We start from the raw sequence: 103,610 nt of genomic DNA, 5'->3' as shown, positions 1-103,610 counted from the left end.
CTTTTATAGGCCACCACAGAATAAAATATTTTCTTTTATTTTTTTAAATATCATAATTATTTATGTTTTATTCATAGAAAATCAAATATATACATGTTATTATTTACTAATCCTCACTCATATGCTTTCTGCACAGGTTTTCTCAATATTTGCTTCTAAGTAGTGAACTTTTTTTATGCTCTTTTCTTTTTCTTTTTTTATTTTCATTTTTTCACACTTTTCTTTCTTTCGTTCGTTTGTTGAGCACTATATCAAATTTTTAATTTTTGTGACTCGTGTAACGAGCTTTAGGTCAGTGACTCCCAGGCCAGATTACCTTAGGACACCAGATAAGAAGTATCCCTCAGACTTAATTGCTCAAGTCACTAGACCTTCAATTTTCATAGCTCACGTATAGTCTCTGTCATGTGCAATGTCAACACCTAATAGGTTCTCTATAAAGTCCATGTAATAGGCTTTCGGGCTGGTGGCTCCCAAAATAGCTTTAGGGCACCAAGTGTAAACACCCTTCATGCTCTACTTGCTCAAACAAAATAGGCCACATATATCAACTTAGACATAGAAGTGATTTCCTTCATTATCCTTTTCGATATGAGAGTCAAACACTTCAACTTGTGTTTGAGCCCAACTACTAGGGAATACGAAGATACCAAAAAACTAAACGTATGCGCTTTTTTCTTTTTGAGCTCATGAATGCAATGATGTTCATTTGCTTAGTTTTTCAAAAATAAAGCTGTGCATATTCATACTTATAATTCAAAATAAACTCTAACATGCATCTATGATCATTTCTTTGAAATCCACATAAACAACCATGTTTTTCTATATTAATGTAAAAAAAAATAGTGGGGCTTAAAAATTCTTTAAAAATATTAGATTTTGCAAAGCATTCATATAAGATCAAACTCATTCTTTAAAAGCCCAATTTTTATGAGTTGTCATCAAAAGTGCAAGTACAAAGACAAAAAAAATGGGTATGCAAACTACACCCTCCTCCATGCTTGAATGACATTGTCCTCAGTGACACTCTCTCATGCTTGCAAGAAACTGAGTGAATGCATATGAGAACAAAAATGTCTGGGGGAAAAGGGGTAGAAGTCACCTGATCCTTACTATGGAACCTTACCTGATACAACATGTGAATGGTTCTGCATAGATTCCACCTGTCTACCTGTTATGCAACTCTTAAAAATATACCAAAAATGAATGCATACATGCTCTATCATTCACGCTCACGAAAGAAGAAGACTAAAAATGGAAAACTACTAAGACTACTAATAGTACATCACAAATATGGGTTGCCTCCCATAAAGCGCTAAGTTTTACGTCCTAAGTCAGACTGATCTCTGGTAACCCTTTATCGTCCATGAGATCAATGGATGTAAAGTCATGCTTAATCAGAGGTTCTAAGGAAAATAGTATCATCTGTGACACGTTACACTATGTTTCCTCCAACTCTAACCCTATGTACCCTATGAAACCTCTCTAGACTAGCGTGACGAATGAGATTAGTCTTCATATAGAGTTCATTCTCAAAGAATTGAGAGCCATAAATCAAACATCTATATGCATCCAACTATGGATCATAATGCTTCCCTGTGACATCTGTCACTTGGAAGCAGTCATCATGTCATGTCGCTTTATTGGCAGCATCAAAGATATGCAAGCACAAATGCTTGTTGCCAAAAGAAACCTCCATCTCCACAGTATGACAATCTATACGGGCATGAACACTGACCAAGAATGGTCTGCCCAGAATGATGTGGATTTGGTGAGTGGCATCAGTGCCCTCCATATCCAAAATAAGAAAATCGATAAGAAAGTAAAAGTCCTCGACCTTGACTAACACATCTTCCAAGAGTCTTTACGGATGCTTGGTAGACATATCAGTCAACTGCAAGACAGTAGTCGTGGGCTTCAGATCCCCAATCTCAAAAGTGTCATATGAAGAACCCTGCAATATGTTCATGCTTGTCTCAAGATCGAGCAATGCATGCTCGATAGTCATGTTCCCTATAACACACGAGATAATTGGTGCCCTAGATCTTTGAGCTTAGGTGGGCTAAGATCTTTGAGCTTAGGTGGGGCTTGGTGCCAAAACACGAAGCTCACTTGCTCAATCAAGAAGATCGTCTTCGACAACGACTTTGATTTTCTCTTCTGCGTGCAAAGTTCTTTGAGGAACTTTATATAGGCAGGCACTTGCTGGATGGCGTTGAGCAAGGAGATATTTATGTGAACCTGCTTGAACATGTCAAGCATCTCGTGCATGTGTGCCCCCTGCTTGCCGAAATCAATCGGTTTGGCCAAGGTTTGAGGAAAATGGGCTCTGGGAATATACAAAGAAGGCACAAGTTGTTGGCTCTGTCCAGTTCTCATTGGGCCTCGTGAAGGAGATCAAGTGGTCATTAGGTATGGCAGTGAGCTCGCCATTCGACTCTTGAGTAGGGTGGAATGCCTTTCTACTCTGAAGGGTCATAATAGAGTTGGCCTGCTCTTGGTAGGACTCTATGAGGTGCAGACCGTGATACAGGGGTTTCTTACGCATTGGGTTGACGACAGACTAACTCAAGAGGCTTTCCTCGCTTTGCCTGCTCAAGGCCTCAACTAATTGTCCCATCTGAGTCTCTAGCTTTGTTATCGACTGTGTGTGTGAATTGAGGTTGGCCTTAATATCAGAAAAGGCATCGAGCAAATTCTCCTAAAATGATGGGCTTGATGTGAGCGCTTGAGGATAAGACAAACTAAGCTGGGGAGGGGCCTATGGAAATGTGGGACGTGGGTAACCTTGTAGGAGGTTACCTGTCTGCGCTATGTCTGGGGAAGCATGTGGGGGTGGCTCTTATGGATTTCTCTACGAAAAGTTGAGATGATTTTGCCATCCGAGGTTATAGATAGGTGCATAAGGGTTGTGCACTGGTTTGGCGAAACCTTAGACAACTTTCACTTGCTCCTGAACGAATTCAGGATAGAGTGGTGTTGTCGGACACTCAGAAACAAAGTGTGCAGTGCTAGCGTATTTTTTGAGGAATTTTTGTAAATTTTTGCATTTTTTCTTATTGAATGGTAAATCAAAATTTTAAATTTTGGGTTGGCATTGTGTTATAGTGCTTGTAGGATTTAGAAAAAATACTAAGTATAAGAAAATATCCCTACACGACCAAGGGTCTCATCGACCCCATTGAGTTTTGAATTTTTCCAAAAATATTTTTGAAGAATTCGAATTAACCCCTTAAAGAATATTTAAATAAATGAAAGTTAAAAAATTTATAGATGAAATCTATTTATACTTAAGCCTAATTTGAATTTCATTTAGTGTCATTTCATGTAATTTCATATTTGTATTTTTATAAAATTTTATTTGAATTTAATTTGAATTAATTAGGAATTTTATTTAGTGGGATGAAACTCAAGAATTAATTAAATTATATAATTTGGTAGGAGTCCATAGATGGGTTGTCCCGTCCTATGTGGCACTCCAATTTAACCTTAAAAAAAAAATAAGAAACTTGAAAATAAAACTTACCAAATAACAAGGTTTGTAATTAAAAGTCAAAGTTTCTTTTTTTTTAAAACATGGTCCCATAAAGGGGGATGTCACTTTAGAGGAAGTTTAGGAATAGAATGGGCTGGACCAAGGAAGAAAGAAGGAAAGAAAGGAAAAATGAAATAAGAAAAATAAATAAATAAATAAAGAAAAAAAATAGTGAACTTGCTTGCCAAACAAGCAAGTTGCAAATAGGAATGGGGGTCAACCAGCCCTATGGGTATTTATACAATATAATACATATATAGTATATACTATACTATACATGATATATATTATTTAACCTATGCTAACAAAAAAAAGTAAGAGAATAAAAAAAAGTGAAATTCTTTGGAAAATAAAAATTAACCTCAATCTAAGATCAAGGGCTAGGATTAACTCCAGCCCTTGACCCAAGCCCTAAATATTATAAATATAGAGGAGGGGCTCACTCCCCCCTATTTGCTCCCCTTTGTTTTTTTTTCTAAACATTTTTTTCCTTCTCCAAAATCCCTTTTCTTCTATCCTTTGCCCACACCAAACCCTTGGTGTTTTCACCCTTTGCTCAACAAAATTTAGGGCTTATCTTCTAGGAAGAATTCAAAATCAACCCCTTGTCCTTAAGTCCAATATAGATTTTTACAGATTTTTTTATGCAACTTATCAAAATTTGATTCAAGTCCTCATACCCGATTTTAGAGAAAATTGGTTTTTAGAGGGGTTAAAAACCCCTTTCTAATTCATATTTTGACAACCTTAAGCCAAAACCACATGTAGGAGGCTTAGTTTAGGGTCTCTCCTCATGAAAATTTAGAAGAATTTGTGCCTACAAATTCTATTTTACGTGTAGAGTATAAAACCCCCTACCTTTTGGGTGAAAATTGGTCCTACGCGGGTAGATAGCTCTTCTAACACGAACCGACCATTCAGCACAAACAAGGGCCTCACTCATGACCTCCTTATGCTCCTCACACGAATGTGGATGCCTCCCTTACTACGCCAAGGGTAAAAACACCAAGGGTTTAGTGTCAGAAAAAGTGAGAAGAAAAGAGATTTTGGAAAAGGGGAAGAAGGTTTAGAAAAAAAACAAAGTGGAGCAAATAAGGGGGGGCGTGAGCCCCTCCTCTATATTTATAATGTTTAGGGCTTGGGTCAAGAGCTGGAGTTAATCCTAGCCCTTGATCTTAGAGGTAGAATAGTTTCAATTTTTCAAAGATTTTCACTTTCCTCTTTTTTTTATTCTCCTTTTTTTTGTTAGCATAGGTTGCATAATATATATTATGTATAGTATTTTATGTACTATATATGTATTATATTGTATAAATACGCATAGAGCTGGTCGACCCCCATGGGTTGGCCCCCTTTCTTATTTGCAACTTGCTTGCTTGGCAAGCAAGTTGACTGTTTTTTTTACTTATTTATTTACTTTTTCTTCTTTCCTTTCTTTCTTTCTTTCTTTTTTTCTTTCTTTCTTTCTTCCTTGGTCCAGCCCATTCTCTTCCTAGACTTCCTCTAGGGTGATGCCCCACCTTATGAGGCCTTGTTTTGAAAAAAAGGAAACTTTGACATTTAATTACAAACCTTGTCATTTGTTAAGTTTTTTTTTCAAGTTTTTTTATTTTTTTTAAAGGTTAAATTGGAGTGTCACATAGGATGGGATGACCCACCTATGGACTCTTACCAAATTATATAATTTAATTAATTCTTGAGTTCCATTCCACTAAATGAAATTCCTAATTAATTCAAATGAAATTATATAAAAATTCAAATATGAAATTACATGAAATGACATTAAATGAAATTCGAATTAGGCTTAAGTGTAAATAGATTTCATCTATAAATTTCCAAACTTTTATTTATTTTAAATATTCCTTAAGGGCTTAATTCAAATTCTTCAGAAATAATTTCTGAAAAATTCAAAACTCAATAGGGTCTATGAGACCCTTGGGCGTGTAGGGATATTTTCTCATACTTAGAATTTTTTCTAAATCCTACAAACCCTATAACACAATGCCAACCCAAAATTTAAAATTTTTATTTATCATTCAATAAGAAAAAATGCAAAAATTCATGAAAATTCTTCGAAAAATTATGAGTATAACATCCAACCCCCCTTTAAAAAAAATTAGCATCAAAATTTGGTTAAGGTTACGTGCCAAATAGGTGTGGATGTTTCACTCTCATATCTGTCTCGAGCTCCCAAGTACACTCTTCGAGCCCATGGTGCTGCCATCGAACTTTCATGAGGGGGATCGTCTTATGCACCTGCTCACGCCGATCTACTATCTCAATATGACATTCCTCAAATGTAAGATCCTTCTATACCTTGACCTCATCGTACTGAATGACATGCGTAGGGTTCAACATATACCTTCTCAACATTGACACGTAAAAAACATCATGGAAGCTCGAGAACTAAAGTGGAAGTGCTAGTCTATATGTTGTGCCTCTGATCCTCTCGATGATGATGAAATATCCTACATACCTCAGACTCAACTTTCCTTTCTTGTCAAACCGAAACACACTCTTCATAAGCGATACTCTGACAAGTACATGGTCTTTCATATTGAATGTGACCTATTGGTGCTTCGGATTTGCGTAGCTCTTCTAACGACTCTGAGTGGTCAGAAGTCTCTTACGAATCAACTGTACCAGATTCGTGTAGTATTGCAGAACTATAGGTGATTCAATTACTCAATTACCAACCACACTCTAACAATCTGAAGACCTATAAAGTCGCCCATACAACACCTCATAGAGAGCCATGTTGATACTCGAATGATAGTTGTTATTGTAGGCGAACTTAGCTAGCTTCAGATGCTTACTGCAATCCCCTTTCCACTCTAAAACATATGATCGTAGCATATCCTCTAAGGTCATGATGGTCTTGTCTGCATGTCAAATGCCATACTGAACTCAAGCTTTGTTCCAAAAGCTTTCTGAAGTTGCCCCCAAAACTTTGACATAAACCTCATATCTCTATCTAAGATAATCGAAAAAGGTACTCCAAATAACCTGACGATCTCGTTGACATACAAATCCGCCAGGCTCTCTAGTATCTGATTCGCCTTGGTTGGTAGAAAGTGTGTTGACTTCGTAAGACGATCCATAATCACCCAAATAGTATCATACTGCTAGGGTGTCCAGGGTAGACCTATCACAAAGTCCATGATAATGTCTTCCCACTTCCACTACAGAATCTCAATCGTCTGCAATATGTCGTCAGGTCTCTAATGCTCTATCTTGACTTACTGGCAGACCAAGCACCTCGATATATACTCAACAATGTCTCTCTTCATGTCGTGTCACCAGTAGTTCCTCTGAAAGTCTTTATACATCTTCGTGGTCCATAGATGTATAGTGAATCTGGTCTGATGTACCTCGTCTAGAAACTCTTTTATCAACTGAGGATCTTCTGGTACCCAAAGCCTCTAGCTATATAAGATACTTTCATTCTCCTCCAGATGCAAAGTTGTCTCATCCTGCTTGCACGTTGCAACCATCTTCATGAATCCTGGGTCATCTTTTTGCTGAGTGATGATCCAGTCTATAAGCTCTATCTTCACTACTGAACTGTAATCTAAATGTAACCTAAATCTATGTCAAATGGTCTCCAATCAATCAAATCCTCAAGCAGTCTACATTTGCTGCTAATCATGCTCACAAGGCTTCCTCACTTTCTACTCAAAGCATTAGCCACTACATTGGCCTTCCCTGGGTGGTATGATATAGAGAAGTCATAGTCCTTTAAAAACTCTAACCACCGCATCTGCCTCATGTTCAAGACTTTTTGCGAGAAAATATATTTGAGGCTCTTATGATCAGAGAAAACCTCAAACTGCTCTCCGTACAAGTAATTCTGCCAAACCTTAAGTGCAAAGACTACTACTGCAAGCTCCAAGTCGTGTGTGGGGTAATTTTGCTCATGCACTTTTAGTTGGCATGAAGCGTATGCTATAACCTTGTCATGCTATATAAACACACATCTCAATCCAGTACCTGATGCATCATTATAAACCACAAAGCCTCCATGTCCTAAAGGCAATGTGAGTACGAGGGTTGTAGTAAGCCTCTTCTTCAGCTCTTGAAAACACTTTTCGCACCACTGAGTCCAAACAAACTTGATTCCTTTACGAAGCAGTTTTGTTATCGGTGTAGCGATTTTTGAGAAATTCTGAATAAATCTTCAGTAGTATCTTCCAAGTACAAGAAAACTGTGAATATCTAATATGCTCTTAGGGTGTTTTCAGTCTAAGTCCGCTTCTACCTAGATCCAAGCTTAAGATTAAGCAAATCAAAATAAGGATCCAAACATTTTTCCTCAAACATAGTTGTTGAGGTGCATGACCTTATCAAGGTCTACTGACGCCCCCCGTCTTTGGAGATCATGTGTCCCAAAAGCATGGCCTGCTTTAGCCATAATTCATACTTTGAGAATTTAGCATATAAGTGATATTGTCAGAGTGTCTCTAAGACAATCCTCAAGTGCTCTCTATGGTCTTCTTCGCTGTCTGAGTAGATCAAGATATCATCTATGAACACGATCACGAGCAGATCCAGATAGGGCCAAAAGATCTGATTCATCAGATCCATAAACATTGTTGGAGCATTTGTTAGCCTGAAGGGCATCACCAAGAACTCGTAATGGTCATACCGTGTCCTAAAAGTTGTCCTATGCATATCTGAATCCTTGATCCTCAATTGGTGATAACCCGATCAAAGATTTATATTGGAGAGGACCTTGACATCCTAAAGTTGATCGAACAAGTCATCTATTCGTGAGAGATGATACTTGTTCTTGTTCGTCACCTGATTTAGCATGCGATAGTCAATACACAAGTGCATCGACTCATCATTCTTCTTGACAAACAAGACTGGAGTACCCCATGGTGAAACTCTTGGCCGAATAAAGCCCTTGTGCATCAATTCTTGCAACTACTTCTTCAGTTCCTCCAATTCCGCAAGGGCCATGCGATAAGAAGCTCTAGATATTGGAGTCGTACTAAGCACTAACTCTATGATAAAATCGACTTCTCTAGCGGATGGTATGCCTGACGAGTCATCTGCATACTCACAAACCACGTCCAAGTCCTCCATTAGGGTCGTACTGGAATCTATCAAAGATATGTTGGCCAAGATGACCTCACAACCCTTTTTTATGTATTTAACATAATTAAATACAGTAACATTTAACATGTATTGCAAAGATCTCACATGAGCATATAATTGTAAAATTTAACTTCTATTAGTCATTCATTCAAACATAAGCAACTCAGATCACATGAGCATAATTAAAAATACATAAACAATTAAAAATGCTCTCGTGAGAACTTTGTAATACATGTTAGTTGTTGTTGTATTTAATTATGTTAACTGCATGGAAAAGGGTTGTGAGGCCTTCTTGGCTAGCGTATCATTGATAGATTCCAGTACGACCCTGATGGAGGACTTGAACATAGTTTGTAAGTAAGCAAATATCTTCCTAGATGACTTACCAGTTATACCACCTGCTAGAGAGGTCGATTTCGCCATAGACTTGGTGACTGGTACAACTCCAATATCCAGAGCTCCTTATCGCATGGCCCCTGCAGAATTGAAAGAACTGAAGAAGCATTTGTAAGAATTGATGGACAAGGGCTTTATTCAGCCAAGCGTTTCACCATGGTATGCTCCAGTTTTGTTCGTCAAGAAGAAAGATGGGTCGATGCGCTTGTGTATTGACTATCGCATACTGAATCGGGTGATGATCAAGAACAAGTACCTTCTTTTTGTAGTCTTTGTAACAATCGAAAAAAGTTGAGTTTTTGTGAGTCTGGAATCGATTTAGAAATCGACTCGCTATTTGTTGCGAAAACTATGCGTATATGTGTGTGCTATTTCGAATAAATGTTTAGCTGCTATGAAATGTTTAAATTATGAGTTTGCTATAGAGAATTAAAGTATCCACTTATGAGACACAAACTGACCCATGCACTTAGGCATGAGCTCGTCTTCTAGTCTATAACAAATAAATGGACTAAACTTATCGTTATGCGAATTGATGCATACTTTATGTGACAATGCATGTTGTATTTTTTTGACATGTTATTGACATATATATGTTGTTAAGTTAACTATTGTTTAGGTGCATTTAGCTGTAAAAGAAGTCTGTTATTTTTCCTAGTGCACGAGGGCTTCAAACTCGAAATGAATTATGTTTATGTACCCTTATAGAGCCCAATGATCAATTGCATAATTTAAGAAACTAAGCATGCTAAAATTTATGCTTATAACTACTATGTACATTATATGAATGATGTGAATGACTGGATGCATCTAATGTTTAAAGAAATTTCATTTTCCTGTTTATACATTCATGCATAATTTTGAAAGGAATGAATCATTTGCTATGATCTTGAACTAAAGGTTTTAAAAATGCATCCCTAGGCCCTGAAGTGACCAAATTTATTGATTGAGAGTGTTAAATGAGCGTTGCATATAAAACAAATAATCAAAAGATAAACATGTAACACTTAATGAGTGATACTCACTAAGAGAAGGTGAGTGGTACTAATTTGGCTTCGTGGGTATCGAATTGAGCATGGAAGGTTGCTTCTCCTCAACCACGAAGATAGAGAAACTATCTACATTCGACTACAACGTGGATGTACAAAATCTCATGAGTAAAGTTTGATGCATCGGGTTGATAGTGTGAAAACTTCTCTCACTCTCTGCATTCCTTACCTAGCACTGCGAATGGTGCTCGGCAAGGATAAAGTCACCCTTTGATTGAAAATACCGCTTGCACCGTGACATTGACCCAGGACTTCTGCCTGTATTTGAACTTACAGGGTTCTGAAAAACTTTAATCTAATTTATTGCATATTAGATAGGTATGATATGTATTATATAATAAAGAAAATGTAATTAAAGATAAGAATTGGTTCATGCATGAAAATCGACTTCTGCATTGGTAAGTGCATGCATTTTTAATTGTTCATGCATTTATAATTGTTTAAATTTGAATGATTGACTGATAAATGATAAATTTCACAATTATAGGCTTACATGAAGTATTTACAATACCTGTTATATTTTATTGTATTTAATTGTGTTAAATGCATGAAAAGTTGATGAAATTTCTGCTTACGTATTTTGATTTACATGTTTAGTATAACTCTACCCTACTGAGATAATTTTTGTCTGACCATATGATTTTAATATTTTTTAGGAAGTGAGTGAGTTCACGTGCGATCACTACAAGAAAAACGTGGATTAGCGACGAATATTTTGCGATGGATTTTTTCTGTTGCACATGTGCGACGGATTAGCGAGAGAAAACTATTCGTCGCTAACATTCAAAATATTTACAAAATTAGCGACGAAAATATCTCCCTCGTAATTTCGTCACTAATGAGCGACACAAATTTTCCATCGCCAAACACTACAAGAAAAAATGGTAATTAGCGACGATATTAGTGAGGGAATTATTCTGTAGCTAATCTGTCACTAATTAGCAACAGATTAGCGAGGAAATTTTTCCGTCGCTAATCTGTCTTTAATTAGCAACGAAAAAATTCCCTCGCTAATCCCTCGTTAATTTTCAATTTAAACCGTCCCATTTGAGGCACGAAATTTTCCCTCTCTCCTTGTTTGAAATTTTTTGATTTAAACTGTCTCCCACCACTCCCCCTGCGAGGTCCTCCGCTCCTTCAAGGAGCTCCGCCGGCTCTATATCGAGCTCCTCGACGGCAAGCTCGGCATCGACGACGGTGCCCTCCTCAAGTGAAAGGCCGAGTTCGGGAGCTCACTCGAGAGTGGCGCCATCCTCGTCGCCCCCTCCTTCCGCCGGTGGCCCGCTACTGGCTACGATCTCCCCATCGATCCCGCCATTGAAGCCGAGAGGGACCCCAATTGCGGCCCTGAGGACCAAGGAGGCATCCCAGAGTCATTTTACATGAACGACGGACTGAAGCTGCGCGTCGTCTGGACGATCACCTCGTTGATCGTCGCCTTTATCAGAGAGTGTGCCAGAGAGCACGCCAGAGAGCATGTCGGTTCTGTGCAAAAGACCTTAGAGTGGCGGGCCGGGTCACTCAGGTGCAATGCATGTGTGGTGTGGTAAAAGTCCGGCCTATTGCCGCAGGAATATCGCCGGACAGGGAGCAATTTTTTGTTGTTAATTTTTTTTTAAAATTTAGCGACGGATATTATCCGTCGCTAATTTAAAATAGCGACGGACTCGCGATGGATAATATCTGTCGCTAATTTAAATAATGACGTACTCGCAATGAATCATGTTCGTCGCTAATCTGTCGTAAATTAGCGACAGACGTAGCGACAACTAAGTTCTATCGCTAATTAGCGACTAGAATTATGCGACGGATGCTATCCATCGTTAATCTGTCGTCAATTCATTGCTAAACTGTTTAACAACGGATTAGAGACGGATTAGCGACAGATAGTGTCCGTCGCTAATCCCCATTTTCTTGTAGTGGATGGCGGGAGGTTGCAACGAGGATCGAGCCATATCTTTTGACAAACCTCTGATGTTTTGAATTGAGAGCATTTTAAATATCTCAAAGACTCTAATAGTTGATTTAATTTGTTAATGGACATTTATATTTAATTTGAATATGTATGAACATTTGATTTAATTTATAAGTGTTTAATTTTTTAATTAAATATATGTATGAATGTGAAGTAATGTGCCAAGTTTTAGTCTTGATTGATTTTTTTGCTATAATTTTATAAAAGAATTCAATAGTATTTCAAATTTTTTTTTTTATGATTTTTAGGATTTAAAAATTAAGGTGTTACATGGGTAGTAGTGGTGAGGAGATGGGTAGTGGGGAGTGAACCTATATTCCTCCATCTCTCTTCATGAAAGAATGTTTTCTATCAAAAAATATATTTTTTAAAAACTATGTCGGAGAAAAATTCTTTCTTTTAAAAGGGTCAGAAAAATCATACAATTTTTTTTATTTTATATCACTTTTCCTACCTTGTTTTCACTTCTAAAAGTGTGCCATGTGATGGCATCCAACCCTCTCTTGAGATGATGTCAACCTTGAATTGGGTATGGCTCATTTGTCAAAAAAACATTAATGAAGCCTGAGCCGGGCCCGACAAAGTATTCAAGCTCGAATCAGGTCTGCCGCATTTGGGAAAAACATTGGACACGACAGGCTCAGATGGATCCCAATTATAGCTTTTTATACGTCGGTTCAGGCTTGGGCCTGGGTATAAGTCGGGCGTGGACCTGGGCAGGGTCAGATAAGATGGTGGTATGAGTGGACCCACATAGCAATAAAATTTGATAATATTATGACAATCCCACGTGTGCCCACTTAGAATGGAATTTTACAGAGTGGCAACGTGACAGTATGACTAGGTGCCAACACTTTATTTTGATACAAGTATTCCTTTCATGATTCGTTGGAGAATGTCAACGTTATGGGTTCGGGTTGGATATTGGATAACCTTAATTTGTTTATTCACTATTCAGGCTCTTCACGCTCTAAGCTGATGGTTCTACACAGATGCAAGGGAGGACATCAGGCTGGCCTGACCCAGGACTCATTAGGGCTTGACAGGCTTGAGCAAACTCAGCTCCCCCCTCCCCCCTCAGCGAGGGTTCTAGCCAAGTTCAGAAAGGTTTTGGGTCATGCTGGTCCGGACCCTCTAAGCCCAACTAGCTAAATGGGTCAGGCAGGGTGAGGCCCTTTACATATTCACATTGTGTTTTGAATCACGTGATTATGGCATGTAAGTAAGGGTGTCAAGGGGTGGGGTTTGGTTCAGACCCAGGTGAAACTAGACTTGGACCAGATTTTTGGGTATGGTATCGGGTTCAGACCTGAGTCTAATCGGGTCTATTATAAGAGAAGCCATATCCAGACCGATAAGAACTATATGAACCAGACCCGGACCATACCCAGTTAAATAATATTTTTTATCATTTTTATATTGAAAAATTACGGGTCTTAATCGGAACTCAGGTCGGACCCGGGTCTGGTATAAAATTTTACAAACTATACCCGGGTCCATGTATTAATCAGACCTTCGGGCCCGAACTTGGTCTTAATCGGGTCTTCTTATTTGTCACTATACCCGGACCCTATATTTGGTCCGGGTAAACCAGACCCGTTCACACCCAAGTAGATTTATTAAAGACTTTAAAAATCAATGGTCCAAATGTACCAAAACTTTATGGCTTGAAGATCATGTTTTTATATTGAAAAAGTACGGTTCAAGATTCCAATTTTAGCAAACAAATTATGCTAAACACATTTATGAGGTTAAATTGACTCAAAATAAACTTGCATCTATGATTTTCAGCTCAATAGTTCCATCCCTTCATTAGTACAATGAGGTTTAGCATGGTTAACTTTTAGATTTTTTTCTTAGTGTAAATATAAAAAAAACTCCACTCAAGATGAGCTCGAGTTTGTCTTGGAACTGTATATTTCTTAACAAACCAATCTTGAGCAACTTAAAACTCGGATTTGGCTTGGCTTGGCTTGGTTTGTTTAAAATTCAACAAGTCAGGAATATCGTTCTCATCAATTTCTCGATGAGATAAAATCTTGGGATATTTCTAATTATAGTTTTTTTTTAGAAAATCTCAAAAAAGTTAACATGTATATACAAAGTACATGTAAATTCGTAGATAAAAGTATATCACAAATATTGCAACAATTATTTTAATGCAGTAATATCGTAGTAAAAACACGACATTTTGAAAACGCATTGTTTGGAAAATACCTTTTTTATTTTTTAAATTTCAAAGCATCAACGATATTTATGAGTCTATGACATGTTTCCTAAAACTGGAGCTGCGAACGGGTCGGAACTTTGACCTAATTTTGAACTTAATCAGAGCCATACCATCTGATTCAGTTAATCTATATCTGAATCTGAGTTGGATTTGGAGCGCATAATGTCAGGATCAGTCGGATCCATAACAACATTGAATAAATAAATAGGTTTAGAGCCGGGATGGAGTAACTCGTTATATATGCAGATCCGAATCATAAGAATCAGATCATATCCAGATCCAAAAGTCGCATCCCAATCATAAGAATGAAATTCGGATTCGGTATTCCCCAAATTGCAGGCCAATCTGAATATTTTAAATGCAGAGAGAGAGAGAGAGAGAGAGAGAGAGAGAGAGAGAGAGAGAGAGAGAGAGAGAGAGAGGCTCTCATGATTAAATTAAATAAAAAAAAACAAGTAAACACATTGTCCATCTTCTTCATCAATTCATCATCGTCGTCGTCTTCTTCCACGCCTGCACGCTAAACGAGGAGAATGAACCCCGTTTGTTTCTCGTGAAAAGGAATCCCGATAATTCGTTTTCCTCGGAATCCCGATTCCCCAACAACGAAGGCCATGGAGCCCCTACATGATCTGATCGAAGAGGCGAAGCTTCGCGCTGTCTGGTGGGCCGTCTGCGTCCTCTTCCTCTCCTACTTCCTCTCCTGTGAGCCCCTCTCTCTCTATATATATCTGAATGAGTTTTTTTTTTCATCTTTTAATGCCTCTGATTTGGTGATTTCTTGCGCAGTGACGAGCCAATCGATGTGGATGAACGTCCCGATCGCGGTCTTGGCCCTCGCGGCCGCGCGGACGCTGCTGACGGAGGTCGAATTCAGTCGGAAGGTCCGTCCGGCGCAGCCGAGGGGCTACCTCGCCCACCTGCAGAAGCAGCAGCTCGCCGTCGACGATCCGATTCTGTCTACGTCGCCGTTAGCGGCGTTCGATTGCTCGCGGAAGGTCGATTCGCCGGTCGTCGAGGCCGCGCTCGACGAGTTCATCGGCAAGGTCTTGAAGGATTTCGTGGTCGACCTGTGGTATTCGTCGATCACGCCCGATAAGGAGGCGCCCGAATTGATCAGGGCCGTCGTGAAAGACGTGTTCGGGGAGATCGCGCAGAGGGTGAAGAAAATTAATCTCGTCGATTTGTTAACGGGGTGCGTTTTCTTGTTCTTGTTTGATTCTTTTAGCGTTATGATGCTTTTGCGTGTTGGGCAGTGATCCCTAGCGAAGTTTCACACTACCATTGCGGTGGGAAACGTCGCTAGACCGTCGATTGTGGGTGGTTTCTTAGTGGGTGTTTTCCTATTTGCTTGCCTCGATCGGTTTTGTTAACAATGGGATCTAATGTACTTCGTTGGTATGATGGTAAATGGTTTGACTGCTGGCATTGACATAGAATGAGTTATTTTATGGTGCAAAGCTTCGGTAGGCAATCGTTTTTTGGGTTGTATTTTGGTGGAAGGCATAAATTTCCTGGTGTCTGCGTCATTTGCTTGATGGGGTGATATTCTGTTCAAAGAATTCGCTGTAGTAACTCATCGACGCAACGCTGCGCATGTTGTGCATTGGTGTAGAATAAAGGTTTTCACTGCTCTGTTGATGTGAAATTTTGTCAGACCATTGATCTTTGAGTAGTATGTTGATGAATAATGTTTCTTCTTGACCAATGGGGCCTCCGCTTGTCTGGTAGGAGCAGTTATTGCATACGTCACCTTGTGTTGGGACGTTACAAGTTCGAACCCCAAAAGGTATAGTTGTATAACTGGTAGGGGTCTGCCTAACCCCAGCTTTCTCTGTCGAAGAAAAAAAAATAATGTTTCTTCTTGGGCCGTTTGGATGCACGGACACACTCGTCACTGCTTATAGGGTGTCCCTCATTGCACGATGCGTGGGCGGTCGGCGGGGTGGGTGTTTGACTGTTTGCGTCCCAGGAAGCGGGCGTGCGCTGTCTGCAGGTTGATGCGGGAGTTTACTTCCCCCTCCGGTCTTCCCCAGTTTGCATGGCGCAATAGGTCCACATCATCTGTTGAAGCAGGGGATCACAGTTATTTGCCCTTTACTGCCTTTGTTATGGTTGAATTGTTCTAGCTTTGGCATAAACGTGTTTTTGATGTTTTAGGGATATCGTGAAATTAATAGGGAACCATCTAGATCTTTATAGAAGAAACCAATCGGTGATTGGTGTGGATCTCATGGCAACACTCTCGTTGGATGAAAGAGATGAATGGTTGAGGCACCATCTTTTTGCCTCCAAGGAGCTTCATCCAGCATTGATATCAGCCGAGTGTGAGTACAAGGTCTGAGTGGGAGTTTTTCAGTGAATTGCTGATGTCATGTTTGCTGAACTTTTGGGTGCACGGTGATTTCATGATTGCTTGGACTAATGGAGGCTTTGATCAGGTTCTCCAACAACTGATGGGGGGAGTATTGGCTCTAGTATTGAGACCGCAGGAAGTGCAATGCCCACTGGTTCGGTGCTTGAGTAGAGAACTTTTAACCTCCTTGGTCATGCAGCCTCTCATGAACCTTGCTACCCCTCGGTAAGACTCTGCATAGTTGCCTGATGGACATGTATCCTTTGCATATTTGGGCCTTTGGTTCTTAACCATACTGTTGATTTCTACAAGAAGAATGATTACTTGTTGCTATTAGCTTGGCAGTTATAGTTTATGCTTCGTACTTCATACTTAGCTGTCCATTAATTTCTTTGTTAATATTTCACAACTGTTTGAGTAGGACTACGGTGGAGAACAAAAACACATCCTGAACTGTTAATAAAATATCCAAAACTATGGTCGCTTACAAGAAAGAAAAGGAATTAATCAAGGTTTTCTTTTTTAGGAGCAAAACTTTTTAGCTAAAACTCCCTTCTTACCATGAATCCGTGAAAGATATTCCTTGCATGCCCATCCTTGCTGATTTTGAATTAGAGGTCAAACGTTGCAATCTTGGAATTCAAACAAATTAAATTTCTTTTGTTATGCATCTTCATTGAAAGCATGATACTTGATCTCCGCTTTTTCGCAAGGAATTTTTTTATCCGTTTAAAATTTGGTAACACTTATTCTCATAAAGATGATCTACTTGTGATTTTATTCTCTATATGACCACAAAGATGGTACGCTGCATGTCATCTATCTACTGTATAAAAACAGATGGGTATGCCCATCATTCTTGTTTCTCAAGGCGACTTCCTAAGCGCACAGTGGATTAAAATTAAGCTACATTTTTCTGAACAATAACTGATAAAGTAAGGGTATGTTTGGTTGCATCTCATGTGATTCCAAATCACATGAGATGAAATCAAATGTGAATTGAAATATGATTTCAAATCACATATTCCACCATGTGATTTTGAATCACATGAAAGTCACTTCAAATGTGATTTCAAATCACATTCAGGGTACGTTTGGTTCAATCACATAAGATTCACTTCCTAATAAACTTTAGAAAGTGAATCTCATTTGAACAGTACCCAAAAAACAACTAAACATAATTTTTTTTTGCATAAAATCACCAAAACAAACCCATACAAAGTGAGTTGGTATAAAACCCTAAAAGTGAGATTTAAAAAGTGAATCTCATTTGTGTGAAATTCACTTTCTAATGAGGTCTCATGAGATCAAATCTCATGAGATTTTGAAAGTGATTCTCTTTTGAACAGTATTTTCACTTTTCAAAAACACAACCAAACATACCCTCAATTTCTTATTTGCATGAGATTCCAAATCACATGTTTGGTTCTCTGTGCAAATGAGATTCATTCTCTCATTTACATGAGATTTCAAATCACATGTTTGGTTAGCTATGCAAGTGAGATTCATTCTTTCATTTGCATGGGATTCCAAATCACATTCGAATGCAACCAAACATACCCTAAACTACACTATTTATAGTTCTTTCACCTATTCATTTTCCTTTAACTAGTCCTTAATGTGCCTTTTTTCTATTGTGTACTTTACCATAAAAATTTGATTCCCTATGGCTACTCATTTGTTCTTTTTGTTTAAATGAGCCTTTTCTGTCTTTTTATTTATTTTAAGTCCCTTTTTTCCTAAAACAGTTTCTTTGTTTTAGATGTATATATTTAATTTATTTTTAAATTCATTGCCTAAGGGGACCTTAGCAGTTACCTTGTAACGACCCCAAAATGACCCTCAATTTTTTTTTGCAATTTTTTTATATTTAAATTAATAATTTAGAAACATTACGAAAAATATCTCAAGGTCCGGGGCACATTACAAATTTAATTTACACAACCCAACAATAATTTCAAACATATAAAATAAAGCAAACCATGAATTTAAATTGAATTGAATTGAATTAAATAGTCCGAATTTAGCGTTCACATGTTCCCTCCAAACAAAAAACTCTCCAACACAGTCAGAACCTGGGCCACCACATCATAACCTTCGCTTCTTCTAGCAAGCCGGTCCCTCCATCACTGTGTCTCAGTTCCAGAAAAGATTTTTAAAAATAGGGTAAGAACTGAAGTTCTCATACGGGACCCTCTCGAAATCCAATAGTAAGGAAATTCGTATAAATCAAATCAAACATAAATTTAAGAGAGCTTTACAAACATCACACATTTAGAACAAACTTTCAGTGTAAGCAATTCAAATCAAACAACCAACAATTTCATGTTAAACTAAACATTCAGGGATGCATAAATAACTTTTTAAGTTCAATTATCAGTATTGCTTTTGCATGTATGTCCCTACTTAATGCACATAATTTAGTTTTCGCTTACTTAAAATCCGTGGATACTCAAAACAAGCCAAATTCTCAAGGTTCAAGGCAGTTTTCGGTGATATCTTAACATACAATTTATATTTTATTTACTGGGTTCTACACATATTCTTTGACTTATGTCAGAAATCATCATCATCAATCAGAACATTAAAAATCATCACCTAATGCCAGGACGACAAAGAAATCAACATTCATTGGCGCTACTTACTCAATATACCAATAACTGCAGTTGAGTCTAACAACACTACCCCGAGGCAAAGTGACAGAAGTTCTCTACAACCGTGGCCGGGAACACGAACCACACATCGGGTTCTTGGGAAAAAATAATGCACACGGTTTTTAGTATCCTCACGATCCCTCATGATCGTCATCCTAGGTTCCCACCCTTTCAGAGAGCCATCAATGAAGAAATTAATAAACTATTTGGTCTCTTTTACCATTCTTAATTAATTAAAAGTTCTTTACACAAAAACTGTTATGCAAATCATCATGACATAACAGATTCGGGCCCTTGCTCTGTCAATTTCAACAGTGTAATTAATTCAAAAGTAATACCAAAATAGTTTTACAATGCATTTACAATTTACTATTGCATGAGCAACACATGCTACTGGCCTCTAAAGGCCCATCAGTGGTTCACAAATAACCATTGCACAATTTAAAATGAATTAAATAGCATTGCAAATTTTTTAGTGACAATAATCATCCATAGACAAATACATTTAGTATTCACAGTGCACAAGACATGATACCAAATCATATTTATGGCTAGTGAACGAATGCAAACCTTATCAAGTACAATCAGATTTATCATATTAGCCTAGAAACCAAACTTTTTTTGTGATTGGCCAATTTCACCGATCCAATAGAAATCATATTTTTGGAACAACATAAGAAAAATTCCAGTTTTCCAAATAATTCTTCAAATCAGATTTTTAACTCATTTACATATCAAACTTAACAATTTTAAGAGTGTCTCTTAAGCCTGTTACTTAATACTGAACATATGTATATACATGTATACACACACACACACACTTTATATATATATCAAAGTCTGGTTAGCTGTCCGACCTCCTTCATCATTCTTCCCTCCTCGCGTATGCGAGTTCTAATAGCATAAATCTGTCCCTGTTCAACCCTGAAAACAGCCCCAAGAAGAATAGGTTTCTTGACATGTCATGACACAAGAATTCAGCATGTGCATGCATCATAATCAGGTATTTCTTTTTTTTGTAGGTATAAGTTCTATCCTAAACATGAAATGAAATTTTATATTCAGCACACACACACACACACACACACACACACACACACACACACACACACACACACACATATATATATATATATTTAATACTAGCAGGAAATTCAGACAAAACAGATTTTTTTGGGTCAGTCCAGAAATCTGATTCGAACCAGCAAAAACCAAAACAGATTCCACTGATTTCTGTTTTCAGCACAAACCCTGCATGATCTGGTTTTGGGTTAGATCCAGGATTCAGTCCAAACATCCATCAGCAGACTGATCTACACCTCCATTTTTTTTTTGTTTTGGATCAGACCTCAATTTAATAAAACTTAGATTCAACCAAAACGTAGGTCTAAAACAGGATGTTTAGTTATTCATATCCAACGAAAAACACAGATTTTGATATTAAGCAAAAACTCAGTTTCTATTTCTTCAAAACTCCAGATTTAATTCAATCAATTAGATTTAGATTTAGTTAAATCTACAATCAGATTTTTTTGTTAATTCCAACTCGGATTTACTATGTAAAAAGTAAAAACCCAGGTTTGCTTACTTCAAACAAGACCTCAGGTTTAACGTGTATTAAAAATTTTCCTATATTCATAAATCCAAAACCTACTTTAAATACACAATATAAACATAATTTTAGAACATGTCGTGAACCAAGAATCATCGAAACTTGAATCAAACAACACTCTAAAATTTGTGATTTTTCTAAACACACAACCAATCTGATTAGTGAGCACAGTTTTAATAACCTGAAAGAAAAGTCCGATTATAACAATAACAATCTAGGCCTGAATCCCTAAAAGTCGATATGCACAAGGAAAACAGGTCCTGCTATACAGTTTGGACATGTGCTAAACCTGGATATAACATCACCAACAACCCAGTTTGAATCAGCTAAACAAAACTCTTCTTACGCTAATAAAAACCACATAGAACTACTTCTAATAGGCAGTATAAATAAGACTTAAAACACATAAACTGATTCAGCTATTATTTTCAACACAAAAAGAAAAAACAGGGTTACGTGTGTGCACACCAAGGTTGCCAGACTAGGAAGCGGAAGCGGAAGCGGAAAATGATAAGGGAAGTGGAAGCGAGAAGCGAGAAGCGATGCTTTTTAAAATATATAGGAAGCGGGAAGCGAGGAATAAAAGAAAAGAAATATAAGAATTGGATGGGAATCAAAATGAAACTCAAATAAAAACTAAAATAAAAGTGACTAATATTAAATTTCATGATTTTTTAATGTAAGAATTAAATTTTTGACAAAATCTAAAAATGATGACTGCCAATTTAGAAAAATCACGTGGAAGTGGGTGAGAAGAGTGAGTGAAAACAAATAAAAAACATGCAAACTTCAGTTAGAGAACATATAAGAAGAATAGATGAAGCGTGTTGAAAGCATGGGATAATCGAGGTTTTCATCAGGTTTCGAAAGCAAGGAGTATCGCGCTTCCGAAGAGAGTTTCTGGGAAGCGAGCTTCCCACCTATCTAAGAAGCTTTCAGTAACTATGGTGCACACAGTACACACCATTAATCTGGTTTTCGTGTGCACACAGCACACAACACATAATTTATTCAAGCTGAACACATAACCACCAAAAACACAGGTTCCAATGGATTGAATCATGATCGACAGCCATCAGATTACTTGAATCCCTATGCCTGATTTGACCCATGCAATCCTCCTTCACCTATTGAAACAAGCAAGAGGATCCGGTACCTTTACTGGAAGAAAAGGAGGAAGAAGTAGAACACGTTGAAGCTGCAACCCCCTTTTTTTCTCCAACCTGCTGCTGCTCTCTCTCTCTCTCTCTTTTTCTGACCAACGGTTCAGCCTCTTTTCTCTTTTTTTTTTCTGTCCAACCTTCTCTCTCTCTCTCTCAAAATCAGCATAAAGAGAGTGCTGCTATTGTTTTTTTTATAGAGCACATGGGACTCCACTAAGGGGGACGTCCCATGTGTTTTAGAAATAGAAAGCCTTCTATTTCCTCATGGAAATAGAATTCTTTCTATACTAGGACTCATATATATATTATTTTGTTGTTTATCTTGTCACTAATATAATCTAATTTTAAAAAATAAAATTAATTTACCATAGCATAAATGGATTATGGATCTTGGCAATGGATCCAAGATCCATATTGCAATTGGATCACGGATCTTGGCAATGGGTCCAAGATCTATATCAAGATCCAATTAACGTCAGCCACTATATATATTATATATATGATATCAATTTAAATAATAAAAATATATTTATTTAATAAAATTATATTTATTAAATTTTATAATTAGGCAAAATTTGCGACATATTACATACTTGATATTACTGTAGCTATAAGAGAAAACTTTATATACAATTGTTGTGTTACAAGTTCTTTGAGGAGTCAACCAATGGGAAATGGGAGATCAGCTGTCATTATCGTTGCTAAAAGGGACTTTTCTATATACATCTGGTTGTGTTACAAGTTCTTTGAGGGGTCAACTGATGGGAAATAATGGATGTTGATTGAAATGTGACTTAGTAATAAGACAATCACAAGCATCAGTCTTGGGGGTTCTGTTGAGATGATTTCCGTACATTATTCCTTTTTTGTGCTTATTTAATTGTGCTGCTTTCTTTCTCCCATGTCTGTAATTTTTCTGTCTTTAATAGTACTTCTTGATCCATCTCAGAGTTCATTGGGTTGTATGCATGTACTCTATTGCATAAGCTGTTTTGTTATATTTTTATTGTTATTATCTTTTCCTATCTTATGTTAAGTAATTAGAATGTCACTGAGCTAATTATATTTTTGGCTTTTGCATGTGTGGACTTTAGGTGGTTCAGTTCTATGAATGCAAATGCAAGTTGTGTAAATGTTATGAATACACTTGCTGACAGCTTCTTAGTTCTCTCTCTCTCTCTCATTTTGTTTTATTTATTTTACTCTGCTTTTTCTAGCTGTTTAGTTTTGTAGTGTAACACAGTTTTCTATTTAGTTATTGAGTTCTCTTTTTATCAGGTACATCAATGAGGTAATCGAGCTTATTTTTCTCACAATAAAAGAAGGAAGAGATGTAGATTCTGGGAGATCACCCAGTGTTGCCTGCCATCAGAATGATCATGCAGCTGCGAGGTTGGTTCATTCAAAATATGAACAAGATTCTGGAGAAGTAGTTGTTTATGCTAAGCAACAGAGTGGCTCTGTATTAGGTAGAAGTGGTTCCCAGGAAGCAGCATCCTCTATTACGGTTAGTCATGTGAACTTTCTGACCTCTCAAGCAGAATCTGTGAACTCTCTGGCACCACGAGCTGCTGATTGGGCTAGAGTATTGGAAGCTGCGAGAGAGAGAAGAACTCAAGTTCTTGCTCCTGAAAATCTTGAAAACCTCTGGACAAAGGGAAGGAATTACAAAAATAAATTTCAGACCCATGATAGATCAGGACCCGATACACTAGGTAAGGCTGCTAGTACCATTGACTCTAGTGACCATGGGCACGAAGAGAGTCTAGGGAAGGAAACAGTAGACAACATGTCTGAAAAGTCGACACGAGTTGATAAGCATCCATCATGTGAAATACATGGATCACATTCTGATGCTCAAAGTGGCAGAGGACCTGCAGATATTACCATGACTTCCCATCAGGAATTTAATAGTGATCTCTCTTACAGAGTGACCAATCCATCTACTGAACAGGGGAAAAAAGTTTCCCAGGATTTTAAAAACAGTAAATCTCAACTTAAGAGAGCAAGAAGCAGTTCATCTATTACTAAGAATGATATGGGCATCTATGAAACATATGCCTCTGAACTTGGTGATCATAAAGAGTTCAATCATACAGATTTGAACAAGCTCCAAGAAGAGCCAAACTCAAGTAATGTCTCTGAATTGGTGTTGCATGGTAAACGATCATCACATATTCCCAAGATCAAATGTCGGGTGAGGTTTTATTTTTCAATGTGTTTTATTGTTTATCTTAACAGTTTAATAAACCACTTCCTATTTGCAATGCTTTTGCCAGACAATTATGGCTACTTTTATGTGGTGAACAATGATGTCTATTCCCCGGTTCTTTTTGCAATATGTTTCTGGAATATGTCCTTTTTAATTTGAAAGTTTTAAATTATTTATTTTCTATACTTTAGAATATCCTGCAAATTTTATTGACTTAATTAACATATACACTTGCTGTTTTAGTTTTTTCCCTAATCCAGGAAGCTCTCAGTCAGCATCCAAATTGTCACAACAACAACAACAACAACTACTACGCCTTCATCCCAAAACAATTGGGGTCGGCGATATGAACCAAAAAAGAAAATCATTCTGGGTCTTCCACATGAATCCTTCTCCTCCAATCATTTCTATCCAATGCCATGTCCTCGGTGAGGTTCAAAGCATTCATATCCTTTCCTATCATCTCCATCCAAGTCTTCCTAGGCCTACCCCGACCTCTTTTAACTAATATATTTTCCCATTTCTCCAACCTTCTAACTGGAGCATCATTAGGCCTTCGCCGAATATGTCCAAACCATCGTAAACGATTCTCTCTCATCTTATTTTCAATGGGTGCAACGCCTACCTTCTTACGTATCTCCTCGTTCCGAATCTTATCTTTTATTGTATTTCCACACATCCATCTAAGCATACGCATCTCAGCTACACTCATTTTTTGAATATGATGTCTCTTGGCAGCCCAACATTCCGTACCATATAGTAAAGCGGGCCTAATAGTCGCCTATAAAACTTTTCCTTCAACCGCAATGGCATTCTACGATCGCACAACACTCCAGTTGCACTTTTCCAAATTGTCACAAATCTCTTAACATGGTCTACCTCAGAAAGCAAGATAGATAACCCTGAGCTTAATAATATTTCTTGGGAGCCCCTATGCTCATTAAAACTTCAGTCTAGCTCCTGCTGCTACTGTTAATCCTTGGATGCTGACTAGATAAGATCTCAAACCATGTTTGTTACATCATTAAAGTTGTAGACAAGTTCTTAAAACAAATTTTTAGATAAATGGAATGCATAAAAATACCTCTCTCTCTCTCTACACACACACAATTCTCTAAAAACTTCAGAGAAATAAAGTTATCTTTACTGCAATCTCTAATTGAATTTTACAATGGATACACTTTCATGGAATGCAATATGATTACATGAGAAATCAATGCTTACAACTAATTTCCTACTATATAAATTGTATGACATTAAAACTAATACAGAGTATCTTATTATAGTCATAAGGTTTTATTGCTTAGTATAGAGAAGTTCTTCAACATATTTTTTTTTATTAAATCATGCTCAATGCAGGTCCAAAACTCTGTTTACCTTCCTTCTCACATAACCAGGTTTCGGGTTTCAGTACATCTTCATGTGTATATTTATATACTGAGTGCAGTCCCATCCTTTGGGTTGCTGGGGAGATTGGGTCAGTCCTAACCTTATACATTTTTTTTATGCAAGAAGTGGCAGTCTTCAGGACTCGATCTGCGTTCTGGCACTGACAAACCAATGACCTGCTTTTTACGCAAGAAGTGGCTGCCCTTATACTTAAACCACATTTTCCGCACTGACAGCCCAAGCGCCATCCGATTACACCAAGCAATGACCTTTGAGTATATTCTTGAAGCATTGCTCTTTAATATGGAGAAGTTCATAGACATTTCTTCAGTTAAAATATGCTATATTTCTAGGTCTATAGTCTTGTGTACTCGTAAAACCAGATTTGGGTGTTTGGTCCAGCCTAAGGGTATATTGGCTGATTACACTGGATAGGCCAGTAGTGTTAAAATGTAAAATGGAACATATCTAATATATATAATAATAATATAATATAATATTATTATTATAATTATATATATTTTTATTTTCTCTTTTTCTTTTCTTTTTATTTCTTTTGTTTTATTTCTTGTCTAGTTCATTTTGAAGTAGACGTTATATTCTAGTCAAGTCCCAACTAGGACTTGACTAGAAATATAGTCGTTGGACCTAGTCCAACGACTCTATTTAGAGCCATTGGACTAGGTCCAACGACTCTCAAGGAGAGCTCCAAAAGCGCTCTCCTTCATCTCTTCCATTGTCCAACGGCTATATTTAGAGCCGTTGAATTAGGTCCAATGACTCTCAATTCATCTCTTCCATTTGTATAAATAGGGGTGATCCCCCTCCACTATGTATCAATGCTTCTTAAGCACTTCTTGCTAAGAAATAAAGATTTATTTATTTTAGTGTGTTCTTCCATTTTTACCCTTTTATGGGTTATGCTTGAAGTGTCTCCAATAGACACTCTTTTGAAGATTTCTCGTGCTTTTGTGGAAGACCACCATTTCATTACATGGTATCAAAGCCTTGAAGAACTTTCGATCTTGAAGATTCTTGCCTCGTTTTTCATGCTTTCTTTGCAAAGAGTGATTTATCTTCTTGTTCGTGACTCAATGGATCATTTTGGAGAAGGAAAGGACTTTAGAGGAAGCTTGGCTATGAAATTTTGTGATTGTGCTCATTCTTCTCCTCTCTTACCTTTCTCTTTCTCTCTTTTTTCTTCTCTCATCTATTCTTTCTTTTCTCACCCTTGTAAAAGATGGATGACAATGATAAGATCACCATCATACCCATGAAATTAAATGACACTAACTATGTAATATAGGCTTCAATCATGAAGCACCATATTTGGGAAAAAGGGTTGTGGGGTATAGTTGATGGTTCCGATTCAGAACCAAAACTGATTCTCACAAAAGTTGAGAATGACAAAGAAGTTCCTCTCACAGAAGGAGAGAAGAACAAGACGTTGGAAACCTATGAGAAAAAATAAAAAGAATGGAGAATAGGGCACACCAAAATTATGTCATGGCGAATCAATAGCGTTGTTATAAAAAAATGCTCTAGTCTTGCTAAATTTGAGCATGCCGATAAAGCTTGAGAATATCTTAAAAATATGTATTCCCTTGGAGATATTGCACATGTGTGCAATTTACAAGACAAAGTCCGGACGATGACTCAAAAGGACAAAACTATTAGAGAATATTACAATGAGTTATCCGAACTTTGAGAGAAATTGGCTTTTCTTGAGCCAAAATGACATTGTTCCGAAGATATCGAGCTTCGCCAAAAGCAACTCGATATGGAACATTTTTATCAATTTATAAACGGTTTAAAACTGGAATTTTAGTCAACCAAATTGACTCTTCTACATCGTGGAAAAGTTTTCTCTATCATTGAAACTATAGAGAAACTAACTATGGAGGAAAACAAACTTAGGAAGAATACTCCAAAAACTCAAGATGACTCTGTTCTAGCTGTGTCTAGACCAGGAAACTATGTGCACACTTATAGGCCTCCTCACTTCTGTAGACAAAGAGGTGATTTTGATAAAAGAAAAGTCATTTGTCATCATTGTTATGAGCCGGGACACTATAGGCTTCAATATCCTAAGCTAAAGAGAAGAGACTAAAAGAATGTTGTATCGGTCGGATCATAATCAAAAGATCAAGATGCACCGGTTTCTATGGCTCAATTGATGGAAATTCTTCAACTTCTTCTTAAGGGAGCATCATCCTCAACTGAAGCAGTTGTTTCATCATTTTCCGATCTCGGTAACTTTTTTTAGCTTCTTGATTCTAGTGCCTCTTTTTATATGACCCCAAATGTTAATAGCTTATCCGAATGTCTTAAAAGTTACTCAAGTACGTCAAAAGTTTTCACAACTGATGAGACCTCTTTTGAAATAGAAGGAATAGAAAATTTTGAAAAACTTCTTAAAACAAAAAATTTTTTTATCCCAGAAGTTAGGTATATTCCTAAACTGAATTTAAACCTCTTATCTGTTTCTCAAATATTTGATTATGGGTGTAATATCTCCTTTTCTTTTCATGGTTGTTCGGTACAGGATCGTCAGTCAGAGAAACTGATTGGGGAAGGTCATAGAGAAGGACTCTATTACATGGATTTTTTGGAATTGCCTAAGAATACTTTCTGTTATAATGTTCAGAAACTAGAGTTGGACTTATGGCACAAAAGACTTGGTTATCCTCGTATGTCTAAAATCCAACACTTTCCAAATTTAGGAAAATTTTGTAATTATGAAAGTTTTACTTGTAAAGACTATATACTTGGCAAAATGAAAAGATTACCATTTCATGATAAAACTTTTGTTTCCTCCAAACCACTTGAATTAATATATTCGGATGTTTGGGGTCCTGCACCAGTTATTTCAAAAGGTGGATATGCATATTATGTTATTTTTGTTGATGACTATTCTAGACATACTTGTATTTACTTAAGTACAAATCTGAGGTTTTTTCATATTTTCAAATGTTTCATAAAATTGTTAAAAATAAATTTTTAATAAATCCAACAATGTGTCCCATGACAATTTTTACAATCTTTAATAAGCAAACAAGAATCATGCTTAATATAAGCAATTCTTTAAAAAATGAATCCATAAATCCACCAATCAAGGAATAAGTGCTCTAAGGCACATTACATACAAAGGATCCAATAACTCTCAAAGAGAAGACGAGAATAATATATATATGATCTAAAAAGAAGCCTTTAGATTTAAATTATAAGTCTACTATGAGATAACAATGACATGTAACATTAATAGAGATTCTCGAAGAATTATTTATAAACCCAAAAGCATACACAATTATCACTAATCATGAATACTCAAAGCAATAAGATAATCTAATAACTTATAGCCCTATAGGCTATACAAAAGCTATGAATTTTAATACTACATACTAAATATCACTCACATTGCATCAAATATAAACCTTCGAAGGGGCAAAATACAATCCATAAGGAGAAAAACAAGTTGATATTATGACATACAAATTGCATTCAAGTATATGTGAACAAAGCATCCAATGCAAGAGTCATTTGTAATACGAATGACAAAGAGAAATAAACACAAGTCTTATATAAAAATATCCAAGATCATTCTGAAGCATAATCAATCAAAGATGTTTTTCAAAGAATTAATTTAGCACAATGAGAGCAATATCTTAAATTCAATCATTGAAGCCACATAAAAATATGAGACATGAGCATGTCGATATAAGAGCATACAAGATATTCATGGTATTACCAAAGAATTAACATTATGATGACTCAAGATATACATTATACAAGAATCTAAATTTCTCAAGGAACACATTTTTAACATAAAATTCACATAATCATTACGATCAAACAAAATACACACAACAAAAAAACAGTATTTTGCAAACAACATGAAAACATATAAGCATAGTATTTGTATTTAAGATTAAAAAAAAACACATACTCTTGTAAAATATAATTTTCATGACTACATTTTCACAAGCTATACATATTCATAATCAAAACATATTTTATGTAAATATGCTTACGCACAAACATATATCAAAAGTCAATAATTTTTCACAAGTTCTAATTTTAATTAACTTGAAAGCATATTCATTTTTAACATATTAATAAATATCTACTATATTTTAAACACATTTTTTTAAATATATACCATAAATATTTAAAGTAGAGAATCCAAAGAAAATACATATCGAAATACGTGAGTCTCGAGTCCAAGCCGTTAATCAATTCAAATCTTTCTTTCAAAGCGTAAACACGAATAAGATACCAAGACCAAGATACCTTGCTCTGATACCATGTCACAAGATGGCATGAAACCCAAGACATTCAAAATTGTAATCCAAATGTCAAATCAAAATACTTTTGAATGCTAACAAGATACAAATTAATACAAGTTCTATGAATAAATGATTTCATTCATAATGAACAATAAAATATATAAAAAATAAATACACAAAAACCTCAGTACAAAATGCACTCAAGAACACTAAAAAATATCTAGAACTACCCATCACTCTTACACCTTACAAAGGCACCACCCACCCATATTTATAAAGAAAAATAGAGAAGAAGAAGAAGAGAAGAAGTGGAATGGAGAGGAGAAGTCCTCTCTCATTAAAAAATGAAAGAGAGCTTCCAACGGCTAGAATTCTAATTGTTGGGAGCTAGTCAAACTAGCTTTGACTTGACTCCCATATATATTATATATATTTATAATATATGCATAATATATATATTAAACAATATATATACATATATGTATATAGTATATAATATTACATTAATCTTAACAATTACACATCAAAAATCTTGTCCCTACATTCCATAACTAAATGGTTTTGCTGAAAGAAAACATAGACACGTCATAGAAACTACAAGGACTTTGCTTATCTCAAATCAAGTACCTAAATAATTTTGGGCCGAAGCCACTTTGACCACCGTTTATCTTATTAACAGAATGCCATTTATTATCTTGAAAAATATATCACCAGTTGAAAAACTTTTTAAACTTGTAATTATTCTAGACTAAGGATTTTTGGATGCAAATGTTTTGTATTCACTGATAAAAATGATAAAGTTTCTCCTCATGCTATTCCTTGTACCTTTTTGGGATATGCAAATAACCAAAAAGGCTATAGATGTTTTGATTTTAAAAATAAGAAATTATATATTTTAAGAAATGTCTTTCCTAGAAAAAGAAAAAAAAATTGGATCTGAAAATCTTAAGGACATAACTGAGTATTCTTTCCTGTTGGATCTAATTCCAAAATTTGGTGATTGTGATGTTGATCTTGACGAAGATTAGGATATAAAAAATGATATGATAAATGAAGAAGAATCTCATGACAATGAGATAAGTGAAAAACAATCTCAAAATCAAAACTGTATTCAATATTCCAGGCATAATAATTTTGAACATCCATGTGCCCTTGAAAAATATACTAATCAAAACCATGTAGAAATACAAACTAGAAGGTCATCGAGAGTATCAAAAACCCCTAAAAAATTTGTGTCTTGTGAGTCATTTTCACCTAAGTATCAAGCTTACATTACATTGATACATTCCTATATAGAACCCTTAAACTATGTTAAAGCAAAGAAACATTTTGAATGAGTAAAATCCATCAGGGTAGAATTAGATGCTTTGAAAAATGCGAATACTTGGTCTGTCCAAGATATTCCCCTAGGAAAGAAACCCATAGGTTGTCAAGGGATACTCCCAAGAGTAGGAAATATATTATGCGGAAACCTTTGCACCTGTTGCTAGGATGACCACAGTTAGAACTGTAGTAGTCCTTGCCTCTGCAAAGAAATGACTTATATATTAAATAGATGTTAAGAATGCATTTTTCAACGGTAAATTGGTTGGGGAAGTCTATATGAAGGCACTGCCTGCTATAGTTATTCCTAAAGGAAAGGCACTTCGTTTAGATAAGGCTCTGTGTGGCCTTAAATAAGCTCCAAAGGCTTGGTATGATAGGTTTAGTCAAGTTATACTTGATGTTGGATTTCAATCTTGTTTAACTAACACAACTTTATTTGTTAAGATTTCTGATACATGTATTCTTCTTCTTCTTTTTTATGTGGACGATATGATCATCACAGAAGGCGACAAATATGGAGTTGAAAATATTAAAAGACTTATCAAAACACAAATTGAAACGACTGATTTAGGGTTTTTAAAATATTTTCTTGGTATAGAAGTTGCTTATTCCTCTAGAGGTTATTTACCGACTCAATCTAAATTTGCTTTAGATATTGTGGTCCCAAAGTTGTAAATGTCAAAATGAATATTGATGATGGGGAACCACTTGAAAATCCAACACCATACAGACAACTTGTCGGGGATCTGTTATATCTCTCAATCATGAGACTTGACATTGCTCATGCAATTCACATAGTGAGCTAGTTGCAGCATGCTTCCACCACTGTTTATATGATAGCAATTTTGCATATTATTAGATATATCAAAACTTTTATTTTTTGAAGATTTTTCTTATTTGCTTCTTCCTTCTTGGATTTAATTGCTTATATTGATGTTGATTGTAGATGTGATCCAAATAACTGACACTCACCTACTGGTTTTTGTATGTTTTTAAGTAACTGTTGAGCAACAAAAAGTTTTCCTCTCTTCAACTGAAGTATAATACCGAGCCATGGCTACAACCACTATGGAGGTGGTCTGGCTAAGGAGATTGCTGGCTGACATGGGCGTTCAGAGTAAAGGAGCATCATGATTGTGTAGTGACAATAAAATTTTCATGTATATTGCCAGCAACCGGACCTTCCACGAATGAACCAAACACATTGAGATGGACTGTCACTATGTATGAGAAAAATTCCCACATGACACCATTGATCTTCCCTACGTTACTTTAGAATATCAATTGGTAAATTTCTTTACCAAACCTCTCATTGTTCCTAGATTTTACTTTCTCTTAGATAAACTTTCAGTTATCCAACTGTAAGTTTGAGAGGGAGTGTTAAAAACGAATGTATATATATAGTCATATTATGTAATATAACTAAATAGGAACTTAGAATAGTAACTAGGATTAGTTCTTTTATTTTTTGTTTGGATTTGAACTAGTCAACATGAGTTGACTGGTCAGAATAGACAGTCGATGGGATCCCAACGGCTTTATTTAAAGCCATTGGGACCCCAACGACTCTTTATGGATCCCCTCCTCTTTGTGTATAAATATGGGGCAAAGCCCATTTCAATGCATGCTTCTTGCATGTGCTATGCTCAATAAAATTAGTATTTTTTATCTCTTGTTCTTGATCTTGTACCCCTTTAGTGGGTGTTTGTAAGTGAACCCTTTTGTGGTTCTTTGAGTATTCTTTTTGGTATTTTAGTAGAACTCTTGAGTGTCCATTGTTGGTGACTTAGTGAACAAATTCATTTCTTTACATAGCTCACCTTGATCCGAAAAGGAGAGGGTTTTGCATGGCCATTGAGTGTGTAATGTGCTGTGAGGCACATGTATCTACCTGGCATTTGCTGTGAGAGTTTTCAAGATTTTCAGAAGCTTCTTCATTGGGCCTGGCCATACACCATGAGTGGGATTGCAAATTTGGATGGTGGCTGTTTGCAGCATGGTGGTTAACATGGTTGGAAAGGAATTTTAGACTTCTTGACAAAATTTCTTGAATCTTTTAGTTGCCCATAGGAGGAGCTGCATTAATATCCTCATTTTGCAAATAAAAATTTGCCAGGATTAGAGTTGGAATTGATGAGATATTCAAGGACTGGTAATGCAGAGTGATATTTCTCATAATGTTAACCTTGATTATTCCATTTTGGACAGCTTCTGCTCAGCTGATGTAAACTTTGTTCCCTTTTCCTCATATTAATGATATTTTTAACTCAAAAAAAGAAAAACAGAGAAGATCTGATCAACCTCAAAAAGTGCTTACCATTGAGCAAAGACTAAAAACAAAAAGAATGAATAGCTAGACTATCTTTATGCCCCTATTGGCTTTTTTGCGGTTTACTTCCTGGGAGTACCTCAAAATATCTTCTGATGAAAATAAAGGTTTTTGCTTTATGTACCTAATGACTGCAAACAGTCATCTTTTGAAAGGGGAACCTGATTCTAGGTGCCTTTCTACAGGAAAGACTGGTGATGTATATATCACTCCTGAATGGATGACTGATGCTTGTGAAGAGAACAAATAGCAGCAAGGAAGCTGGACAGATGCTTTTGGAGAGAATGAGGAAGTGGAGGTTGAGGAGGAGACATGATCATTAGTTTTTCTTTTTCTGAACAAAATATTTATATTGACAAGTTGATCTAAATATATTTGAAGGGTTATAAACATTCTATCTCTAGCTTCTTTTCTTTCTGTCATTGTCAGCTCAAATGAATGATCATTTTAGTGTAAAGTGGTCATGCTTTCTATCTTTGGCCAAATGTGCTGGTTAGGAATTTAGTGGCCAAAACTATCTAAAAGGGAGGTGTTTATGACTATATTTTTCTTCTTTTATTTAAAACAAATAATCAGATTTTGGCATTTTCATGAAAAAAATTTAGTTTCTTTTGCATTCACCTTTTCTCTGTTACTTATTATCATTTTCTTCCGACTTTGGCAGGTTGCTGGAGCTTATTTTGAAAAAATTGGGTCTAAATCTTTTGCGGTCTACTCAATTGCTGTGAGAAATGCTGAAAATGAAACTTGGTTTGTGAAAAGAAGGTAGTCATTGATTTCTGTTTGAGTTGCATGAAATAACACTATGTTGGCCTGCTAGGCTTTTGCTTAAGTTTACCAACATTTCTTGGCAAAAGTTTTTTTCTTCATGTTGTGTTAAGAGTGCTAGCTGTTATGTTATGTCAATCTTTTATGAGTTATTCATGATGCTTTAACACTTTTCAAACCTGCAGGTACAGAAACTTTGAGAGATTACACCGACATCTAAAGGAGATACCAAATTATTCATTACACTTGCCGCCAAAGAGGTTTCTTTCATCTAGTATTGATGATTATTTTGTTCATCAGCGTTGTATTTTGCTGGATAAGTATCTGCAGGTATGTGTTAAAATATATGGATCTCATATATATATATATATGTCTATCTTTTGTAATGCCACTAGGGGCAATTTTGTCTTTTTATTTATTTGTAAATAGACATGTCCATTAGGGACATTTTTGTATTTTTATAATTCTGTTTTTTATTTTCATTTTCATTTTTATTGTTTAAAGGAGTAAAAAGGGGATTCCCTTAAGAGTCGTTGGGACTCTCCTCAACGGTCACAAATATGACCGTTGGGGAGCTCCCAATGACTCTTTTGGGAGCTCCCCTTGGCCCCTCTTGAGGTGTATAAAAAGGGGTTTTCTCCCCTTCTCTTCTCAATGATTTTTCAAGCATTTTATTGATAGATTCATTGTTATTTGTAAGTTCTCTATTCTCCTTTGTGTGTGTTTGATGTTTGCCCTTTGTGGCATATTGTATCTTGTCCATTAGAGACATTGTGCTTATGTGATTGTACCTTCTTGTAGTCGCTTTGTGACATTGTTTTTGGCACTAGTATTTTGTTACAGTATGTTCTAAATGATGTCATAATAAATTCATTTGGCAGTATTTTCACCAATTGCTTGTTCACAGGATCTTTTATCAATTGCCAATGTTGCAGAGCAGCATGAAGTGTGGGATTTTTTAAGTGCTTCATCAAAGGTTCTTATTATTTTGTTTTGTTCTTAGACAAGTTTTTTGTTTGATGGATTCAATGTTTCCAATGAAGTTGACGTGATCTATTCTTGTTTTTTTCAATTGGATGATGTTCATTTTTCAAAGCTTATGTTTGCAACCATTTGATTTTTCCCTCTAATTTTACAGAACTACTCATTTGGAAAACCTACTTCGGTTATGAAAACATTGGCAGGTTTGTTATTTCTCTCTAGTATTTAGCTTTTGGATGCATATACACTTGTGTTTTTTTCTCCATTCTTTGCCTTCTTGCATTAGCACTTTGCATTGCTGAAGACCAAATCCAAGTTTTGTGTTATATATACTTTATGAATGGGCCTTCACATGCCAAGATACAATATAAGGTATTTTAGGTACTTGATTTGTCCATTGTTATAACTAGATGAGGCCGTAAATTATCATAAGAAAATAATAATGAATGAAATTATAAATTTCCCCTTTGGTTTCATCTAAGTTGCCTGGAAGCTCATCATGGTTTTTGACGATGGAACCTTTGGTTTGAGAAAACTTTTCTGAATTCTTGTCAACCTGTTATGAAAATATTTGCTATCTGACCTTGAATGCCTGCATATTATGCTTCTATCCATTGACAATTCAAGTTTATATTTGGTGAATCTATAGTCTTTTGTTTTGTTTAGTCATGTATTATGCAATTCAACAAAATTTATATCACATTTTCTTTATTGCAATGCAAAAAAGATTTCAAAACTTGGAAATGCCTAATTATGAGACTTTTGCTGCGGTTGCTACCATTGATCTACATTCTACCATGGTCCTAGATAATGTTAGTATATCTGCTTTACTGCTCCAGTAGATGTGCTTGTTCATGAGAAATGTACAGTATGCTGCAGCTGAATGATGTTTTCTAAAAGATCTAGGAGGTATTTTGGTGTGATTCAGCCTGTCATCAAGTGTTCCATTCAAGTATCTTGTGATATGTTCTACTACATGCATGTGAGATACTTTAGGTTCGTGCTCAAATTGAATACTTGATATACAACATGAGGCCTCTTGAAAGCAGATATTAGAGTGCACCTACTATTCTCCTATGATACCATATGCAGATTCACGAATACCATCAATATCTGCTGGAGAAGACGCAATGAAGATGATAATAAATACAGAAGGAGCGATCAATAGGGTAGGGATCATCAAAACACCAAACCATCTGGTACAAATATGATTTTCAGTGCTGGTTATCCAGTTGCAGCAGTGACCCATAGGCTTGTGCTTTCATACCTCTCTAAAATTGCCATCATGGTATGAGCTTGGTTTATTCAATCATCTGGAGCTCCCAAGCATACAGATTATCTGTAAATGGATAACAGAAGGCTTGTTATTCGACAGTATAACATGCCTTATGTGCCCATGTCAACCAAACCAATATCAACAAACTTCCTTCTGGAACATTTGTTGTCTGAACTTTTGATGAAATTGAGGACGTGGCTAGCTGCTCTTGCAACTCAACTATGACTAGCATTGGATATCCCAGCTGTCCCTGGTTCAGCAATTCAAGAATGTTACAAGATTATCATTGTTATGCCTGCCTATTTAGTTATGTGCAGTAATATTAGATTGATTGCACCACTCAAATCTTGATGCTCAGTTCTTTGGAATGAACAGTTAATGTGGATGATGCAATGGATGATATTGTTCGCCAGTTCAAAGGGGTTTCAGATGGACTCCGTCGAAAAGTCGTTGGTTCACCAGATGGCTCTTCGTCATTAATGAATAGGACTTCAGCATTTTCCCTGAATGAAGAGGAACAAAGGCAAAGTTTAAACTATAGTCACAGGGAGCATTCTCACAGTGCATCGGAAGATGAAGACCAAACCAAAGGGGCAACCCATGAAGAAGTGGATTCCAGTTCACAGGTTAATGGATGGCACTCAGACAATGAATTGAACTCTAGGCAGTTTCCACCACGAGTAATCAAATGCTACGATGATTCAAGGTGCATGGTTTCTGGGAGAAGTCAGCAGTCAGAAAAGTCAGAGACACATTCTGTAACAGATTCTTCATTACCATCTGATCTGTTTGATGATCTGGCCAGGGTCCTACCTGAGGTACAGATAATGCTTAAACTGCATCACTAATTGATGGAAGAATATAGACTGTTTGCTTCACAGGTTCTGTTCTAGGTGTAAATGTGTAAATTGTGTTAATCAGAATATTTAAAATACTCTCAACATTTTTCAAGAATATTTATGCTCTGTAGCTACTTTTTTTTATCGGTTTTAGCTGTTGACCTTGGTCAACAATGTATGCAAATTGAAGCTTCTTTAGCACCTTATTGAAAGGAACATCGTGCGGAAAATGTTCTATGAATTTTAAAGAATATATCTCAAGCAATTTTTTTCCCATATCGAATTTGTTTAGAATTAGTTGCCATGCTTTGACAGTCTTGATTTTGTAGCAATAAAATTTTCAGGTTCCAATTAGTTTCCTTTATATTCGAACTGTTTCTTATATTAATTATGTTGAACATAGAGGGACTGTGCATTGTTGTCAATGTTGTGAAAGCTGGATTCTTTGCATGGCGGGAAAATCCTCTGATTTGCCATTATGTCACATGGACACAGGATGACACTGATATTTTTCATAAGACATGGTAATTATATCATTAATAAAAAAAAGTGCCTACAAAATAAAGGATCAATATCAAAAAGAAGAAAAATAACGTCATAGCCACAAATATCGGTATCGGCTATATCTTGACGAGGCTATTTCTTGCTATATTATAGGTTTGGTGATAAATCTCGGGAAACTCTCAGGGCTTAAAAAATATAAAAAACAGAAAAAGTAACTAAGAAAATATCATGTTTAGACAAAAAATACACAAATAATAAAAGAAATAAGTAAAAAAGGAAAAGAAAGAAGAAAAACATATTTAAAATGTACAAAATAAATAAAAACAGTAAAACTAATTGATAACATCGTGATAATATCACAATATTATCAAATTGGCGATATTTTCAAAATATCATAGTATTTTACCTATATTATTGTTTGCTGAATTTACAGGGATAATTATCATATTTGATATCTAGTACAACATCTACAGGAAACAGAGAGAGAGAGAGAGAGAGAACACAATGGCTGGGGCGACACTCAAATCACACGACCTCCAAGCCCTAACCATTATATATATAAAGCAGATATATAACTATCCTTGTAATATCAGAGATATTACAAGGATGCCATTAATGAGAAATATACAACATGTGTTTTATTAACATACCATGCGTATGGATCTGGATCCAGATCCATACGCAAGCTATATTTTAACACCCTCCCTCAAGTTGTACGTGATTTTGGATCATGTACAACTTGCTCTTCAATAGCCAAAATTGACGTCCTGTTAACCCCTTGGTAAACAAGTCTGCCACTTGATCTTCTGTTCGAACATGACGTAGTTCTATCTCCTTCATCTCGACTTTCTGTCGTATGAAATGTTGATCAATCTCAATGTGCTTCGTTCTGCTATGCTGGATAGGATTACATGCAATGTTTATTGCGCTTTGATTGTCACATAGAAGAAAAGATTGAATAATTGTCTCCCCAAGATCACTCAATAAGTGTCTAATTCATGTGGCTTCTGTCGTGCCTGCAGCCATCGATCTGTATTCAGCCTCTGTACTCGATCGTGCCACTGCCTTTTGTTTTCTGCTGTTCCAGGACACTAAATTGTGTCCATATATACACAATATCCAGAGACAGATCGTCTCTCATCTGGATCCCCTGCCCAATCTGCGTCTGTATAAGTGATGAGTTCATGTCCTCTATGCAGATTATCGTTCTTGCGATAAACAAGTCCGTCTCCTATAGTTCCTTTTAAATAGCGTAGAATGCGCTTCACAGCTTCCATATGACCCTCCGTTGGAGCATGCATAAACTGGGATACCTGATTGACAGCATAAACTATATCAGGTCTGGTAAAGGTCAAGTACTGTAACATTCCCACGAGACTTCTATACATTGTAGGGTTGTCACAAAGATGACCATCTTCAGAGCTCAACCTTTGATGTAATACACTAGGAGTACTGACTGGTTTGCAATTCGTCATCCCGGCTCTTTCCAGAAGATCAAGAGTGTACTTTTATTGCATGAGTGTCAATGTGTTTTGTTGTTTGTCAACTTCCACACCAAGAAAGTACCTCAACTCCCCTAAATCTTTCATCTTGAAAGTTTTCATTAAAAACTGCTTCACGTCTTGCACATGATTATCTGAACTCCTAGTGATCACAATGTCATCAACATATATAAGAAGTATAACAATGTCTGCCTTTTGGTAAATAAAGAGTGAGTGATCCAGAGAGCATCTTCTAAAACCATAACTCTGAATTTGCATAGAGAAACTTTCAAACCAGGAACGGGACGCCTGTTTCAACCCATACAGAGATTTCCTTAGTTTGCACACCCAGGCAGTAGGATCCTTCTCGGCATAACCAGGAGGTTGCTTCATATACACTTCTTCCTTTAAAATTCCATGCAAAAATGCATTTTTAACATCCATCTGGCTAAGGCTCCAACCTTGATCGACTGCTAGGGATATGATGACACGAATAGTACCCATTTTGACTACGGGACTAAAAGTTTCATCGTAGTCTTCACCATATTGTTGTGTGAATCCTCGAGCAACAAGTCGCGCCTTATATCTGTCAATACTTCCTTCAGGCTTATACTTTGTTTTATAAACCCATTTTGAGCCAACTACATTCTTTCCTTCTGGCCGAGGGACTATTTCCCAAGTCTGGCATTCATGAAGAGCTTCCATTTCTTCATTCATAGCTTCAGTCCAATGACGGGATTGAAGAGCTTGATTAAAACAAGTGGGTTCATCCTATTTTGGGAGCTGAGACATAAACAACTGGAAATCAAGGGAGAAGGTCTCATAACTCACCCATCGTTGAATAGGATGCGTAATGCGTGACGGCCTTTGAGCCGAATCATTGGCGATGCTTTCCACATTCCTCGGCTCTGTATTTTTGTCCCGTCTAGTATATATCTGTCCAGAGAAGCGTTCTACTGGGGGTGGCTCAACTGGAGACTCAACTGGAGATAATTCAACATGCATCTGTGAGTCATTCAATTCCCTACTCAAGCTGAAGGAAGGACAATTTGTCTGACATGTTTCTCCTGTATTAGCAAAAAGATCTGCGCTCATTCATGGATCATATACTTCTAATTCTCGAGATGGCAACGCTGCAGAGCCATTAACCTGAAAATTTCGTTCGTCAAAAACAACATTTCTGGAGGTCCTAATACGTTTTGTAGTAGGGTCATAGCATCGATAACCTTTGTATTCATCTGCATACCCAACAAATTTACACTTGACAGCCTTGTCCTGAAACTTATTTCGCAGAGATGAATCAACATGTACATAACATACACAACCAAAAACACGCAGCTCATCGTAAGAGGGATGTTGCCCGAATAAAGTATAATTGGGAGATTTTCGATCCAAAAGTGCCATAGGAAGACGATTTATGATATGAACAGATGTGTGAAAAACTTTTGTCCAGAGACTAATGGGCACATTGCTATCATGTAACATGCTCATCGCGCTCTCGACAATATGTCTGTGTTTCTTCTCTGCAACCCCATTTTGTTGAGGAGTATGAGGGCAAGAAACCTGTCGACTTATTCCTTTATCTCGAAGAAAGGCAATAAACTCGTTCGATGAATACTCTCCTCTACCATCACATGTAAATGCACAATATCACAAGCAAACTTTGTTTTGACCATCGAATGGAATTCCCGAAATATTTGAAAAACTTCATGCTTGTGTTTTAAGAAATATATCCAAGTATAACGGGAATAGGAATCAATAAAGATAACATAGTAACGACTGCCAGAAAGAGAGGGAATAGGTGCGGGTCCCCAAACATCATAACAAATAATCTCAAATGGCTTTGAAGCTCTTTTATTTATAATATGAAAAGGAAGAACATGACTTTTGCAGAGTTCGCATGAAGAACATTTATTATTATTATCAGAAAATGAACATAAACTAGACTCTGGAAGGAGACCATCAGATACAAGATTTTCAACGAAACCTCGACTACAATGTCCCAAACGACTATGCCAAATATCTGGCTTATTACAATGAGATGAATTAAAAACTTCCAATGAAGGAAAAAACAAAGACTCTGAAGGCGAAGACACTGAAGAATGCTTGGACGACTTCAACTGGAGGACTGAGACTGAAGACGAAGACACTGAAGGAATCTCCTTGAAGACGTACATGTTTCCTTGTCGCTCCCCCTTAGCGAACGTCTCCTTCGTTCGTAGATCCTTAACATAAACAGAAGAGGGAGTAAATTCGACGGAAGAATTCATATCGTCAACAAGTTTAGCTATAGAAACAATGTTCTTTTTAATATTAGGAGCAAGAAGGACATTGGACAAGTGAAGTGAGGACTTTGACATAGGGATATGTGCATTGCCAGTATGACTAATGGAGTGATAAGTTCCATCTCCCGTAACTATACTACATTTTTCAAAGTAAGGCAATAAGTGAGATAACTTACCCGCATTACCCGTAACATGTGTGGCGGCACCTGAATCAACATACCATTCGCCTTGTTCATTTTGCTTGATCGTCATCTGTGACAATGCTGATAACAAAAGTTGTTGCACATCTGTGGATGGCACTTTTGTGTCCACAGCAGTAGCTGATTTATTTTCAATTTTGTTTATTTTTCCTCTATTCTGTAGATTGAACCAACAATCAGCTTTCACATGTCCTCTTTTGTTACATAAGAAACAAGTGGGCACTCTCCTCTGATTCCCTGTATTAAAAACCCCTGAAATATTAGATGTAGGCAAGATACCACGTCCTCCCTGCCCAAAACGTCCGCGGCCTCTGCCTCCTTGATGCCCGCCATTCCATCGTCCAAAACCTACAGAAGTGTCCATGGTCAAAACTGAATGAGGACGAGCTGATTCATTTCCTTCTGCCCTTTGCTTCATAATCATCTCATGCTGGAGAAGTTTCGCTTGGAGGTCGTGAAAAGTGGGCAAGTGAGGAAGGCATGATAAAGCTGTGGTAAACATGTCAAAATCAGGACCCAATCCATTGAGAAGTTGTTGAACTTTATCTTTATCTGCAATAGCACTTCCAACAACAGCCAATTGATCAGTAATACTCTTCAAGCGGCCTATGTATTCCATGACTGTCATGGAGCCTTTCTTCAAACTTTGAAATTCATTTTTTAAGAACATAACTCGGGATTCTGATATCTGAGAGTAAGTCTGTGACAACTTACTCCACAGATCCGCCGCAGTGCAATCATCTGAAAGAGTAACCAACACTTCTTGAGAGAGTGTTGACGTAATATAAGCAACCAAAGACTGATCCCGCTTCCTCCAAGCTGTATACTCTGGATTCTTAATGGGAATGGTAGTTGTGTCACCCTTCTCATCCTTAGTTTCCTATAAAACAAGCCGTGGTGGTATAGGAACTAAACCATCCAAATGTTCATCGAGATCCTGACTCCGTATAAAAAGAAGGATTTGCCTTTTCCAGGTCAAAAAATTAGAATGAGTAAGTTTTTCTGTAACGAGCTGACTCAAGAAATTGGCAGAGGGACCGGATGACGAAGACGAAGAGTAATCCATATCAGTGGAATAATGAATAAGCAAACAAGATGAATGAAAAGAAATAAACAGATTTGAGATAACTTAATCAATCAGTAAAACTGTAATAAGGCATATACCTGTACGACCAAAAGTGCTGCACAAAGAACACTAAAACAACAATGAAAAAAAGGAAAGGAAACTTGTGGAATCAAAAACTGGTTTGAAATAAAAAAGGGAACAACAGTCGGTGATGTTTAGGAAAGAAAAAAAAATAGAACCAACACAGACGATAGAGTAACAGAAAACAAGGAACTTGGGATGAACACAGTCGATGAGCTGCTGTTCACGATCTGCTATTCACGATGTTCTCGATGAACACAGTTGATGAACACGCTGTTCACGCTGAAAGGAAAAGAAAGGTACCAACTTTCAGAAGGGGATATTTCAGAGGATGAGATTTTAAAGGCTGTTGTTCTCGATCTACTGATTCAGAACTTCTTCACGCACAGGATGGCCACGCAGTGCTGCTGTTCACGATCTGCTGCTCACGCTGTTCTCGATGAACATGCTGTTCACGCTGAAAGGAGGTGGGTGCTGTTCACGATCTGCTATTTCAGAGCTTCTTCACGCACGTTGTTGGTGCTGTTCACGATTTGCTATTTCAGGGCTTCTTCACGCACGCTGTTCACGATCTGCTATTTCAGAGCTTCTTCACGCACAGGATGGCTAAGGCTTTGATACCATATCAGATTTGATATCTGGTACAACATCTACAGGAAACAGAGAGAGAGAGAGAGAGAGAGAGAGAGAGAGAGAGAGAGAGAGAGAGAGAGAGAGAGAGAAAACACAATGGCTGGGGCGGCACTCAAATCACACGACCTCCAAGCCCTAACCATTATATATATAAAGCAGATATACAACTATCCTTGTAATATCAGAGATATTACAAGGATGCCATTAATGAGAAATATACAACATGTGTTTTATTAACATACCATGCGTATGTGTAACGCCCCAAAATTTCAACTTTCGAACCTTTCATAAAACAGGCAAGAGACTAAAAGAATCTCTTTATTACAGAGTTGGTTTAAGAAATAAGCGGAAGACCATCCTTTTGTTAATTTTAGAAAAGCAAGTTGACCACTTTGGGCACGTTAGCTGAAGAACCAAAACATACAACCCATGCTACTTGAAAAGGGCACTTTCATTAAAAGAAGGTTCCAAAAGTACAAAATTCGGATGTCCCAAGGAAAATCCGTTACAAGACCCAAAAACATCAGGACGCGAGCTAAGAGCAGGAAGAAGAAAGTCTTGAAGCCATCTTGCCATCGCGCCATTGCCTGTGAAGTACCTATTCATCACCTGTACCCATAGAATGGGTTAGTTTCGCAAAAAAAACTAGTAGGTGCACAAGAGAGACTACAAGGAAACTGAATTACGTACATTTAATTCAGTAGGTTACGCAGTTTAAAGCAGATATGCAGTTAAACAGGTAAGCAATGCAAGCAGGTACATAGTGCAAACGCGTAAGTAGTGCAAGCGAATCAGTAGTGCAAACGAATAGGTAGTGCAAGCGAGTCAATGGTGCAAGCGAGTGCAAGCGAGTCAGTGGTGCAAGCGAGTCAGTGGTGCAAGCGAGTTAGTGGTGCAAGCGAGTGCAAGTGAGTCTCACTACTCAACAACCAGTGTGAACAAACTTTATGTTTCGATATTACTGGCCTGCGGGTACGCGCAGGCAAAACGTAGAAACAACTGAGACTAGTTCGGGCGTCTGTTATTCTATGTATTTTAAATAACCCGAATAGCTAGTTGAGTCCGCTCCAGAGGGACGGCTTTAGCCGAGAGAGGATTCCCCAAAGGAGGCAGTGCCACAGATGCATCCAACTTCTGCAGAAGTGCTGAGCTAACTATTGTAGCCCCTTTCCCCTAACTCCAATGACTGGGGAGGCCGGATCATTGCCCGTAGGGTGGTTGTTAACAACCTGTCCATTGGAGTTTGTACCGCTCTGTCCTCTCCCTTGACAGACCACTAGAAACGAATAGGTACGTTAGGGGTTGCTTAACTAACGACCCACTCTATGCTGTGGTCTTTAAACCACTCGAGCATCTTGCCTGTGAAGGCGAATGTGAGGCCATTTATGTGATTCCAGCATTGTGCATTTTGCACTGTTCGAGGTCGCACGACCGTCTCATCCGATCATCGCAGTACTAGACGTGTCGTGCACGACTACAAGTACTCTAGGATGAAGGGGGTATAGCTCCTCAAAAGAAGCCTCAACAGGAGTGTTTCACAAAGATGTAAAGTTTATCAACTTTACTATATCCTTTGAAACAACAGTACCTTGTGCCAACATTATGCCTGCGATTTTCTAGAACCTCATCCGCTATCGGGGTATCTACATGCCTCGCATGGCTCGACACCGGCCTCGATAGACGGGAAACATGTTTCTCAATAGAAACTCCAACTCGTCTGCAGGACTGCATACTCAAGGAGTCAGGATCCTTGCAAGGTATCCCCCTCCTTAGACGGGGATGTTACGCTAGCTCCTATCTCAACTCTCGTCGCGAGAGAGAGAGGTGAATGCCTGAGGATGCCTTTAAGGCATATGCAAAGAGCAAAAACCTGTGCGGCATCTGCAATAGCAAAGCAGTAATAATACATACAAAAACAAGAGTCTAGGCGCAAAGCGCGACGACAAGGTAAAGGCGGTAAGCAGAAGTGCAACGCTGAACCTCGCCACGATGCGTGACGGCACATACAAACCATAAGCAAGAATGCAACACGAGATCTCGACGTGATACACGATGGCAAGTATAGACTGACATAAGGTAAAGGGCAAGGATCGCGAAACCGCGTCCTTGAGTTAAGTGCATACTCGTATAAATATATATATATATATATTTGTATATATATATATTCATTTATTGATCATTTTTAGTTTAATTGAACTTAATTCAATTATCCAAGTCTTCCGTACAATCTTCCCCTACCTTGGAGGGTTACGAGCTTGCTGACGTCTGCGGACGTACACAATTGACGGCTCGGGTCGCGAAGCGCGAGTGAGATCCGTCGTAGCTGCAAATATGCGATATTAACATGCAAGCCCAGACAAAAGCAAAAGCAAGGCAAAGACTCAACTTCTCCAATACATAGAGCTGGGGCCAACAGTCCCAAATGACTCGAAAAAAAGGATGGGGCAGGGCCAAATGAGCCTTGCCGCCCAAAGAGGGATGTAGTCAATGTGAGCAGATGACTCACGTTCACTAGGAATTCCTCGCTGGAGATCAACATTTGTAATGATCTGTCCCCATTACGATGTAGCTTGCAAAGATTCCCCGGGTCTGTCGACCAAGGGTATAGGCTCGCGCACAAAGGGGCAGGGGGGATCGGCCCCTGCTGGCAAACAAAAAGGTAGGGGCCGATGGCCCCTGTTAGCAAACAGAAAGGCAGGGGCCAATGGCCCCTGCTGGCACACAGAAAGGCAGGGGCCGATGGCCCCTGCTGGCAACCGAAAGGCAGGGGCCGATGGCCCCTGCTGGCAACCGAAAGGCAGGGGCCTATGCCCCTGCAGACAAACGAAAGGTAGGGGCCATAGGCCCCTGCTGGCAAACGAAAGGCAGGGGCCTATGCCCCTGCTAACAAAAGAAAGGCAGGGGCCATAGGCCCCTGCTGGCAAACGAAAGGTAGGGGCCGATGGCCCCTGCTGGCGCAACAAAAAGGGGCAGGGAGGAGGGGCTTGACCCCTCCCCTGCCGTAGCAGAAAGCAGGGAAGAGGGGCCCGGCCCCTCCCCTGCCGTACGGAAGTAGGGAGGGGGCTCCGCCCCTCTCCTGCCGTACGAAAGCAGGGAGGAGTCTCAGCCCTCCCCTCCCTGTGTAACGAAGAAACGAGGGGGAAGGATGGGAGAGAGAGAAAGACGGAAAGAGGGAGAAGAAGAGGAGGAAGAACGTACCTGGTGGTCGGCGTCGGCGTCGGAGAGAGGTCGCAAGTGGCGGCAGCAGACGAGCGAGGGAGAGTCGGGAGGCGGTGAGGGAGAGAGACAACGAGGGGGGGGGGGTTTCGTATTTGAAACCCCCTGCCTTATTTTCTAAAGAAGGCACGAGGGAGACGGTGCCTCAATTGGGTCTGGGTCGGGTTCGGGTCCGGATCCGACCCGAATCCTAACTTTTTTTTTACGGGTTATTACAGTATGGATCTGGATCCAGATCCATACGCAAGCTATATTTTAACAATAATATCATGATATTTTTGAAAATATCGCCAATATTTGTTAGTATGAATAACATAGATGAAGTTAGCGAGCAATGTTGGTTGTAACTGACACAGATTTGTCCCTGCGATGTGTCATGGCATGTCCATATCAATGCCATATCGCATCAAAGGACATTTTCTCCAAGGAGCATTTTGGAGAAATTGGTGGAGAATGGAGATTTGTGATATATAAGAAACTCTGGTGTTGCATTTGGTTTCAAGCTATGTTTCCCTTTTTGCATGATTTTAATATATAGTATCTCTTATTCTTTCCTATTAGCAATTCAGAAGTTCTGAGTTTTTAAGTGAATGCTATCTTATGTGGAATTCAAAAAAGAAAATGGAGAATTGCTTAGATTGTCAGAAAATTGGAACTATAATGTTGCTTGACTCTGTGCTGTCCTCATTTTGCATATAGTTGAAGAGTGACATAATTTATATCCAAAAATGATAGTTGTAGAGAGCTAAACACTTATAATTGTGCATTTGTATGTTGCATACTCAACAAGGCTGAAATAGATATGATACTTTTGACCAAGGTAAGTATCGTATCGTTACCTGTATCGATCGGGCCCAAAGTAACACTGTATTGTATCGTATTGTAAATGTATTGTAAATTTTTAATAAAAAAAATCTAAAAATTTCAAAAAAATCTAGAAAAATCAGGAAAATTTAGCATAAATTATAAAAAAATCATATCACATAAAACAATGATGAATTTCACAAAATACAATAAATTCACATATGAAGGCAACTACATAATTTAAATTAATAACAAACCATGCAACTAATAAGTGATAACTGACAATATAAATAAAAGACAACTACATAATTTAAATTTTAAATTTTAAATACAATTAAAGCCTTACATTTAACCAACGTCTTACATGCCAATCTTCATCTCTAAATTTCTAAAGCTCTAAAGTTAAAACTATAAAGATCCTAAAATTAAACTATCTTCGATGATCTTTTTATGTTGGGCCATTTTTTTTGGCAACTGGGTCATCATCACCATCTTCAGAATCTGGAGCAATGGTTGAAAGTCCTTTATCTTTGCCTTTTGCAAAATTAATTTTCATTGAATTTCTTTAATTTCAATAATAACATCAGCACGAAAAGTTGCAGGAATAGATGGAGAATGACTTGGATGTATATTTTGATCTTGACCTGCAATATGTTGCTTAAATCTATGCAACCCATCTTAAGTTGTACATGTATATATATATACATATGTATATATATGTATTTTCATACATATATATTTGTTTCATATTGTACATATATACATATATTCACATATATATGTATATATATTATTTATAATGATGTAATAGGTAAATATCCTCTAGGGGTATTTTTGTCTTTTTACTAGTCATGTAATAGGTTGTGCACATTAGGGGCACAATAGCTTTTGTTTATTTTTTGTACAAACTAGATATTTAGTTTGTAGTTGAGGGCATAGTGGTCAAAGCCACATAGAGTCCTTGGGACCTCCCTAACAACTCCATTTCTAGTTGTTGGGGAGTGTCCCAAGGGCTCTATGGCTTCTTTGTGTGTATAAATAGGGGTGTTCCTCTTCCTTGTAACTTAATGCTTCTCTTAAGCATTTATGCTCAATAAAGATGAATATTTTTTTACGTTTTGTGTTTTCCTATTTAGTTCCTTAATGTTTTATATGCACTTAGTGCTTGTATTGTTGTCCCTTGTTGGCTATTGTTTTGTCCTATAGTGGACTTGTGCTTCTGCACATTGTGATTGCGATCTTGTAAGCCCTTAGTGACATTGGTTTGTGCTTATGCACTTTTGTGATCGTAATCTTGTAAAGCCCTTAGTGGCATTGTTTTTGTATTTTCCACTATTTCATTACAACCCACCTCTAATAATAGCACCACAAAACAAACATCTCAAATTCAATGATAACCCTAGTCATGGTACATCATCAATGCTCTTGTAGTATTGCCATGCAGGAACATATTTAATATGACATGAACGTGAAGACAACATCGAAGAATCTAAAATAAAACAAAACCAATTAAAAAACTTAATAAGAAGCAAAAATAAGAAGCAAAAAATAAGAAGCACCAAACACATATTTCCCCAAAAACAATCAATAAGAAACAAAAATGGAGATTTTGTACCTTAACCCATTTCTTTGAGTGAAAAAATCGTGAGTGCACTCTTACTTGATAATTTCGCAAAATCCCTCTCTCTTATGCATAAATCTGCCCTCAAATCGATTTCACGGAACTTAGGGTGTGTGGGTTCCCTTCTAATGGACTCTAGTCATATGGAGAACTCGGCTCTCAAGAGGCTTTTTAAACCCAAAATGAAAAAAATATAACTTTTGGCCTTTTTTAAGTGCACCGACACTGGTCTATCGTACAATACACCGATACGGATATGATATACACTCGTATCGCAATACGAGCGTGTATCGTATCACAAAACACAAAAGTAACGATACGTACAACCATGCTTCTGACATAAAATGCAAATACTCTGATAAACTCTATCTCAGAAAATTCCTTTCATGTTGCTTTATTAAACATCCTGAATTCCATTACTTTTAAATATGTTTTCTATTTCCTTGGAAATGTTGTCTGGTTCAATGTTGTCAGTATTGGTGCTTATCTGCAGAAAATCGATACACATCACCCCAAATCGACTATTTTTAATAAATGTAAAAAATACTTAAAATTATTTTTTAATAACATTTTAATATTATTTTAATGGCTTTAACACGTGTCTCGTTCTGCTTGACATAATATTTTTTAATTATTTTTTGGCTGATTCAGAATGATTCACTTGAGTATTGGTATCGGCCGATTCACCTGAATCGTTGGCCAAACGATACAGCGCCGATACCAATACTGACAACATTGGTCTGGTTCTCTTGTTGTCTTGATGTCTTTCTGTTGCATGCTTATGCTCCTATTCTTGCAGTGGACACCACCAAATTCAAGTATGCCGCTATTGGATCTAGTTGATACTATCTTTCAGCTTAAGCAGAGAGGTTGGCTGAGGTGGGCATCTGTCATATTGTTGTTACTGACTTAAATTTCCATGTAGAGTTTCCTTGTGCTTGATGGGAACAACTGTTGAATGGATGAGAAATATTTGTTCTAGACATCTCTTGCAGTTTTCAGAGTGGTTTTTTTGTGACAACACATATTCAATTGACTGCATTATTGCTATCCCATGTCACATATAGCACGGGCTGTACACAGCTTGAGGGCCCTTCCATTTTCCATTTAGATATCTATGGCAACATTCAATGTATTGTTGCTTGTTCATATTGAGAAGCCCTGCTGACCAAACATGTTCATTATTTGTTTCTTATTTTCATCAAATGTATGGATATGGAGTTGCTATTTGCTATTAAACCAAGCAGAAATCATGTAAACATGGACTAAACTGTTGATTTATGACCTTTGTGTACAGCATGAAGCTTGTTGGCTTAGACATGGATTGTGCACTTTTCTTCCATATTGATAGTTGTATATCAAAATGCAACTATCTTATCCAATGTTCGTTAGGCTGGAACCTGTTTGAGGCATTCCATGTGGAGACAAAGTATTCCATTAATTATGATAAATTACATGAATTAACCACCGACTAATTTAAAATAGGGAGTTTTATCATTTTGAGAAAGTTTGTGGCCAATTTTTGGTGGATATGTTTTTGGATTTCAAATTGATATACACTTATACAAATTTGCTCGTTTATTTGTTTTAAAGAATTATAATCATTTGAAAATTGAAAGAATTGGTAGGGATTGACGTAATCTCTTTAAATTGACAAAAAAATGTCGTAAAAGAATTTTCTATGATTGCACATAATAAAATTGCCATTGGTTTTGTTTAGACCATTGAACGTGCTTTGCTTTGGGAAAATGACATTGATTTGGGACAAATTATATTTTCTACTTGTGTGATAATTTTCACATACGAAATATGGACTTTTTGTAACTTTCTTATCAACCAAGTTCCTTTTCAAAATTTTTGTGTATTGTTCATTGATTTATTTACTTATAAAAAAAGGTTTTTAAAAGAAAAGAAAAAAAAAGATTGTGGCTCATGCCTTACCTAAAAATAACTCACTAAACCTCGTTGTCTCCACCTTGAGCCTTTTCAAACTCTGTTTACATAGGTTATAAAAACATAGTAAATGGAACTACGGAAGGCATTGGTTCTCAAGAAGAGAAATGGAAGCTTGAAGTTTAATGAAGCCCTTGCAAGAAAGAATCCAAGGGCCAAGAGGTATCCAGAATAAGGAGAACATATAAAGAATTACTGATGTGGATGAAATTATCTAGGTTTATTTTCATGATCGTCATTTCGCATCAAGAATCCAAGTCACAATCGCATCAGATCATTGAATATTGAGCAATCTGACAGAAAAGGTATTTTGGTGTCTCTATGAGTCACAAGTACTGTAGTCCTAATCAGTATTGGGATTTCATACTGCTAAATGGGCAATTGTGATAAAACTAAACCACAATGAAGAGAAAAAACATGCATGAATGTTAGCTTCACATAAGCCTTAAAATTAGAAATGCCTGTGATAGTAGTGGGCCACTCCGCAATGCTCCACTTTGGGCTAAGCTCAAATCTCGCAACTGCAAGGACTATCTCAACACTTAAGCTTGACATTTTTCAATTAAAAATTCACTATTGATGAAAATGGAAATCTTGTTTTAAATGATAGCATGTGTTTCACGGGCATTATCTTTAAAAAGCAGATGTCTCTTAAACTCAACAGATTCTACTATCATAAACTCCAGTCTCCACGTATGCATGAGTTTGATTCCAGGGACTAATTAGCAGGTAAAATTGGACAACTACCGTGCAATGTATACATATAGGAAAGGGACTTTACAAGCACCAGGTTCTACTAACTATGGAATTTAGTGGTAGTGTGTTGACGATGATCATTCATGCCTTGTGCCAAATTTGGTCATATATCAGCTTAATCTGTTTGCTTTATTTTCTATTGTTCGTGCTTTTCATTCTGAAACCATGTGTTATATTTTATTTAGTTGTTATATTATTATCTTTTCATCTAATAAAAGAAGTATTTGATTCAAGTTCTCCTCCCATCAATCATTTGATGAATTACTTTTTCTGTGCTTGTAATCCTTTTTGTAGAAGGCAAGTCTTCTGGATATCAAAGCAGATTCTTCAATTAGTGATGGAGGATGCTATTGATGATTGGTTGTTGAGACAAATCCATTGGCTTCGAAGAGAGGATGTTATTGCACAAGGGATAAAATGGCTTCAAGATGTAAGTCTATATGTTGTTGAAAATGAATTTTACCTTTTATTGGAATTGTAAAGATTTTTATTTGGTGATAGGGCATTTTAACTGAGGTATTAAGTTATGCAAGGCCTATTCTTGTCTTGAATTAACATCTTATTCCTTAGTACAAGAAATGCTTTGATAAGGGTATCGGCAGTTGCAAATATTTAGTTGTAGCTAATAGCAAAAGCTTTTTGAGGCAAGGGAAAGCACTAGGGAGAAACAGACACAAGTCATGATTGATGATGCGTTGTTTATAAGCTTTACAAAACACTCGAAAAAGGATTTAGAAGAAAGAGATAAGTCCATGTTATTGAGTGATCATGATTTATCTTTTCATATTCTTTATTACATAAAATATGCCTCTTCCAGGATTGGTAGCGAAGCACTTTCAAAGAATGATTTAAATTGGTTTGAACTTTGAAGTGAGGTATTAGGTGCACGCCTTATTAGGATGAGGGATATCACAGTTAAGTTATGAGTTGCATTCCTCATTATATAAATGCACCTTGAAGTAGCAAGTACACTTTTTTTTTTGCTTCATATTTCATGACACACCTCTCAACTTGGAGAAAAGGGTCATGTTAGTTTCCACACATGCTTAATTGCTAAGCAACAACCATTAGGAGAAAAGTGAATTTTTATAATTGAGGCAAATATGGGGGATCTAGATGTACTATCTATATGCATTCATTTTCTTATTCTGCGATAGCCAGTGGGTAATATAATTTTTTGTCTAGATTTCCTATCTACATGGCATTGTCTTTGTAAGTCTAATTTATTTCAGTGTCTAGACTTTGACCATTCCATGTCACCTCTGTCTATAGTTTATGTATTTATTGGTCTTTCAATCTCATAGTTCATCAAAACGTGTGCTAGCCTCTACTTAGGCCAAAGTTTTTTGGATATCATTAAACCAATTGATACTCTTTTTGTTCTTTGTTGCTCTCTCCTTTGCTTATCGTTCCCTTCCATATACACATTCATGCATTCTTTCTTTGAGCTAGATATCAAATTGTCATGCATTTCAGCTCAACCATATGTATTATATTATCTTGTTGCCTCTTTGTCACCCATCAATCTGTATCATGAAGATCCATATATTACCATTATCTCATGTGAACACCTCCCAATGTAAGAGGCATCTGAAAGAATTCCACTAGCTTGTCTCTGTATCACTTACCCTCAATCAATCTAAGTAGTGCTTTTCTATCTAGACTATCTTATCACTGCTGAAATATAGTACAATAGATATTGCAAAGTCTTATATTTTGACAACAACCTCTCATGTAATTGCGTATACTTGCATTCCCTGTTAGCAATTTTTTTCTTCTGCTTTTGCATCCCTTGTAAGATTTTCTCTATGGTTGCAACTCTTTAATTGCTTCCTTTTTTCTTTAAATAATTAATATTTTGTGATCTGTAAACAGAAAATGTGATGGGATCTCCTCTTTACTACCGCTATTCTTTGAGAACATTAAGTATGGGCTCAAAGAGAAGGTCAAAGCAGCTTAACTATGAAATGAAATATGATTGTCTTCTCCACAGGTTCTTACTACCTTAGCAGGTAGCATATAAGCCTTGGATGACTCATATGAGTTACCTTTCATGCTTCTTGTGGAACAATTTATTCGTTCTAACATCCATCCTCTGTTACTTTTGGTCTACTGCATCTACATGGTTCTTCCCTTTTTCATAACTTGCCTTCAAAAGAAGGTGGCATCAATTGCTGTACCTCCCTCCTGTAAATTCAAATTGGTTACCATTTGTAAGTTCATTACTCTGGTAGTTCTGAAAATTTCATTCATTATGGAAACCAACATCTGCTTTAAGCCCTTTCCTATTTGCGATAGTGATGGATGAACTTACGAGATCAATTCAAGAAAATGTACCGTGGTGTATGTTGTTTGCTGATGATATTGTTTTGATTGATGAGTCTAGAGCTGGGGTTAATGCTAAGTTAGAATTATGGAGACAGACATTGGAAGCTAGAGGTTTTAAGTTGAGTAAGAGTAAGACTGAATATATGGAATGTCGGTTTAGTAAGCAACGAAGTAGTGATGGGAGTGTAGTGAAGCTTGGTGAGCAAGATATACCGGTGAATGATTATTTCAAATATTTGGGATCCATCATTCAAAAGTATGGAGAAATTGATGGAGATGTAAATCATAGGATAAAGGTTGGGTGGATGAAATGGAAAAGTGCTACTGGAGTGCTGTGCGATCGTAGAATGCCATTGCGGTTGAAGGGAAAGTTTTATAGGACGACTATTAGACCCGCTTTACTATATGGTACGGAATGTTGGGCTGCCAAGAGACATCATATTCAAAAAATGAGTGTAGCTGAGATGCGGATGCTTAAATGGATGTGTGGAAATACAATAAAAGATAAGATTCGGAACGAAGAGATACGTAAGAAGGTAGGTGTTGCACCCATTGAAAATAAGATGCGAGAGAATCGTTTACGGTGGTTTGGACATATTCGGCGAAGGCCTAATGATGCTCCAGTTAGAAGGTTGGAGAAATGGGAAAATATATTAGTTAAAAGAGGTCGGGGTAGGCCTAGGAAGACTTGGATGGAGATGATAGGAAAGGATATGAATGCTTTGAACCTCACCGAGGACATGGCGTTGGATAGAAATGATTGGAGGAAAAGGATTCATGTGGAAGACCCAAAATGAATTTCTTTTTGGTTCATATCGCTGACCCCAATTGTTTTGGGATGAAGGCGTAGTTGTTGTATGGAAACCAACATCTCTTTCATTTCTTTATTTAAATCTTCCATGTATGAGAATCAATATCTCCCAAAGTTACCAGACTAGGAAGCGGAAAACGAAACGAGAAGCAAGATATTTTAAAATTTATAAGTGGGAAGCAAGGAATCAATTTAAAAGTGAAATAGGAATAAAAGAGGAAGTGATATGGGATCAAATGGAAAGCAAAATACAAATCAAAGGAAAAAGAAATAAAAACTAAAATAAAATTGATTATTCTTAAATTTTATGATTTCATAGTGTAAAAATTAAATTCTTCTCAAAATCTAAAAATGATGGTTGCCAATTTAAAGAAAGTAAATGAGAAGTGAGCAGGAAGTATGAAAGGAAGCACATGAAAAACATAAAAAGAAATGTGAGAGAAGCATATAGGAACCATATAGGGAAGCATGGAAGAAACAAGTGGGAAGCATAGGAGAAGCATGGGAGAATCGAGATTCCTATCAAATTTCGGAAGAGAGGAGTTTTGCGCTTCCAAAGCGAGTTTTGGGGAAACGCACTTCCCACCTATCTATGAAGCTTCCGGTAACTTTGGTATCTCCTTTCTCTATTTGTTTATTTACTTCTAGCCAAAACCTTGTTCAACACTTAAGTCAACAGTGCAAAATCCTTATTTCCCTTCAAAGTTGTCCAATGTCGGAAAACCATGTTTACACTTTTTTTGTATTTGATTTTTTTTGCTATAGATTCTGTAGCTCACACTTTTTTGGTTGTTATTCTTGGTCTGCATCACCATCATTACTTGATTAATAAATTATTGAAAACTTTCTTCCATCTGCATTTATTTTTATCTTCTTTCATTTGACCTTCTAGTCTTCACCTTTAACCCACTTTACATGCTTTAAGGTCTTTAGTTTTGTGTTTCATTTTGTTACCACTGTTGTGTTATGGTTCTGTGGTCTTTCATTCTACAATTTGAGACCTGATTCAGTGCATACATCAACTATAGGAGAGCAGACTCTATGAGCACGGACATAAATGGGCTGAACTCTTTTGTATGTATATATACACATGTTCAATATATATATATATATATTTGTGAATGTAATATGTTTTACCCTTCAGGGGTATTTTTGTCTTTTTGACACTTGTAATAGGAACAGCCCAATAGGGGAACTGTTTTTTTATTTTCTTTATTTTTATCTTTATTTTGGTCTGTTATATTGTCAAGGGCATTTTTGCCCTGGACAATATAACCGTTGGAGGCTCCCCAACGGATTCTAGCAGTTGGGAGCTCCCAACAGCTATATCTTGGGAGCTCCTCACTCTACTCATGTATATAAATATGGGCCTTGAGCCCCTTGTCTAGTATGCTTTTTGTGTGAATTTTGACATTCAATAAAGAATGGATTTTTATGTTGTACTATTTCAAGCCCCTAAGTGGTTACTGTGCTTGTACCCCTTTTGTGGGTTTGTATTTACCTCTTGTTTGAGGTGACTTCTTGATTTCATTACATGGTATCAATGTTAACGTATATATATATGTTTACATATGTATTTTCGTATATTTGTAGTTCATGGGTATTTTTGGTCTTTTCACATGTATGACAAAAATAAGTGTGTATATTTTTTATTTTTCTATTATATTTATTCTTCTTAATGTAAATATTGCCAGCCATCATGAGCTTTTTGGGAATTAATAGTCATTGGACCCTACCCAATAGCTCTCTATGAGCCATGTGTTTTATATAATGGGGTCTACTCACATCACATTTGTGAAGCCTTTGTTGCTTCAGCTCCCATGTCAGCAAGCAGTCGTCGGAACCAAACTACTTCCATGGTCGTGGTTGCCATGACTCTGTATTCAGCTTCGGTGGATGAGAGAGATACTTCTGCTGCTTTTTACACATCCACGAGATCAATGATTTCCCTAAAAAAACACAAAACCAGTGGTTGAGTGTCTGTTATTGGGATCATCTCCCCAATCAGCATAAGTATATGCAATTAAATCAAGCGAAAAGGAGGAAGATAAGAAAGGTCCTCGTGAAAGAGAGGATTTGATGTATCTGATAATGCGCATGACTGCTCCCATATGAACAGAAGTAGGAGCATGTTGAAATTGACTTGCTGTGTGAACAACATGTGCTATATCTGGTCTGGTAATGGATATATAGGAAAGTGCCCCGACAAGCTGTCTGTAAGGAGTAGGGTCTGCAAGGAGTTCTCCATTATCAATCTTCATTTTAACATTAACAACTTCTGGAGTGTCGACTTTCTTATCATCAGTAATACCAGACCTGGAAACAATATCAAAAGCAAATTTAGTCTGAGATAATAAATATCCTCTAGGAGAATAAGCAACTTCAATGCCTAAAAAATATCTCAACAGGCCTAAATCAGTCATTTCAAAATGAGATTTAAGAAGTGTTTTGATCGTTTCAACTCCCTGTTTATCACTTTCAGTGATGATCATATCATCAACATAGAGAAGAAGCACAATGATCCCTGCATCAGAATTCTTAATAAACAAAGCAGTGTCAGTTAAACAGAATTGAAAACCAATATCAATCATAACACGACTAAACCTATCATACCAAGCTATCAATGCTTGTTTAAGTTCATAAAGAGCTTTTTCTAAGCGAAGGACTTTACCCTTAGGAATACTTAGACCAGGAGGGGGTTCCATGTATACTTTTTCAACTAGCTTTTCATTTAAAAATGCATTTTTGACATCTATTTGAAAAATAGACATTTTTTTATAGAAGCTAAGACAATTAAGGTTCAGACAGTTGTCATACGAGCCACCGGAGCAAATGTTTCTTCATAATCAATCCCTTATTCTTGGGCATAACCTTTGACTACTAATCAGGCTTTATATCTTTCAAGAGTACCACCACTTTTGGTTTTAATTTTATAAACCCATCGACATCCTATAGTTTTCTTCCCTGGAGGAAGATCTTGAATAATCCATGTAGAAGCTTTTTCAAGTGCATCTAATTTAGCTTTCATGGCTTCTATCCATTTGATATCATTTTTTGCTTGAAAATATGTGGATGGTTCTTCATATGAGTGAATTAATGCAATAACTGCCCTATATGTGGGTGAGAAGGACTCGTATGATACAAACTTTCCTTGAGGCCTCGAGACTCGGGATGATTGTCTAGTTGGAATGTTAGAGTATTTTTCAAGTGCACATGGAGGATTAGACTCTTGTCGCCTGAAATATTGAATACTAGTATCCCTATGAACTTCTTCATTTTCAACATTATGATTAAGATCAATAATTCTTTGATCATCATCAAAGTTACAGTCAAGGTCATATTTATGAGATGTTGATGTTAGATCTGGCAAAAAGGAGTACTCAGTGACGTCTTTTAATTTTCTAAAATCAAAGAAGCTCTCCTTTTCAAGAAAGAAAACATTTCTAGACACATATAGTCTATTATTTTTGAAGTCAAAACATCTATAACCTTTCTGATTTTCAGTATATCCTAAAAAGGCACAGGGAATCGCACGAGGGGAAAGTTTATCATTTTTGTCAATAAATATGAAACATTTGCACCCAAATATTCTTAGTCTAGAGTAGTCTGGAGAAATGTTCATAAGTTTTTCAATGAGAGTGATATTTTGTAACGAAGATGGCATCCTATTAATGAGATAGGTGACAGTTAAGGCAACTTCTGCCCAAAAGTCTTTCGGGACTTGATTTGCTATTAATAAAGTCCTAGTGGTTTATATAATATGGCGATGTTTTCGTTCCGGCAGTCTATTTTGTTGAGGTGTATAAGGACAAGATCTTTGATGTGTGATGCCATGCAATTTAAGATCACAACAACAACAACAACAACTACGCTTTCATCCCAAAACAATTGGGGTCGGCGATATGAACCAAAAAAGAAAATCATTCTGGGTCTTCCACATGAATCCTTCTCCTCCAATCATTTCTATCCAATGCCATGTCCTCGGTGAGGTTCAAAGCATTCATATCCTTTCCCATCACCTCCATCCATGTCTTCCTAGGCCTACCCCGACCTCTTTTAACTAATATATTTTCCCATTTCTCCATCCTTCTAACTGGAGCATCATTAGGCCTTCGCTGAATATGTCCAAACCACCGTAAACGATTCTCTCTCATCTTATTTTCAATGGGTGCAACGCCTACCTTCTTACATATCTCCTCGTTTCGAATCTTATCTTTTATTATATTTCCACACATCCATCTAAGCATACGCATCTCAACTACACTCATTTTTTGAATATGACATCTCTTGGCAGCCCAACATTCCGTACCATATAGTAAAGCGGGCCTAATAGTCGTCCTATAAAACTTTCCCTTCAACCGCAATGACATTCTACAATCGAACAACACTCCAGTTGCACTTTTCCATTTCATTCACCCAACCTTTATCCTATGATTTACATCTCCATCAATTTCTCCATACTTTTGAATGATAGATCCCAAATATTTGAAACAATCATCCACCGGTATTTTTTGCTCACCAAGCTTCACTACACTCCCATCACTACTCCGTTGCTTACTAAACCGACATTCCATGTATTCTCTTACTCTTACTCAACTTAAAACCTCTTGCTTCCAATGTCTGTCTCCATAATTCTAACTTAGCATTAACCCCAACTCTAGACTCATCAATTAAAACAATATCATCAACAAACAACATACACCACGACACATTTTCTTGAATTGATCTTGTAAGCTCATCCATCACTATAGTAAATAGGAAAGGGCTTCAAGCAGATCCTTGATGTAACCCAACCGTTATAGGAAAATTGGTTGTCACCCCTCCACAAGTGCGGACATTGGTTACTACTCCTTCATACATATCTTTAATTATACTAATGTACTTGAGAGAAACACCTTTCTTCATCATTGTCCACCAGAGAACGTCCCTAGGTACTCTATCGTAAGCCTTCTCCAAATCAATAAAAACCATATGCAAATCTTTGTTCCTCTCTCTATTTCTCTCAATAAGTTGTCTAAGAAGATGTATAGCTTCCATAGTTGATCTTCCAGAATTAAAACCAAATTGATTCTCCGATATCATGACAATCTTCCTCAACCTAGACTCAATCACCCTCTCCCAAAGTTTCATAGTATGACTCATGAGTTTTATACCACGATAGTTTGTGCAATCTTGTATATCACTCTTATTCTTATATAGAGGCACCAAAGTACTCTTCCTCCACTCATTAGGCATCTTATTTGTCCGCCAAATCTTGTTAAAAAGATTTGTCAACCATTCTAAACCTTTCTCTCCCAAGCATTTTCAAGTCTTGATAGGTATACCATCTGGGCCAACTGCCCTTCTTGATTTCATTTTCTTCAAAGCCATGCAATTTAAGATAATTTTGAAAATCTGTGGATAAAAACTCTCCCCTTGAATCCATGCGAAAAATAGCAATATCATTTTGAAACTTGTTTTTAACCATATTATGAAAAGTTTGAAAGTATGAAAATACTTCAGACTTATGTTTGAGAAAGTAAATCCACGTATGTCTGGAGAAATCATCGACAAAAATAACATAGTAAACAAATCCTCCTTTAGAAATTACTGGTGCAGGACCCCAAACATCCGAGTGTATTAATTCAAGTGGTCTTGAAGAGAAAAAGGTTCTGTTCTGAAATGGTAATCTTTTCATTTTGCCGACAATACAATCTTTACAATCAAATGATTCAGAATTACAAAATTTTCCTAGATTTGAAAAATATTGGATTTTGGTTATATGTGGGTGACCAAGTCTCTTATGCCACAGTTCCAACTCTATTTTCTGAATATTATAACAAAAAGCTTTCTTCGGCATTTCTAAAAAATCCATGTATCTTCGCATGAGATATTCTTCATTCTTTCCATTTCTTCTCGTATGAGGCAAAAGCCTTGATTTTCTCTTCTTCCGATAGAGGGACCTCTTTATCTCCCTCATTTTTAGTAAGAGATAACTTAGGTTCTGAATCAGAACTATCCACAATCCCCATAGGCTTTTTTCCCATATATGGTGCTTCATGATTGAAGCTCATGTTACATAGTTCGTATCGCTTAGTTTCATAGCTATGTTACAGGGATTCGGCTAGCAGGGTGCCGCACCCGCGTCGACGCGACTCGATGCGGGTGCGGCACTGGGTGCGGTCAACCCGATCCTGGGTGCGTTGACCGCACTCAGGATCATTTAGGTCCATTTTTTTTTAGATTTTTTTTAAAAAAAAAATTTTCCCTATGAAATGGGCTGCGATTTTTTTTTTTAAAAAAATTCTGCTGACAACAGCTGCTGCTCCTAATCCTTCTTTTTCGTAAAGGATTTTCTCTCTCCATAATAAATGATAGACAACTGCTGCTCCTAATCCTTCTTTTTCGTAAAGGATTTTCTCTCTCCATAATAAATGATAATGATGGTGGTAGCCTTGCTGGCTATTAGTATTCACTGTTCTCCTGACGAGATGGGTGCGTGCAACTGTATATAAAATGAAATTTGAAAAAATCCGCATCGGGGGAACCCCCCGACCCCCTTATATATATATATTACAATTTTGCCTCTGCCGCACCCCCGCACCCGGGTTTTTTGGAAGTGCCGAATCCTCGCACCTGCACCTGCACCCGCACCCGCACCCGCACCCGCACCCGCACCCGCACCCGCACCCGCACCCGCACCCATGTGACATAGTTTCATAGGCATGATGGTGACTTTATCATTGTCATCCATTGATTACAAGGACAAAAAGAATAAGGATAAAAGAGAAACGAGAAGAGAAATGAAAAAGAAAGAAGAAAATACAATACAACAAGATGTGAAATCTTCCCCAATGAAGTGATAAAACACTTCTCTTCAAGTGGCAAACACTTTTGCAAACGGGAACAGAAACCGAGACAGCTTTTCCTCAAGATCTAGTACTTCCGCGGCTCTGATACCATGAAATGAAATAGGGATCTTCAAAACACGAGCTTAGATTCACAAGGGAAAGTGTCATGAATGACACTAAAGCATAACCCTTAAAAAGGGTATAACTGGAAACAAAATAAAAATAAAAAGGTATTCTTTATTGATATGAAAAACCAATTGCTTAAGAAGCATTGGAATAAAATACAAGAGGGCCTGCACCCCTTTATATACACAGCTGAAAGAGGAGGACTCTAAATAGAGCTGTTGTGTCCAACCACTCTAAATAAAGCTATTGGACTGTGTCCAACAACTCTATTGCTAGTCAAGTCTGGACAAGACTTGACTAGCAACAGTCATTCTAGTTCAAACTGAACTAGATGACATAAAGACAAAAAATAAAAATAAAGGAAAAAAGTTATAGAAAAGAAAGAAGTGAAAAATATATATATATAATAATATTATTATATATATATATATGTACAGTTTTACATTTTAACATTAATCAACAATTCTTTTTTGCCATTTCGAGCAAGCTCGGGGTACAACACATACCCACCGAGTCCAAACCATGCTGTCCGCACACAGGACAACAATAAGACACTATTGGTAGCACGTTTCTCATGTACAGGCATGCGGCCAACCAGTGTTGGGCAGTGGACAATGCTGCACAAAAGATGCAGCAGTGTACCACTCAAAACAGCCCGCAAACAATCATGATCAGAACATACTTATTAGCATGGAAACAACTCATGTGACAATAACAAATGCATACATGTTCAGTCCAATCATGACATAATACATAATATTTTCTGTCACATTGTTACATAGATGCATGCCTAATAGTTTATATGAATACTTTCATATTGGTCACATAACAGCATGCATGACAGTCCAATCACACGTAAGCATACATAATCTGGACATGGGTAACACATGAATCTGAATTTTTAACATGTATAAATCTGTACATTCAACATGCATATATCCAAGTATTTGTCATGTCAAAAATCTAAATATTAAACATGTAAAAATCAGCATATGTGACATGTATAAATTCGAACACTTGACATGTGTAAATCTGGACTTTTAACATGTGTATATGTATATATATATATAGTTTCCCTTTTTGTTTGAAGACTGCCTAGGTAGAAAGACATTGATTTTTTTTTATCAAAACGACATTAATGACCTAACCCGATTTTTGGGTTATTTCTTTCCCTGCATAACTTCCGGCAGAACCACTAGAATACAAACTTCGGGACAGGCTTAACACAAGTAAGTACAACAGCCAAGTCCAGGTTTGTTCTCACAACCTTGGTTTAGAAATTAATTCACATAAACTGTTTCTCAAACAAATCAGAATTTCAGCAGGGCATAAGACAACATTGAAAACAGTTTTAACCAACCTAATGACGTAAAATAAGATTTTGATATAACAGCAACACTGACAGCCTCGAAGCAGTTATACCAAGGTTGCCAAACTAGGAAGCGGAAGCGAGAAACAATACGGGAAGCTGAAGCGAGAAGCGAGGCATTTTAAAATTTATACGAAGCTGAAAGCAAAGTTTCAATTTAAAAGCGAAATATGAATAAAAAATGAAGCAATATGGAATCAAACAAGAAACAAATAAAAACTAAAATAAAATTTGTAATGCCCAAAAAATTAACCATAATTATAGTTCAAATATTGAAATTTCGAGACCAAATTTTTTTTATAAGTATAAATAAATCAGATCTTATAATGCGGAAACGATTTTTAAAAACGGTTAAGACTTTGGACGCAGTTTCACTAAGATAACAATCAAATCAAATGTACGAGATATACACATTTCAAACCACATACAATATAAGACTGAAATATGAAGAGTTTTAATTTCATTTCAAATCAGAGTATGAAAACAATACTTCAGTCTCTACATGATCAAGTACTTAAAACGAAAAGATCATGAATACCAAGATCACAAGGTAAGAGTCGACCCTCGAGGATGCAGCTCAACCAACCATTCACTCCAACTACTCATCATACTTTACCTACATTACCTGTCCCCCATAAAATGAGGTCAGACTCGCTAAAGTTTGGTAAAGCAACTCAAACTCAAACTTAAAGAAAACATATCAAGCATTTAAATGTAAAGATATATTATTCATCCATCGTCAAGTGATAGACAAGGGAATGTCCTATGAGTCATTCATTTCAAGCATTCGAACATAAAGCATTTAAAAACATTTCATCACTTAATATTATATTCAACCTTAACTCACGTAATAAAGCATAATCTATATGCATTCAAGTCATTATATATGCATCTAAGACATTCAGATCATTGCATCGTTTTCATATGCATTCATAATTCTTATAAATAATAAGTCAAATCACATTTGACCATTCCAACGTGAAACAACGCACATACCTTATAAGTAATTTAGTTAGATATTCATGATACACATCAATCATGATACATAAGTGTGATATATTTACTCAGACAATCATTTGCAATGAAACTATATAGGCGTGATGTATCATTCACCTAATAAGTCAAAACTAGTCATTTGTAGGCGTGATGTGTCATTAACCTATATGCTAACATAAACGTCACAATCATAACCTCATATCAAGATCTAAAATCAATAAGGATCTGATTATCATATCTGAGTTCAATATATAATCATGCTATAATAGAAAAGCCAAATCTATAGATTCATAACTGACTATCTCAATCAACTTAGAAGATCATCACAATTCATCATAACATTTCATTTATTCATAATAAAGATTTACAAAATCCACGCCGGATCATCTTGTCTGGGAAATGTACAACCTCATAAGGAGTTACCGCCTTAGACGGATGGTCTGCCTGATCTTGGACAATGCACTTCCTCACAGGAATATACCGTCTTCGCGGGTTACCCGCTCTTGGACAATGCACTTCCTCACAGGAATATACCGTCTTCGCGGGTTACCCGCTCTTGGACAATGCACTTCCTCACAAAGACTTGCCGCTCTACCTGGATTACCTGATCTGGTCATGCACACCCTCACAGAAAATCCTTTGGGAATAGTTCCTCAACGGGTACCATATCCAGTGAAAACTATTGTGATACATGCATCAATATAATTGACCACTCTCAGGGTCGATAGCCATCAAGACGGGCATAAGCATGTATACAATCAAGGCATCACACCATACATCACTTCATATGGCATTAAAATTATAAATTCACACATTTAACCAATAAGGCTTCATAAACCAAAGTTCACTATTGAACTTAAACATTTATCACATGCATTCATAATTTCATTTCATGTGGCATTTAAATCATATCATACATAAGCATATTATCCTACGCATCATATCATCGCCACAAAGAACATTGCACTTCGTAAATTGAACCTCGAAGCATGCGTAAACAAAACATGAGTTCTATGCATGCATACGTGAACATGCGTATTTCATAATACGAAGCAACTAAACCTCAACGTACATAACTCCTACGTAGTTCGAGATTTGCACACACGATAAAAGTCATGCATTTTTCACCACATGAATCAATATATCACCTTAGATATAATTGTGTAAGGATTGGTCAAAATCTCATTGACCATCCTACCGTACATCATACACATATATTTCTCAAGCAAACAAGACATACAAGTTCAAAACAATTCATAACATTCGCATGCTTTCTTCTATATAAGAATAAATGAGTCCATCATATGACAAGACAATATATGTAACATTCACAATCTGCATCGAACACGACTTATACATGTCCATAGTAGTTATATATGCACCATGTATCAAATTCATACAAACACATAAAGCAACATAGTATGCGCAAACCAAAGTATGATGACACACATTGCGTATATATTATACATTCATAAGTGTGCCTACAACAAACATACTCTATATTCCGCTAACTACAATCATGACAAGCATGATCTCCGAACTACAATCACAACAGTCCTAGATATCCACAACTAAGTGAAGTGTGTGAGCATAACTTGTATTTGCAATTCATTTAGATATTCAGTGCAACATCATGCTTACACAATTAATGCTCAAACATGCTTTCTATAAGTTCAGTTAAGGTATCTTACCTTAATAATGTGAAGAATAATGAATCGAAACTCAAAAGACCGAGGAGTTTCGAAGTCCGCAAAGACCGCTACCCAAACAATACAACGAACCCTTTTTGTGCGATCGTAAATGCCAAAAACTCAAAAAATGTCAATTATAACAAGATTAGCCAAAAATAGCAAATTACCCTATAAATCATTACCAAGAGCCAAATAACACACAAATACACTCCAATAATTTACAAACTCCATCAAAAATATATTTAAATATAATATATATATATATATAGTGATTTATAGTCCAAAATAGTTCTATAAATGCAAATTATACCCTGATTGGCTTCAATGAACAAATGAATATGTAATAAATAAATAAATGAAATTCAAAAGCTAGAAACACATTTCTAATTTGGAGATAAAAAATGAGTTTTTTATTTATTAATAATCCTTAAAAATTACGGGTTTTACAAAATTGATCATTCTTATATTTCATGATTTTTCTGTAAAAGAGTTAAATTTTTGTTAAAATCTAACAATGATGGTTACCAATTTAAAGAAAGTACATGAAAAGTGTGAGAAAAAATACATGAACAAGATGAAAAGAAATGTGAGAAAAGTATATAGTATGCATAGACCATATGTATGAAGCATAGAAGAAGCGTGGGGGAATCGAGCTTACCATGAAGTTTCGGAAGCGAGGAGTATCGCGCTTCCGAAGCGAGTTTTCGGGAAGCGAGCTCCCCACCTACCTAAGAAGCTTCCGGTAACTCTGAGTTATACTATGCAACAATAACAAGGCTGACGAATATCAATTAACGCTACCATTTATCATAACAGAAAAATCGACTTTAAAAAGAGTTTTAATTTGTCTGGCCAAAAGCGGGGTAAGTGCATGGTCGAACTAGACCAGATGTGCACGTGCAAAGTCCCTGGCACCTCTACAACAGATCGGCATGTGAAAAAGCACAACGGATCTGCCCGGGACAGCGAGCCTTAGCTCAACAAATCGGCACCGGATCTGCCTCCTAGAGTCTTGGTAGATCTGGGCCAGGGCTGCACATATATATATATATATATATATATATATATATATATATATATATATATATATATATATATATATATATATATATATATATATATATATATATATATGCGCTCCCGGTCTGCACACGTGTTTTCCCGGAAGATCTAAAAACAGTAAGAACAAGAATTTACTTTTCAGCTTCATGGGTATGTACTACTTAACCGATCTCAACATGTAGAAAAAATTACATGATAAAATTGAAAACTGCATATGCGTCTAAATCTGAATATTCATTCTAGATAAAGATCGGTACATGATAGACCGAAATTGTATATGCATTAAATCTGAATATGCATTCTTACTTAGAAAAATACGTGATAAACAAAAACGATATATGCATCGAATTCTGTATATACATTTACATATATACTCGAAATCATGTATTTCGATATATATGTATATAAAAGAATCCGATTCCCCCTTTTTCTTTACTCTATTTTTTTTATACTAGGCTATGGCAGACATGGTGTCTGTCACAATGACCAAAATCCAGCAGGCTGGGGGTCGTTAAAACCCCAGCCTGCCAGTTGGTGGCATGCTGCCGTGAACATCAGCAATGCTCAACAGGGTTCTGTGCGCCCTGCAGCAGCATTGTTGTGTTCAGGTCCATAACCGAGGGTCAAGCTGGGTCAGACCGACCAGATTTGGTCTGGTCCGACCAGCCTGACCTAGGCCAATTCGAGGAAAGGGCTAGTTGAGCCGAACCCAGTCCATTCTCTGCACTCCCACTCACTGCGTGCGCGCGCGCGCGCACACACACACACACACACATATGTATATATATAAGTGCATGTGAGAAATCATGTCTGAACTTAGATTATATACAATACACAAATTGAAAACCAGAATCGTATTTTCTCGATTCCAAATACAAGAAATAAATATTTTCTTTTTGATGAATGATCAATGCAATTGATTAAACTTGCTATTCACAACCGCAATATGTGAATCAAATGCAGTAACAATCTTATGTCCAAAATACTCAGATTTCTAACTCACCCTTAGAAACCAACACTCACAGAAGAGAAGATTAGACAAAATGTGAAACCTTAAAATCTGAGATCACCGATGAAGCATAAAAATGAATATTCAAAATCTAGTGGTAATGCACGATATTGAACAAATTATGATTTATAAAAATCTATCTTTTTTTTTAATCTGTCAGGAAATCATTGGCCAGATTTTTTTTATGATTCTGCCCAGTCAAGCGAGTGCCAATTTTCCTGTACCAGTTTTACACATACATATTTTTTTTTCTTTTGTCTGTTTAATCCTACCCAGCCGACAGTTGGCTGAGCTTCACTCTGACTGCAAGTCTGCCCAGCCGACAGTCGGCTGGGTTTAGTAATGAATACAACTGCCCAGCCGACAGTGCCCAGCTGACAGTGGGTCGGCTGGACTGATCCAAAAGCCCTCAACTTCCTCAAAAAATATATATACCATGGGGCAGCAGACCCCGTTTGGGTCGAATCTGGCTCAAACCACGGCTGCGATTCACATGGAGAGCTTCATATATATAAATATATAAATATAAATATATATATAAATATATAAATATATATATAAATATATAAATATATATATAAAAATATATATATATTTAAATAAATAAATAAATAAATAAATAAAGATATATATATATAAATATATAAATATATATATATATATATATATAAATATATATATATATATAAATATATATAAATATATATAAATATATATATATATATATATATATATATATATTAAATAAAACATGCTTTCATTACGAAATCAGATCCTAAATCTGAAATATACATAAACAACCATGAATATATCGATTTTCCATAATTTGAACATGGGAAACCAAACCAGATTCATGGTTCCCTTCAAAAAAATATCACCTAAATCAGATTCAGGCTCTTTTTCCCTATTCGAATCAAAAGAACGAACCCGTACCTTGTTTGGAGTTCAAAAAAAACCAAAAAAACTACCAGACGACCGGAGAAGAGGGTGGATCCTTCTTATTTTCTTCCTCTTCTCTTTTCCTTCTTCCTTTCTCTCTCTCTTTCTTTTCTTTCTTTCCTTTCTTTTGAGTTTATATAAATGTCTCTAGGGGTGACGCCCCCCCCCCCCCCCTTTCCAGCATCTTCTAAAGAGGGTTGGAGATTGGACTTCCCATATGGGAGTCCATCTCCAACTCTTCTTTCTAATTTTCTAAAACTCCTTCTTTTCAAACCCTTTCCTTTTCCCTTTTATTTCTTTTACTCTCTTACCATATTTTTTTCCTCTTAGCCGTTATGGACTCTTCTAGAGTCTCCACTATTAGGCAACTTCAAAATTCGGAATTAAATAATATTTAATATTAATTTAATTATTTATGAATTATTTATTAATAAATAAATATCCAAAAAATTTCAGAGAGTGTCTTATCCCTCTGGGAGTCTTTTTAATTTTAAAACCCTTTAATTTAAACTCATATTTTGAATTTAAAGTTTTAATTTTGTTGGATCTGGATCCTGATCTAAGATCCAAATCTATATACAAAATCCATTTGGATTTTAAGATGGATCAAATCCTAATTAATATGGGTCTTGGACTAAGTCCAGATCCATATTAATTTGGATCATATGGATCGTATCCGGTCTGATCCAATCCAGACCTGGTCCCATCGAGATGGATATTTTTTTTGAAAAAATGCGATTTTCGGGGCAACTGTAGCCCAAATTCTTTAAAGCAACATACTGTGAAACTCAGAATTTGAGGCACATCTAACGATATATAATTCGAATTTCGCTTCCGAAATTCGCCTAAATTTAACTTGAATTTCTATCGAATTTCGCTTGAATTTAAAGGTTGAAAATAAAACTTTTTATCACATTTCAGTTGATTCGTTTAGGTCTTGTTAATGAGACCTAGGCCAAGCCCAAACTCAAATATCATATTCCTAATATCGAGCATTTATCGACTTTTCTTCAACACTTAGACAATTTTTCAGAAATCTCTAAATTTAACTAAGTATAAAAACACATGTTATTACAAAGGCAGTGGGTGGAGTGCAAAGACGATGGGTGATCTTTGGTGGTGGTTGTTATCTCCAGTGAGCAGTGGTGAGGCAGTTGGTCGAGTGTAGCCTCTCTGGCAAGCTACAGTGAGGCGGTGGGTCGAGCTCCGATTGTTAATATATATAAATTTGTTTATATATATATGCATATATTTATTTATGCATGTATATCATGTTTATTGATTTGTACTGGGTTTCTACCCTTTAGGTGTATTTTGGTCATTTTGTACACTTAATAGGTTCTGCCCATTAGGGGCAGATTTGACCTCTTTGTTAGTTTTCTTTATTTTTGCCTTTTTATTGATATCTAGGGGCTTTTTTGGTCTTTTAGACCATAGATCCTTTGAGGCTCCCCAACGGCTATATTTATAGTCGTTGGGAGCTCCCAACGACTTTATTGGGGCTCCCTTGGCCATCCTATGTTGTATATAAAAATGACCTCTTGTCCCTATTTTCTTTAATGTTTTTCTATGCATTCTAACTCATTAAAGATCTATTATTTTTTTTATGTTTTGTGTTCTTTTATGTATGCCCATTGGTGGCTCTTGTGATCTTATGTATTTGCCATTGATTGACTTGTGTATTGTTCCTTTGTGGAATTGTGCTTGGGCACTCTCTTTTGATAATTGTATGCTCTTTGTGGCTCTTTTGTATTCTTATTGCTTTCATTACATGGTATCAGAGCCAAGATATGACTATCTTGGTATTTAGCTTTCAATGATGGATTCAAGATTCTTTGATCATGGAGATATGAAAATCATAGTCTGGTAAGTATTTTAAAATCTTTGTTTATTTTTGCTCTATTTATAAGGTTTGAAAAATCAACGGTCCAAAATCTTTGTAAAATTTTGAGGCTCCAAATATCATTTTTTCATCTAAAACACATGATCCAGGTGTGGATTCCTCATAAATCGACCATGCCCAACATATTTATGGGGTCGGAACTGTGAAAAAACACCGAAAGGGCAGAAAAATCCATTTAGCACATATCATTTAGCACCTAACGTGTGAGCAACTACCAATTTTTTGTTCTCTCTCTCTCTCTCTATATATATATATATATGCATGTATATCATGTTTATTGATTTGTAATAGCTTATGCCCTTTAGGGGTATTTTGGTCATTTTATATACTTGTAATAGGTTATGTCTATTGGGGGCAGATTTGACATTTTTGTTATTTTTCTTTATTTTTGTCTTTTTATTGATATCTAGAGGTATTTTGGTCTTTTAGACCATAGAGTCATTGGGGGCTCCCCAACGGCTATATTCTCCAACGGCTATATTTATAGCCATTGGGATCTCCCAACAACTATATTGGGGCTCCCTTGGCCCTCCTATGTTGTATATAAAAAGGGACCTCTTGTCCCTATTTTCTTTAATGTTTTTATAAGCATTCTAACTCAATAAAGATCTATTATTTTTTATGTTTTGTGTTCTTTTGTGTATGCCCATTGGTGGCTCTTGTGATCTTATGTATTTGTCATTGATTGACTTGTGTATTGTCCCTTTGTGGACTTGTGCATTCTCTTTTGATCATTGTATGCCCTTGGTGCCTCTGATGTATTCCTCTTGCTTTCATTACACCAACAACGTGCAGAGAGGGAGAGGGGAGGGGGGAGCATTTCTCTCCAGCAAGGGGTTTAGTGGATCGAATGCAGTCTCTCAGTCGAGCAGTGGGTTGAGTGCAGTCTCTTCGACGAGTTGTGGTGAGGCGATGGTTTAGGCTCCAACAATGTGCAAAGAGGGAGAGGGAGAGGGGAGGGATGGGCGTGCAAAAGGGGGAAATGAGAATCAAAGGTCCTAGGGAGGGTTTTAGAGGGAGTTTATATATGATGATCGTAAACCGTCAGATCTCACTTAGATCGAACGGTCTAGAAATGTTGGCTATAGTAGGCAGCTACCCCCTTCTCTACACACACACACACACACACACACATATATATATATAGTGTTTATTTTGACATATATATATTTATACAAATATAAATATATTTATATTCATTTATATACATATTTGTGTGTGTGTGTGTGTGTGTGGAGGGGGGGCATAGTATTTGGTACCCTCGTGGGTAAGAAACCCCCTAGTTGGAACTCATGAGGGAGGTTGTTTTGACCTAATCTGACCTCATGGATGTGTTCAGCATGGTCAAAATAGTAGGAATCAACCCTTGGATGGTAGTTCTTTAACATAAAAATGCTTTTTTGATGTTTGAAAATTGGTATATTATAGGCCATTGATTTTTCAACCCTTGTAAAATCTGACAGATACATTGGAAAAATATGAACCAAACACCGGTTTCTACTAAACTTATTATGTAGATCACATTTGGAGGGTCAGATGTGAAAAAAACTGAAAAAATAAAAATTTTACATTTTTTCACCATGGGGTTCCTTACCCATGTGGGTAGCAAATATTAGCCCATATGCCTGTCTGTTTGTATATTATAATTTTTCTCCGTTTTATTGTTTTTTAATTGTTTTGGTCCTGTCTAAGCTGACTAGTTCCACTTAGACCTCAACTAGTCCTTTTAGGGCATACTTTCTTGGCACTGGCTAGCACTTTGACTAGACGAAATATAGGTGGTTCTCTTTTTTCTCCCTTTTTTTCGTGCTTTCCATTTTTTACTTGAGATTGAAAAGGAATAACCTTTGTCATGTCAACTTTTCAACTCTAATTTACCTGCCTTGGTCCAATATGGATCCAAGAAATGGTCTGGCTTAGATATGACCACTGCCCATTTGGGTCCCAACATAATGTACTTTTGGTTCAAGTGGATTTTACTCGAAACTAATTTAAGCCAGCATTCATGTAAGCTACACCCACGTACATCTGATTTAGATCTGGGAATGTGTTTGACTTGAGAATTGCTAGGTACTATTTGAGTGCTAACCAGAAGTCATCTATATATTTGGTTGGTGATGCCTTTGCTTGTATTACACTTCCCATGTTCTGTGTGTTGTATTAACTATGTGAGACATGCCTGTTCTTATTATGCAGATAATATGCGTCTGTGTGATGTGAGCTATCAGAATCTTTTTCATTTTCCTCTTATGTTCGCTTCTTAAGTTGTATGGTAAATTGCATATATTCCCAGGTTCTCTGGCCCGAAGGTACATTCTTTCTGAAGGTGGGCACTGATGGAAACAAACTGAATAGTGGAGAATTTTGTCAGAAGCCTGGATCAACTGCAGGCTTAGGTGCTGCAAATTCATCTGCCTCCTTTGAGATGGAGCGAGAAGCTGCTCGTAGAGCCAATGATATTAAGAAAATGATCTTTGGTGCGTATTTCTATCTGTGTTTTGGGTTACTTTGTCTATTAATTGACTGCCTTTCATTGAACCATAAATTGTTGACTAGGTTTCACGGAAAATAGATGTTTTGAATGACTGACATTATTTATTTGTTATACATATGTTGCTGTCATTGGCTTGCAATATGCATATTTGTGCAATTTTAAATTCTTTGGTCATAAACCATAGCCTTAGTCTATATGCTCTTTGAGATTAGGCATTTCATCCTCATTTTCAATCATCAGTCGTAGTCATTACTACAAACTTATAGGAAAGCATGGGAATCAAATTATTCTCTCTTGGTTAAGATGGACTCATGTTGTTTGAAAAATATTCAAGAGTCTTTGTACCCACAACCACAAGTCTTTTTAGCTCCCAAACATCCATTTTGCTATCATCCCCAGCAATGTATTTGTCTCTGTAGGTTTATGCACTTAATTACTTGCAAGCTGCTGCTTTTATTTGAAAGTCCGTCTTGTACATTATTGACTTATTCTTATGGATCTCTGTAATTGGAAAGTGGTTGAGGGGGCAAACCCTTCTTAACAGTCAAAACTCATTTATAGAATGTATTGCATCATCTTATATATCTAAGCAGTTTACAGTAAAGGTTGAAGCCCTAAAAATTAGGGAATATGTCATGCTCAATTATGCTTCTTTTGTTTTTTGGACAAAGTGAAGACCTAGAACATTAAGCGGCAGAGGAGAGTTAAATTTCATCTCATCAATGGTTTTGCAAACACACAACACAGTGGAACAAGTGGCTGAACTATCTAAATGTCTTCGATTATTTAGATGCATACACGTTAAACTATCAAAATGACTTTGGGGACTCTCGCTTTCTCTCTCACATAAATGAGAAATGAGTAGGTCCTAACCAGAGTTGCCAGTCGAGGAAGCGGGAGTGGGAAGCGATACGGGAAGCGAAAGCGAGGCACTTTCAAAATTTTAGGAAGCGAGAAGTGTGGAACGACTTAGAAGCGAATCAAGAATTGTCTCAAAAGCAACCTAGGAAGCGAGGGGGAAGCGAAAAACGAGAAAAAAAAATAAATAAACAAAATAAAAAAATGGAAAAAGGGGGGAAGCACGCTTCCCAAAAATGGGAAACACGCTTCCCAACAAAAATTCCCGCTTCCCGGCGCATTTCGGAAGTGCGACGCTTCCCCTTTTTTCCATTTTTTTACTTTTTATTTTTAATTTTAATTTTTTCTCTTTTTTCGCTTCCCCCTCGCTTCCTAGGTCGCTTCCGTTTCCTTGATGTACACATTTAATGCAATATCCATCATAACCTAATATGTGCAACATATACTTGTCAGTAGATACTTTGAACTCGTGACCTCTTGAAACTGTATGCCACTTTTGAGTTAGGTTTCAGTAATCATTGTACATTGTATAGGATATTGTCAGACTTGGTCTCTGACTTGATTGATCTAATGTCACCCAAATCTGAATACATATTTCTTGAAAATTAGTTGGGCTGGATTTGATCCACCATGATTATGTTCCAACTTGACTCGATCAGAACCCTAGTAGAGTAGACAGATGTCAAAAAGAGAAGTGCAGTGCTTTTATTCACTTTTGGATTGTATTGGAACTTGGATTAGAAACAAAAAGGATTATTGACCTTTGATTATGGTGAAAAGCATATTTTACTTTTATTGTGGTCAAGAATATGTAAGTGGTCGTGTTTCTCAAACTGCTCTTCATTAGTGACATAACCAAGTATTTGCGGCGGTCATGAGCCACCATAGCTTTGTTTGTAAGTCATGGTTTGTCTTGCACATCACAAAGGAACACTTCTTAGGAAGGCTTGCACTCTTTGCCACCTGAAGAGGTGAAGATTTGTTTCCAAACATGGCATTTAGAGCCATGGAGTTGAATGTTTGGGCACTTTATGTGCTGGTGGATTTTTAAGTTAGATGTCTGTTCAACTTGTAGAACCTTTTACATGATTGTCATTTGCTTAATCCCTTTACACATTTGGCTAGAATTGATTCTTTGATGTTCTAGTGAAATGATCAAAACAAATCAAAGCTGCACATATTTAGCCATCATATTATGAATTGCAGGGAAGATTTTGCCAAAATTCATCTTCTCAAGTCAGATTCAAACTATTGATCAGCAACTCACAATTTTCTTTTTCATTTTGCCATCTTGATTTGGTCTTTTTTCCCTTTGCTGTTTTTCAGTTTATAGACGAAAAGTCCTAGAGTTAGCTGTTAGAAAATTTTCACAAAAAACTAACATAACTTGAACTTTGGCTGCAGGAGGAGCTCCAGCCACTCTAGTAGGTCTGATAGGGCAGAAACAATATCGACGTTGTGCAAAAGATTTATATTATTTTCTGCAGGCAAGGTTTCTGCCGTTAATATATCCATTAACCTTTTTTCTTTTTCCTTAACCTACCTGTCTTCTATTTGCAGTCTACAACGTGTATGAAGCAGCTTGCATACAGTATCTTGGAGCTGTTGCTAGTTTCAATATTCCCTGAATTGAATATTCTCATTCTAGATGTACACAAGCAGGCGCCTTACTGACTTGCCTTGCCTAATGTGAGATTTAGTATATTCTTATTCCATCAGTTGAAGGGATTTGGCTTTCCTACAACCACGTGGACAATATGTTCTGCAACTTTTGAACAAGAATGCTGGTCCACTGCAGTTTTTCTGACAAAGGGCTGGAGGGTTAACGCTCCAAGATTCATGTGGCTGCCACAAAAAATCAGGCAGTAACTGTATTTTACTCCAGAAGCCTTGTATATTTGCACATAGATGCAGAGGCTGGTGTCAAAGAACAATACTTTGTATAGTGTTGAAAGGTCCCTTGTATGGTATAGGTTCAATTTTTTTCGACCAAAGGTGTCAGTTAAATTTATTCCTTCTATGTTCGTGTATGTTATATGTAACTTTTTTGTATATGTTGATTTACTCATTGTAATTGTGGATGTTGGAGAAGAATGGATATATGTTTCACATCCTGTGCTCTCTTTTTGTCACCAACTTTGAGAAACACCGATAAATGTACCCACCTTCCATAGTTGCTTCCATCATGCCCCTTACAGGTCCCAACCCTAGTAGCTACGTTGATGCAGATGATGCTGGACTTGGGCATGAATGCAGTCTTGAGAGGCTGAATCTTTTTTTGTATCCATAAACTGTTTGCTGTTTTCTGTTATTTTTCTCTACGGAGAGTTGGCATTGGCATCCACAAGTTTTATTTTATTTTTTCATGGATTGCCATGTTTGTTGGAGGATGTTAGATTATGGCAGGCTTAGTTTGGAATTCTGTCATACTCTTTTGAGATAAATCAGACAACAATCCCAGAAGGATTATTTTCATGAACAACAATCATGAATCACAGTCTATCTACTGTTGAGGAACAATTAACTGGTGTGTTGATGGATACACTGGATCGGTTCTGAAGGATAACCCTTATTAATAGCACTTTTGATGGTCGAACTTGCATGGAAGACATCTTGTTTTTGATGCCTTGCCATTTTCTCCTTTCTAGGACGACTTTTTCAGCCTTTTGGCAAATGTTTCTGCCACCAGAAGTGGGAAAGCAATTGTTGCATCGCAGTGCACCTGAGACAGACATAACGGTTAGATTATTGCAGAATATTAGTTAGAACTTAGAATAATAAACGGTGGTTTTTCACCTTGATGGGGATGGTTTCACCATGAAAGGTACACTTGATGGGTTGGGGCCCAACCTTTGAGGGTTTTTCACCTTTAATGAGAATGGTTTTGCAGGGGGGGCTGCAAATCCCTCTCGGTTGGGACATCCCGTTCAAGCGGTTTCTCCATTATTAATAAAAAAAGGAAGTTAAAAAAAAAACACCTAAATTTTTTCATAGTTAATTAGAAAAACCCAGGGTTTACTTCGTTCAAGCTTCTTGTTAAACGTATGCTGCAATTACCAATAGGCGTGTTTTTTAATATTGCCAAAACTTTGGGTGTGTTTTTTGAAAAACTTTTCAAACAAAGAAATTTGTTTTGACGGTAAATCACTGACTTCATTTATTTAACTCAACTTGGGTAAATGATAACCCAAGTTAAATTGACGGGAATGTGTTTTTGACCAATGGAATATAAACTTTGGTGTGTCTTTAACAATATAAAAAACGTTGGTGTTTTTCATGATCACCAAAACTTTAGGTGTGTTTTTAAAAAATTTCCTGAAAAAAAGAAAGGGAAACCATGATTGGTTTAGAAAACAGCAATCTATACAATATACATGGCCACCTTAAGGTGGCCCCAGGAATTGATTTGTATTATGTATGGACCGGTTGTGGGTTTGAACACTCTGCAAAGATCTTGTATTGTAGTTGTGTACAATTTCTTCACATTAAGCATCAAGACCTTGGCGGTTTTAGCAGTGCTTTTAATCTTTCCCCATGAGATGGCCTCATCTGGACGCGCACCAGAATCACTGCCATCGAATTCTTGTGCAGTGTTGATGTAAACAGCGAAATCGGAGCCATTGCGCATCATGTTTGCATTGCAGATGTGGTGTTTTGGTAACCCCCCTCCTAGAATTATGATGCCCGTTTTCCGTGGGCTTGCAAGCACTGCCTGACTGTCCATGGCCCTTACATCTGCACCATTACAATGGAAAATAGGCATGAAAATAATACATATGCATGCATCTCGTTAGATACGTGTGTTCCAGAGCGACACCATTGTACTAGTTTTCAATTTATGATCGTCAAACATGAAATTTGATGTTGAATTCACCAAGTGGACCTGTCACTTCATTTGCACATGCATGTGCTTTGTGGTAGTTGATTGATGACCATATTTTAGAGTGATTTGATCCAATGTTGCTTAGGTTATGACATATTTTAGAGTGACTTGTTCCAAGGTTAATCAAGGATTAAAAGCTTTTATGAATCTATATGGGATGTTACCATGAATATCTGAAAATAGTCATTGCTAGTTTATCTTTATACCTTGTACCAAGTCAATGATCAGGCCTGGATTCCGAAATGAGTGGAAATAGAACATATCTCCAAGTGACCCATCTGTGATGCTGGGGCAGAAAACTGGAATACCATTCTGGGAAAACCCCATATTTCCCAACAAATTAAACATAATCAAGGAATCATGCCCAACAATGTAACAAACATATTCATGAAGTTTGCGTTACCTTCTGTGCCCAATAAAGATATGAAGTCAGGTCATTCATCTCTTTACCAAGTCTGGCAATTACCTTTGATGGAGTCCATACCACTCTCTGGATATAAGCAATCAGGTTAGATTTTAGGACGTTATACAGTATATTTTTTTCTTAAAGAATTTATACAATATACTTTCGTGCTATGGCATGAATGTTTTTGACAATTTCTTGTATCATTGTGCTAATGTGGCTTCTTTTAGAATGACCACAAAGCAGCGCTTTTTTCAATTGATCAAGGATTTTCTTGACGTATCCTTGAGGGACCAAGTCTTGGCAAACTACCTGCTGCCACAAGAATGTAATAAGTCTTTTGCTAGAATCCCCTCCTCTTTTTTGTTATTTCCAGTGGCACCCTTGAATTTTGTTAAACTAACAGCAAGAGAAAAAAAAAGGTGTGTGTGTGTGTGGTGGTGGGAGGTGGGCGGTGGAGAGCTAAAATGAAAAGTTACCTTTTCCAATTGCTCCTTCAACATTTGATCCAGAATGGGCATAATCCATCCCTCAAATTTACAGTAATTATCATTAGGCACCAACAGATTTCCAGTGCGGTTTAACCCTTTTGATCGCAGGACTGCACCAGGTAAGGTGAAGTCGCCCTTAAATGTTGGGGCCAGGCACTTTATGAGGTCCTCCTCGATCCCACCTGCTGTGGTCACCACCACATCCACCTATTCACAATGCCATGCATGTGGCAAAGTTATCCTTAGCATGACAACATAGAAAGCAAATATATCCATCACCAACCACTTATTATTTTGATATACTAAAGGAAAAAAATCCCATTATTGACCCTACACCTCCAGTTGGTAAAACCCTTGAGGTCCTCCCTGCCTACCAGAGAATGAGTTGGGATCAAAGGAGCGGTTAAGTGGCATGGCTAAGTGCCATATATAGCCAATCACATGACAGCATTGCATAGGGCCTTCAGTTACAGAGTCCAGGCCACACAAGAAATGCTGTCATGTGGTTGGCTATGGCACATAGCTACTCCCTGGATCCCTACACCCAGCTTCCACCTTGTGGCAAGGGATACCATCCGTGGATTTCGAACTTCCCCAACCACATGTTGGATGTTTGATTTAGGATGAAAATGGGAATGCAACCATGTAAAGAAAGATGCTTGAAACTACAATTTTGGAAAGGCAGGAGATGGGTGTTTCCACTGTTGACAGCCACAGGCCCATACTGGTTATATTTGGAACATCATCTTGTGATGGTACTAGGGCTGCCAACCGGTCCAGTAACCGACCCATGAGGGTTCACCCGAGCCCCCTCAGTTGGGTTTGGGTACCCAATCCGGGTAATGTAAGGAAATGAAATCTCAAACCTGATTCTCAGATTAAAGGGTATTTAAAGTATATATTTACAATAAAAATACATGTATAATACTCGGGTCATCTGGATCGAATAATATATCCAGGCAAAATTATACCACAATCTCTGCATGCTCAGGTTTGGGTCCACCTGAATAATATTAGGATCGGCATTTTCCATTCCAGTACCCGGATATTTGAGTTCGGGTATCTGACACAAACCCAACTCCAAAGCTAACACCAAGTTGCTTTAGATGGCGGTTTACGCCAATGGACTTTGAGCTGCACCTAAACTATGTGCATGTCCATGGTAATAAAAACACTGTAAGGATGCTGATTTGAAATGCGAGAAGGTATGGCTTGGTTTTATCCTGCAAGCAAGGTTGCAATAAACTCTTGTGCACTATGATCTAAGCTTAGAAATGCAACTATCAGTTTAAATAAAGTATTGTATCAATGCCTCCTCCAAGCATTTTCAATGCACATCATGAGTTGGATCTCTTGCCATCTATTTGGTGCGTTTCATCAACAAAGCCATACAAAGGCATAACACGTTTACGCTAATGATGTGCTTTCAATCATTCATATGTAGGGCTGTCAAAGGGTTGGGTACCAGAACCATCAGGGTATATCGGAACCTGCCCAAATAACAATGGCGGGTTCGGGATCGGGATCGGGTTTCCCGGGTCACGAAAATGAAATCTCAAATACGGACCCGCATAATTTCAGAATTTTATTTTTTAAAAAAGTACATATAAAATACTTGGGTCAGGTTGGGTACCCATAAAAAAACTGGATTGGGCCTGGTACCCGACAAAAAAACATGACTCAAACCTGGCTCGCATATTGCTCGAGTTGGGTTTGGGTCAACCCGAATATTATTCAGCTCAACGCTTTTCATGCCCATACCTGAGAATCCGGGTCGGGTCAAGTACCCGATACAAACCCAGCCCATTAACAGGCCTATTCATATGCATGTGAGCCAACAAAGCTCAGCAAAAATTAGTAAGTATTTTATTGGGGCATGTTTGCTTTGGTAACTGGTGATGAGAACAATCACAATTGAGAAAGTGAAAGCCCTGATTGTTTGTGACAAGCTCAATGTTGTGACCAACTTTTACAAGATTAAGGCAAAAACAACCACAGGTCCACAGCTGACAATCACAATCACCACTTGTAGGTACTTTTTTCATGTTTCACTAGGCTTGAGAAAGTGCTGTAATCGTGATTTACAATTATAAGATCTTGAGAAAATCCAGTAATCACATGGCATTGCAAACATGTTAAATTCACCACAAAAACTCACCATACGGTGCTCCACAAGAAACCGTACGGTTTCGCGGACACCAGAAGATATGAGGTTCGAAGTGAATCCAAGAAACAACTTGCACTTCACACTCTGCCTGTAGCTCAGATCCTTCTCTTTCTCACTACATTCTTCTGTTATCGGTTCATCTGCTAGACTCCAATCCAGCTTTTGAAGACAGGAACAAAAGCCAATTTGAAATGCATGAGAACAAGAAACACACCAAACATCAAAAATTTGTTGGAGAAAAGTAATCCATATGTTACCATTTGATTCACAATCTTAATGGCATTGCCGAGGTTGGTGGCTTGGAATCCTGTGCGTGAGAAAGACTGCATGAGTTGCTCATAATCAACTCCCTTGTTGAAGTCATAACCAACAATCTTCTCACAACTGTCTTCAAGATTCTCAGACTCCTTGAAGACTGAAGCATGTGCTGATGCTAGGATCAGCCGCTCTTCCCCCTCATTCCCCATTATGCCGCACAACGCAATTCAGAAGCACAATCAAAGATCAAGTAGCTAACTTTGAATTGATGAGGGGAAGACAGCCTATTTATAATGGAACTAAGGATCAAAGCATGAGGGCCCAAGTGGATAAGGCCGGTGAGCTAGCCAGTGGACCTTAAATGCTGCACTTGTGGCGTTCCTCTATGGATGCACCAGTTGGTAGATACCACACATAAAGCCTGCAATCAATCAATCTCTCTCTCTCTCTCTCTCTCTCTATATATATATATATATATATATATATATATATATATATATATATATATATATATATATATAAAAGAGTCCAACTAAAGAAAAGTAAAAAATCTACAACCAATAACGATGGCATGACCCTCCTCTAATGCTTAGGCATCTCACCGGTCAAACCTCATGTATTTGTTCTTTATAATTTATTTAGTAAAAAATATGCTTTAGACAGACTTTATGACATGTAGGCATGTTTTTTGAAACGTGAACAATGCATTTAAAACTTTACAATACAAAGTATTGTACTGGGCCATTGATTTTTGGTGCTTTCAAAAACACATTTAAATATTTATCCAAAACATGTCGGTCATTAAAGTCCGATCAATGAAAAACTCAATCATTAAAGTAGAAACGCTGTCAATTATCATTGGTTATAGATTTTGGAAATTCTTTTGGATGGACAGTATATATATATATATATAGAGAGTGTGATTGGTAATAGGTAGGTGTGAAATAAATGTGCTAAATGAGTTTTTCAGCCTTTTTCATTTTATTTTTAATTTCTCACCGTAAAGATGTGATCTATGTACTTGATTTTATAGGGATCAGCTCTTGAAGAGTTCTATTCTGAGACATGGGTGAGTTTTTATAAGATTCAAAAAATCAACGGTCCAAAATCTTTGTAAATTTTTGAGGCTCCACCATGCCCGACACATTTATGGGATCAGAACTGCAAAAAAAATACCAAAATGGTAGAAAAACCCATTTAGCATGTATCATTTCGCACCTAAGGTGGGAGCAGCAACCAATCTCTCTCTCTCTCTCTTTCTATCTATCTATCTATCTATCTATCTATATACATATATATATATATATACCAGTATCAGCATTCAACAAATTGAAAACGCTAAAAACACCCTCAAAAGTAGTGGCATTTTTAATATATATATATATATATATATATAATTAAAACAATTTTCTTAAGGATAAGAAAAAGTTTTATTACAAACACAAAAAACCGATACAAATGACTTGTCCCCGTTAGGCCAAACATCAATCCCAATCCCTTGGATTGAGAGGGCTCAAACATTCACCAGTCATTTTACTAGAAACCATTTAGATGACATCAGTAAATTCATCTAGAATTCACATTTAGCGTGTCAACTTCCTTGGTTTACACCTTGAGAAATTAGCTGGGACATGCTTAATTAGGGAAGCGATAAGGTAGATGGAATTATAAAAGTACTCTTTGTTTTTTTCCACAAAGGACAGAGTATTTTCATGAAGAATGGAGAAACCACCCTCTGGAGAGTTGCCCATCTTTGGCTGAGCAAGGAATAACCAGGCGCTTACCTACTTTTATTCTTTGCCCTCATTAATACAAGGGGTTTAGCACTTATGGGAATGAAACTCTGATCACCCATTTAGTAGCTAAGGCCCCTTCCACTAAACCAAACCCTTGGGGGGCAATAAAAGTACTCCTTATTTCTTATTTAAAATTTTGCTTGACTTTTTTCTTTCATCCAATCAAATAGATCTAATCTACCTTATTGAAGCTTACATTTTCAAAAAATGTCACCATTTTTTAGTGTGTCTTGCTCATTTCAATAAATTGAATTCTACTAACTTTAATACATAGGGTTGTTCATCAATAAATGAATCTATTGTACGAATAATTTGACTCAATTCCTTAAAAAGCAAACAAATTTTGATATTGTCCCAATGTCCAAAACCACAAATATTCGACATCGTTAGCACCCTTTTACCCTTCACAACTATGAATTGAGGCTTTATTATGATAAAATTGTACTGCCAACTGGATAGGTCAAACTTTCACTTGAATTCAGAATCACAGGTTTTTTTATATGAACCTCACGAACTCACATAAATTTATTTGCGAATTTTCGGTGAAACTGAAACCACCAAAATCACAAATATCCTACGCTTTCATATATCTTTCATAAAATTGCATAAATTTATGTGTGAAATGCCACTTACCACTAAATTCATAAATATCCTACTGTTTTACATATACAAATCAAAATCACATAAATTTGTCTGCGAAACTTACCACTAAATTCACAAATATCATACTTTTTACATATACTTCTAGAAATCACATAAATTTATCTTCGAAACTTCACTTATTACTTACCCTTAAATTTGCAAATATCTAACTTATTCGCATATACTGCACGATCTTGCATAAAGTAATTTGTGAATCGCCTTATATCGCAAATATTATACTTAAATATTTACACAATTATGACAAATATGCAATATTTTTATTTTTTGCAAATTATTTTCTCGAATCATAAATAAACCCATTGTGGTCCCCAACCTGATTATCTTCTTATAATCTAGGAACTTTTTTTGTTTTTTGTTTCTGACCAGTGGTCGTCAACCTACTTTCCTTCCAACAACTAATTTTGTAAACTATTCATACGAGACACTTCATCAATGTTAAATCATCAATGACATGTTTTTTCGCTAAGCACAATATTTTCTTATGTTTAACAATTGAATCAAACATTGTTCTCTTTTGTTTAACAGCTGAATCAAACAATGTTTTCTTTTGTTTTTTGTTTAAAATGAAATGTTTTTCAATATTTTTGAAAAGAAAATGTTATCTTTTTTTAAATGCTTTTTGAAATACAAATAGTTTATTTATTTTTTGCAATACTTGTTTAGTATTCTCTGTCTTGTTATTGTACAAAAATTTGAATATGTTTATTAATACAACATGGCTAATAAGAAGAAGACAACAAAGGGGCCCACACCTACATCATCTTATATTATTGTAGCACAACAACAAAAGCCAACGAAGAACTATGAACTAGGTCATCTTGGTAATTCGGAATCACAACTTAGTGTGTAGAAGTGGGTAGAGAGGGAGCCACATCCAAAGCAAAAAATGTGAGTGTTTGATGTTTTCCATAAAAAATGCACTTGCGATAATCACATACAGTTGCGCTCAAACAGTGAGTTAGAAGAAAAGCCTGAATTGTCGTACAATGAACAACTACAAATTTCAAAGTGGGCCATATATAAAGCAGAATATGCAAAAAAAGTTAAGCAGTTTGTATGCACAATCTTGTCTCTCATTTCGAAAGCATCTAAGTTGGGGAGGGTGACTCATTGGCTGACACTGAGATTGTTTCTAACCTCAATGCTCAGATAAATGAAGTTGGAGATGCGGCCACTTGTAGTGGCAGCAGTGAATGGGCGAAAGAGGTACCTGACCAAGGGGATGAGGTTAGTGTGGACCCTCCTCAGAAAGTCGATGTAGTGAGGGTCATGTGGTTGAATTAGTTCCAAACATAAGCATTTAAAAATCACATTTTCCGTGGAAAATACACAATCCAATGATTGATTCCTAACAAATTCACCATGCCAAGCACATCCACACGGTTGGATTTGCAAAAAAAAGTATTGAAAATGGCTATATTTGTAGTTCTCATATTCTAGTAACTATATATGTGTGTGCACGTGCCCGTAATATCATTTAGGCGATTTGATCAGATTTAATCTAATGGCCGAGATTTTAGTTTTAAAAGCCAAATGTATGGATTGGAAAGAAAGGAAGGCCCTTTTTTTAACGGTGAGCATCACCAACTTGAGTTCATTGTCACCCTCTCTGCTTGTATCACTATTTAAAGCTCTAATAAATATTCCTTAAAAAAAATAAAAAAGTCAAAATTGCTAGGTGTAGGCATCGAGCTGCCCAGGCCCATTTCCAGCTCAGCCCATCAAGTTTTTAGTGTGACTAAGCCCAGAAATGGCCCAGCTAATTTATTATTAGGAGTTTTGACTAGGCTTTTAATAAGCTCAGGTTTGAAAGGAAACCCAGTGAGCCAATGTTCAGTGCAGGCCGGCCCAAATCCATTTAAGTTACTTTCAAGTTAAGTTGACAAATTGATTTTTATAGGATCAAAAGCAATGAATCAAATAAAAAATCTTAAAAATCACAATTCCACGTTAGATAATGTTTAAAGAATCCAAATCAAAAGTTCATAGAAAAATATTTTGTCCATGGTCACTTGATGATAGAAGCTTTGCAGTTTTTACTATAAAGGCAACAAAACAGTGGAGAAAAAATGCTAAGAAACCTTAATTCTTAAATGAATGATAATCCAACAGTCTCATGCATCCAACTAATTATCTTTCTAGTTTGCATATAGTTAATGCAACTAATTAATTAGGCAAATGATAACAGTTTACCAATTTACTATTCAGCCATCCATGTTACTAAGGCAAATTTTGTGTTGGTCCGGTAGCTCATGGGCTGATATGGGCCAGGCCACACACAGGTGCGTGTGTGTCTTTGGTGCGGATGTGCACATGGTGTCCAATGAGTAGAAACGAGCAATATCTTATTGATTGTATTATTTTAAATGAATCTCGCCTTATAGTTATGATCCTGTTTGGTAGGGATCAACTTTGAATCACTGGAATCTAATGTATGTATCGGGTTTTTTTGGTGATTAAAAAATCAACGGCCAAAAATGTACTAATTTTTCATGACTTAAGAAATTATCTTTTATAAAAAAAACATGATCCAATGGTCAATCTCTCATAAATTGACTATACTGAATGCATCCACAAGGTCAGATTAAGTCAAAACAACTTGCATCTATGAATTTCAACTCATTGATAGTGTATGCACATCTGCACCACAAACTTATCATATATACATATAGGGCAACTAAAATATGTAAACTGGTATGAACCAACATTTTCATATTTTTTTTTTCTAAAATTTTACTGTGTGGATGCCATCTAAATACATGGTTTTATAGAAACAGACTCTTGGATCATCCAATAAAGATGTATAAGAAAGTTCTTTTAAGGCTTAAAAATCAACAACTCATAATTTTCATAAATATGCAAGCATAAAAAATCATATTTCTTGATCCAATTACGATAATCTAATAATCAATTCTAAGCAAATGGACTACACTGAATTCATCTGCAAGGTTAGATTTGCAAAAAAAACTATAAAAGTCTCGGTTCAATACCAGTTTACATATTTTGCTAGTTTATATATTCCCGTTTCCTTTACAAAAACATACCCAGTTACAACCAATTTAGCAAAGCCTTTTTTTTTAAATTTATCCTCATAGACATGCCAGAATCCGACATGTGTATGGGTATTTTAGGTGATTCAAAATTCAACGGTCATAAATGCATAAATTTATTTTAGCCTATGAAAACATGTTTTTCATAAAAAAAACATGATCCAAATGTTAATTTCCATTAAACCAATCATGTTGAATACATCTACGGGGTAAAAGTATATAACTTATCTCATGAGATCCCAACTAGAATGCAAGTACAATGGATTGTAGCGCATGCACACACATTGTACTATGATGCTAGATGGTGGTAGACACTCTGTTTTTGCATGGATCTAGCCATACAAATGTGTTTGACATGATTTATTTGCCATGCATATTTGTAGGTTAAATCATCTCTAATATGTCATGGAATTCAATTGTCAAGATGGTAAAAAAATCAATGGCTCACAAGTCACAACTCATGAAGATGAAAATGAGATAAACACTGTGTTGAAAGTTGAAACTATATTTTAATACATAAAAATAATAAATAAATCATGTTTCAACCTAATTCAAAGAACATTTTTGTTTGTGCAGATTAGCGTGCTTGTGCTATAACACACACACACACACATATATATATATATATATGTATTAGTTGGGCCCATGCATACAAAAAAATCAAGTTTAAAGATCAATATATATATCGACTTTTTTTTTTTATGACAAAGGACCCTTGCCTAAGCTAAGAAAACCTCGGGTAGAGCCCCACGACCACCCTGCGTTAGGTGGTCCACCTCTGAAAGCTTTGATATGTATATTATTAATTTAGAGTAGCCATGTGAAAAACTTTTAAGGGACCACTAATATTTTAATTGCATTTTGGATCTTGTCTAAAAACGACAGCTTTGGTGGGTGGCGTAGTGAGATGGGGCTTAGACTGTTTGACTACAGTCTAGGTTCAAATCCCATGGGCATCACCCCCTCATAAGCCGAAGCTTGGCGACTTTCTGAGGTCGAGTGGTAAGCCTCAGAGTTCGGCAGGCTGAGCCAGCGTCTTTGCGCCTGTGGCTGTAAAAAACAGTTATTCCAAGTTGATGCCACGTGAACCATTGATTAGCCTACTCTGACTACACATATAAACAATATATCTCGTCCTCTATAGCCATCATGTCATGACAGTTACCTTGATAATTTCTTGAGGTTGATAGATTAATTCATTTGTGCTATTTAAAATTGAGAGCTTGAAAGTTCAGGACTCTAACCAAACAAAAACAGGAGGTAGGGTTTATCAATTAAAAGACAGGATCATGAAAACTTAGCAGCGGTAGACATTGGGCCGCACCAGCCATACCAAGGGCGCATTAGGGCAACGATAAGCTCAATTCAGGCCTGTCAAAGCCCAACTTGGCTCTTGTCTGGCTCGGGTTGGGTAGGATGGTTGGGCTCATTATGGTTTGACTTTGGGCCTTGCCCCGGATTGAGCCCGTTTGCTAGTTGGTCTGGGCTGAGCCCGACTTTAGTTGGGCCAGGGATTAATAAAACAGCCTCAGTCCGGCCACCTCAGGTAAGGTGCTCAAGCAAATCGAATCATTAATTCACGAAGAAACACTATGTTATGTTACTTCTATGCATGAGGATCAAAAGAAAACATGAAAATAAGAGAAAATTCTATAAAATTTAGGAAAATAACAAGTTTACTCATTGAACTCCAACTCTATCATCCAGAGACATCTTTCATCCATAAATAAATGATATTTCTTAATTCTAATTCAAGTAAACTACATAATTTGATGTCTCTTAAAAGATGAATTTATCCTAATCTAATGAAACGTAGATATTGAATCTAATGCATAAATTCAATATCCGTTACAAATGAACCAAAATGCAAAATAATCCAAATATAAAAGATCCGAATGATAAAAATCCAAACTAATAATAGAATCCAAATAGATCCTTACGGACTGGGTCTTCAGATCTGCTCCTGCATCATTCTCTCATGGTTGGAGAAGACTTGCCCTTAAATCTAAATCTCTCTTATGTTTCTTCCAATCTCGACCTACCTTGTGGATTATGGACCCACAATATAAAAATGGATATTGTTGTTGGTCAACAAACCCAGTAAATTGAACAGTTCTGGTATGTGTTTGTTAGCTCAACATATTCTTCCCGAACCCCACATAATCATATGAGTCTGGATACTGATATGGATCGAACAGAAATGGCTCTAGGGTTGGTTTGATCCAATCTGAAGAAGTCTATGGACAAACAAACTGGACATCTTGCTTCAAATGTTATTGTCGACACACTCCAAATAAACTCAAGGTTTGAGAAAGATTTCTGGATCCTAGAAATAGAGGATTTAGGTTTGGAATAAAAAAGGAGATGAAACTCAATCCAAACAGGAGTGAACCGAGTTTTAAATATGGCTCGGGATAAAAAAACTTAGGAAAACTGGGTCCTCTGACGAACAAACTAGGATATGAAGGCATGAACCGATGTGCACGGCCACTGAATCGATCTGATTAGGATCCGAACCGGCTTGAATCAACCCAAAACTGTGGAAAATCGTCCCAAACTGGGTTCTAGCATTGTTACCGAGACGAACTAATACTCTGAACCAGTTCGGTCTCTTCACAGAGCCCTCTTGATGTTGAGGTCGTCGGTGTAGGCGCCCTCCACCGCCACTGCGCCATCGTCATCCCTGCCGCCTCCGACATGCAGGGGGCCGGTGTGTCAGTCGGTTGGATCTAGCTGGTGAAGAACGCTGACCGAGATCTCGCCCACAGAAAAACATCGGCTAGGATCCCACCGGTGACGAGTCTATCGTTTGAGCACTGCTTCCACTCGACGATGGGTGGGGAGGAACCCCTACCACCAACACATCACCTGCGTACGTGTCAGCTCTCGCAGGAAGGGGAGGCATCGGCCGGCTAGATCTGGTCGGCAGGACTTTGGTCGGATCCCTACCTGTGATGGGTCTCTGCTTCACTGACTGTCCCTCCACGAAGGGGAACTCCACGGAGAATCTGAGGGCCCAACAGGCCATCCATCGGTGGTGCGGGGTCCGGCTGGCCAGATCCGACCGACAGAGGGATGTCAGTTTGATGTTGGCTGGTGCTGGGGTCCTACCCGACTGACTGTCTTCTCGAATAAGAGAATGACTCGATAGTGGATTTGTTTTTATTGTGTTTGTTGTGTAGCTTGAGCGGGACCATGTGTGATGCAAGACCACTCGCCGGAGGGACTGGCCCCTGCCGGTGAAGTCTGTCCAACGTGAGGCTGTCAGTGAGGCAGTGCTGACTCACCAAAATAAGGAAAAAGGGAGAAGGGAGAGGGGGTGGAGACCACCCTCTTCAATTGTGGTTGTCAACACCTTCGTTTTGCACTCGTTGATGGGCGCCTTCCCATGAATCTCATATGATCATCACATGAATGCCTCAAACCTCTCCTCGTTTGATTTAACTGCTCGTCTCAGCATTGTAACACTTTTGTTGATCTCTACCACTGTCGTTTTCAAAGACATCAATTCTACCGGCAAATCCATCATTGTGTCATTCACTTCAACCATAATTTTTATCATAATATTGAGATCTTGCTCTGATACAACTTTGATGCAAACTAAACCCTCTATTCATAAAGACACACTATTTTATGCTACTCTTATGCACAAGAATAAAAAAAATCGAGAAATACAAAAAAATTGCATAAAATTTAAGAAAATAACAAATTTAATTATCAACTCCAACTCTACCATCTACAAAGATCCCTTATCCATAAATAGATGAGATTCTCTAATTCATAAACTACCTAATCAGATAACCCTCTTAAAAGATAAATTTATCCTAATTTAATGAAACTTAGAAAAGGGGTCTATAACCCATAAGGTAGAGCAAGATAAAAGCTCAATAAGTTTAATATATAAATTCAATATATGTTACAAATGAACCAAAATGCAAAATAATCTAAATACAAAAGATTCAAATGATAAAAACTCAAACTATTATAATCGGTTCCAAATAGATCATTATGGACCTGAGTTTTCTGCTCCGCTCCTATATCAAGTACCAGAAAGCTCATAGAGTACCCAACCTAATCTCCATCCCTAGAACTTAGTCATGCAAATATTTTTGGATAATCCAAGAGAAAAATGCCCTTATCACCAACCGCACATTGGCAGGCCTTTAGTTGGTAAAACCTTTGAGGTGCTCTAACCCACTGGAGAGTACACCCAACTTCGACCTTGCAACAAAACTTATTTTGTGTCAACTTGGTGACATTGCAAATCACCCTTAACTGATGAGCGAAAGTTTTCTACAATAGTGGTTGGGAACACAAACTACACATCGAGTTCTTGGGGACAACAAATGCACACGGTGTTTAGTATCCACATGGTCCCCCATGATCGCCATCCAAGGTTTTCACCATTTTAAAGAGACACCAAGGAAAAAAAATATTACACTATTTGGTCTTTTTTACCAGTCATAATTAATTTATAGTTATATAAATTATCATGCAATAACATATTTGGGAACTTGCCCTCTCACATCAACAGTGTAATTATTTCAAAAACTAATTTTTCAACAAATTATTTGGTAATGCAAATTACAATTTAACATTTCATAAGCAACACATGCTCATGACCTTCAAAGGCCCAACAATGGTTCATGCATTACCATAATAAGATAACATTGCAAAAATTTTAGTGAACATGAAACACATATAGATATTCAATTTTTCATGTTCACAATACAACTCATGGTGCAATCACAGAAATTTGATGAATGCATATTGAACCATGTATAACAGTTTTGAATATCAACCCACACAGAAAAAATATATGCGTGTATTAAACCCAACCAGAAATTCAAAATTTCAAAACTGGTTCTGCAAAAGAAACAGATTTTTATCTTAAACTCAAATACAAATTTAAAAGTTTATAAATCCACTTTGTTTTCGGTTCAAGAACGCAAACATATATATATTTCTGTTGTAAACTTTGTTCAAGAACACAAACATATATATATATATATATATATATATATATATATATATATATATATATATATATATATATATATATTCCTGCTATGAACCATGTTCTCTATATATATATTCAAGAACGCAGATAATCACATTCATATATTCTTAAAAACGCAGAAAACACAGGCATATATAAATGTTCAAGAACACAAAAAACACAAACATATATATGTTCAAGAATGTAGAAAATCGCTGATATATATATATATATATATATATATATATATATATGTTCAAAAACGTAGAAAAATACATACATATATATGTTCAAGAATGTAAAAAATCACACACACACACACACACACACACACACACACACACACACACACACACACACATATATATATATATATATATATATATGTTCAAGAACACAAAAAAACAAATACATATATATGTTCAGGAATGCAAAAAAAAACACAGACATATATGTGTTCAAGAATGCAGAAAATCGCACACACACACACACACACACACACACACACACACACACACACACACATATATATATATATATATTCAAGAACACAGAAAATTGCATACATACAGACACATATTCAAAACACACACACACACACACACACACACACACACACACACACACACACACACATATATATATATATATATATATTCAAGAACACAGAAAATTGCATACATACAGACACATATTCAAGAACGCAAAAAAAAAACATGCATATATATGTTCAAGAACTTAGAAAAACACAAAGTTCAAGAATACAAAAAATCATTCTTTTAAATGAATCTAGCCTTGTAGATATGATCTACATGGCATGTTTGGTGGGGATCAACTTTGAATCACCAGATTATAATGCATGTATCAGTTTTTTTGGTGATTCACAAATCAACGACCATAAATGTGCCAATTTTTCATGACATAAAAAGTTTTCTTTTTATTAAAAACCATAATCTAAGGGTCAATCTCTAATAAATTGACTATGCTTGATGCAACTACAGGGTCATATTGAGTCAAAAGAACTTGCACCTATGTGTTTCAACTCATTGATATTGTATGCACATCTCTAATAAATTGACTATGCTTTCAGTCAAAACAACTTGCACCTATGAGTTTTAACCAAAGCAGGTTATATGTTCCCCCCCCCGAACAGGGCAGTTAGCTACATCTCATGTTCAGGGGTCTCAAAAAGCACCACATATGTAAGCATGTGCGTCTCGCATCTCCATGTTTGTCAGCATTAATTAGCATTGGAGTTTGATGCGATTGCAAAGACTTAAGTACCCTCTCCTCCATTGGTGCAAAAAAAAATGACAATTCTTGAAAAGGAGTGGTTGTAAAGACTTAAGTTCCCCAAAGATGATTATTTAATACCCAGTCTCTGCACTGCAGAATTATCTGAGAAAGAAATCTCCCCTGGAGGAGGCCATGAACATCAACCCTCTCACACTCTCTCTCTCCCTTTTCTTTCTGCTTCTATGCACATCCAACAGAAGAACTTATATTGCTCCATCAAGCACCGGCTAACCTGCACATTAACTGTTGTGGAGCCTGATTCAGAGTTTTTACCCTTACAGGAGGAGGGTTTGGGGGGCTCCTCCCAGCGTGGGTAGCATCATTCAACTAAATGAGTTGTAGATCCTGATTCAGAGTTTTTACCCTTACAGGAGGAGGGTTTGGGGGCTCCTCCCAGCGTGGGTAGCATCATTCAACTTGATTCGTTGTGGAGCCTGATTCAGAGTTTTTGCCCTTACAGAAGAGGGGTCTGGGGGCTCCTCCCAACGTGGGTAGCATCATTAAACTTGAAGAGTTGTGGAGTCTGATTCAGAGTTTTTACCCTTACAGAAAGGGGGGTCTGAGGGCTCCTCCCAGCGTGGGTAGCATCATTCAACTTGATGAGTTGTGGAGTCTGATTCAAAGTTTTTGCCCTTATAGGAGGAGGGTTTGGGGGCTCCTTACAACGTGGATAGCATCGTTCAACTTGATTCATTGTGGAGCTTGATTTAGAGTTTTTGACCTTATAGGAGGAGGGTTTGGGGGCTCCTTCCAGCGTGGGTAGCATCGTTCAACTTGATTCGTTGTGGAGCATGATTTAGAGTTTTTGCCCTTACAAGAGAGGGGTCCGGAGGCTCCCCCCGGTACGGGTCCCGGGTGTCATGGTCAAAAAATGCATAGGGTATCGTGGTGAGAAAGACATATTTTTGTTCCAAGCAAGGTTGAAAGAAATCAATGGAAAATCCAACAATGAGCATGCCAGAATCAAGATGTGGATGTCAAGCGAGAATGGTGTTGTGCAACTCAAAGAACACAAAATAAGAGAGGTCTGGTTTTTAGTTAAAATGAGGAATGAAATGACAATAGAAATCTCTGAAAATTTACAGAAATAAACTAGACTCAATAAAAAAGACACCAATTTTTACGGATTTGGAATATGACCTCCGGTTAGGGAGATATGGCCCTGACAAGTTGGTCCTGATTCGGGTAGTGATTTACAGCGATTTGCTTACTGAATAACACTACAAATCGCTATAGCGATTTGCGAAAGACACTACAAATCGCTATAGCGATTTGCGAAAGACACTATAAATCGCTATAGCGATTTGTGATTTGTAGTGTCTTCCGCAATTTGCTATAGCGATTTGTAGTGTCTTCCGCAAATCACTATAGTGCTTCGTTGGAGACCCGAAAATACTACAAATTGCTATAGAAAAGCCCGATAATACTACAAATCGTTGTTGGAAGGCCAAAAAAATTTTTGGTCCAGAGGGCGCTGCCCCCCGAGCCCCCCGCCAGGGGCGCCCCACCTGGACCCCCCCTGGACCCCCCCGCTGACCGCGCAGCGGGATCCGCGCCGGGGGGGAGCCCCCGGACCCCCCTCCTGTAAGGGCAAAAACTCTAAATCAGGCACATAAGTAGAGAGAAGGGAGAGAGAGTGAGAGGGTTGGTGTTCATGGCCTTCTCCAGGGGGAACTCTTTACCTCCCTTGATTTCTTCTCTAGAGAGAGAGAGAGAGAGAGAGAGAGAGAGAGAGAGAGAGAGTTTTACAGTGTTTTACGGAGAAAGAAGAAGAAGACTTTGAAGAGTCAACATCATCCTCGACTTTCTGGATCAAGGACATGTTTGTCCTTTTTTTGAACAGAGAAAGAAGAAGAAGACTTTGAAGAGTCAACATCATCCTCGACTTTCTGGATGGAGGACATGTTTGTCCTTTTTTTGAACAGAGAAAGAAGAAGACTTTGAAGAGTCAACATCATCCTCAACTTTCTGGATGGAGGACATGTTTGTCCTTTTTTTGAACTGTTTGTTTTTTCTTTTTTGAATGAAGGGCATTTTTATCATTTTCTCAAGCCATCACTTTATGAGAAGAATAGCAAGAAAGGGTACTTAAGTCTTTGCAATAACACAAGAGTCCGATGCAAAGTTATGTCAACATACACGGGAATACGAGCCCCATGTGCTTGTATACGTGGTGCTCATTCAAAGCCCCGAACACAGACGTGGGATTCAGTGAATCATCGGGGGCGAACATTCTCAGTTTTAACTCATTGATACTGTATGCACATCTGCACCAGAGACTTCTCCTATATATATATATGGGTTATTTACAAAAACATACCCAGTTACAACTGATTTAGCAAAGCCTTTTTTAATCTATCCTCATAGATGTGATTCACATTACGTGTATGGGTATTTTAGGTGATGCAAAATTCAACGGTCATAAATGCACAATTTTTTTTTGGGCTATGAAAACATGTTTTTCATCAAAAAAAGGTGATCCAAATGTTAGTTCTCATTAAATCAACCATGTTGAACACATCTACGGGACAAAGCAACTTACATCGTGCGATCCCAAGTAGATTGTAAGCACAATGAATCATAGCACACATCGTGGTTCAAAACTATGACGCTATATGGTGGTATATATACACACTTTTTTGCATGGGTCTAGACACCAAATGTTGGATCAAGCCATACAAATGTCTTTGACATGATTTATTTATCATGCATGTTTGTAGATTTAATCATCTCTAATATGTCATGGAATTCAATTGTCGAGATAGTAAAAAATCAATGGCTCACGAATCACAACTCTGTTGAAACCATAATTTAATACATAAAAAATAATAAATAAATCATGTTTCAACCTAATTCAAAGAACAATTTTGGTTTGTGCAGGTTAGATCTATGTAAATCAAAAGTATATCAGCAAAAGTAAGCATATGCCTTTATATATATATATAAGGTTAATATTGGCTACAAAACTAGTGAGTAAAAATCACTATTCTCTTTAATTTTTTTATTTTATTTTTTGTAGTCGATATTTACCTATACATGTATACAAAGAGAGAATGCGCATGTGCACGCATGCATACAAATGGGTTCATTGTCTTCCATGCATAGAATGTGAATTGGGCCATGCATACCAAAAAAAATGAAGTTTGTTGTATATTGAGTCGACACCCTTTATAAATTAAAGTAGCCATGTGGAAAACGTTTAAGGGACCTCCAATATTTAATTGCATTTTGGATCTTATCCAAAAACGACAGTTGTGGTGGCTATTGGCTAAAGTAGATAGATGCCATATGAACCATTGATTCGCCTACTCTGTCTACATATATAAACAATTAATATCTTGTCCTCTATAGCCGACAGTGCCCTTTATAATTTATTGGGTTGAAAGATTAATTCATTCGTGATATTTGAAATTTACTGGGGGCAAAGGGGGTAAGCCACTGGAGTTTTACGCTGTCAAGACAATGATTATAAGTATGGCAAGGCAGAGCCAGTGCGGTTGGGTCTATGATCCCGTGTGGTTTCTCCGTGTAAATATTTAAAAAAAAAATCATGCTATTTAAAATTGAGAACTTAAAAGTTCAGGATTCTAAACAAACAGAAATAAGGGAAGGGGTAGGCTTTCTCAATTAGAAGACAGGATCATGGAAACTGAGTAGGGGTGGACACTGGGCTGTGCCAGCCTGACCCAGGGCGCATAAGGGCACGATAAGCTCACCTTGGGTTCTTGTCTGGCTCGTGTTGGGTTGGGTCGGACCAGGCCCTTTAGGCTGGTTGGACTCATTATGGTTTGCCTTTGGGCCTTGTCTGGATCGAGCCCATTTACTAGTTGGTCTGGGCTGTAAAAAACAACCTGAGTCAGGCCATCTCAGGTATGGTACCAGAAAGCTCATCAGGTACCCGGCCTGGAGTCTATCCCTAGAACTTAGTCATGCAAAGATTTATGAATAATCCAAGGGGGAAATGCCTTTATCACCAACAGTACATTGGTTGGCTTTCAGTTGGTAAAACCTTTGAGGTCTCCCTGTCCATCGGAAAGTACCAGTGGCGGAGCCTGGGGTGGGTGGTCGCCCACCCCAGAATTAGAAACTGAGGCAAGGGGGGTGAGCCAAGCATGTCTTCAATTCCTTGTTTACTACATCCTAGACTTGATTCTCGTCCTCATTATAATTTGCCTAATTTACAATGGCAATCTTCTCATTTGCATAAACAACATTGAGAAAGGTCAATATCTTAAGAAAGGTTGTGTGTGTGCTTGCACGTGCACACACGTGTTCTAACTTGTCACTCTTTTCCAAAGATCCTGTAAAAATTTTGGCAAAAAAAATTTAAAGTGAAATACCTTTTGTCTAGATGAAGTACAATGCATCAACAATACAATTTTTTTTTTAAATAAGTAAAAACCACACACAAAATAGATACATGATACTAACTACTAAATATGTGATCTGGGTACAAACTGGATATTTCCTATACTACTTTCACAAATCTGACGCCACATATGTGTTCCACAAAGCACATTTGCTAGGAACCAATACAAAAAAAAATTAACTTTTTGAGGCTTGAATATTAATGAAAGTTCTAGGCCATTTATTTTCAAACGCTAAAAAAACTTGCTCGCATGTTGTAATTATACGATCCAAGAGCCGATTTCTAAAAACTCAAGCATGGGTGCCTGTCCCCCTTGCCTCTGTGAGCCATTCCTGACAGAGGGCTTTGCCCCCCTGTCCCTCGATTGTCGACATGGGCTCTGCTTCCCCTGCCTCCTCTGATTGTCGGCCTTGTCCCTCAAATAAATGGATCGTCCTTCAAGACCATAGCATTGTCCCCGAGACCCGAAGTCTGCCCACCCAACAAAAAACTTCTGGCTCCGCCACTGGAAAGTACACCGAGCTTTGACCTTTTTTTTAATATTTATACAAAGAAAGCACCCCCGGGATCGGAGACCTAGCCATGCTGGCTATGCTTGTCGTACTTACGATCATTGTCTTAGCAGCGTAAAACTTCATGAGTTATCCCTTGCCCACCCAATTTCGACATTAATTGCAGCAAACAAAGCTACTGCATGAGGTGTGGGTTTCGAACTTGTGACGTCTCTTCAACTTGATGACATTGGCAAGTCGCCCTTACCTGATGATCGGAGCCCTTGTGGGCATGCAAAAATACTTGTGTTCGCTGTAAAATTAGTCATCCCTCTTGTACTGGCGTGTTTCTTGCACATGGATCCTTATCCTGCATATGCTACACAATAGATGACGTGTGTGTGCGTGCGTGCATGTAAAACGTGTTATTCTTTGCCTCCATGTCTATGGAATAGGATTGTCTGGCTATGACTTTTCTTTGTGGTTTGTTTCACGTTTCTATTTGTGGTTTGCATAACATTCCATGCAAGCAGGCCCTTAGATGGAGTGTGAGAGCCATACTTCCCGACGTCCCCAACCTGTAGGCGATGAGAAGCATGACACTTCTCATAGCCCCGGAAAGACCATCTTGTCTTGGTCTGGTCTTTCATGGGTGAATGTGGTGGAAGGAGCGTTGGAGGTAGGTAGGATCTTCATCGAAAGTACAATGGTTAGTCATGAAAACAAGATGTTGGAGATCTCGGCGGATCGTCATGATGATATGATGTTATCCTTCCTGGCTGGATTTTCTCATCAAAAGCATTTAGAGCCCTAACTTGCCTTTCAGGAGCTTAGTATAAAATTATGGAAATTTGTCACTTTTACCAAGTTTTGATGATACGAGGATTTATGAGAAGGAAAATTCACTTAAAAAAATGATATATGTATTAGGTTTCTTTTTTATTTGAGATGAAGACATAGTTGTTGCATGTTGTTGTTTCATTTTTAGAAACTGAGCTACTCGGCTTTGAGTTTGAAACCGAGATGCAATATTTTAAATGTTAATTTTTGAAAACCGGCTTTGAGTTATGATTTTTTTTAGAAACTGATTTTAAATTTTTATTGTATGTATATATATACATATATATGTAGTTTTAGATACCCCTTTTGATTTTTTTTAAATCAATTTTGTGTTTGATTTTAGAAACCAGCTTTGGTGGATTTTAGAAAACTGGTTTGAGTTTTTAATTTTTTTAAACCGGTTTGGGTTAAGTGGCATGTGTTACGCCTGATTTTAGTGGATTTGTCAAAAAAAAAAAATTGGTGGTTGAAAACATTGTTAAGTGTGGACATCTTTTCCAAAGATTTGCATGGTTTACCACCACCAAGTGACATGAAGTTTTTGATAGATTTGGTGTTTGGTACATCTTCTATATCCAAAGCACCATAATGTATGGCTCCTGCTGAGATAGTAGAGTTGAAGAAGCAGTTAAAAAAAGTTTTGGAGGAAGGTTTCATTTGGCCGAGTATTTCGCTATAGGGTGCTCATGTTCTTTTTGTTAAGAAGAATGATGGATCTTTGCGATTGTGCATCATCTATAGGATGCTCAATCAAGTGACGTAAAAGTTGTTCATGAGTTCATAGACGTCTCCCCTCTCAATCATGCAAGCGAACGAGTTTTTATCAAAATTGTACTTGAATGTAATTTTATAGAGATTCAATAAAAGTTTACCCCTGAATTTTGTAATCAGTTCATGTATACATCAATGGAATAAATATTGTATTAAAAAGGTTTTTATTTTCATTGTACTAGAAAATAATTGCAAAAGATTCGAGAAAATATTTAAAAAGAAATAAATGTTTGATTTTTCGTTGTGTACTCTATTTAAAAAAATGGCTAATTTTTTCATGAGTTTATAGTTTTGATATTAGAGCACTCCCAGAAAGAGAAGGGTCCATGATCCAGCTCAAAAAATACTTCAGTTAAGCGCATCTGTCGCCGCCAAGCCTGCCTACTTGTGAGTACCTAAAACTCATTTTATAGGTTCCGAATTTGATTTCATGCATTAGATTCATTTATTTTCAGCATAAAATCATGTATGTTGATGCATGTGTAAGTTGTTATTGATAGTATTATAATGAATCAAATCATGAAAATCATGTTTCTATAGTTTATTTTATTAAAATATGAAATTTATACATGATTTTCTATAAAAAGGCACATTGTCTTGATTTTTACGATCTTGAACACTTTTCAAGAACTTTATTGTAATCTCAAACAGCTCAACCAAAAAATCTTAAATTTTAGAAACTCACAAAGGAAGTCTCAGGAGAAATTTTGGCAATAGAATTTGAGTTTTAACTTTTATTGGTCATTTTTTATTAGAGATTTAGTATATAAATGTGCTATTGTATTTTAGGCAGAAAACTCTTGGGCAGCGTATATACTGTATTACATGCAAGCTAGTACAAGGTCAGTTTTGTGGCGATTGTTTGTATATGAGGTAAGCTCTGGCATTTTATATTTCCTTTAGAAATAGTTCATCGAAGCCTCTTGAACTTTTTTCTTGTGCTTCTTGATGGATTTTTTATCCTTTCTGTAATCCATTGAGTCATAAATGCAATTGCCAAGCATATATAGAGTTTATTATTATTCAATCCATTTACGTTGCAGACATTGTTTGTTGTAATTTTTTTTCTTGTTTTAAGTACATTTTATAGGTTAACTAGTTCACTTGAATATTTTTGGCCTGATATGATCTTGAGTTGTGTTGTCATGAGTTTCTCCAAAATAAGATGAAGAAATCATATAGGATCTTTACAATTTTATAACTTTGAATTGCACAGTGTAAGCTTTGGTAGCAAACTATGTAGTCGAACTTGAAAAGTTGGTTTTAAGTTGTTCCTCAGGGTCTTAGTTCTATGAAGCATCACCTGGGTATAATGTTGAAAGTCAATGCTCATTTGACTAATCAAAAGAAGGTGCATGACTAGGCCAGAGCAAGGTTGTTAAATGCGATGAGGCGATGCGAGGCGTTGAGCCTGCGCTTCGCCTCTGAGGCGTACGCCTCTCACAACTGGTATGGAAGTGAAGCGGTGGGAGGGGAGGCAGTAAGAGAAGGACCACGCGCCCAGCTGGTACGGAAGCAAGGGATATGTCGGTCGTCCGATGGTCGGAGAAGACTGAGCAGCAGCTACAGCACAGCAACTCCGGTGGTCGGTGGTCACAACTGGTCGGAGGTTGATGAGGGACGTATCACAGCAACGCCTCAGTACCTTGAGTGTGCGCCTCGCCTCTGATGCGTACACTTCAGGTACTGAGGCGTACACCTCTCACAACACTAGACCAGAGTTATGCCTAGGCATGCATAACAAGGTTGCAGTGTGTTTACTTGTCTAAATGTAATAATTGCACTTAAAAAGGTTTTAAAAACCTTGTGCTGATGTGTCACTCCCCTATGTAATTGCAATAAATGCACTGTAACATTTTCAGAAATGTTATACCACGTGTATAAACGTTGTGCGTACATTCTTTGTAATATAGAAACAACTTTGACTTTTCTTAGAATTGGATTTCGGGGTCGAATTCAATTCATATTTTGTTAATTGAGAAATTTTATGTCCGACTCCATATCTAAATCCTAATCCAATTGAATGAGATCGGGCTAGTTGGATTTGGTATAAGGCAGATCTGAATCGAATCCGACTCGTTTACATCCCTACCCATTAAGAAAAATTACTAACTTTAAAAACATATCATCGCATGTCAAAAAGAGAAGGAAACGAGAAATCTTCATATTGCACCTGATCTTATATACAAAGTTGATTATTTTATGTAACATGGTATTGATGGCAAGTGTAATATAAACTACTTCCTAGATAGAAGAAAAATAAAACTAAGGAATAAGCACGTATAGAAAAGATCGCTAGCTATGTAGTTGGTTTATAGTGAATTTTCGTTAGCTCTGTATTCTAGTTTACAAACTGATCTTGAATACGAGACAACATGATATATTTTTTTTCCAGTGACACCGTTTTTAATGAAAGGGAGATGATAGCAGCAAATATATTTTACTTAAACATTAGCAAATTTAATGCTTTTGAAAACCAACAATTTAAACTTTTATCATGCAACCTAACTGTCCATTTTGCAGTAAAAAATGCCTAAGTTGTAAAGAGATGTTAATAAATGTAATCTCACATGCATATCTGGTATGTAATCTCATATGCATGTAATCTTTTTTTTTCCTTAGTTAGCTTTAGTTAGTCTTAGTTAGAACCAGAGTTATCGGAAGCACCTAGGTAAGTGGGGAAGCGCGCTTCCCCGAAGCGCGCTCCCCCGAAGCGTGCTTCGGAAGTACGAAATGTCGCGCTTCTGAAACGCACGGGAAATCACCACTTTTAAATGGGAAGTGTGCTTCCCTTTTATAGGAAGCCCATCACACTTCCCCTCGCTTCCCTCATGCTTCCTCCACGCTTCCCCCATTTTTTTTTCAATTTTTTTATATTTTATATTTTTATTTTTTTGCTTCCCCCTCGCTTCCTAGGTCGCTTCGCTCCTAAGTGGTCCCACACTTCATGCTTCCTAAAATTTTGAAAGTGCCTCGCTTCTCGCTCCTGCTTCCTGCTCCTGCTTCCCCAACTGGCAACCATGGTTAGAACTTAACTAGAAATTAGGTTTAGTTTTTTACTTTCTGGACTGTTATAGCCATTTCCTTTTTTACTAGTCAAAAAGGTGCTTTTTGACTAAAGTCAAAAAGCAAGTTACAAGAGAGTCGTTGGACTCCCAATGGCTCTAAATAGAGCTGTTGGGAGTCCAATGACTCCGTTTGTGGCTCCTCTCCCTTCTCTATAAATATGGGAATACTATTCCCCTTGTATAGTATTCGGTTGTATGGGATTTTCTTCCAAGTTAACGAGATTCATTTTTTATTCCTTTTGTATACCTTTTTTCGGGTATTATGTATGTTTTTATGCTTGAGCACTCTTTGTGAGTATTTGTTGAGAGTTGCTTTTGTTGTCGGTTTTATTTTCTTACATGGTATCAAAGTCATTGGTGGAAGCAATCAAAGGCTTTGTGTGCATTGGGAAGCATGTCACTCAAGTTTTCTTCAAGAGAGTGAAGTCCTTTTAAAGTAGTGGGCGTGTGAAGACTTGGAAGCTTGGAGGATTGCTTATTTTTGCTATTTTGTGGTAGTGTATCTTCCTCTTTTCTCACTTTTTTAAACTTTTTCCTCTTCTCCTACTTTCTCTTCCCTTTCACAAGCTTGTA

At 37.0% G+C, this 103,610-nt stretch overlaps 2 protein-coding genes across 3 annotated transcripts; one reads left to right on the top strand and one right to left on the bottom strand.

Annotated features, from left to right (window-relative positions):
- Positions 1 to 14,687: 14,687 nt before the first annotated feature.
- Positions 14,688 to 76,603, top strand: LOC149838686 (uncharacterized). The gene is made up of 15 exons (XM_090006739.1): positions 14,688 to 14,990; positions 15,075 to 15,480; positions 16,446 to 16,623; positions 16,727 to 16,866; positions 23,349 to 24,267; positions 34,277 to 34,377; positions 34,566 to 34,710; positions 35,288 to 35,356; positions 35,519 to 35,564; positions 37,013 to 37,455; positions 50,167 to 50,246; positions 52,371 to 52,506; positions 73,434 to 73,617; positions 75,897 to 75,979; positions 76,053 to 76,603. Exons 1-15 carry the CDS (start codon positions 14,900 to 14,902, stop codon positions 76,164 to 76,166), a joined length of 3,135 nt encoding a protein of 1,044 aa, XP_089862865.1. The 5' UTR covers positions 14,688 to 14,899; the 3' UTR covers positions 76,167 to 76,603.
- A 297-nt stretch (positions 76,604 to 76,900) lies between these two features.
- Positions 76,901 to 81,926, bottom strand: LOC149838685 (deoxyhypusine synthase-like). Of its 2 annotated transcripts, XM_090006740.1 has the most exons (7): positions 81,694 to 81,926; positions 81,428 to 81,595; positions 79,258 to 79,476; positions 78,779 to 78,865; positions 78,582 to 78,687; positions 77,992 to 78,227; positions 76,901 to 77,214 (listed from the first exon to the last, which is right to left on the bottom strand). In XM_090006740.1, exons 1-7 carry the CDS (start codon positions 81,901 to 81,903, stop codon positions 77,137 to 77,139), a joined length of 1,104 nt encoding a protein of 367 aa, XP_089862866.1. In that variant the 5' UTR covers positions 81,904 to 81,926; the 3' UTR covers positions 76,901 to 77,136. The 2 variants fall into 2 exon arrangements, with proteins under 2 accessions (XP_089862866.1, XP_089862867.1); XM_090006741.1 differs by lacking the exon at positions 77,992 to 78,227.
- Between the last annotated feature and the right edge of the window lie 21,684 nt (positions 81,927 to 103,610).

The sequence above is a fragment of the Nuphar pumila genome, chromosome 5 (assembly GCF_984573655.1).
Source record: "Nuphar pumila chromosome 5, dmNupPumi1.hap1.1, whole genome shotgun sequence".
Classification (NCBI taxonomy): Eukaryota; Viridiplantae; Streptophyta; class Magnoliopsida; order Nymphaeales; family Nymphaeaceae; genus Nuphar; species Nuphar pumila.
Note: the sequence above shows the minus strand (reverse complement) of the source record. Positions and strands in the feature narration are given on the sequence as shown.

Excerpts from the sequence above, each read along its gene's own strand:
- LOC149838686 (XM_090006739.1), top strand. The coding sequence starts at position 14,900 with ATGGAGCCCCTACATGATCTGATCGAAGAGGCGAAGCTTCGCGCTGTC. Across the intron at positions 24,268-34,276 it reads TTCCCAAGATCAAATGTCGG|GTTGCTGGAGCTTATTTTGA; the intron begins GTGAGGTTTTAT and ends CGACTTTGGCAG. Across the intron at positions 75,980-76,052 it reads ATTTATATTATTTTCTGCAG|TCTACAACGTGTATGAAGCA; the intron begins GCAAGGTTTCTG and ends TTCTATTTGCAG.
- LOC149838685 (XM_090006740.1), bottom strand. The coding sequence starts at position 81,903 with ATGGGGAATGAGGGGGAAGAGCGGCTGATCCTAGCATCAGCACATGCT. Across the intron at positions 78,688-78,778 it reads ATCTTTATTGGGCACAGAAG|AATGGTATTCCAGTTTTCTG; the intron begins GTAACGCAAACT and ends GGGTTTTCCCAG. Across the intron at positions 77,215-77,991 it reads GCACTGCTAAAACCGCCAAG|GTGCACTGCGATGCAACAAT; the intron begins GTCTTGATGCTT and ends TGTCTGTCTCAG.